This window comes from Phyllobates terribilis, unplaced genomic scaffold (assembly GCF_046119375.1).
Source record: "Phyllobates terribilis strain yellow unplaced genomic scaffold, ASM4611937v1 Scaffold_1__5_contigs__length_1240528914, whole genome shotgun sequence".
NCBI lineage: Eukaryota > Metazoa > Chordata > Amphibia > Anura > Dendrobatidae > Phyllobates > Phyllobates terribilis.
The window spans coordinates 356,085,908-356,215,487 of NW_027362761.1; the positions used below are offsets into that span (position 1 = coordinate 356,085,908).

The 129,580-nt window shown below is 43.3% G+C and overlaps 1 protein-coding gene and 1 non-coding gene across 3 annotated transcripts; one reads left to right on the forward strand and one right to left on the reverse strand.

The window, feature by feature from the left end:
• Positions 1–25,734: 25,734 nt before the first annotated feature.
• On the forward strand, positions 25,735–113,572 carry ABCB9 (ATP binding cassette subfamily B member 9). 2 transcript variants are annotated; one of them, XM_073676220.1, is made up of 13 exons: positions 25,922–26,000; positions 30,236–30,398; positions 35,820–36,469; positions 42,649–42,763; positions 47,143–47,273; positions 63,563–63,768; positions 97,002–97,199; positions 98,628–98,756; positions 100,840–101,028; positions 103,408–103,581; positions 105,602–105,761; positions 106,875–107,011; positions 110,754–113,572. In XM_073676220.1, the coding sequence occupies exons 3-13, from the start codon at positions 35,869–35,871 to the stop codon at positions 111,030–111,032; spliced, it is 2,319 nt and encodes a 772-aa protein (XP_073532321.1). In that variant the 5' UTR covers positions 25,922–26,000; positions 30,236–30,398; positions 35,820–35,868; the 3' UTR covers positions 111,033–113,572. The 2 variants fall into 2 exon arrangements, with proteins under 2 accessions (XP_073532320.1, XP_073532321.1); XM_073676219.1 differs by lacking the exon at positions 30,236–30,398 and having other exon boundaries at positions 25,735–26,000.
• Positions 25,763–25,833, reverse strand: TRNAG-CCC (transfer RNA glycine (anticodon CCC)). The gene has a single exon. It is a non-coding gene; the product is annotated as a tRNA-Gly (tRNA).
• Positions 113,573–129,580: the final 16,008 nt, after the last annotated feature.

Here is a 129,580-nt window from a genome sequence, read left to right on the forward strand (position 1 = left end):
CTGTATGCTCTCAGGAGCAGCCTGTATGTTGTATATTAGATTGTAAGCTCCTAGGACAGGGTGTGCATTATTCTGTATGCCCTCAGGAGCAACCTGTATATTGTATATTAGATTGTCAGCTCCTAGGACAGGGTGTACATTATTCTGCATGCCCTCAGGAGCAACCTGTATATTGCATATTAGATTGTAAGCTCCTATGACAGAGTGTAGATCTTTCTGCATGCCCTCAGGTGCAACCTGTATATTATATATTAGATTGTAAGCTCCTAGGACAGGGTGTGCATTATTCTGTATGCCCTCAGGAGCAGCCTGTATGTTATACATTAGATTGTAAGCTCCTAGGACAGGGTGTAATTTATTCTGCATGCTCTCAGGAGCAGCATGTATATTGTTTATTAGATTGTAAGCTCCTAGGACAGAGTGTAGGTCATTCTGCATGCTCTCAGGAGCAGCATGTATATTATATATTAGTTTGTAAGCTGCTATGACAGGGTGTACATTATTCTGCATGCCCTCAGGAGCAGTCTGTATATTGTATATTAGATTGTAAGCTCCTAGGACAGGGCGTAGATTATTCTGCATGCCTTCAGGAGCAGCCTGTATATTGTATATTAGATTGTAAGCTCCTAGGACAGGGCGTAGATTATTCTGCATGCCTTCAGGAGCAGCCTGTATATTATATATTAGATTGTAAGCTCCTAGGACAGGGTGTGCATTTTTCTGCATGCCCTCAGGAGCAACCTGTGTATTATATATTAGATTGTAAGCTCCTAGGACAGGGTGTGCATTATTCTGCATGCCCTCAGGAGCAACCTGTATATTATATATTACATTGTAAGCTCCTAGGACAGGCTGTACATTATTCTGCATGCCGTCAGGAGCAGCCTGTATATTATATATTAGATTGTAAGCTCCTAGGACAGGGTGTACATTATTCTGTATGCTATCAGGAGCAGCCTGTATGTTATATATTAGATTGTAAGTTCCTAGGACAGGGTGTACATTATTCTGTATGCCCTCAGGAGCAGCGTGTATATTATATATTAGATTGTAAGCTCCTAGGACAGGGTGTGCATTATTCTGCATGCCCTTAGGAGCAGTCTTTATATTGTATATTAGATTGTAATCTCCTAGGACAGGGTGTACATTATTCTGTATGCTCTCAGGAGCAGCCTGTATATTGTATATTAGATTGTAAGCTCCTAGGACAGGGCATAGATTATTCTGTATGCTCTCAGGAGCAGCCTGTTTATTGTATATTAGATTGTAAGCTCCTAGGACAGCATGTACATTATTCTGTATGCTCTCAGGAGCAGCCTGTATATTATATATTAGATTGTAAGTTCCTAGGACAGGGTGTACATTATTCTGTATGCCCTCAGGAGCAGACTGTATATTATATATTAGATTGTAAGCTCCTAGGACAGGGTGTGCATTATTCTGCATGCCCTTAGGAGCAGTCTTTATATTGTATATTAGATTGTAATCTCCTAGGACAGGGTGCACATTATTCTGTATGCTCTCAGGATCAGCCTGTATATTGTATATTAGATTGTAAGCTCCTAGGACAGGCTGTACATTATTCTGTATGCTCTCAGGAGCAGCCTGTATATTGTATATTAGATTGTAAGCTCCTAGGACAGGCTGTACATTATTCTGCATGCCCTCAGGAGCAGCCTGTATATTGTATATTAGATTGTAAGCTCCTAGGACTGGCTGTACATTATTCTGCATGCCCTCAGGAGCAGCCTGTATATTGTATATTAGATTGTAAGCTCCTAGGACAGGCTGCACATTATTCTGCATGCCCTCAGGAGCAGCCTGTATATTGTATATTAGATTGTAAGCTCCTAGGACAGGGCGTAGATTATTCTGTATGCTCTCAGGAGCAGTCTGTATATTGTATATTAGATTGTAAGCTCCTAGGACAGGGTGTGCATTATTCTGCATGGCCTCAGGAGCAGCCTGTATATTGTATATTAGATTGTAAGCTCCTAGGACAGGGCGTAGATTATTCTGCATGCCTTCAGGATTCAGGAGCAACCTGTATATTGTATATTAGATTGTAAGCTCCTACGACAGGGTGTGCATTATTCTGCATGCCCTCAGGAGCAACCTGTATATTATGTATTACATTGTAAGCTCCTAGGACAGGCTGTACATTATTCTGCATGCCGTCAGGAGCAGCCTGTATATTATATATTAGATTGTAAGCTCCTAGGACAGGCTGTACATTATTCTGCATGCCGTCAGGAGCAGCCTGTATATTATATATTAGATTATAAGCTCCTAGGACAGGCTGTACATTATTCTGTATGCTCTCAGGAGCAGTCTGTATATTGTATATTAGAATGTAAGCTCCTAGGACAGGCTGTACATTATTCTGTATGCTCTCAGGAGCAGTCTGTATATTATATATTAGATTGTTATCTCCTAGGACAGCGTGTACATTATTTTGTATGCTCTCAGGAGCAGTCTGTATATTATATATTAGATTGTAAGCTCCTAGGACAGGGTGTGCATTATTCTGTATGCTCTCAGGAGCAGCCTGTATATTGTATGTTAGATTGTAAGCTCCTAGGACAGGGTATACATTATTCTGCTTGCCCTCAGGAGCAACCTGTATATTGTATATTAGATTGTAACATCCTAGGACAGGGTGTACGTTATTCTGTATGCTCTCAGGAGCAGCCTGTATATTTTATATTAGATTGTAAGCTCCTAGGACAGGGTGTACATTATTCTGCATGCCCTCAGGAGCAGTCTGTATATTATATATTAGATTGTAAGCTCATAGGACAGGGTGTGCATTATTCTGTATGCTCTCAGGAGCAGCCTGTATATTGTATATTAGATTGTAAGCTCCTAGGACAGGGTGTACATTATTCTGCATGCCCTCAGGAGCAACCTGTATATTGCATATTAGATTGTAAGCTCCTAGGACAGGGTGTACATTATTCTGCATGCCCTCAGGATCAGCCTGTATATTGTATATTAGATTGTAAGCTCCTAGGACAGGGTGTGCATTATTCTGTATGCTCTCAGGAGCAGCCTGTATATTGTATATTAGATTGTAAGCTCCTAGGACAAGGTGTGCATTATTCTGCATGCTCTCAGGAGCAGTCTGTATATTATATATTAGATTGTTATCTCCTAGGACAGGGTGTACATTATTCTGTATGCTCTCAGGAGCAGTCTGTATATTATATATTAGATTGTAAGCTCCTATGACAGGGTGTGCATTATTCTGTATGCTCTCAGGAGCAGCCTGTATATTGTATATTAGATTGTAAGCTCCTAGGACAGGGTGTACATTATTCTGCATGCCCTCAGGAGCAGTCTGTATATTGTATATTAGATTGTAAGCTCCTAGGACAAGGTGTGCATTATTCTGCATGCTCTCTGGAGCAGCCTGTATATTGTATATTAGATTGTAAGCTCCTAGGACATGGCGTAGATTATTCTGTATGCTCTCATGAGCAGCCTGTATATTTTATATTAGATTGTAAGCTCCTAGGACAGGGTGTGCATTATTCTGTATGCTCTGAGGAGCAGCCTGTGTATTGTATATTAGATTGTAAGCTCCTAGGACAAGGTGTGCATTATTCTGCATGCTCTCAGGAGTAGCCTGTATATTGTATACTATATTGTAAGCTCCTAGGACAGGGCGTAGATTATTCTGTATGCTCTCAGGAGCAGCCTGTATATTATATATTAGATTGTAAGCTCCTAAAACAGGGTGTGCATTATTCTGTATGCTCTCAGGAGCAGCCTGTATATTGTATATTAGATTGTAAGCTCCTAGGACAGGGTGTGCATTATTCTGTATGTTCTCAGGAGCAGCCTGTATCTTGTATATTAGAATGTAAGCTCTTAGGACAGGGTGTACAATATTCTGCATGCCCTCAGGAGAAGCCTGTATATGGTATATTAGATTGTAAGCTCCTAGAACAGGGCGTAGATTATTCTGTATGCTCTCAGGAGCAGCCTGTATGTTGTATATTAGATTGTAAGCTCCTAGGACAGGGTGTGCATTATTCTGTATGCCCTCAGGAGCAACCTGTATATTGTATATTAGATTGTCAGCTCCTAGGACAGGGTGTACATTATTCTGCATGCCCTCAGGAGCAACCTGTATATTGTATATTAGATTGTAAGCTCCTAGGACAGAGTGTAGATCTTTCTGCATGCCCTCAGGTGCAACCTGTATATTATATATTAGATTGTAAGCTCCTAGGACAGGGTGTGCATTATTCTGTATGCCCTCAGGAGCAGCCTGTATGTTATACATTAGATTGTAAGCTCCTAGGACAGGGTGTAATTTATTCTGCATGCTCTCAGGAGCAGCATGTATATTGTTTATTAGATTGTAAGCTCCTAGGACAGAGTGTAGGTCATTCTGCATGCTCTCAGGAGCAGCATGTATAGTATATATTAGTTTGTAAGCTGCTATGACAGGGTGTACATTATTCTGCATGCCCTCAGGAGCAGCCTGTATATTGTATATTAGATTGTAAGCTCCTAGGACAGGGTGTACATTATTCTGTATGCTCTCAGGAGCAGCCTGTATATTGTATATTAGATTGTAAGCTCCTAGGACAGGGTGTACATTATTCTGTATGCTCTCAGGACCAGCCTGTATATTGTATATTAGATTGTAAGCTCCTAGGACAGGGTGTACATTATTCTGTATGCTCTCAGGAGCAGCCTGTATATTGTATATTAGATTGTAAGCTCCTAGGACAGGCTGTACATTATTCTGCATGCCCTCAGGAGCAGCCTGTATATTGTATATTAGATTGTAAGCTCCTAGGACAGGGCGTAGATTATTCTGTATGCTCTCAGGAGCAGCCTGTACATTATATATTAGATTTTAAGCTACTAGGACAGGGTGTGCATTATTCTGCATGGCCTCAGGATCAGCCTGTATATTGTATATTAGATTGTAAGCTCCTAGAACAGGGCGTAGATTATTCTGCATGCCTTCAGGAGCAGCCTGTATATTGTATATTAGATTGTAAGCTCCTGAGGCAGGGTGTGCATTTTTCTGCATGCACTCAGGAGCAACCTGTGTATTATATATTAGATTGTAAGCTCCTAGGACAGGGTGTGCATTATTCTGCATGCCCTCGGGAGCAACCTTTATATTATATATTACATTGTAAGCTCCTAGGACAGGGTGTACATTATTCTGTATGCTCTCATGAGCAGCCTGTATATTGTATATTAGATTGTAAGCTCCTAGGACAGGGTGTACATTATTCTGTATGCTCTCAGGACCAGCCTGTATATTGTATATTAGATTGTAAGCTCCTAGGACAGGGTGTACATTATTCTGTATGCTCTCAGGAGCAGCCTGTATATTGTATATTAGATTGTAAGCTCCTAGGACAGGCTGTACATTATTCTGCATGCCCTCATGAGCAGCCTGTATATTGTATATTAGATTGTAAGCTCCTAGGACAGGGCGTAGATTATTCTGTATGCTCTCAGGAGCAGCCTGTACATTATATATTAGATTGTAAGCTTCTAGGACAGGGTGTGCATTATTCTGCATGGCCTCAGGATCAGCCTGTATATTGTATATTAGATTGTAAGCTCCTAGAACAGGGCGTAGATTATTCTGCATGCCTTCAGGAGCAGCCTGTATATTGTATATTAGATTGTAAGCTCCTAGGACAGGGTGTGCATTATTCTGCATGCCCTCAGGAGCAACCTGTATATTACATATTACATTGTAAGCTCCTAGGACAGGCTGTACATTTTTCTGCATGCCGTCAGGAGCAGCTTGTATATTATATGTTAGATTGTAAGCTCCTAGGACAGGCTGTACATTATTCTGTATGCCCTCAGGAGCAGTCTGTATATTGTATATTAGATTGTAAGCTCCTAGGACAGGGCGTAGATTATTCTGCATGCCCTCAGGAGCAGCCTGTATATTGTATATTAGATTGTAAGCTCCTAGGACAGGGTGTACATTATTCTGTATGCTATCAGGAGCAGCCTGTATATTGTATATTAGATTGTAAGCTCCTAGGACAGGGTGTACATTATTCTGTATGCTCTCAGGAGCAGCCTGTATATTGTATATTAGATTGTAAGCTCCTAGGACAGGGTGTACATTATTCTGTATGCTCTCAGGAGCAGCCTGTATATTATATATTAGATTGTAAGCTCCTAGGACAGGGTGTGCATTATTCTGTATGTTCTCAGGAGGAGCCTGTATATTGTATATTAGATTGTAAGCTCCTAGGACAAGGTGTGCATTATTCTGCATGCTCTCAGGAGCAGCCTGTATATTGTATATTAGATTTTAAGCTCCTAGATCAGGGCATAGATTATTCTGTATGCTCTCAGGAGCAGCCTGTATATTGTATATTAGATTGTAAGCTTCTAGGACAGGGCGTAGATTATTCTGTATGCTCTCAGGAGCAGCCTGTATATTGTATATTAGATTGTAAGCTCCTAGGACAGGGTGTGCATTATTCTGTATGCTCTCTGGAGCAGCCTGTATATTGTATATTAGATTGTAAGCTCTTAGGACAGGGTGTACAATATTCTGCATGCCCTCAGGAGCAGTCTGTACATTGTATATTATATTGTAAGCTCCTAGGACAGGCTGTACATTATTCCGCATGCCCTCAGGAGCAGTCTGTATATGGTATATTAGATTGTAAGCTCCTAGAACAGGGTGTACATTATTCTGTATGCTCTCAGGAGCAGCCTGTATGTTGTATATTAGATTGTAAGCTCCTAGGACAGGGTGTGCATCATTCTGTATGCCGTCAGGACCAGCCTGTATATTGTATTTTAGATTGTAAGCTCCTAGGCAGGGTGTACATTATTCTGCATGCCCTCAGGATCAGCCTGTATATTGTATATTAGATTGTAAGCTCCTAGGACAGGGTGTGCATTATTCTGTATCCTCTCAGGAGCAGCCTGTATATTGTATATTAGATTGTAAGCTCCTAGGACAAGGTGTGCATTATTCTGCATGCTCTCAGGAGCAGTCTGTATATTATATATTAGATTGTTATCTCCTAGGACAGGGTGTACATTATTCTGTATGCTCTCAGGAGCAGTCTGTATATTATATATTAGATTGTAAGCTCCTAGGACAGGGTGTGCATTATTCTGTATGCTCTCAATAGCAGCCTGTATATTGTATATTAGATTGTAAGCTCCTAGGACAGGGTGTACATTATTCTGCATGCCCTCAGGAGCAGTCTGTATATTGTATATTAGATTGTAAGCTCCTAGGACAAGGTGTGCATTATTCTGCATGCTCTCTGGAGCAGCCTGTATATTGTATATTAGATTGTAAGCTCCTAGGACATGGCGTAGATTATTCTGTATGCTCTCATGAGCAGCCTGTATATTTTATATTAGATTGTAAGCTCCTAGGACAGGGTGTGCATTATTCTGTATGCTCTCAGGAGCAGCCTGTATATTGTATATTAGATTGTAAGCTCCTAGGACAAGGTGTGCATTATTCTGCATGCTCTCTGGAGTAGCCTGTATATTGTATATTAGATTGTCAGCTCATAGGACAGGGTGTACATTATTCTGTATGCTCTCGGGAGCAGCCTGTATATTGTATATTAGATTGTAAGCTCCTAGGACAGGGTGTACATTATTCCGTATGCCCTTAGGAGCAGCCTGTATATTGTATATTAGATTGTAAGCTCCTAGGATAGGGTGTACATTATTCTGCATGCCCTCAGGAGCAGCATGTATATTATATATTAGTTTGTAAGCTCTTAGGACAGGGTGTACATTATTCTGCATGCCCTCAGGAGCTGCATGTATATTGTATATTAGATTGTAAGCTCCTAGGACAGGGTGTACATTATCCTGTATGCTCTCAGGAGCAGCCTGTATATTTTATATTAGATTGTAAGCTCATAGGACAGGGTGTGCATTATTCTGTATGCTCTCAGGAGCAGCCTGTATATTGTATATTAGATTGTAAGCTCCTAGGACAGGGTGTACATTATTCTGCATGCCCTCAGGAGCAACCTGTATATTGCATATTAGATTGTAAGCTCCTAGGACAGGGTGTACATTATTCTGCATGCCCTCAGGACCAGTCTGTATATTGTATTTTAGATTGTAAGCTCCTAGTCAGGGTGTACATTATTCTGCATGCCCTCAGGATCAGCCTGTATATTGTATATTAGATTGTAAGCTCCTAGGACAGGGTGTGCATTATTCTGTATGCTCTCAGGATCAGCCTGTATATTGTATATTAGATTGTAAGCTCCTAGGACAAGGTGTGCATTATTCTGCATGCTCTCAGGAGCAGTCTCTATATTATATATTATATTGTTATCTCCTAGGACAGGGTGTACATTATTCTGCATGCTCTCAGGAGCAGTCTGTATATTGTATATTAGATTGTAAGCTCCTAGGACAGGGTGTACATTATTCTGTATGCTCTCAGGAGCAGTCTGTATATTATATATTAGATTGTAAGCTCCTAGGACAGGGTGTGCATTATTCTGTATGCTCTCAGGAGCAGTCTGTATATTGTATATTAGATTGTAAGCTCCTAGGACAGGGTGTGCATTATTCTGTATGCTCTCAGGAGCAGCCTGTATATTGTATATTAGATTGTAAGCTCCTAGGACAGGGTGTACATTATTCTGCATGCCCTCAGGAGCAGTCTGTATATTGTATATTAGATTGTAAGCTCCTAGGACAAGGTGTGCATTATTCTGCATGCTCTCTGGAGCAGCCTGTATATTGTATATTAGATTGTAAGCTCCTAGGACATGGCATAGATTATTCTGTATGCTCTCATGAGCAGCCTGTATATTTTATATTAGATTGTAAGCTCCTAGGACAGGGTGTGCATTATTCTGTATGCTCTCAGGAGCAGCCTGTATATTGTATATTAGATTGTAAGCTCCTTGGACAAGGTGTGCATTATTCTGCATGCTCTCAGGAGTAGCCTGTATATTGTATACTAGATTGTAAGCTCCTAGGACAGGGCGTAGATTATTCTGTATGCTCTCAGGAGCAGCCTGTATATTATATATTAGATTGTAAGCTCCTAGGACAGGGTGTGCATTTTTCTGTATGCTCTCAGGAGCAGCCTGTATATTGTATATTAGATTGTAAGCTCCTAGGACAGGGTGTGCATTATTCTGTATGCTCTCAGGAGCAGCCTGTATATTGTTTATTAGATTGTAAGCTCTTAGGACAGGGTGTACAATATTCTGCATGCCCTCAGGAGAAGCCTGTATATGGTATATTAGATTGTAAGCTCCTAGAACAGGGCGTAGATTATTCTGTATGCTCTCAGGAGCAGCCTGTATGTTGTATATTAGATTGTAAGCTCCTAGGACAGGGTGTGCATTATTCTGTATGCCCTCAGGAGCAACCTGTATATTGTATATTAGATTGTCAGCTCCTAGGACAGGGTGTACATTATTCTGCATGCCCTCAGGAGCAACCTGTATATTGCATATTTGATTGTAAGCTCCTAGGACAGAGTGTAGATCTTTCTGCATGCCCTCATGTGCAACCTGTATATTATATATTAGATTGTAAGCTCCTAGGACAGGGTGTGCATTATTCTGTATGCCCTCAGGAGCAGCCTGTATGTTATACATTAGATTGTAAGCTCCTAGGACAGGGTGTAATTTATTCTGCATGCTCTCAGGAGCAGCATGTATATTATATATTAGCTTGTAAGCTCCTAGGACAGGGTGTACATTATTCTGCATGCCTTCAGGAGTAGCCTGTATATTGTATATTAGATTGTAAGCTCCTAGGACAGGGTGTACATTATTCTGTATGCTCTCAGCAGCAGCCTGTATATTGTATATTAGATTGTAAGCTCATAGGACAGGGTGTGCATTATTCTATATGCTCTCAGGAGCAGCCTGTATATTGTATATTAGATTGTAAGCTTCTAGGACAGGGTGTACATTATTCTGTATGTTCTCAGGAGCAGTCTGTATATTGTATATTAGATTGTAAGCTGCTAGGACAGGGTGTAATTTATTCTGCATGCTCTCAGGAGCAGCATGTATATTATATATTAGTTTGTAAGCTCCTAGGATAGGATGTGCATTATTCTGCATGCCCTCAGGACCAGCCTGTATATTGTATATTAGATTGTAAGCTCCCAGGACAGGGTGTACATTATTCTGCATGCTCTCAGGAGCAGCCTGTATATTGTATATTAGATTGTAAGCTCCTAGGACAGGATGTACATTATTCTGTATGCTCTCAGGAGCAGCCTGTATATTTTATATTAGATTGTAAGCTCATAGGACATGGTGTGCATTATTCTGTATGCTCTCAGGAGCAGCCTGTATATTGTATATCAGATTGTAAGCTCATAGGACAGGGTGTACATTATTCTGTATGCTCTCAGGAGCAGCTTGTATATTGTATATTAGATTGTAAGCTCCTAGAACAGGGTGTACATTATTCTGCATGCCCTCAGGAGAAACCTGTATATTGCATATTAGATTGCAAGCTCCTAGGACAGGGTGTACATTATTCTGCATGCCCTCAGGACCAGCCTGTATATTGTATTTTAGATTATAAGCTCCTAGGACAGGGTGTACATTATTCTGCATGCCCTCAGGAGCAGCATGTATACTGTATATTAGATTGTAAGCTCTTGGACAGGGTGTGCATTATTCTATATTCCCTCAGGAGCAGCCTGTATATTGTATATTAGATTGTAAGCTCTTGGACAGGATGTGCATTATTCTACATGCCCTCAGGAGCAGTCTGTATGTTGTATATTAGATTGTAAGCTGTTGGACAGGGTGTGCATTATTCTGTATGCCCTCAGGAGCAGCAAGTATATTGTATATTAGATTGTAAGCTCCGAGGGCAAGGTGTTCATTATTCTGCATGCCCTCAGGAGCAGTCTGTATGTTATATATTAGATTGTAAGCTCCTAAGGCAGGGTGTGCATTATTCTGCATGCCCTCAGGAGCAGAATGTATATTGTATATTAGATTGTAAGCTCCTAGGACAGGGTGTGCATTATTCTGCATGCTCTCAGGTATACTGTACATTAGATTGTAAGCTCCTAGGACAGGGTGTACATTATTCTGTATGCTCTCAGGAGCAGCCTGTATATTGTATATTAGATTGTAAGCTCCTACGACATGGTGTGCATTATTCTGAATGCCCTCAGGAGCAGAATGTATATTGTATATTAGATTGTAAGCTCCTAGGACAGGGTGTGCATTATTCTGCATGCCCTCAGGAGCAGAATGTATATTGTATATTAGATTGTAAGCTCCTAGGGCAGGGTGTGCATTATTCTGCATGCCCTCAGGAGCAGTCTGTATATTGTATATTAGATTGTAAGCTCCTAGGACAGGGTGTACATTATTCTGTATGCCCTCAGGAGCAACCTGTATATTATATATTCGATTGCAAGCTCCTAGGACAGGGTGTGCATTATTCTGAATGCCCTCAGGAGCAGCCTGTGTATTGTATATTAGATTGTAAGCTCCTAAGGCAGGGTGTGCATTATTCTGCATGCCCTCAGGAGCAGCCTGTATATTATATATTAGATTGTAAGCTCCTAAGGCAGGGTGTACATTATTATGTATGCCCACAGGAGCAGTCTGTATGTTATATATTAGATTGTAAGCTTCTAGTGCAGGGTGTGCATTATTCTTCATGCCCTCAGGAGCAGCCTGTATATTGTATATTAGATTGTAAGCTCCTAGAACAGGGTGTGCATTATTCTTCATGCCCTCAGGAGCAGTCTGTATATTGTATATTAGATTGTAAGCTCCTAGAACAGGGTGTGCATTATTCTTCATGCCCTCAGGAGGAACCTGTATATTATATATTAGATTGTAAGCTCCTAGGACAGGGTGTACATTATTCTGTATGCCCTCAGGAGCAGCCTGTATATTATATATTAGATTGTAAGCTCCTAGGGCAGGGTGTGCATTATTCTGCATGCCCTCAGGAGCAACATGTATATTATATATTAGATTGTAAGCTCCTAGGACAGGGTTTGCATTATTCTGTATGCCCTCAGGAGCAGCATGTATATTGTATATTAGATTGTAAGCTCCTAGGGCAGGGTGTTCATTATTCTGCATGCCCTCAGGAGCAGTCTGCATGTTATATATTAGATTGTAAGCTCCTAGGACAGGGTGTGCATTATTCTGCATGCCCTCAGGAGCAGCCTGTACATTGTATATTAGATTGTAAGCTCCTAGGCCAGTTTGTAGATCATTCTGCATGCTCTCAGGAGCAGCATGTATATTGTATATTAGATTGTAAGCTCCTAGGACAGGGTGTAGATTATTCTGTTTGCTCTCAGGAGCAGCCTGTGTATTGTATATTAGATTGTAAGCTCCTAGGACAGGGTGTAGATTATTCTGTTTGCTCTCAGGAGCAGCCTGTGTATTGTATATTAGATTGTAAGCTCCTAGGACATGGTGTGCATTATTCTGTATGCCCTCAGGAGCAGTCTGTATATTGTATATTAGATTGTAAGCTCCTAGGACAGGGTGTGCATTATTCTGTATGCTCTCAGGAGCAGCCTGTATATTGTATATTAGATTGTAAGCTCCTAGGACAGGATGTACATTATTCTGCATGCTCTCAGGAGCAGCATGTATATTATATATTAGTTTGTAAGCTCCTAGGATAGGATGTGCATTATTCTGCATGCCCTCAGGACCAGCCTGTATATTGTATATTAGATTGTAAGCTCCCAGGACAGGGTGTACATTATTCTGCATGCTCTCAGGAGCAGCCTGTATATTGTATATTAGATTGTAAACTCCTAGGACAGGATGTACATTATTCTGTATGCTCTCAGGAGCAGCCTGTATATTTTATATTAGATTGTAAGCTCATAGGACATGGTGTGCATTATTCTGTATGCTCTCAGGAGCAGCCTGTATATTGTATATCAGATTGTAAGCTCATAGGACAGGGTGTACATTATTCTGTATGCTCTCAGGAGCAGCTTGTATATTGTATATTAGATTGTAAGCTCCTAGAACAGGGTGTACATTATTCTGCATGCCCTCAGGAGAAACCTGTATATTGCATATTAGATTGTAAGCTCCTAGGGCAGGGTGTGCATTATTCTGCATGCCCTCAGGAGCAGTCTGCATGTTATATATTAGATTGTAAGCTCCTAGGACAGGGTGTGCATTATTCTGCATGCCCTCAGGAGCAGCCTGTACATTGTATATTAGATTGTAAGCTCCTAGGCCAGTTTGTAGATCATTCTGCATGCTCTCAGGAGCAGCATGTATATTGTATATTAGATTGTAAGCTCCTAGGACAGGGTGTAGATTATTCTGTTTGCTCTCAGGAGCAGCCTGTGTATTGTATATTAGATTGTAAGCTCCTAGGACAGGGTGTAGATTATTCTGTTTGCTCTCAGGAGCAGCCTGTGTATTGTATATTAGATTGTAAGCTCCTAGGACATGGTGTGCATTATTCTGTATGCCCTCAGGAGCAGTCTGTATATTGTATATTAGATTGTAAGCTCCTAGGACAGGGTGTGCATTATTCTGTATGCTCTCAGGAGCAACCTGTATATTGTATACTAGATTGTAAGCTCCTAGGACAGGGTGTGCATTATTCTGTATGCCCTCAGGAGCAGCATGTATATTGTATATTAGATTGTAAGCTCCTAGGGCAGGGTGTGCATTATTCTGCATGCCCTCAGGAGCAGTCTGCATGTTATATATTAGATTGTAAGCTCCTAGGACAGGGTGTGCATTATTCTGCATGCCCTCAAGAGCAGCCTGTACATTGTATATTAGATTGTAAGCTCCTAGGCCAGTTTGTAGATCATTCTGCATGCTCTCAGGAGCAGCATGTATATTGTATATTAGATTGTAAGCTCCTAGGACAGGGTGTAGATTATTCTGTTTGCTCTCAGGAGCAGCCTGTGTATTGTATATTAGATTGTAAGCTCCTGTGACAGGGTGTGCATTATTCTGCATGCCCTCAGGAGCAGTCTGTATATTGTATATTAGATTGTAAGCTCCTAGGACAGGGTCTGCATTATTCTGTATGCTCTCAGGAGCAACCTGTATATTGTATACTAGATTGTAAGCTCCTAGGACAGGGTGTGCATTATTCTGTATGCTCTCAGGAGCTGCCTGTATATTGTATACTAGATTGTAAGCTCCTAGGACAGGGTGTGCATTATTCTGTATGCCCTCGGGAGCAGCATGTATATTGTATATTAGATTGTAAGCTCCTAGGGCAGGGTGTGCATTATTCTGCATGCCCTCAGGAGCAGTCTGCATGTTATATATTAGATTGTAAGCTCCTAGGACAGGGTGTGCATTATTCTGCATGCCCTCAAGAGCAGCCTGTACATTGTATATTAGATTGTAAGCTCCTAGGACATGGTGTGCATTATTCTGTATGCCCTGAGGAGCAGAATGTATATTGCATATTAGATTGTAAGCTCCTAGGACAGGGTGTGCATTATTCTGTATGCTCTCAGGAGCAGCCTGTGTATTGTATATTAGATTGTAAACTCCTGTGACAGGGTGTACATTATTCTGTATGCTCTCAGGAGCAGCCTGTATATTGTATATTAGATTGTAAGCTCCTACGACATGGTGTGCATTATTCTGAATGCCCTCAGGAGCAGAATGTATATTGTATATTAGATTGTAAGCTCCTAGGACAGGGTGTGCATTATTCTGCATGCCCTCAGGAGCAGAATGTATATTGTATATTAGATTGTAAGCTCCTAGGACAGGGTGTGCATTATTCTGTATGCCCTCAGGAGCAACCTGTATATTATATATTCGATTGCAAGCTCCTAGGACAGGGTGTGCATTATTCTGAATGCCCTCAGGAGCAGCCTGTGTATTGTATATTAGATTGTAAGCTCCTAAGGCAGGGTGTGCATTATTCTGCATGCCCTCAGGAGCAGCCTGTGTATTGTATATTAGATTGTAAGCTCCTAAGGCAGGGTGTGCATTATTCTGCATGCCCTCAGGAGCAGTCTGTATGTTATATATTAGATTGTAAGCTTCTAGTGCAGGGTGTGCATTATTCTTCATGCCCTCAGGAGCAGCCTGTATATTGTATATTAGATTGTAAGCTCCTAGAACAGGGTGTGCATTATTCTTCATGCCCTCAGGAGCAGTCTGTATATTGTATATTAGATTGTAAGCTCCTAGAACAGGGTGTGCATTATTCTTCATGCCCTCAGGAGGAACCTGTATATTATATATTAGATTGTAAGCTCCTAGGACAGGGTGTACATTATTCTGTATGCCCTCAGGCGCAGCCTGTATATTATATATTAGATTGTAAGCTCCTAGGGCAGGGTGTGCATTATTCTGCATGCCCTCAGGAGCAACATGTATATTATATATTAGATTGTAAGCTCCTAGGACAGGGTGTGCATTATTCTGTATGCCCTCAGGAGCAGCATGTATATTGTATATTAGATTGTAAGCTCCTAGGGCAGGGTGTGCATTATTCTGCATGCCCTCAGGAGCAGTCTGCATGTTATATATTAGATTGTAAGCTCCTAGGACAGGGTGTGCATTATTCTGCATGCCCTCAGGAGCAGCCTGTACATTGTATATTAGATTGTAAGCTCCTAGGCCAGTTTGTAGATCATTCTGCATGCTCTCAGGAGCAGCATGTATATTGTATATTAGATTGTAAGCTCCTAGGACAGGGTGTAGATTATTCTGTTTGCTCTCAGGAGCAGCCTGTGTATTGTATATTAGATTGTAAGCTCCTGTGACAGGGTGTTCATTATTCTGCATGCCCTCAGGAGCAGTCTGTATATTGTATATTAGATTGTAAGCTCCTAGGATAGGGTGTGCATTATTCTGTATGCTCTCAGGAGCAGCATGTATATTGTATATTAGATTGTAAGCTCCTAGGACAGGGTGTAGATTATTCTGTTTGCTCTCAGGAGCAGCCTGTGTATTGTATATTAGATTGTAAGATCCTGTGACAGGGTGTACATTATTCTGCATGCCCTCAGGAGCAGCCTGTATATTATATATTAGATTGTAAGCTCCTAGGACAGGGTGTACATTATTCTGTATGCTCTCAGGAGCGACCTGTATATTGTATATTAGATTGTAAGCTACTAGGACAGAGTGTAGATCATTCTGCATGCCCTCAGGAGCAGCCTGTATATTGTATATTAGATTGTAAGCTCCTAGGACAGGCTGTACATTATTCTGCATGCTCTCAGGAGCAGTCTGTATATTGTATATTAGATTGCAAGGTCCTAGGACAGGGTGTAGATTATTCTGCATGCCCTCAGGAGCAGCATGTATATTGTATATTAGATTGTAAGCTCCTAGGACAGGGTGTAGATTATTCTGTTTGCTCTCAGGAGCAGCCTGTATATTGTATATTAGATAATAAGCTCCTAGGACAGGGTGTAGATTATTCTGTTTGCTCTCAGGAGCAGCCTGTGTACTGTATATTAGATTGTAAGCTCCTGTGACAGGGTGTGCATTATTCTGTATGCTCTCAGGAGCAGCATGTATATTGTATATTAGATTGTAAGCTCCTAGGACAGGGTGTAGATTATTCTGTTTGCTCTCAGGAGCAGCCTGTATATTGTATATTAGATAATAAGCTCCTAGGACAGGGTGTAGATTATTCTGTTTGCTCTCAGGAGCAGCCTGTGTACTGTATATTAGATTGTAAGCTCCTGTGACAGGGTGTGCATTATTCTGTATGCTCTCTGGAGCAGCATGTATATTGTATATTAGATTGTAAGCTCCTAGGACAGGGTGTAGATTATTCTGTTTGCTCTCAGGAGCAGCCTGTGTATTGTATATTAGATTGTAAGCTCCTGTGACAGGGTGTGCATTATTCTGCATGCCCTCAGGAGCAGCATGTATATTGTATATTAGATTGTAAGCTCCTAGGACAGGGTGTGCATTATTCTGCATGCCCTCAGGAGCAGCTTGTATATTATATATTAGATTGTAAGCTCCTAGGACAGAGTGTACATTATTCTGTATGCCCTCAGGAGCAGCCTGTATATTATATATTAGATTGTAAGCTCCTAGGACAGGGTGTACATTATGCTGTATGCCCTCAGGAGCAGTTTGTATATTGTATATTAGATTGTAAGCTCCTAGAACAGGGTGTACATTATTCTGTATGCTCTCAGGAGCAACCTGTATATTGTATACTAGATTGTAAGCTCCTCTTGAGCCGGGTGTATGTATCTTTTCCTTTCCAAGTTGGCCTCCTGAGCTTATAATACATGCAGATATACAGCAATATGCAGCAGGACAGACGTGATCCAGGGAAATATCCGATCGCCATAACTGGGGTCAGGAAGGAATTTTTCCCCCCCCTGAGGCAGAACTCTCCGGGGGGGTTTCTTCGCCTTCCTCTGGATCTTTGGGTCCAGTGGCTCTCAGCCGGTCCTCAATAACCACAGCTAGTTCTGTGGTCTCTATAGGGCCTGACCTGAGAGTCATTGCGATCATACTTTAATTTCTTAAAGGGCCAGTAATATTTTTATTACAATGTTGCTTATTGCTATTCCAATAAAAAAAATAAAAAGAAAGAAAATAAAAGTGTCATGTCAGTTTTTTGGTCTTGACTTTTTTATAATTACTACCCTCAATATTCCTCAAGATGAACCAGGAATTATGGGGGCGCCATTTACAGACGGCAGATCACATATATCTCCACCCATTGGGTATCATAATGTCAGCTTCCTGTCCCAAGTTACATTACAATGGCTATGGATGCCAATCTCTGTGATGGGGGCAGGGCACTAAAATAGTATATGTCCTACATAACAAACTACCTGATAGAAGACTGAAGACCGGGACACAGAGCCACCGAATACAAGAGGCACAAGAAGTGTTGGACTGGGGTGCTAAGGGCCCACCAGTACCCAAATCCAGGGCCCCATTTTTCAGCTTCAGCAAATGTGACGTTATCCTCAATCACAAATTTATATAACAATGAACTGGGCAGATTGTAAAATGAATAAGATGCTGCCTTTGTCTGTACATAGTGATTCAAATATATTGTGCCAAGTTCTGCTCATATAAAAGGGTGTCCCTCCCCAGCACAGAAGCCCACCGGAGGATTCTCCTGTTCTCCTGTGGGTCAGTCCAAGCCTGCCTGTGGTCAATATTTGTGGCAGTGGGATTATCTCCTAGATTTCTATGGGGTGCGCCCTCTACCTTTTGTGATCACAGATGGAAGCCGCTCCATTGTTAAGGAAGCTTTGCACAGCATACAAAATAAAATATATATGTTATAACTGGAGAGTCTGGGTTTTCAGAAGGAAGAATGTTCTTTGCAGAATACTTCTGCTATTGAAATAAAAAGTGAAAAAAAAACAAACAAAACAGCCTACTCAGTTTAGGCACTTTTTCCATTGGCATCATATCACTCTTCCATCAGCCCTTTATGCAGGTCTGAACATCATATTCTGATGTGCTCCAATAGCTTCTTATATGCTTTATAATAGGCAGTATATTATATGTTATAATACTCATCTCACCTGCTGCAGAATCTCTTTTTGTACACTTACTGGATTTTCCTATGTAGCCATGAATTAAATAAAATTCTTTGCAGCTTCTGGGACACAAATGTGGAAATCACAGGATCGATAGACATGTTGATGATATGCAAATGAGTATAGAATATTAGCACAATGAGCAGAAATAGCAAAACTTAGAAATAGGGATGCACAACCTAGGTAATAAATTAGGGTGCGACATAATGTGCCAATGCAAATGATACCAAAAAGAAGAAGAAATGATGGTACATATACAAATGCGCACACCTTCAATCCAACAATGATATAAAAAATACAAATTTTTTTAGACCTAACTTTAAAAACATTACAAACAGATGTACAGTGGTGGCCAAAAGTATTGGCACCCCTGCAATTCTGTCAGATAATACTCAGTTTCTTCTTGAAAATGATTGCAATCACAAATTCTTTGGTATTATTATCTTCATTTAATTTGCTTGCAAGGAAAAAACACAAAAGAGAATGAAGCAAAAATCAAATCATTGATCATTTCACACAAAACTCCAAAAATGGGCCAGACAAAAGTATTGGCACCCTCAGCCTAATACTTGGTTGCACAACCTTTAGCCAAAATAACTGCGAACAACCGCTTCCGGTAACCATCAATTAGTTTCTTACAATGCTCTGCTGGAATTGTAGACCATTCTTCTTAGGCAAACTGCTCCAGGTCCCTGATATTTGAAGGGTGCCTTCTCCAAACTGCCATTTTGAGATCTCTCCACAGGTGTTCTATGGGATTCAGGTCTGGACTCATTGCTGGCCACCTTAGAAGGCTCCAGTGCTTTCTCTCAAACCATTTTATAGTGCTTTTGGAAGTGTGTTTTGGGTCATTGTCCTGCTGGAAGACCCATGACCTCTGAGGGAGACCCAGCTTTCTCACACTGGGCCCTACATTATGCTGCAAAATTTGTTGGTAGTCTTCAGACTTCATAATGCCATGCACTCGGTCAAGCAGTCCAGTGCCAGAGGCAGCAAAGCAACCCCAAAACATCAGGGAACCTCCGCCATGTTTGACTGTAGGGACCGTGTTCTTTTCTTTGAATGCCTCTTTTTTTTCCTGTACACTTTATGTTGATGCTTTTTCCCAAAAAGCTCTACTTTTGTCTCATCTGACCAGAGAACATTCTTCCAAAACGTTTTAGGCTTTCTCAGGTAAGTTTTGGCAAACTCCAGCCTGGCTTTTTTATATCTCGGGGTAAGAAGTGGGGTCTTCCTGGGTATCCTACCATACAGTCCCTTTTCATTCAGACGCCGACGGATAGTACGGGTTGACACTGTTGTACCCTCGGACTGCAGGGCAGCTTGAACTTGTTTGGATGTTAGTCGAGGTTCTTTATCCACCATCCGCACAATCTTGCGTTGAAATCTCTCGTCAATTTTTCTTTTACGTCCACATCTAGGGGGGTTAGCCACAGTGCCATGGGCTTTAAACTTCTTGATGACACTGCGCACGGAAGACACAGGAACATTCAGGTCTTTGGAGATGGACTTGTAGCCTTGAGATTGCTCATGCTTCCTCACAATTTGGTTTCTCAAGTCCTCAGACAGTTCTTTGGTCTTCTTTCTTTTCTCCATGCTCAATGTGGTACACACAAGGACACAGGACAGAGGTTGAGTCAACTTTAATCCATGTTAGCTGGCTGCAAGTGTGATTTAGTTATTGCCAACACCTGTTAGGTGCCACAGGTAAGTTACAGGTGCTGTTAATTACACGAATTAGAGAAGCATCACATGATTTTTCAAACAGTGCCAATACTTTTGTCCACCCCCTTTTTTAGGTTTGGTGTGGAATTATATCCTACTTGGCTTTAGGACAATTCTTTTTGTGTTTTTCATTGAAGACTAATTAAATGAAGATAATAATACCAAAGAATTTGTGATTGCAATCATTTTCAGGAAGAAACTGAGTATTATCTGACAGAATTGCAGGGGTGCCAATACTTTTGGCCACCACTGTATTTACCAATACCCAACAATTTACACACACAGCATGAGTGACAAAAATTCATAATCAAAGAAGCAGCATATAACATTAGCATAATAACAATGCATATGGAATTGTATCCATTAGTGGCCCTAATCAAAATATGGAGACACAACATGTATACCCACATCCAATTGTACAGAAAATAAGGGGGGAAGGGATTTTGTTAGAGTAGTTCCCCAGGAAAATCATTAGTTGGATAGCATATAGGATATAATATCCAAGGTCAAACCACTCAAAGCCTAAATCATAAGAAGTCTGTCACAGGGCATCAACAATTAGATGGTAAATATTGGGAACCTATGCAAAACAAGGTCACTGGAACCCTGTACAATAATATATATAATGCTGCCTAAATGGTCTCATATCTCAAACCATATCACCCATGAGGTGAAGTCAAGGATCAGTACAGAGACCCACGCGTATTGCAGTGGAACACAGCTTCTTCAGGGAAGATAAGTATTTTCAAGACCAGTCAAGACAACTAACGGCTCGTCTGAGACAACGAGGGTATCCTAAGAAAATTCTATCTACGGCCTTCCAACGAGCCAAAAATAGTTCACAGGATTCATTGTTGAGACCAAAGGATCGAACACAAGATTCATCTACTCGCTTTATCACAGATTACAATAACCAGTGGAAGGAGGTAAGAAATATTCTTGGGAGACATTGGGGGATCCTTAAGATTGATTCACATACCAAGGCGTTATTGGGAGATCGCCCCTCACTCACTGCCAAAAGAGCCCCGAGTTTAAAAGACTGTTTGACTAGAAGTCACTTTATGCGTCCCACAATAACGTGGATTAAGACTAAGAGGCTCGATTCCATGTGGCAACTGCAACATTTGCCAATATATGCCCCCGACGAGGGACACTTTCACCAATCCATTGGATTCTCAGCAACATGTACTGCGTAATTTCATCAACTGCAAAACAACAAATGTTATATATGCCATCATCTGCAGGTGTGATGAAGTATATGTTGGTGAGACGTCGCAGGAGCTAAGAAGATGGATTCAGAAGCACATCTCAATGATTCGACTAGCACGGACGGACCAGGAGAAGGGGAAGTGCTTGACTAATGATTTTCCTGAGGGACCCACTGTAACAAAATCCGCCCCCCCCTTATTTTCTGTACAATTGGATGTGGGTATATATGTTGTGTCTCCATATTTTGATTAGGGCCACTAATGGATAACACTCAATATGCAATGTTATTATGCTAATGTTATATTCTGCTTTGTTGATTATGAATTTTTGTCACTCATGCTGTGTGTGTAAATTATTGGGTATTGGTGAATACATCTGTTTTTAATGTTTTTAAAGTGAGGTCTAATAAAATTTGTATTTTTTATAACATTGGTGGATTGAAGGTGTGCGCATTTGTATATGTACTATCTTTTTCTTCTTTTTGGTACAATGTACAGAAATACACACACTTACATGCCTTGACTATGCTGAATGCACTTTGGCACGCAAACCATCAAGATCCGCTGCTGGCAGCTACCTTTACAATTGCCGATGATATCCCAGATGTGCTCCATGGGAAACAAGTCCAGAGACACTGCAGGTCATGGTAACATGTTTGGGCCATGTGACCTGCTCACAGTAGTACCTGGTGTTGTTATATTAAAAAACAGCTCCTGGAGACTTTGTAGAAATGGCCGTACTACGGGTTCCATGACCAAATCAATTTAACACTGAGCTGATAGTATACCTGGAATGAAGATTAGAGGGATCCGTATATCGTACGTTATGCTACCTTAAACTACAATCCCAGGAGTAGGACTGGTGTGACGCATCTTCTTGAAGGCTTCTTCATGTTACTGCCCATGTGGTTTCATCAGATTCCAACAATGAAGCATAGTGATCCATTCTGTGCTGCAAATGAAATCGGACATCACATGCCAAGTATAAGGCGTCAAACAGTGTCTACACAAACCATCAGAGGACATTGAAACAACACTGGGCTACAAGCCAGATGGACATCTACAAGTATTCTATTAACCTCATGCCACTGCTCTCAAAGGCTATGATGGTGCAGAGCAAGATGGGAATGGAGGCTGGAACGGAGGTCTATCCTCTTCAGCGACTAGTCCTGCTTTTGACTTGGATGCAATGACAGCCAGAGGTTGGTCAGGAGACCACATGGGCAATGCCATGAAGAGGCCTTCATAAGGCCACTGCAAGCTTCCCTCCTTCAGACAAATCCCATATATCAGGAGGAAGTGATAGCTGCTGCTCTGTCAGTTTCACCGGATGCATGTGATATGTCTAAAGGAGGGGACAGTGAAGCGGCCGCTGATGGGCCACAGGGATTATATGACATAATAATGTTATGTGACCCCTGGGAGAGACCGTGCCGACATCGCTGGAGGTGACTATAAGTGTTATTTGAAGTATTAATTTTAAGTATTTTAAGCATTATTTTACTGGGGCAAACACAACCCCTTCAATAAATAATAAAGGTCAAATACAGTTTCCTATCTTCATAATTGTAATGGATCCATGAAAAACGCATGACGTATGTACAGTAACCCGTATCTGATCCGTTTTTACGCACCCATTGAGGTATAATGGGTGAGTCTGATCCAGAATACGGTCAGTGTAGTGCCGGCTGCGATTCTTTACAGACCATCGATCTGCGTAGAAATGATCACATGCAGGGCCGGCCTTAGGGTATATGGCGCCCTGTGCGAAATCCCTCTTGGCGCCCCCCCCCAAAGAAAAAAAATTAAACTCATGTAGGTGAAAACAACAAGTGCATTTTTTATTAATCAAATGATCAAGTAATAACAAGCAACAAAAGTTGAAAAGTTTTAAAGCCGCCACCACGATAAGGTAGACTCTTCTGGCAGGGCCCTACTCTAACCTATTAAAATTTTCTTAAAATATCCAATACTCTTTTTAGATATATTTTTATTTAGTTTTCTTTAAGGGAATGTGTCATATACATTTTTTTTTAAAAATGACCAATAATACCACATACAGGGAATACTGCCACACCATGACCAGACCACATATTACCACAACATAGTGACCGAATAATACCACACAGAAGGGGGAAAAACTGCCACACCATGACCAGACCACATATTACCACCACATTACTAATATTACCACCACATTACTAATATTACCATAAGTGTCATTATGCACGGGAGCTCTATACATGGTATGTATAATGTAAGTGTCCAGGTAATCTAGTGATCACCAGTGACATTATACACAGGAGCTCTGTATATAGTGTCAGTGTACAGGTAATACAGTGATCATCAGTGACATTATACACAGGAGCTCTGTATATAGTGTCAGTGTACAGGTAATACAGTGATCACCAGTGACATTATACACAGGAGCCCGGTACATAGTATATAGTGTAAGTGTACATGTAATACACTGACTCACTGGTGACGTCTCTAGGTGAAGTCCTTCAGCTACGCTTTTCTCCTTCATCCAGCACAGACCGCCATTACGTCTTCCAGCCAGGACTCGTCTCTGCATAAAATAACACAGTTATCTAGAGCACATTCCCCAACTTCTACATTACGCAGCTGAATACAGACGTGTATCCACCATCAATATATGGTTAGTTATTATACAACCTACCATTCCAAATATAAATTGTAATCCACCACGGTGCCCCCATTAACTGTAAATAGGCACTTAATATATAATTTAATTAGAACCTCTACTCTTTCCGCCAATTTGTTACCAGTTACACTCCTGCATCCGCAACGCCCCCTACTCTATACTTCCTGCTCCCCGCATTCATTATTTACATGCACCCCCTGCCCCAATTCATTATATCATGTCCTGCTCTCCCCACCCCATCATCATTTACTGTCCCCCACCCCACATTCATTATGTGCAGCTCATTATCCCCCTACTCCCAATTCCCCCATGTGCAGCTCATTTTCTCCCAATTCCCCCATGTGCAGCTCTCACCCCCCCATGTGCACATCTCTCATCCCCCTCCCCCACATGTGCCCCTCTCTCATCCCCCTCCCCCACATGTGCACCTCTCTCATCCCCCTCCCCCACATGTGCACACCTCTCATCCCCCTCCCCCACATGTGCACCTCTCTCATCCCCCTCCCCCACATGTGCACCTCTCTCATCCCCCCCATGTGCACATCTCTCATCCCCCTCCCCCACATGTGCACCTCTCTCATCCCCCTCCCCCACATGTGCACCTCTCTCATCCCCCTCCCCCACATGTGCACACCTCTCATCCCCCTCCCCCACATGTGCACCTCTCTCATCCCCCTCCCCCACATGTGCACCTCTCTCATTCCCCTCCCCCACATGTGCACCTCCCATTCCCCCCACTCCTAGTAAATTGTATTTAAAAAAAAAAAAAAACTTGTTATACTTACCCCCATGCGATCCCTGCAGAATCCTCGTCCAAATCGATGACACCAGGTTCTCCTGACTTCCGGTCATGTGACGGTGCCGTCACATGACCGGAAGTCAGAGAAATCATGACAGAGATGTTCCGGCCCCGGCGCTTAGCATGGGGCCGGGGGCCCCATGAGGAGAGAGACACACAAGAGGGGGGCCCCCAAGGGGGCCCCTACCGGCCGGGCCCCATACTGGAGTCAGGGCAGTCATGCCCTGATGGCGGCCCTGCTGGAGGCTGAAGGGGCCCCCTCTCCCTCGGGGCCCCCGTTCAATGAACCGGCTGCACGGGCGGTAGTTCCGCCCCTGTGTGTGAGGAGGAGAGAGTGCAGCGCGCCCGGGTCCCGGCCGGACATTTCAGAGCAGAGAGGGGGCGCCGGCGCCTGAGCACAGAAGAAACGCTGGGCGCTCCCTCTCTGCTCTTCCATAAGAAAAATACCGACGGGGAGGGAGCCAGCGCAGCGCCCCCCTTCACTCTCAAGTTTGAGGCGCCCTGTGCAGTTGCACAGCTGGCACGCCCCAAAGGCCGGCCCTGATCACATGTCACATTGATTTGCATAGACTGGTGCGCTGTCCGTGTGCTATCAGTTGTCCATGCGGACATTTAATACGTTCATGTGAACGAGCCCTAATACTGAGGACTGAACTGTAAAAAAAGATAAAAAAAATGCTGAATAATGTTTCTTTTTTTGCCCCAGCACACAGCAGACCAGCTACTTGAACCTACTACCTGGTATGTAGCAGGTATACAGACTCACTATTCACCACATGCACCTTTCAGAGTTTTTTTGTTGAAGACAATTAAAAAATATATATATTGAATAAAAGAAAATAATTTTCTGCGCTAGCCGGGACTCGAACCCGGGTCGCAAGAATGGGAATCTTGCATGATACCCCTACACTACTAGCGCTGGTGGCGACAAGGAACGCGTGCCCTTTAATCGGCCCTGGAAGCTGATACTGCAGAGAGCAGCCTCACCGGCCGCTGCGTGGGCGTGACGTGATGACGTCACTCAGGAGCTGTGCTGCAGCCCGAGCAGGTTGTATGTGCTGGGAGAGCGGCGGCTGCAGTGTAGAGGTGAGTACCGCGTCCTGTCTGCGCCGTCAGGGCCGGCCTTTGGGGCGTGCCAGCTGTGCAACTGCACAGGGCGCCTCAAACTTGAGAGTGAAGGGGGGCGCTGCGCTGGCTCCCTCCCCGTCGGTATTTTTCTTATGGAAGAGCAGAGAGGGAGCGCCCAGCGTTTCTTCTGTGCTCAGGCGCCGGCGCCCCCTCTCTGCTCTGAAATGTCCGGCCGGGACCCGGGCGCGCTGCACTCTCTCCTCCTCACACACAGGGGCGGAACTACCGCCCGTGCAGCCGGTTCATTGAACGGGGGCCCCGAGGGAGAGGGGGCCCCTTCAGCCTCCAGCAGGGCCGCCATCAGGGCATGACTGCCCTGACTCCAGTATGGGGCCCGGCCGGTAGGGGCCCCCTTGGGGGCCCCCCTCTTGTGTGTCTCTCTCCTCATGGGGCCCCCGGCCCCATGCTAAGCGCCGGGGCCGGAACATCTCTGTCATGATTTCTCTGACTTCCGGTCATGTGACGGCACCGTCACATGACCGGAAGTCAGGAGAACCTGGTGTCATCGATTTGGACGAGGATTCTGCAGGGATCGCATGGGGGTAAGTATAACAAGTTTTTTTTTTTTTTTAAATACAATTTACTAGGAGTGGGGGGAATGGGAGGTGCACATGTGGGGGAGGGGAATGAGAGAGGTGCACATGTGGGGGAGGGGGATGAGAGAGGTGCACATGTGGGGGAGGGGGATGAGAGGTGTGCACATGTGGGGGAGGGGGATGAGAGAGGTGCACATGTGGGGGAGGGGGATGAGAGAGGTGCACATGTGGGGGAGGGGGATGAGAGATGTGCACATGGGGGGGATGAGAGAGGTGCACATGTGGGGGAGGGGGATGAGAGAGGTGCACATGTGGGGGAGGGGGATGAGAGGTGTGCACATGTGGGGGAGGGGGATGAGAGAGGTGCACATGTGGGGGAGGGGGATGAGAGAGGGGCACATGTGGGGGAGGGGGATGAGAGATGTGCACATGGGGGGGTGAGAGCTGCACATGGGGGAATTGGGAGAAAATGAGCTGCACATGGGGGAATTGGGAGTAGGGGGATAATGAGCTGCACATAATGAATGTGGGGTGGGGGACAGTAAATGATGATGGGGTGGGGAGAGCAGGACATGATATAATGAATTGGGGCAGGGGGTGCATGTAAATAATGAATGCGGGGAGCAGGAAGTATAGAGTAGGGGGCGTTGCGGATGCAGGAGTGTAACTGGTAACAAATTGGCGGAAAGAGTAGAGGTTCTAATTAAATTATATATTAAGTGCCTATTTACAGTTAATGGGGGCACCGTGGTGGATTACAATTTATATTTGGAATGGTAGGTTGTATAATAACTAACCATATATTGATGGTGGATACACGTCTGTATTCAGCTGCGTAATGTAGAAGTTGGGGAATGTGCTCTAGATAACTGTGTTATTTTATGCAGAGACGAGTCCTGGCTGGAAGACGTAATGGCGGTCTGTGCTGGATGAAGGAGAAAAGCGTAGCTGAAGGACTTCACCTAGAGACGTCACCAGTGAGTCAGTGTATTACATGTACACTTACACTATATACTATGTACCGGGCTCCTGTGTATAATGTCACTGGTGATCACTGTATTACCTGTACACTGACACTATATACAGAGCTCCTGTGTATAATGTCACTGATGATCACTGTATTACCTGTACACTGACACTATATACAGAGCTCCTGTGTATAATGTCACTGGTGATCACTAGATTACCTGGACACTTACATTATACATACCATGTATAGAGCTCCCGTGCATAATGACACTTATGGTAATATTAGTAATGTGGTGGTAATATTAGTAATGTGGTGGTAATATGTGGTCTGGTCATGGTGTGGCAGTTTTTCCCCCTTCTGTGTGGTATTATTCGGTCACTATGTTGTGGTAATATGTGGTCTGGTCATGGTGTGGCAGTATTCCCTGTATGTGGTATTATTGGTCATTTTTAAAAAAAAATGTATATGACACATTCCCTTAAAGAAAACTAAATAAAAATATATCTAAAAAGAGTATTGGATATTTTAAGAAAATTTTAATAGGTTAGAGTAGGGCCCTGCCAGAAGAGTCTACCTTATCGTGGTGGCGGCTTTAAAACTTTTCAACTTTTGTTGCTTGTTATTACTTGATCATTTGATTAATAAAAAATGCACTTGTTGTTTTCACCTACATGAGTTTAATTTTTTTTCTTTGGGGGGGGGCGCCAAGAGGGATTTCGCACAGGGCGCCATATACCCTAAGGCCGGCCCTGTGCGCCGTCACGTGATTCAGCGCTCGGCGTCAGTGCCTCGCTCTGCTCTCGCATCCCCGCGTGTGCGGTTTTCGGGACCTTACAGGTTATTTTTTTCTCATCCTATAACTGGTATTTTTAAAATACTGAACTTTACTGCTGAAAAAAAGCTCCCCATCCTCATATGCTTCCACACTGCGCACTGTGTAAGGAGGTGGTCTTGTGCACGGTATTCTAGCTTGTGCATAGGGATATGCTGTGAGGATGCGAGGACCATGCTTGGTGATGGTTTCCATTCAGAAAGCTGGTGTTTCTTTTGCTGTCAGCACCACAATCCACAAGTGCCAAAGGAGGCTGTCAGCAAGGATGCCATGTTTTCTTCTGCTCCAGAAGTTGCTGATAGCCTGGCGCTCCTAACTGGCGCCTCCGCCTCACACTTCTGCCTGGCACTCCTGCCTGATGTCCCTACATCGCAACTCCTGCCTGGCATTCCTACCTGGCGCCCCTACTTCACAACTCCTACCTGGCATCCCAGCCTGGCACCCCTACCTCGCAACTCCTGCCTGGCATCCCTGCCTGGCCCTACTGCCTGACGTTCCTACCTGGTGTCCCTGCCTGACGTTCCTACATCGCCCCTGCCTGGCCCTACTGCCTGACGTTCCTGCCTGACGTTCCTACCTGGTGTCCCTGCCTGACGTTCCTACCTGGTGTCCCTGCCTGACGTTCCTACATCGCCCCTGCCTGGCCCTACTGCCTGACGTTCCTGCCTGACGTTCCTACCTGGTGTCCCTGCCTGACGTTCCTACCTCGCCCCTGCCTGGCCCTACTGCCTGACGTTCCTGCCTGACATTCCTACCTTGTGTCCCTGCCTGACGTTCCTACATCGCCCCTGCCTGGCCCTACTGCCTGACGTTCCTGCCTGACGTTCCTACCTGGTGTCCCTGCCTGACGTTCCTACATCGCCCCTGCCTGGCCCTACTGCCTGACGTTCCTGCCTGATGTTCCTACCTGGTGTCCCTGCCTGACGTTCCTACCTCGCCCCTGCCTGGCCCTACTGCCTGACGTTCCTGCCTGATGTTCCTACCTGGTGTCCCTGCCTGACGTTCCTACCTCGCCCCTGCCTGGCCCTACTGCCTGACGTTCCTGCCTGCTGTTGCACGGTGCCAGCTCGTCTCCTTATGATTATGGCTGATGTAAAACATGAAATGACAGTAGTGTGAATATGACCAGTATTTGGCCATATTTTTTCTGGGGCAGATTCCATTATAAATATTGATGATGTTTTGGTCAGTGTTATTCCTCATCTCACATGGGGGCTCTTTAATCCTGTGCGCCCTAGAGGAGACCCTCTTATGACACGGCATGCCAGCATGCCACAGTTTTTTCCCCACAGATTTCGGGAATACAAAGGTTTGGCCTCTGGGAAACCTGTGGCTGCTGCATTTGAGATCTGTGTGACCCATATCCTGAATACAGCAGTGTGTATTAGGGAATGGGAACCTGTCACAGAGCCCACCCTGTCACTGGACACAAGGACCACATCCACAGCAAGAATAAGGGTGATGCCACACACTGCGTCTATGGTGAAATCCACACTTTGCGATGCCAAGTTGCCACACAATTTGGTTTCAAAATCATATGGTCATTGGGCAGCATGGTGGGTGTAATGTCGGACACATTAAGTGGGTGTGATTACCCTAAGGACGGTTTCACACAGTCTGTGCTCAGACCACAATGCGCAGACCGGTTGCAGGTCTCCTGGTCCAAACTGGGCAGCTTCACACACAGTACAGACCAAAAGTTTGGACACACCTCATTTAAAGATTTTTCTGTATTTTCATGACTATGAAAATTGTACATTCACACTGAAGGCATCAAAACTATGAATTAACACATGTGGAATTATATACTTAACAAAAAAGTGTGAAACAACTGAAAATATGTCTTATATTCTAGGTTCTTCAAAGTAGCCACCTTTTGCTTTGATGACTGCTTTGCACACTCTTGGCATTCTCTTGATGAGCTTCAAGAGGTAGTGCCGGCCAGTCCGTGCACTGCGTTCTGATCTCGCTCTCATTTATACTGCCGTCTGACTGCGTCCTTAGGCTACATTCCCATGGTGAGCTTTGGTTAAGTTTTTGACGTTGTAGAACTTCTGCACCATTTCTGCACGCATTATTTAAATTAAGTTAATTGCATTTTTTTATTGTGTTTTTGTGTGCATTTTGTTAACATGCATTTTTATCGCGTTTTTGCCTCTGCGGTTTTTGTCTCTGGATGGTATGTCATGAGGTTGCTTTGTTTTTGATATTTCCTGGTATTTGGCTTTAACAAAATTAATTGACATACTCAGGTGCGGATTACATGCGTTTTTGATGTGTTTCCGTCCTGGAACTGCACTTAAAACACATATGCGGTTTTTATCTGCGGAATTTCTGCCCCTAATACAAGTTTATGGGAAAAATCTGCACAGAATAATAATAATAATAATAATAGTTTATTTTTATAGCGCCAACATATTCCGCAGCACTTTACAAATTTTAGGGGGGACTTATACAGACAATACAGAATAAGCATATCTCATATCGAACGGAGTGAGGGCCCTGCTCGCGAGCTTACAGTCTATGAGGAAGTGGGGGAGACACAAAAGGTAAAAAGTACATATATTGTATAATGCAGCCTTGATATACTGAATAGGATAAATAATAATACATGGACTGGTCGCCAGCCAGTATGTGTGCAGTCCTGACAGAGGCTTTTATGTGCATGGTTGGTTTGAACCCGAAGTTGAAGAAGATTTTAATATGGGGGAAAGCTGGGATGGACAGAGTGTGTTTAGGTGATACGCCAGTCTAAAGAAATGTGTTTTTAGGGTTCGCTTGAAACTGTGGGTATTGGGAATTAATCGAACTGTCCTGGGTAGTGCATTCCAGAGAATTGGCGCAGCACGCGAGAAATCTTGGAGACGGGAGTGGGAAGTTCGGATTATGGAGGATTTTAGTTTCAAGTCATTTGCAGAACGGAGGGCACGTGTAGGGTGGTAGACTGAGACAAGGGAGGAGATGTAGGGGGGTACTGAAGCATGGAGCGCTTTGTGGGTAAGCGTGATAAGTTTAAAACGAACTCTATATTGGATGGGCAACCAATGCAATGACTGGCACAGGGAAGAGGCATCTGAGTAGCGGTTGGCGAGGAATATGATCCTGGCTGCTGCGTTCAGGACGGATTGGAGAGGGGAGAGTTTAGTAAGAGGGAGACCGATTAGTAGAGCGTTGCAATAGTCAAGACGAGAATGAATAAGAGCGACAGTAAGAGTTTTTGCCGAGTCAAAGGTGAGAAAAGTCCTGATTCTTGAGATGTTTTTGAGGTGTAGATGACATGAACGAGTGAGTGATTTGATGTGAGGAGTGAAAGAAAGATCTGAATCAAAAATGACCCCAAGACAGCGGGCTTGTAGCTGGGGAGTAATGGTTGAGCCACAAACGGAGATGGCAATATCGGGCACAGGTAGATTAATGGAGGGAGGAAAGACGAGTAGTTCAGTTTTTGACAGATTCAGTTTTAGGTAGAGGGAGGACATAATGTTAGACACAGCAGAAAGACAATCACTGGTCTTTTGTAGTAATGAGGGGTGATGTCCGGAGCAGTGTACCCGCAAGAGAAATTGAGATGTTGCGGATTTGAATCACGCTCCGCAGGTCAGTTTACGCTGCATTAAAAGAAGCACAGTGGGCATGAGATTTCTATAATTGTAAGACGCAGCAAAAATACGCAGCTCATTGTGGGAACATAGCCTTAGAATGAAAAAGAACTCAGATGCGATGTGAACAACGTCTTACTGCTCTTTTTGTGACTGATATCCTAGGCTAAGATGAGATCTCTAGCACTACACCTTATCTTGAGTGTTGAGTTTCTGTACTGCCATATGTTCTGCTAAGGCTGAATTGGTATCTTTAGTGGCTGAGAAATACAGAATGCTTCTTCTGTTTAAAAATGTATGTCCTTGTAAGTAACACCACCCTGGAGAAGAGGAGAATATTACCTGCCTAACTGCATTGTGCCATTAAGTTTGGTGGATGAAGAATAACCGAAAAAAAAATGAACTGGAGTATAAGTTGGTTTGCATGCAAAATAGGAGCATGTTCACATTGGCCATTAAACAGACAATAACCTAAGAAAGAGACAAAATGAACATATACCCTGCTGTAAGTAAATAAGTAAGAGCAATAGTGCATATAATTAACATAGGGTACTTCGTAAACACTGTTGATAAAAAGGAAAGTTTAAAGTCATTCCACCAGCGTCAAGGTGTACCCAAATCGGGATCTTCCTAACCTCTCGTGTTACAACTTTACCAGCAATAGACAGTGTAATACAGGGGCTATAGGAGACAAACGGTGCCAAATTTTTAATGAAACCCAATTGCAAAAATGGCTTTTAGCTCCAGTTACTTGCATTTAAGTAAGAAAAAAAAAATGTCCCCAGAATTGAACAATGCCTTTAAGACACGACCCCACTATCACTATGTGGTCAGCATTCGGTCAGTAATTTTTCTCAGGAGTGGGAGCCAAAACCAGGAGTGGGTGATAAATGCAGAATTGGTGACTTGTTTCTATTATACCTTTTCTCTGATTGTTCCTCATCTGGTTTTGGCTCCCACTCCTGAGAAAAAATACTGACCAAATACTGATAGTGGGGCTGTGGCCTTAAGGAGTAATGTGTAGGTGTCCCAATACTTTTGTCCGTATAGTATATCTGATCAATAGCTTTCTTAATTGGTGCGTTTAAATAGCTAACTGATTAAAATCTGCCTCATCTGGGTGGTCAGTCATGTGGCACAATAAAAAATACTATGTAAAAGCCTTAGTATAGGCTTAGCCCAGCCTCAGTATATTTACTCATAGGATATGTGCACACGATGCAGAAATGAAGCAGAAAATTTCTGCATCATTTCTGCATCTCCCTGGCAGAAAAAACGCATGCAGATTGTGCATGCGTTTTTCCTGCAGAATACATGCGGATCCACATGCAGATTCACATGCGTTTCCGCATGCAGATTAACAAGCGCTTTCCAGGCGATGTTAGCATCGCCTGGAAAGTGCTTGATAACTAGGTCACACTATATAAATCCATGCAAACAGCATGGATTTATACAGTGTGAACCGAGAGAGTGTATATACTTACCTCCGATGGCCCGCGCTGTCCTGCTCACTCCGTTCTCCCGGCTGCCGGCAACTTTGAATTGAAAGACCTGCCGACGTCAGCGTCACGTGACCCGTCACATGACTCTGACGTCACCGCAGGTCCTACAACTCACTGCAAGTGCCGGGAACCAAGCGGGAGCGCTGCGCGGGCCGACAGATGGTAAGAATACATTATTTTTTATTTTATTCTTCTTTTTACAGCTTTTTTAATGGTACCTGGGTGTGGATGAGACTCTCCTCTCCTCCACACCCGGGTACCATCCGCACATTAGAACGCACCAATTACGCAAGTACAAATGCTGTCTTGCGGAATTGGCGCGTTCTAATGCAAGTCAATGGCGGCGAAATCGCCGCGTTTCCGCAAAATTAATTGACATGCTGCGGATTTTTGACCGCAGCGTTAACGCTGCGGAAAAATCCGCATCATGGGCACAGCACATGCGGATTTCCATTGGGGAACATTGCTGCCCTTCTACCATGCGTTTTTCATGCGTTTCCGCGGCGTTTACGCAACTGCAAAAACGCCGCGGAAACGCATGAAATACGCATCGTGTGAACACAGCCATATACTTTCTATGAGTCCTTACACCGCTCTACTTGTGTCCCAGGAATCAGTGGAGTGTCTTTGTCCCTTGGATTCAGCTATTGGTGGGGTCTAAAGTCCAGGTCCCCAACGATTAAATTTCTGACGTGGTTATAGCACCTCAAAAGTTGCCTAAAAGTTTAGTTATAAACCACAATAATAATAATTGGATATTGATTTGAACTGAGAAATAATGCAAATGTGGAGAATCACAGGTAAAAGTCACAGTTCTAATAATAAACCACAGATGGCATTTTCTCACCTTGGGGACCCGACCAGCGGTTGTAATGGTAGCGGCTCATGTGCCAACTCTCTCCATTCAGTGCCATAGGAATTCCTAATACAGACGAGCCATTAATCTTGCACCGCCATCGCTCCACTCATTGGTGGTCGGACTAAGGCTATGTGCCCACGTTGCATTTATGAAGCAGAAAATTTCTGCTGCATAAATGCAAGTCCTCTCCCGGAAAAACGCATGCGGAATTCCGCACGCGTTTATCGCGCATTTTTCGCGCGTTTATCACGCGTTTTCCACATGCGGAATTGCCTTGCGTTTTTTATGCATTGGACAAAGGCAATTCCGCTTGCGGAAACGCAAAATTAAATGACATGCTGCGGATTTTTGAACGCGGCATAAACGCTGCGGAAAAATCCGCAGCATGTGCATAGAACTTGCGGAATCCCATTGGGGAACATGGGGTGCGGATATACATGCGTTTTTCAAGCGTTTACGCTGCGGAAATTCCGCAGCATATACGCTTGAAAAATGCTACGTGGGCACACAGCCTTACACCTTAATGAGTAAATAAGGGACTCTCATTCTGGAGAAAGGTGCGGGACCCCATCTATCATGCATTTATGGCATATCATATGGATATGCCATACATGTCCCTTGTAAAACAACTCCTTTAAGGCTATGTGCCCACGATGCAGAAATGAAGCGGAAAGAAGCAGAAAATTTCTGCTTCATTTCTGCATGTGCTTTCCAGTAAAAACGCGTGCGGATTTTAACGTTTTTTAAGCGTTTTTGACATGCGGATTTGCCATGCGTTTTTCTAATGCATAGAGAAGGCAATTCCGCATGCGAAACGCACAAATAATGGGCATGTTGCGGATTGTTCCGCACATAAAATCCGCTGCGGAAAATGGGCACAGAACATGCGGATTGTCATTGGGGACCATGGGGCACGTATTACCAAGCGTTTTTCAAGCATTTCCGCAGCAGAAATTTTGCAGCAAAAACGCTTGAAAAACGCATCGTGGGCACGCAGCCTTACACTCAAGGAGAAACTTCAGATTTGGTCAATGGGATAACAAGGCCTAGTATCGAAAAGTGGGAATAAGATTGCTGGTAGGGCTTCTTCACACATCACGTGTGCATTGTGCTTTTTCCATGCATTTTTACTGCAGCATTATATAGTAGCAGCAAAATAAATCAGATTTCTAAAACCTCACTCCCATGATCAAGTCTTTCAATGTTTTTGCTACAGTTTTTTACCAATTCAATTGAATACAAAAAAATGCATAAAAAACTGCATGAAAAAAACATCAAAAAAGCTTTCTTCCTGCAAACACTGTGTTTTTCATGCAGAAAAAAAGGCTGCAAAAAAGCTCTCTGTGTGAGCACACTCTTACAGTAATATGGATCATTGTATGGAGAGGAGCTAATTATGCATGTACAGAAAAGATTTGTTATATTGTATGCCACCAATATCTGTAATAATACTACAGTACCTCTTATGATCATTTACAGGATTATTACAGAAGACGTACCTTGCGTGGTACTATAAGAAGCAGCAACAATGAGACCTTTTTATGTTATGATTTGCACTGTGATATTCATAGCCTGCGACATTACTGTGTCCACCCTATTGTACATCCGCAATTGTAAAAAGGCGAGTATTGTTCAAGACATAGTGCAATTTAATATATTTAATTCCATGTCGGACGTCTGGGGAACCTCTTTGCTGAGAGCCTCCATATCCTTAGGAGCTGTACTAGGAGTAGCATGGAATCGGATGAACGGTCCTCGGAGGCTGCAGGCGTCCCTAACCCCTATGACCCTGGTGTGCTACCTCATTGCTTCCTATGCCATGATTAAGCTCTTGCTGTATTCTGAGGACGATAAGCCTGTTAAAGATCCTTGGTTCTGGAGCCTTCTGGTGTGGACATGGGTGTCCTCAGCTGTCACTCTCCTAGCATGGAAACAGATGGGTGAGGTGACCCCTTGCAGACAGGAGGGAAGATCTTATTCTGAAGTGTTTGATGATCAGGAGGGCAGACAAAAACTGGATGCAAAAAGTGAGCTATCGGGAGCCACTGTAGGAAGATTATTATCTTATTCCAAGCAGGATTCTGGATATTTGATGATTGCATTTCTCTTCCTGCTTCTATGCACCTTAGGTAAGTCATGATTAAATCTTGCAGTTCAGTCTAATTTGTAAATTGAGAAATTGGTATTGTAGCAGATACATAATCAGTATTTACTGGATCTCTTAATGCAATTGAAAGCAACTTAGAAAACATTAGCGTGAAATAAATAGCACTTGCAGCTTTAAAATGGCGCCCCATGACTGTCACTGAGCTCCTTCAGCCAGCCTGACGTACTGAATGGACTAGTGTCTAGAGAAGATTGAACCTGGACTTAAAAGTTCCGGGTTCATACCCGACAGTTAGTGACCGGTGCTAAACGCCGAACATGGACATGTTCGGAGTTCCGGGGGAAGACCGTTGCAGAGAGAGAGATTTTCTAGCTCAAATGTTTGGGTTCCCATTGTTTTTAATGGGGTTCGGATTCTTGTTCAAATTCAGGTACAGTTCTGGTATCTGATCCAAACTTTGGACTAAAGTTCGGACCAGGTACCAGAACCCGAAACTTCCACAGGTCCGCTCATCCCTACTAATGTCAAGATTCCCTTAGTGTGGCTGGCTGAGAGAGGACACTAACAGGCATCCTTTTTACATATAGGACCTGTTTTATTACTGCATTATCGCCATTTTTTTTGTCATGAATACCTCTCATAAGTCACTTTCCAATTTGCGACAAATTCATTAAATGATTTGCACCTTTTTGAAGGTTGTCTTTTCTTGTTTAGTTAGTTTTAGGATTTTTTTACATCAATCCACATTGATGTAAAAAATCCTAAAACTAACTAAACAACAAAATACAACCTTCAAAAAAGTGCAAATCTTTTCCAGATGTTTTAGATTTTATGTACACTACATATTTTATTGCTTTTTTGGTGCAGTTATTTTTGTGTGTGCTAAAAAGTAGCAAAATGGGTCAATGAAAAAAAAAAGTGCATTTTTGATTTTGTGCCATTTTGAAGAATTTGGCACTAAAAACAATGAAAACCACAATGCAAAAAAAGAAAAGTGGCTTGAAAAACGCCGCAAATGATGTTCACATTTTGTGGAAAATTTCTAATGCCAATTTGGTTACAAATCCGCAAACAGAATCCACAAGTATTTCTTGTCGATTTCGCAGCATCGTGACTGTGGATTTCACCCTACTCAATTTTCAACACCTTGAATATGGTGAAATCCGCCATGAAAATCTGCATCCGCATGCTGCAGATATGAAATTTTTGCTTTAATTTTCATGTGCATTTTTGCGTCTGAACCAGCCCTTATTGGGAGACATTCAGATTATTGTTCAGTAATTCTCTTTTTAATTATTTGGTTATTTCATGTGTTCAAACTTTCTATTACATTGTACCTTTGTTACATATTATACTTTATTGCCCTTCCATAGACCTAAATGGTTTGTTCACAACATTTTACATTTTATATATAGAAGTAATCTATAACCTATTTTATTAAAGTCCTTGTTAAAACATTTTTGTTGGTTTTAAAACTTTTACACTAAAGAGGGGGAGGGAAGAAGGATAAGAAAGGGAGGGAAGGGAAAAGATAACTTTATTGGGTAGGGTAGAAAGGGGATTAGGAAAGGATAGAAAAACAGGTACCGGTATACTATAAATCTTGGAAAAGACATGCGTACACAAACATTCTTTAAGTAGCTTAGACAGAAATTAATACTTTATGTAGATGTAGATATTAAGGAAGAAAATATTAGTAAAATACAATATTAAGCTATTATGTACCCATGTCAAGGTCGAGAAGTTATAATATCAAACTTGGGGGGAGGTGGAAGGGAAGTGCTGAGCTATATACCATTCACAATTCTGCAAGTCATGCCTGAAGGTGTGTATAAGCCTGTGGTCAGACACATCTTGTATGGCCACCTCTCATTTCTGTGCCTCCTGTAGGGATTCCTCTTGACAGGATGCAAATCATTGAGTCAGCAAGGAATTTAACACTTTAGTGATGAGGCCTGTTTGATACATAAAGGCTATAGACACCTATGGTATAGAATATATGACTTTACATATTAGTGGTAACTTTTAGGTAATAAAATTGCATTAACACTAGGACTACTGGACTCGCGACCCCGCCTAGAACTACTGAAAGGAGTCATTTTGACTCCTTGCTTGTTTTCGTTTATTTTTAGAGTTTCATTTGTGGTTATTTATTAATAATTATATTTTTTGTAATGTATTATTATTGTGAGATCCAACAGTAATGCTTTTGATTGTTTTTTTTCTGCTTTTCTTATTTTTCTACAGAAAATAACAATAATTATAATAGACATTTTTCAAACATTTTTTTTTATTCAAGTGCACACATATAAACAACAACTGAAGAACAAAAAGCAGAGAAAATGTAGGTGGAGGAGCATAAAAATGAAAATATGGCGCAGAATTCACCTTCTAAACATTTGGTGTTTCGCATTTTAGGCATTGCCTTTGATTTATGGCAGTACATTGCCCACACAAAGACTTACCACAAGTCTTACAATTTCCGACAGATCTATTTTTCTTGCACTTTTCTTTGATCTGGCAAAATTTTGTTTGAACCATCACTTCTGAGCATGTAGAAACTTGGGACGTGGAACCCTTTTCCCTATCTGTGACATAAGGACCACTCAACTCTCTCACAAGCGTTTGCAAAAATGCCTTGCGTGACATTTTTTGGTGGGTAATCTCCTTGAATATTATCCATGCATTTATACCCGCAAAGTCTAAGGCATTTTCAAATGCATGAACAGGCCATCTCCTTGTGCATGTTCGTGTGGTATATTTTCGTGCCATCTGATCCACTACATCTACTCCATATTTTGTTTCATTGTAAAACTTTACCGTTTCTGGAGTTTTTTTAGCGGAATCAGACGCAACAACAACATCTGGATGGACGGAACTCAAAATGACAACATTTTTGTTGGGCTTTCCTTGATATACTGTAAGTGTAAAATTGTCTTCATTTCTAAACACTTTAGTGTTGTACAATTCCTCTTTCATGGATTTTATTTCTTTAGGCACTTCTCGCCTTATCTTGTTCAGTGTTCCCACGATGGTTGTTCCTTTGCTTTTTAGCTGTTTAGCTAATTTTACTGAAGTAAAATAATTATCGGTTGTAACATTGCGACCTTTTTTCAAAAACGGGTCCAATAACTTCATTACCACATGGTCAGCTAAACGGTCCTCAGCACGGCGTGTGTCATCTTTGCCTAGATAAGGGAAGCCATTTGCCAGATATTTGCTCCTCTTATCAACAGCTAGCCAATATTTGTGGCCATATTTATCTGGTTTGGAAGGCATGTACTGCGTGAATGGACACCTAGTTTTGCTTGGGAAAAGTTGCTCATCCACCGTTATGTATGGGCCAGGTTTGTAACACGCAATACAATTTTCAATAAACCTGTCCCACACAATAGAAAATAGAGCAAACTTGTCCGTTTGCAGTCTCTCCGATCGAGTAGATTTCTCATCAAATCTGAGAAACCTCATAATTTCAACAAAGCGGTCCCTAGACATTGTCGCTTTGCAAAACGGTATTCCCCAGTCATTACACCAAATACTGCTAATCGAGTGACGGTTCGTGCCAGATATTCCACGAGCATAGAATATCGCAATGAATGCATCTAGCTCCTCATCAGATAGAGTTTGTTCAGCATTACACAGTAATACAAGCAGGTAAAACACAAGGAAAATGTGAAAAGTTGACATGTAAATTGAACTACATCTATATGAACATCAGGGTAAATAAGACAGAGTGAAAAAATTATGCACAAAACTTTATAGCAACATTTAGTGACAAAAGGACCTCAAAATATAGTAGGGAGTCAAAATGACTCCCTTCAGTAGTTCTTGGTAAATTTTGAAAAAAACGCGCAAATTTTTCACCAAAATTATTTATTCTCACAAAATCTTTTTTCACATCATATTTGAGGAAAAGTCACCGAGTTTCAAGCCGGAATTCTGAAAAATGTAGTCACAGAAGAGAAATAAAAAACGAAAGGAGTCAAAATGACTCCATCAGTAGTTCTAGTGTTAAAGGGCCACTTACATGGACTGAACAGCGTCAGTAAATGATATTTACCTATCGACAGTCATCTGAAAGCCTGTCCACACAGCAAACTGCTAAATGAATGGCACTGAACAATCTATAATACAGCAATCTGTACTAGACCGCTCAGTGCGTGGAGGCTGCCATTGTTCTCGGCAGTGCGACTCCTGTTTACACTGGACGATGCATCGTTGAGACCGATGATTTTTAAGGGTGAAATTATTTTCAGCAGTCTATTTACACTGCAATACTATCGTGAAACAAATGCTAATCTTTCAGTGTGTATGCACCTTAAGTTTCAGTCTGCAATCTCCATTATTTTATTCATTTTCAACCCCCTGAAATGCTGTTTACAACCTGAACCAAGTTTCAGTTTTATCGTTTGTGGGAATGACTGTGTCTCTCAGTAATAAAGGTTGCATGCGAGGTTGCTGCTGTCTTAACTTGCATTTATGTATCAGCATTGGTCCAGTATGGTATTTATTTGCTCCCCATGTGCTTTCCTCCTTATCTCTAGCCTGTTTTCTCTGCCCTCCACGAGACTTTAGATACTTTCTCACCTGTTCAATACAGATCTATGTACAGCACCCTTTCTGCTGCTATCTTGGACACTGATGCTATCTTGGACACTGTAAGAAGGGAGCGGAGAGCAGAGACAGCCATTAGAACCAAGAGCAGGAGCTCTGAGGAATTTGTAACATTTTTGCAGATTACTCAGCCACATAATAAACTTACAGACACTGCAGCAGCAAAATAGTAGAATAATTTTTAATTAAGACTATTTAGAAAGTTATTTAGCTTTGCATTTAGTAAGCAAATAAACAATAAAAAGAGATTCTGTTGATTTTGGTGTTACCAAATAATTTGGGAAAGTAGAGGGGTAAACTATTTTAAAAATAAATAAATATACATATATATATATATATATATATATATATATATAATAGCTTCTTTCATAATATTACTTTTTTATCCCTCTAGTGGATTTGAAGTACATATTAAGCATACTGGCATTGGTGGCCCTCGTCGCTGCTCCTGTGACAATGTCTTGACTTCAGAGGGCAGTACTCATGATATCACTATGCCAACTATATCCACCATGATGTAAGAACTAGCACATGCTCAGGATTAGAGATGAGTGAATAGATTCATGGAGCCCTGATCACTTCAATGGCCGCCAGATGGGAATTCTTCAACCCCACAAGTTCATTTGCTCATCTCTACTTATGTTGTATGTACATTCTATATGTAATCTATAAAGCTTAGTCTGACAGTGGACATATGCTCCATATATTCTTAGTAGTCAATAATTTGCTTGACATGTACTATTCCATTGTGATATTGTTCACGTTAATTTTTACTTTTTTCAAAACTTTAAAAACAATTCCGTCTGGATTTGCTAGTCACTTTCCATGTTCTTTACCACAACTTCTATACCAGTATGCAAAGATTAAAAACTGGGGCAACAGTTTAGGAGGACATTTAGAGGGTTTGTTGTTTTCCTTCTCACCCACACAGCAGTTAGGCCATGCTCACATTGCATTTTAGCCTACTCTCAATGGCTCAGTTAAGACTTTGTGAATTTGCACTCTTGGTGCCTGCCTCAAATATGCGGATTCTGCCGAAAATGATGCCCAACAGAGCACAATGTGTTCAGGGCCTCTGACTATATTGATGCAAACGTCCGAATCCCATTTTCCAGGGCTTCAGGCATAAGCCTCGACGGAGCAACTGACAGCTAAAACCAGGGTCGAACATATCATTGCTGCAGCCTGTTCACAGGGGCCCAGGAGGTAAAGGGGCCCAGGAGGTAAAGGGGCCCACCTCCATCTCCAAAACAAGGAGCTTCTGTCATGGCAGAACTATTGGACTGCAGAAGGCCATTATACTGTCCTTGTCTGCCTCTGGCTAAAACACTATGTTAACATAGAATAATGGGGAAAAGACTACTCGGCCTGGGCAGGAATATGTTTTCATTTAGAGCTTTACCCAGTTGGATCATGGTTGTGGATCAAGTCTTGGTATCAGACCATAAACAATGTATTTGTGTATGGGATATCATTTCATGATGGAACTGCTGTTTAAAAATTTGTTTTCACAGCCGGGACCACAAACTGAAGCCTCTTGTTGGGGGCTAGTTGTCCGTTTACAAATGCAGTTTTCCTTTATCATAGGTGAAATATTTAGTCCATATTACACAGGACTGGTCATAGATGGTATTGTCGTCCAAAGAAGTTTGAAGCAGTTTTCCAGCGCGGTTGTAATACTAGCAGTCCTGGCTGTGGTCAGGTAATTTTCTAACTCTTTTCTCTGGTGTGATATTCTGATAAGCCACATAGCATCGTGTACTGTCTGTAGTGTTAGACCGGCGTCACACGAGCGTATAACATGGCTGAGTGCTATATCCAGTGTTTTATCACATAGCACTCGGCCCAATGTTATACTATGGGGCAGTGCAGTTCAGCATGAGAGAACAATCGGAGCATGCTGCAATTGGCGGCAAGACTTGGCTCACACGCACACATACAAGTCTATGGATGCGTGTGAAACATCAGACTGCACTCAGATGTCAACCCAGTGCAGTCTGATATATGATGAGACAAGCAATGGAGGAGATGGAGAAATTACTTTCACCGTCTCCTCCGCAGCTGTGTTGTGATTCTCTGATGTGAGATCAGCGGAGCACAGAGCACTGACACTCGGATCACGCTTGCAGTAGAGCAGGAGCCGAGTGTCATTAGTATATCGCATTGGATGCTATACGCTCCTGTGATTCCCGGCTTAGACATTTCCTCACAAAAGATTGGTTTACTTTGAACTAGAAATAGAATAATAATGCTTTTTAATTTGTTTCTGATGTATGTATATATGCTTGTGAAGGAGACATCTGATATGTAGCTTTAAAATCAACTTGTCACTGAAATCACCTGTAGAGGGCAGAATGAGTTAGTGATAGGTCCCATCATCATAATTAGCTTTTATCACCTGTCCTTTTGATAAGCAATGACATGTTGATCGGAAGCCCAATTTATTTCCATTTATTAAATATTGGGCTGCTGGAAAAATCTGAGCACACCATAGGAAATGAATGGAGCGCAGGTCACACTTGCGCACTGCCAATCCATTGCGGATCCCAGTGGTCAGACACCCACCAATCAAAAATCTTGCAGATAGGTTACAGCTTGTTTAAACCAAACAATGCCTCTTAGGCCACGACCCCACTATCAGTATTTGATCAGTATTCGGTCAGTATTTTTTCTCAGGAGTGGGAGCCAAAACCAGGAGTGGGTGATAAATGCAGAATTGGTGACTTGTTTCTTTTATACCATCCCTCTGATTGTTCCTCACCTGGTTTTAGCTCTCACTCCTGAGAAAAAATACTGACCGAATACTGATAGTGTGGTTGTGGCCTTAAGTGTATTCATAAGTTAAACTCAATCTCTGAAGATAGACTGATTGACAAATTCCTGTTTTTTTTCCTCCCATGTTAGACTATGGCCCAAATCATCAATAATGGCAATGTCCACTCCGGTCTTGAAGAAGAGGCCTGCTGGAGTCAGACGCTCTTGATTCATTAAGAGGCGCATGATTCTTCATAAATTGGGCTCCTTTGAAAAATGGTGTGTGCCTTTCTGCGCTTTGCCACTAATCTTACTGCAGTGAATGACTGGAGTAAGATTTCTGGCGAAAGGTACATGCCCCTGGCGTGCCCTTATCCCACCCCAGCTCCACTCATTTTGGCAGAGCTGGGCATAACTGATGTGAAAACGCCAAAATTTGTCTCATAGAAGCTATGACTAAGGCCAGGTTCACACAAGTATATTTTACTGTCAGTATACCGACTGTAATTGCAGGACTGAGCGCGGTTTCTTGGTCCGAATTTATAGACACATTTCAGGCTGTAATTTCGGGTCAGAAGACCCATGGTCAGTCCCAGCTTTGCAGTCCGTATATCGACTGTAAAATACACCTTAAGGCTGTGTGCCCACTATGCGTTTAAGCTTTTTCACAGCGGCAATTCCGCCGCAGAAACAATTAAAAAATGCTTGGTAGAAGGTCTGCAATGTTCCCCAATGATAATCCGCATGTGCTACCAATTTATTTTGCGTAATCGCGGCGTTTTCGGCGCCATTGACTTGCATCAAATCGCTTAATATCCGCATCACTACATGTGCACATGCGGATATTAAGCGATTCAATGTGCGGATGGTACCCGGGTCTGGAGAAGAGAAGACTCTCCTCCAGACCCAGGTACCATAGTACCTGTAAAAAAAAGAATTTAAAATAAAAAAAAAACATTATACTTACCTTCTGATCGCCCCCGGTCTTCATAGCGATGCGTCCTGGCTCTCCGGCAGCTTGAGATGGTCTAAAAGGACCTGCCATGACGTTATTTAGTCATGTGACGGGTCACGCGACCACTGACGTCGGCAGTTGCGTGACCTGTCACATGGCTAAATGACATCATGGAAGGTCCTTTTACACCACCGCGAGACACCGGGGAGACCAGAAGCATCGGAGAAGGAGACCGGGGGCCATCGGAAGGTAAGTATAATATTTTTATTTTTTTTATTTTTTACCATTTTTATCTTTTTTTTAACTAACTTGGTCACAAGTTGCATGAATGGATTTATATAGTGTGACCAAGTTGTCAAGCACTTTCCAAGTGATGCTAAAATCGCTTGGAAAGCGCTTGACACTCGCATGCGGAAATGCATGTGAAGAACACTTCACATCCGCATGTCCCTGGCTGGAAAAACGCATGTACAATCCGCATGTACAATCCGCATGTACAATCCGCATGTACAATCCGCATGTACAATCCGCATGTACAATCCGCATGCGTTTTTTCTGCCAGGGAGATGCAGAAACGCTCAGGAAAAAATCCGGAGCATTTCTGCATCGTGGGCACATAGCCTTAGGCCTCATTCCCATGTCAGGGTTTTTTTTTTTTTTGCTGACTCATAGTTTACATAAAAAGTACAAATACATGTCCTACATTGGACTATTCTGCTGAATAAACTGCCCTATTGCAGTGAATGGACCAGTGGAAACAAAACCAGGCCGCACTCAGATACCATCATGTGCTGTCCGATTTTCACTCATTGCTAAGAGAACCTTGAGAAACTTCTACTGTTTTTGCACACTAAAAAAGTGATGACACATGGATGATAAAAAAGGGTCACAATGAAAAAAAAAACTGATAAAAAAACTTGATGTGTGAATTTGGACTAAAGTTTCAAATGGTCACCAAAAGAAAGTTAATATCAATATTGGCCCTGATTCATCATTGCCTTTGCGCCTTTTTTAGTCTAGTTTTGTGACTTTTTTGTTGTTACGCAATTCATTATGCGCTTACCTGTTTTTGTCTTGCGGGAAGAGCGCGAGTGTAGCAATTCCAGATGTTTTAGCCTTATTCATAAATTTGCCTCAACTTCATTCCAGTCCCCCCCCCCAGTGTATTTTAGAGTATGCCAAAATTTGGGCTAATTATTTGCAATTTTTGATGCTAAGAATCGCCCAAAAAAAACACAGTTCAAGACAAAAAAAAAATCCAGTTTTCAACTATGTGTCAAATTCATGAATCCATTTTGTTGAATTTGGCACAAAAACAGCAATAATTACCACATGACAAAAAAGGAAAGTGACTTGAAAACATAATGCGAATGATATATCAGGGCCATAATGGGTGCAGCCACTCCCTACAGTCACAGCGGCTGTGAAATAGATGATAGGAAATTGGTAGAAAATTGATTACTTCTTGGTATTGGCCACAACCATTTGCATACAACCGCGAGACCATTAGCTAAAAGTGGTCAGTTTATTGGCATTTCCCAGTAAAAAACTATATTACAAAATTCTTACTGTTAGGAAACAGACGCATGATGGACACTCCATCCTACCCTAATGTTAGGTTACTTTCATAGGTGACAGTGTTCTCCACTCCAGTCCAACAGGTAGTGTCCCATAGAGAAAGCACATGATAATTCTTGATTTAGTGTAAAAATTGTAACCTGTGCAATATTAAAGAATTTCACAATACGTGAACCATTGTAGACCTTATGTTAGGTATGAGGACAGGTCCTATCCAGTTCTCTGTCTGGAAGATTACATACAACTGTCTTTATTTTACTGGGTGCAGTAATTGTGACATAATCAGAGTTTTTAGATGTAGCATGTAGCAGAGCTCAGAAAGCTAACCCTACCCACACCACAGCATTCTGGGTACATTGTCTATTGTCAGTGAGCTGCTTATCACAGGAGGGGGCATGGTTGGACCAGGGCTCACATGACTGTAGCCCAGGTAATGATAATGTCTTAGTGATAAAATCTTCATAGTAAGTAAACAACAGCTCACAGCCTGATAAGTGACACATCGTTTAAATCTGTGTTTTAACTCCTGCTTCATGTTGTCCTCCGAAGCCTGCTGACAGATTCCCTTTAATGAAGTGTTCTATGCTTTTGACAGCAAGAATATTCTGCCGACTGCGCTATTCTAGCTATTTAAATATATTGCTTATTCTTTAATACTATGTAATCTTCCCACCCCTCAAAAGTCACGAGGAAGCACTTTATTTAGGGCAGTTAACTTTCAAAAGTATTTTTGTGAATTAACATAATAATATCCTTTTTAATTTTAGTGCCTAACTGTTATATCATTTTTTAAGTTCATTTTCTGCAGGGGTACGAGGTGGCCTATTTACGTTTACATTTGCAAGACTAAATATTCGAATACGGAATCTTCTCTTTCGATCCCTGGTATCGCAGGAGATTGCCTTCTTTGATGAGAATCACACAGGTCAGTATGTCAGGCTAATAAGAGTACAATAATTCAACACCATGTGGACAATTAGGCAATTTGTAAGTTTGATGATTAATTTTATTATTGAACGACTTGATCAATTACAGTGATGTTGGTCAATCCGACAGATTAAGAAACTAAAAGTTAGGCGTTGTCTTTCTTAGGAGAATTTCTATCTGTGTAGAATTACTGGGCAACTATTAGTGAGAAGAATTATTATGCAACTAAATGAAAAACTTACATTTTCCCACCTCAATTGTTTATTTTCATCTGTTAACATGAAAATAATAACCAAACAACTCAAAATGTGCAAAAATACATTTAAAAAATATATCAGTGACCAATATAGCAGCACTACTTTTCAATAATGGTCATAAGCCTTCCAGACATGGAGTCTGTGAATTTCTTAATCTGTTGACGATCAACTTTTTGGGCAGAACCAACCACGGCCTCCCAAACACTTATCACAGAGGTGACTGTTTTCCTCAACTGTAAATCTCCCATTTACAAAGGGCCCACAAGTTCTCAATAGGGTTTAGTTCTGGTGAGGAAGGGGCCATGTCATTAATTTTTCATCTTTAGGGCCTTTAATGGCAGCCAAGAACTGGAGAATTCGATGAATGTGATGGAGCATTGTCCTGCATAAAAATCAAGGTTTTCTTGAAAGATACTGTCACGCAAGGTGTAGGAAAGACTAAGTGCAGTACGAAGGGAAGAGAGGGAGGAAGCCCAAACACTAGGGAAAGGGGAAATGGAGACCCCTAGGCAGACCTAATAACACCCTGCCTACGCTACCATTCCTATATTGATTCCACACTGATCGCTGAACAGGATCCTAAACACTGTATATCTGTAACATCCCTGGCGGCGTGCTTGCATGGCTTACCATCTCCCACCATGCAAGACCGCAATCTTACCTTTCAGGCCAGGCTGCACACTTTTGCTCCAGTACCTGCTGTTTGTATGTCTCTTGTCTGCTGGCTTAGGGCGTCGGCGCTGTTGCTTTCCGATTCTTAAAGCTACAGTGTTCGCAGTCCTAATGTGTCCCCAGCCTATTGCTGTGAGTCACTGGATACTTAAACCCCCTCCACCCAGTAGGAGGTGCCTGAGCAACACTTTCTTACAGTCTGTTCTGTGCTACTGTGAGTTGCCAGGTCCTGTCCTGACTCTGTTTCTGCCACCCTGGGGCCGAGTACCCAGGGCCACTACCTGTATCTCTGACTTCTAGTCTGTTTCCGCCACCCTGGGGGCTGAGTTCCCAGGCTCATTCCTGTATCTTGTTCCCGGTTCAGTTCCTGTCTGAACAGTGTCCTAGCCCGTTACCTGTTTGTCTCTATGTCCGAATCTTCCCTTTTCCTGCAGTGTCTGAACCTGCACCTAACTCCAACTCGTTGTCTGTGTACTTCTGTTTGTGAGTTTTGTGTCCACTCGCTACTTCATTGTAAGTACCTTGTGTGTATCTGGTTCTGCTTGTCCCCTTTCCCTTCCTCCGTATCTACCTCCTGTGTTCTCACCATCTTCCTGTATTTTCCAGCCCTGTCCTGTCTGCCTGCACCTTCTGCTCTGTTCTGCTCTGCTTGTCCACCGCACCCGCGGTTCCACTCTGCTCGTTCACTGCACCTGCGGCTCCGCTCTGCTTGTTCACCGCACCTGCGATTCCGCTCCGCTCTGCTTGTTCACCACACCTGCGGTTTTGCTCTGCTTGTTCGCCGCACCTGCGGTTTCGCTCCGCTCTGCTTGCTCACCGCACCTGCGGTTTTGCTCCACTCTGCTTGTTCGCCGCACCTGTGGTTTTGCTCCGCTCTGCTTGTTCACCGCACCTGCGGTTCTGCTTTGCTTGTTCACCGCATCTGCGGTTTCGCTCTGCTCTGCTGTCCACCGCACCTGCGGCTCCGTTCCTGTGTCCCAGTCTGTGCTGGTCCCTATCCTGCCTGCGTTCCTACCTGCCAGTACCCACCGGTCTGCATGCCAGCCGTGCCTGCCAGTGCCCACCTGCCTGCATTCCAGCTGTGCCTGTCAATATCCATCTGTCTGCATACCAGCCGTGCCTACCAGTGCCCATCTGTCAATATGCCAGCCTAACCTGCCTGTTCCTGCATTTCCCGGTGTGGGTCAACAGCTGTGACCGGGGTCTGACCTGGAGTAGCACCTGGTCCCTCTGCTCGGTTCCTCCCTGGTTCACGGAGTCGACTGAGCCGCCGTGTGACCTTGGTCGGACCGAGTTGATACTTAGTTATGGCTGACAGGTAACGCTCGCCACGTCCGGTCCTGTTTTCCATGATCTTCAAATTACTCAGAACCCCCCGCCACACCCGAGGAGAGCGACGAAGCAAAACGAAGCCTCTCCCACTCTAAAAGAACCAAACTGTGGATTGAAACTGTATGCACCAAAGAACGGTGACCTGCCGGTAGATTCTTGGCGATGATTATTAATAGCAAATTCTGCCAGCGGCAAATTCTGCCAGCGGAGACAAAACACCTGAGGTAAGTCTCCAAATTCTGGTTAATGCGCTTGGTCTGCCCATTCGACTGAGGATGGAATAAGAGGAAAAGGACAGTGGCACCCAAGTCGAGAACTGAATGCTTTCCAGAACTTGGAAACAAACTGTGTCCCCCGATCTGACACCACATCGGAGGGAACCCCGTGAAGCTTCATGATCTCACTCATAAACACCTGAGCAAGAGTTTTGGCATTCGGAAGTGCCGGTAATGCGACAAAGTGAACTATTTTACTGTACCTATCTACAACAACCAAAACCACAGTTTTGCCTGCAGATACTGGTAGGTCAGTAATAAAATCCATGGCCTTCTAGGAATAGGTAGCGGAAGAAGAGTACCAGATGGACGGGTATGCGATACTTTAGAACGCATGCAAATACTACAAGCAGAAACGTGTTCAATCACATCCCGATGCAACCCCGGACTCCCAGAAAGGAGGTCCGCAGTTGCCTTACCACCTGGATGACCAGCAAGCCCCGAGTTGTGATGTTCCCTAATTACTTTGCGGCACAGATTAGATGGTACAAGTAACCTGAGGCAGGAGGCAGGAGCGTCCCCCTGAGCCTCCTACACTTCACCCTCCAGTTCAGGGTACAATGCCGAAATAACTACCCCCTTCTGCAAAATCGGGGCAGGGTTCTCATGGTCACCACCACCAGGGAAACTCTGGGACAAACATCAGTCTTGACGTTTTTGACCCCTGGACGGAAAGTGGCAATAAAATTGACCCTAGTAAAAAGCTGGGACCCTCTAGCTTGCCTAGGGTTGAGACGTTTAACCAATTGAAGACGTGACAAGGTTCTTATGGTCTGTGATAACAGTAATAGGATGGACAGCCCCCTCCAACCAATGTCGCCATTCTTCGAATGCCAATTTAATCGCCAAAAGTCCCCTATTACCCACATCATAATTTCTCTCAGCCGAAGATAATTTCTTAGAAAAGAAAGCGTATGGACGCCATTTACCAGGGGACGGACCCTGAGACAACACAGCCCCAACCCCCACCTCCGACGCATCAACTTCCACAATAAAGGATTGGGAAACATCGGGTTGACTGAGTATAGCTGCTATGGCAAACAACTCTTTAAGGAGGAAAAATCCTGCTGGGCAGCATTCGACCATTTAGAAAGATCAGACCCCTCCCTTGTCATGTCAGTGAGGGGTTTCACAATTACCGAATAATTTTGGATACATTTCCAGTAAAAATTAGTAAAGCCCAGAAAACGCTGTGGATCCTTCAGGTTCCCGGGACGGTCCCAATCAAGGACATCACGGATCTTCTCCAGATCTATCCGAAAACCCAAAGATGACAACAGCTACCCCAAAAACGGCACCTCTTGGACCGCGAAAACACATTTTTCTAGTTTGGCATATAGTTTGTTATCCCTTAATATCTGAAGCACCTGTTTAACATGCCCCCGATGTGTCTCAAAATCAGGTGAGTAAACCAAAATATCATCCAGATAGGCTACCACAAACCTCCCCACCAAAATTAATGAAATGTTGGAACATCGCAGGTGCATTGGTCAAACCGAAAGGCATAACCAGACTCTCGAAATGCCCTTCAAGGGTATTGAACGCTGTTTTCCATTCATCCCCCTCTCTGATTCTAACCAGATTGTAGGCTTCCCTTAAATCCAACTTGGAGAACACCTTAGCTCCCACAACCTGGCTGAACAAATCTGAAATCAGAGGAAGAGGGTATGGATCTTGGATGGTAATTTGATTCAATTCCCGGAAATCCTGCCGCCACGGGCGAAGATGAGGGTCTGATATGTCCCTTCTCCAGACTTTCCTCAATGAAATCCTTCATGGCTTGTCTCTCAGGGCCAGAAAGATTATACAGTCTGGACTTTGGTAGTTTAACTCCGGGGGTCAGGTTAATAGGACAGTCATATGCACAATGAGGAGGCAAATCCTGACACCCCCTCTCTGAAAAAAACATCCTCAAAACCAGACAAAAACGCAGGTAAGGTCTCTGTAGAGACTGTAGAAAGGGAAATGTTAAATGTTTAAGCAGTTCTCATGGCAGTAATCTCCCCATTCATTGATCTCTCTGGATTGCCAATCCACTATCGGATTATGCTTCTCCAACCAGGGTGCACCCAGTACAATTGGAGTGGGAAGGCCATCCAGGACATAGCAAGGAATAATCTCACAATGAACAGACCCTACCCTCAATTTTACATTATGTACAATCTGAGTTAGAGCTTTCTGTGCAAGTAGCGCTGAGTCAGTGGCGAAGATGGGAATGGGCTTAGCTAAAGTACAGCAAGCAAGGCCATGAGTTCTCACAAACTCAGCATCAGCCATGCTGACTCCAGCTCCACTGTCAACAAACACAGAAATTTTCTCAGTCTTGCTCTCTAGCACCACCTCTGCTGTCAGGACAAGCCGAGAACTGCAGGTTGATGATAAACGCACCACTTGATTATTCAACTTCAGACTACCAAGGGTTAATTGAGTTTCCATTTGCTTAGGAAATGTCCTTTTTTTCCCACAAAAAAACACCCTCCTTTTTGAGGATCTCAGGGGAAACGTACGATGCAGAGGCACCCCCTAACTGCATGGGTTCTTCTACCTCCCCCAGTACTGGTTCACCCCCAGACCGCTCCCCCAGCAAAGGGCTGTTACCCCGAAAAGAGGGCTCTGGAGAAGGTGGTCTCACCCACCTATCCCGAAGGCATCTCTCAACATGTGTGGCCGAAGACATGGCAGCCTCCAAGGACTCTGGGGTTTCATACACTGCCAAAGCATCTTTCAGTAAGGCCCTGACAAAATTGGCTTTTGAGAGCCGGGTCATTCCATTTTGTATCAGTTGCCCATCCGCGGAATTCGGAGCTATACGTCTCTAATGACTGATTCCCCTGCTGAAGGCAGATTTGGTTATTGTCATCATAGATGAGGGCTAGAGCCCTGAAAATCCCCTCCACAGACTGGAGACAAACCGAACCCTGTGGCAAAGAGAGAGCCCAGGATTGAGGATCTCCTTGCAGTAGTGAGATCACAATCTTCACTCGCTGCTCTTCATCTCCAGAGCAGTAATGTTCAGGAGGGCAACCTTGGGTTCAAGCTGGACCGGCCTACCCGCAGAAACCTCAACATTAAGGACCTGCAGCCGCTGTTGCTGAACCTCTTAGCAGAGGTCAGTCCCCTCCAGAGACGGCCTGCGCAGCTGCTCTGCCAGCTCTGCAACCGGATCCATGAACCAAGGAGAAAGAAAAAAATAATGAAACCCGGAAAAAAAAAACACGTGTCAGTTTTTTCCCCCCTTTATTTATGCACGGCCGGTGATAATGTCACGCAAGGTGTGGGAAAGACTAACTGCAACACGAAGGGAAGAGGGGGAGAAAGCTCAAACACTAGGGAAAAGTGGAGTGGAGACCCCTAGGCAGATCTGATATCACCCTGCCTACCTTACTGTCCCTATATAGGTTCCACACCTATCGCCGAACAAGACCCTTAACCCTGGATGACCCTAGAGCTTGGCCCCAGAAGATAGGGAGGGGGAGGGGTGAGCACTGGTCAGGCCCCACTACAAACTAAAGACAATAAGGTAAACAAACAAAGTGGATGAACTTAGTTTGAGCAGACACCAGAGGAGTAACGCCAACTGTCCTACAAGGGCACCAGAGAAGATGCTAGCCGACTGCTAGTGCTTCAAGCGTGTACATAGAAGTATCACCGGCAATTCCCTGGAGCAAACTGAGTGTTTTAACCTCCCAGGCAAGGGTTTGTCAATCAGCAGCAGGAGGGAGGTCGCCGCTGGGTCCTAAAGCAAGAAGGATTAAGAAGGCATCTGTAATGCCAAGTGCAGTGACCTTCTACAGCCAAATCTAGATCGACTGTCTATTACACCTGACACACCCGTGACAGATACAGACTTTTTCCCTGTACGACTGCTTGTAGAAAGTGTCAGTAGGTAAAAACTGGCAGTAGGTTTGGGAGTTGACTGAGTCCATCTTCAACCTGAAAACGTCACATTAGCTCATCTTTAATAATACCAGCCCATAGCAGTACCCCACCTCCCCCTTGCTGGTGTCTGAGTGAAATGGAGGTCTGTGCTCATTTCTGATCCAGCCACAGGCCCATCCATCTGGTCCGTCAAGAGTCTCATCTCATCAGCCCATAAAACCCTTAAAAAATCTGTCTTCAGATATTTCTTGGCCCAGTCTTGGAACTGGAAAGCATATAAAACCTACGCCAGCCCATAGCTGCTAGTTGAGGCAGCATCTTCATTAATTTACATAACACATCCAGCATGTATTACTGGGAAGTACATTCCCACATGGGATAAGTTTGAAGCAATGAGGTAATGAGATGTCCATATGCTTTGGAGCAAATCTGTCATCAGATTTTATAATACGAACTGCATGCATTATTAAGGCGATTGTCCAGGACCTATATAATGATTTCGTGTAGCTCACATATCATTGACGTTAATGGGTGCTCGGCTGCAATACCCGAAAACAGCCACAACTCAGTGGACAGAGAGCTGTGCTGTTCAGCTTTGCACACTGTGTACATTTGAGGCCTAAAGTTTTGAAACTGGCACACATTTTTGTTTTCATAAAGTTTGCTGCTTCATTGTTTTTAGGTCTTTTAGTCAGATGTTTCTATGGTTATTTCATAAGTTTTTAAACCTTGATTGACAATTGCATTAAGTTTATGTAAAGACTCAGTATTTACAGCATTGATCCTTATTATTCAAGATTTCTATAATTTGCCCTGACATGCTGAATATCAGCTTCTGGGCCAAATCCTGATGACTGATGACAAACCATTCTCGTCTAATCAGTGCTTGAAGTTTATCACAACTTGGTCTCACTCAAACGAGCATATACATTGGACGAGTGCTATCCGATGTTTTATTGGACAGCACTCGGACCAGTGTTATACTATGGGGTAGTACAGTTCTGTGTTATTTTTCTTATGCCGATTCAACATGAGAAAAAAAAAAATCGCAGGACACTGCTGGTGGCTCCGCAAATCAAAGCATGTGCAACCCATTCAAGTCTATGGGTGCAGGTTATACAACGGACTGCACTCGGATGTCATCTGAGTCCAGTCCGATTTGCACAGACACAGACAATGGAGAAGATGGAGAAAATAAGTTCTCCATCTTCTCCGCGTCTGTGATACAATTCTCTCATGCGAGACAATTGTATCACACTACGTTGACACTTGGCTCAAACTCTGGTCGCGCTCACCTTATCTTCTCCGGACAATCATCAGAGATGTTGACACTGACATTTATTTATTTTACTCACTTATATAGCGCCATTAATTCCATAGCACTTTACAGACATCATCACTGTCTCCATTGGGGCACACAATCTATATTAAGGGTATGTGCACACGATGCAGAAATGCTCAGGATTTTTTCCTGAGCGTTTCTGCATCTCTCTGGCAGGAAAAAACGCATGCGGATTGTACATGCGGTTTCCTGCCAGGGACATGCGGAAATGAAGCGGTCTTCACTTTCATTTCCGCATGCGGGTTGACAAGCGCTTCCCAAGCGATTTTAGCATCACTTGGAAAGTGCTTGTCAACTTCACACTATATAAATCCATGCAACCGGCATGGATTTATATAGTGTGTGAATGTCAAAAAATAAAAAATAAATCTATACTTTACCCTCTGATGGCCCCCGGTGTCCTGCTTCATCGGTCCCGGCTGCCGGCAGTGAAGACTTTAGGACCTTCCGACGTCAGCGTCACGTGACCCGTCACATGACTCTGACGTCAGCGAAGGTCCTTCTTCATTCAACCGCGAAGTGCCCGGGAAGCCGGCAGGACGCAGCGCGGGCCGTCAGAAGGTGAGAATATATATATTTTTTATTTTATTCTTTTTTTTTTAATGGTACCTGGGTCTGGATGAGAGTCCTCTCCTCCACACCCGGGTACCATCCGCACATTAGACCGCATGAAAAGCACATCAACATATACAGTGATGCGGATTCCATGCGGTCTAATGCAAGTCAATGGCGGCAAAAGAGCAGCGTTTCCGCAAAATTAATTGACATGCTGCGGATTTTTGACCGCAGCGTTTACACTGCGGAAAAATCCGCATCATGGGCACAGCACATGCGGATTTCCATTGGGGAACATTGCTTCCCTTCTACCATGCGTTTTTCATGCGTTTCCGCGGCGTTTACGCAACTGCAAAAACGCCGCGGAAACGCATGAAAAACGCATAGTGTGAACTCAGCCTAAAGGGAATATGTCACCCCCTGAGACTTATCTGACCTTTAATATGGGTATACAGGTGATAGAAAAGTAAATCTATACCTACCTGTATGCCTCATATTAGAGGCCTGGTTGCTGTTTAATGTCTTTTTATTCATTGAAGTTTCCGATGCTTGTGGGCCCGGGGCCGGAAAGAAATCCCCGTCTACTGTGGTAATTACAATGTTTCCTCCCTCCCCTGCACGTCACAGTGCCCTGTGACGTGCAGTCACTGTGGCCAGATCCTGCGCCTGCGCACTTCACTTTTTACAAAAGGCGCACTTGTACTGTGTACTATGCAGTCATAGTACTGCAGGGATCTTGTGTCATCTTTTATGGCTGCAGTGAACATTTCCAAAGTATAGGTGGGGTTTAGTAAAAGAGGGCAAGTTCTACCATCATGCATTGTATTCACTTGAAACTGGCATACCTTCTAATTCAAATCTATGCCAGCTCACGACCAAATAGGCGCCAAATTTATTAAGAGGCGTGCGCCCCTTACACCAGTTAGCTATAGGTTTAAGGCCGGCTTGCTAAGCTGCCAGTTTCGATAAAATCTCCCATTGTGCTTATGCTGATCCTTTAATAAATTCCTTGAAGAGTCTTCAGGCCATTTAGAAAAATATGGCAGAATTAAATGCCACAGGCAATTCCTCACTTCTTCTCTTAACCCCTTTCTGACATGGGACCTTTCCATACGCCCCTGTGACCTGGTACTTATTTACCAGGGGCTAAAAAATTTGAGGCTAAAACAACATTTTTGTTGGAAAAATATATGTTTTATTTTTATAGATCCACGTTGTAAAATTCTGTGAAGCACCTGTGGGTCCAAGGTGCTCACCACACATCTAAATAATTTCCTTGAGGGGTCTAGTTTGCAAAATGGGGTCACTCGTGGGGGTTTTCCATTATTTAGCCACATCCGGAGCTCTCCAACGAGATATGACACCTGCAGAACATTCCATCAAAGTCTTCGTTCCAAAATGTCACACTTTCCTTTCTGAGCCTTGCCTTGCGCCCAAACAATAGTTTTCCCTCACATATGGGTTATCTGCGTCCTCAGGAGAAATTGTACAACAAATTTTGGGGTACATTTTCTCCTGTTACCCCTTTGAAAATAAAAAATTTGGGGCTAAAAAAAACTTTTTTTTGTGGGAAAAATGGGATCTTCTTATTTTCACGGCTCCACGTTATAAACTTCTGTGAAGCACTTGGGGGTTCAAGGTGCTCACTAAACATCTAGATAAGTTCCTTGACTTGTATAGTTTCCGAAAAAGGGTCACTTGTGGGGGTTTTCCACTGTTTAGGCACATAAGGGACAAGGCGTCCTCTAATTATTCAAGCAAATTTTGCATTCAAAAAGTCAAATGGCGCTCCTTCCCTTCTGAGCCATGCCGTGCGCCCGATCAGTGGTTTTCCCCCACATATGGGGTATCGTCTTACTCAGGAGAAATTGCACAACAAATGGTATGGTTCACTTTCTCCTGTTACCCTTATGAAAACGTATAAATACAGCACAAGTGACTGTTTTTAATCAGACACAATAGATACCCAGTCAAAAGGATATATTACAGCAAGGGTAAACTAGACAATTAATACTTAACCTTTAACAGACTTAGTTAAAATATTTTTAGATTTAAAAAAAGATAACCACGGTATTGACCCAAATAGAAATAAACCATGTTAGGTCAGGGACCTAGATCTCTTAAGGCGGGCCGTGGTCGGTCGGGGTTAATCTGTCTCGACCAGAACAAGGCCTGCTACAGTGTCCAACCAAAGTAGGATGGACAAGAGGAAATATCAATCAAAAGGAGTAAACCAGTATCAAATAAAGATTCTCAATGTTGTCAATGGACACACAAAGGCAGAATACTCACAGATTTATAAAGGTACAAACAGTGCTAGATAGCTAATAAATAAGGAACGTCCTCACCCATGGGTTTGCAGTGCATCTATGATACCGGGAGGAGTTCTCCAAGGATGGGAGGCAGATCCGTTAGCAGGGATGAGGTGTATAAATCTGCCCCTGTTATTACCCTAGGAGGTCTATACAGGGCCGGCCTTAGGGTATATGGCGCCCTGTGCGAAATCCCTCTTGGCGCCCCCCCCCAAAGAAAAAAAATTAAACTCATGTAGGTGAAAACAACAAGTGCATTTTTTATTAATCAAATGATCAAGTAATAACAAGCAACAAAAGTTGAAAAGTTTTAAAGCCGCCACCACGATAAGGTAGACTCTTCTGGCAGGGCCCTACTCTAACCTATTAAAATTTTCTTAAAATATCCAATACTCTTTTTAGATATATTTTTATTTAGTTTTCTTTAAGGGAATGTGTCATATACATTTTTTTTTAAAAATGACCAATAATACCACATACAGGGAATACTGCCACACCATGACCAGACCACATATTACCACAACATAGTGACCGAATAATACCACACAGAAGGGGGAAAAACTGCCACACCATGACCAGACCACATATTACCACCACATTACTAATATTACCACCACATTACTAATATTACCATAAGTGTCATTATGCACGGGAGCTCTATACATGGTATGTATAATGTAAGTGTCCAGGTAATCTAGTGATCACCAGTGACATTATACACAGGAGCTCTGTATATAGTGTCAGTGTACAGGTAATACAGTGATCATCAGTGACATTATACACAGGAGCTCTGTATATAGTGTCAGTGTACAGGTAATACAGTGATCACCAGTGACATTATACACAGGAGCCCGGTACATAGTATATAGTGTAAGTGTACATGTAATACACTGACTCACTGGTGACGTCTCTAGGTGAAGTCCTTCAGCTACGCTTTTCTCCTTCATCCAGCACAGACCGCCATTACGTCTTCCAGCCAGGACTCGTCTCTGCATAAAATAACACAGTTATCTAGAGCACATTCCCCAACTTCTACATTACGCAGCTGAATACAGACGTGTATCCACCATCAATATATGGTTAGTTATTATACAACCTACCATTCCAAATATAAATTGTAATCCACCACGGTGCCCCCATTAACTGTAAATAGGCACTTAATATATAATTTAATTAGAACCTCTACTCTTTCCGCCAATTTGTTACCAGTTACACTCCTGCATCCGCAACGCCCCCTACTCTATACTTCCTGCTCCCCGCATTCATTATTTACATGCACCCCCTGCCCCAATTCATTATATCATGTCCTGCTCTCCCCACCCCATCATCATTTACTGTCCCCCACCCCACATTCATTATGTGCAGCTCATTATCCCCCTACTCCCAATTCCCCCATGTGCAGCTCATTTTCTCCCAATTCCCCCATGTGCAGCTCTCACCCCCCCATGTGCACATCTCTCATCCCCCTCCCCCACATGTGCCCCTCTCTCATCCCCCTCCCCCACATGTGCACCTCTCTCATCCCCCTCCCCCACATGTGCACACCTCTCATCCCCCTCCCCCACATGTGCACCTCTCTCATCCCCCTCCCCCACATGTGCACCTCTCTCATCCCCCCCATGTGCACATCTCTCATCCCCCTCCCCCACATGTGCACCTCTCTCATCCCCCTCCCCCACATGTGCACCTCTCTCATCCCCCTCCCCCACATGTGCACACCTCTCATCCCCCTCCCCCACATGTGCACCTCTCTCATCCCCCTCCCCCACATGTGCACCTCTCTCATTCCCCTCCCCCACATGTGCACCTCCCATTCCCCCCACTCCTAGTAAATTGTATTTAAAAAAAAAAAAAAACTTGTTATACTTACCCCCATGCGATCCCTGCAGAATCCTCGTCCAAATCGATGACACCAGGTTCTCCTGACTTCCGGTCATGTGACGGTGCCGTCACATGACCGGAAGTCAGAGAAATCATGACAGAGATGTTCCGGCCCCGGCGCTTAGCATGGGGCCGGGGGCCCCATGAGGAGAGAGACACACAAGAGGGGGGCCCCCAAGGGGGCCCCTACCGGCCGGGCCCCATACTGGAGTCAGGGCAGTCATGCCCTGATGGCGGCCCTGCTGGAGGCTGAAGGGGCCCCCTCTCCCTCGGGGCCCCCGTTCAATGAACCGGCTGCACGGGCGGTAGTTCCGCCCCTGTGTGTGAGGAGGAGAGAGTGCAGCGCGCCCGGGTCCCGGCCGGACATTTCAGAGCAGAGAGGGGGCGCCGGCGCCTGAGCACAGAAGAAACGCTGGGCGCTCCCTCTCTGCTCTTCCATAAGAAAAATACCGACGGGGAGGGAGCCAGCGCAGCGCCCCCCTTCACTCTCAAGTTTGAGGCGCCCTGTGCAGTTGCACAGCTGGCACGCCCCAAAGGCCGGCCCTGGGTCTATACTGCCCCTAGCAATCCCTTGTTCCTGCCTTTACAAGGACAGTCCACATCTAGCCACTGCACTCTATAACCCTGTGCTTTCCCTATGGTCCCGACACATTTCTTCCAACCGGAGTCATCAGGGGACTTGAACTATAGCACTAAGGAGCTAGACTAATCACTAACTCAAAAAGCATGACTGTCTCCACTATTCTGGTGAAGCAACTATCGTCGTAGTACAGGGTTTATATAGCAATAGGATGTAACAGAAGCATAATGCACTAGTTTCATTGTCCAATGAAAAGAGTAGTATGTAAATGGCCACCATTATAGATTGTTAGATTCATATATCAGGTGTCTCTAATGCTGCACTTGGCCCTAGAGTAGCATGTAGAACGCACTCCTAGAGTCTGGACCGCACTTTCGCCTGTGTGGACCGCAGGAGCGTCACTTCCGGTGGCGCAGCATCCTGTGATGTCACATCCGGCTGTACATAGCGGCCGGAGCCTGCAGTGGAACGCAAGCCAGCCAAATGGAACGCAGATGCGTAACAGCCAGTGAAGTCACATCCGGTGACGTCACCGCAAACAGCGTCCAGGCTGGTTACTAAGATTGCATAGTTACAATTACCGGGGGGCTCGCAATGCATGTATTTAGTCAGTCAGATAATAATCAAATCAAGAAAAAGTCGCTGGGTGACACACACGCATTGAGATACAACCAAATATAGGTATATAACAAACTCAATGAACTATTTAATGAGTGGACACTGTATAAATGGTAAGGTTAACAGGAATAAAGGGTTATCTCTGGCAGGAACTATTACAGAATTAGGATAAAAGCAAGCACTGGAGCTATATAAAGTTATAAGGGAGGTCAGAGTACTAATAGAAATGTATGCAAAAAGCATACATGTAAAGGGATAATTATGGGACCATATAGGAGGTCGAGCAGATTACAGGGGACTATAAGAAGCAATTATATGTACACTGCTCATTCATGCCCAGAGGGAACAGTGTATCCTTATGAAAACGCAAAATTTGGGGCTGAAAAACATTTTTGTGGGAAAAAAGTGAAAAATGTATTTTTACGACTCCGTGTTATAAACTTCTGTGAAGCAACTGGGGGTTTAGGGTGCTCATCACACATCTAGATAAATTCCCTGAGGGGTCTAGTTTCCAAAATGGTGTCACTTTTGGGGGGTTTCCACTGTTTAGGCACATCAAGGGCTCTCCAAACGCGACATGGTGTCCGCTAATTATTCAAAAAATTTTACATTCAAAAAGTCAAATGGTGCTCCTTCCCTTCTGAGCCATGCCGTGCGCCTGATCAGTGGTTTTCTCCCACATATGGGGTATCGGCATCCTCAGGAGAAATTGCACAACAAATTTTGGGGTAAATTTTTTTCCTGTTACCCCTGCGAAAGTAAAAAAAAAAAATGGGTCTAAAGTAACATTTTTGTGAAAAAAAGTTAAATGTTCATTGTTTTCTTCCAGATTCCAAAAATTCCTGTGAAGCACCTGAAGGGTTAATAAACTTCTTGAATGTGGTTTTCAGCACCGTGAGGGGTGCAGTTTTTAGAATTGTGTCACTTTTGGCTATTTTTTGTCATAAAGGCCCCTCAAAGTTACTTCAAATGTGATGTGGTCCCTAAAAAAATGTTTTTTTGTAAATTTTGTTGGAAAAATTAGAAATCGCTGGTCAACTTTTAACCCTTATAATTTCCTAGCGGAAAAAAAATGTTGGTTCCAAAATTGTGCTGATGTAAAGTAGACATGTGGGAAATGTTATTTATTAACTGTTTTGTGTGACATATCTCTCTGATTTAAGGGCATAAAAATTCAAAGTTTGAAAATTGACGTTCGTCATATCAAATAAATTTTACCACTTTTATGAAGTACTATATTTCACTAAAAAACAATCTCAGAATCAGTGGGATCCGTTGAAGCGTTCCAGAGTTTCTAAGCTCTTGTTTAGCATGGGTTTAATTTACCTCTTTTCAGAATTATGGTAACATTTTTTTTACATGGCCGAGGGCTGTCTAGTAGATATACATTTATTTATATTGGTGTTTTTGAATATTGTTGTCATGCAGGTACTGTTGTCTTCCACTAGATGGCAACAAAAGGGCTTTTCTTTTATTGGTTCTGTTTCGTTGTAGTAATTTATCTATTATGCTCCCTTATATAGCGCCATCGTATTCCGCAGCGCTCTACATACATTATCATCTCTGTCCCCATTGGGGCCACAATCTAAATTCCCTATCACTATGTCTTTGGAGTGTTGGATCTTTGCATTTTTTGGATCCCAAACAGATCCCTATAATGTTTTCACTCACATAAAGCACACATTTATTGTAAAATCACTGCAGTCCGGTGCAATAAAATGCCTGCTCACCCACAGAAAATGACAAAGTATTTGTCAGGCTGGTTGGGTGGTGTTTCGGTTGCGCCAAACTCTATAATTTTACTATCCAGTGAGAGCCATTAAGAAACTGCAAGTGGCTCCCATCGTTCACAGAAGGTAGTAAGCTCTCTGTGCTGGATCGATCACAAACGTCCATCACTGTGATGAATTAAATCAGTTGTCTCCAAAATATCGCTGCAGTGTGAACATGTATACGCGGTCATGATTCCACTTGTGTATGCCGTTGAAGGCCTGGTTCAGATCGCCGTACCAAGACCAGTCACATCCACAAGTTGTGGATGTGACCTACTTTGTATGATCATCCACATGGCGGACGAGTGCAGGAGCTGCTATTTATATGCAATAGTTTGATTGTAATGGGTGTAGGACTTTATGTGGAATCAGCCGTTTATTCTGCAAAACTGCACAGCCATTACAATGAAAGTCAGTTTAATAAATGCATCAGCTGCAAATTTCTGGGGGTTTGGTCCTCATGTCAGCCACATCAGTGCTGCTCGGTCTGGTCTTACGCTTAGTGCTCATGCAGATGTTCCGATCTCAGACCGCAATGCACGGACTGACCGCAGGTCCCCTAACCAGGTATATGAAGCTGTCATGCTCCATTCAGATTGGGAAGACCCGCTCCCGGTCTGTGTATTAGCAATCCATGTCCGGATCGATGTATACAGACGTCTGCATGAGCCCTTACTGTATCCCATGCTTCAAAAGAGACGTTTACCTAATAAGAACCTGTACCGTGGAGCTACCATATCTTCTTCAAGTATTGTGTGAGCTTACCTATTACTGATACATATGGTTTTACATATCGTTATTTTTAATCCTAGGTGACATCATTTCTCGTTTAACCTCTGACACAACAACTGTGAGCGATGTCGTCTCTGAAAACGTTAATGTCTTCCTGCGCAGCTCTGTCAAAGCTGTGGGAGTTATAGTCTTCATGTTCAGCTTGTCCTGGCAGCTGTCGTTGCTGACCTTCTTGGGATTCCCCATCATCTTATTGGTTTCCAGGGTATACGGCAAATACTACAAGGTGTGGTCCTTGGTTATTAATAAATGTCTGTTATTTTGAGCTGATGTTGGTTCTAGATATCTGAGTGGTGGAGTCCTCTTTTAACAAGCTTTATTTGATTCCTCATTCTATTTCAGAGAGTAGAATCCTCAGCAGGGTTTTCGGATTGTGTGTGTGAATTTTCTCTTTTTTTTGCCTCCTTGTGTTTAATTGATGCATGCTTTACACGACTGCTTTAGGAAGAGATGTGCTTGCATTGCTAAGCTTTAAGCCTTATTCAGACATTACGTATGTGTTTTATCAGTTTTTTTCGGTGATAGATTATAATGGGTACGTGCTCTATGATGCTGTTCACATGTCAAATGTTGTTTTGCGAACTGAATGGTCCGCCCAAAAAAATGGAGACGGCCATTATTTATTCAAGTCACAGATCAAAATGACCCATACAAGCATATAAATCAGTGAAAAATCACTGACCACACATTGCCATTCATGTGCAATCCGTGTGCTGTGCGTGATTAACATTGTAATGGATAGGACAAGGTTTGCAATTCATTTATTCATTTTCCTATGCAAACATCACTGATGAGACACTGATGGTAAAAACACTGCTGCAAATCGAATAAAAAACAATAATGATAACCAGACCTTTTTTTTTTGTGTACCAGAAAAATCATTGATGTCTGAATGAGGTCTTAGGCTGGATTCACCCATGTATGTGTCGGTCAGAGTACAGACCGCGATGCATGGACATTCACAGCGTTACACTAATGTGTCTCATAACTTAGTCTGCAGCCTAAATTCTATACTTTTTTGTGTATATTCAAAGGTTTTATTATTTTCTAGTTCAGCAAAAACAAGTTTACATACAGTGCAAAGAAAAAATTAACCCCTTCATGACATCCGCCGTACATGTACAACCCTATGGGAAGTGCGTTCCCGCAAACCACCGTACATGTACAGCGCCCCAAGTTCCGGTCACCGCGCTGCATGGCGCCATGACAGTCAAGATGGCTGCTGTCTCTGACAGCAGACCATCCTAGCACATCATCATGGGGGGCTGTATCGCCCCCCTGCGTCAGCGATTATTGTGATTAGCCATTTGGTCATTTCTGCCCAGCCAATCGCAGCGTTTTAACAATGAAGTAAAAAAAAAATCAATCTGGCACACTGTGATTGGTGTTCTCTGAGACAACTGTCAAATGGATGGGGTGATTGCTTTGTCAGCTCAGTTTATTAACCCTTTTGGTGCCGAATGGCTGATCAATAGTTACTGAACCATTGGTGCCAAAAGGGTTAATCTAAAATGACAATTGCAGCTTTGCACGCCATAGGAGAGCGGACATCGTAGTGTTAGTGACATCCCTTTTTCTTTTTCAGAAAAAAAAATGAATACTTACTACCGAGTAGCTTCATAGGTAGCACATTAGGGGAGCGGACATCAGAGTGTTAGTGATGTCCATTTTACAGTTGCAGAAAAAAACTAGCACTGAGTAGCTTCATAAATAGCGTATTAGGGGAGCTGACGTCGTAGTGTTACTGATGTCCTCTTTTCTTTTGCAGAAAATAAAAAGAATAGCTACTACTGAGTAGCTTTATAGGTGGGGCATTAGTGTACTGAACGTCACTGTAATCTTTTACACATTTTTTCTTTTAAGTGTTTTTTCTAAATTTTTACTTTTTACATTTCCTTTTCTGCATATTTTTTTTCTCTACTTGTTTTTCTCTACTTTTTATAGTAAATTTAAATGATAAATAGTACCCATTATACACACCCCACACAATACAAGTGTAAAAGCATCACTTACACACACATCCCCACTGTTTAGAAGAATAAAAATGGCCCATTTATCAAGAAGATGCTATTTAGCAGAGGAGACTTACAGTTTTCTTGCCTCTGACTCAGATTCGGGCAGTGAGGACAATCCCACATTCTTCTTTTTTTCCTTCTCCTCCTCATCTAATTAGGAGGGACCCCCAGCAAGACGCCCTAGGACTGAGGCACCCCCTTCAGCAATTGATCCCATATGGACTCCACCCCCTGAAAGTTATCAGCCTCTTATTCCAGATTTTATGGGAAGCCCAGGAATCCAATTTGACACTATAGGCCTCACAAAATCCAACGTCATCATATGCCACATGGACACCTGTAAACGCAGCAGAAATGATGACATTTTGGGGCATTGTGCTGCATACTGTATGGGCATAGTAAAAAAAATAGATATACTATACAGCACACCAGTATTTCGTATGGCCATGACAAGGACACAATTTCAAGCAAATAGGGTATCAGTGCACTCAGGAGAAATTGCTCACCAAATTTTGAGGTCCGTTTTCTCCTGCTACTTTTGTGAAAATGAAAAAATTCAGGGCTAAAGCAACATTTTAGTGGCAAAAAAAATATTTTTTTAATTTTCACGGTTTGACATAACATTTTGTGAAGTACCTGTGGGTTCCAGGTGCTCACCACACATGTAGATAAGGGGGGTGTAGTTTCCAAAATAGGATTACTTGTGGGGTGTTCCCACTGTTTAGGCACATCAGGGGTTCTTCAAACGTGACATGGCCTCTATGTGTTCCAGAGAATTTTGTGTTCCAAAAGTCAAATGGTGCTCCTTCCCTTCCAAGCCCTGCCGTGCGCCCAAACAGTAGTTTTCCACCACAAATGGGGTATCGGAGTACTCAGCAGAAATTGCGCAACAAATTTTGGGGTCCATTTTCTCCTGCTACCCTTGCGAAAGTCAAAAATTTAGGGCTAAAGCAACATTTTTGTAAAAGTAAAATTTTCATTTTTTCCTTCCATATAGCTTTAATTTGTGTGAAGCACATGAAGGGTTAATTGAATTCAAGGGTTCTTGAATGTGGTTTTGAGCACTTTGAGGGGTGCAGTTTTTAAGATGGTGTGACCTTTGGGTATTTTTTGTCACATAGACCCCTCAAAGTCACTTCAAGTGTGATGTGGTCCCTAAAAAAATTGGTTTTGTACATTTTGTTGAAAAAATTAGAAATTGCTGATAAAATTTTAACCCTTCTAACTTCCTAACAAAAAAAGCTATTCTTCAAAAATTATGCTGAGGTAAAGTAGACATGTGGGAAATGTTACTTATTCACTTTTTCGTGTGATATAACTATCTGGTTTACGGGCATAAAAATTCAAAGTTTGAAAATTGCAAAATGTTCAAAATTTTTGCCAAAACTCCAATATTTTCACAAATAAAAGCAAATAATATCAACCAAAATTTATCACTACCATGAAGCACAGCATGTCACGAAGAAACATTCTCAGATTCACTGGTATACCTTGAAGCGCTCCAGAGTTATTACTTTATAAAGTGTCAGAAATGTAAAATTTGGTCTGGTCAGGAAGGTGAAAACAGGCGTTGGGGTGAAGGGGTTAAAAAAAAAAGTACAAATGTAAATGGAAAGAGGTAACAAGATTGGGTATCCCTTATGTAGGGTGACATACAGTGGCTTGCAAAAGTATCCCCCCCCCACCTTAGCTTTTTACTTATTTTGTTACATTACAACCTATGTCCAGATAAGCACAGCAACGCTGGGATATCTGACGGTGATCTTGCCGTGGTATGGCGGTAGTGTGGCCCCAAACAACAGTATCAGCGGCATTTTATACATGGCTTAGACAAAAGAAAACTACAGACTGCGGAAAAGGGCGTATACATGATAACCTCATACTGCGGAGGAAAATATGTATTTTAGAACAAAGCATACAATGACACAATATGACAACATTAATGAACATTTCCCCAAACTACACTAAAACCCATAAATCTCCATGTTCCTCTTAGCTAATGTTGTTACTCATATCATTGCTTTTAGCCTACTAACATAACTCGTCATATACTGACAGCTGCTGATTCTGGTTTCTATCTTAATTCAACATATATACTATTCACTATCATACAATACCACTTATTAACTATCACAGTGCCCTGCAGCTGTTCCAATTAGTCTCCCTGGGCTCAATCCATACTTACTAATGGCAATGAGGTCATTTTATACCTCTATTCTGGGGAGAGCCTCAGCTCTTTTAGCAAAGTTAGTTCACTAGAGATTGTCCAAGATGGCTGCTAGCCACTGCATGGCTGTTCAGAATATTAGGACTTATCATTCTCTTACATGGGAGACTCCTCAAATTTATGGAGAAAGGTGCTGTGGTCAAACGAGACAAAAATTGAACTTTTTGGTAAACGTCATAGCTGGCGCCAAACCAACACAGTTCATCACCCCAAGAACACCATTTTCGGCAACAGGGACAGGGAAAATAGTCCAAGTCGAGGGGAAGATGGTTGGTGCGAAATACAGGGATATTCTTGAGCAAAACCTGTTTCAGTCTGTCAGTGATTTGAGATTGGGATGGAGGTTCACCTTCCAAGACAATGACCCAAAGCATACTGCTAAAGCAACACTCTAGTGGTTTAAGGAGAAATGTGTAGATGTTTTGGAGTGGCCTAGTCAAAGCCCAGACCTTAATCTAATTGAGAATCTGTTGTCAGACTTGAAGATTGCTGTTCACAAGAGGAAACCATCTAAGGGCTCTTTCACACGTCCAGATATTTCTGGTACTGGAAAAAACAGTACCGGAGATATCCGTGTCCGTGTGTCCATGTCTACCTGTGTGGGTGCCGGGTGTTGGAGGCATCTGTCATCATTGTCCCCTGCTTGCACTGTGATCAGCACCAGCATGGGACAATGTTAACAGTTGTATTGTGCCTCCGCTGTGTTCAGCAAGTGTTAAAAATAAGAATAAAATAAAAAAAACACATAGTACTCACCTGTCTGACATATTGTCCCACGCTGTAATCCATCTGACCAACAATTCTGCATCAGTGGCGTGAGGCGACCGCACACGCTCAGGAGCAGGGCAGAATAACTCGCTGCAGCTAGCAGACCCCTGAACTGCGCTGAGCTCACTGAGCGGTGTCCTGTCACTCACTGAGCTCAGTGCAGGTCAGGGGCCGCTCGCTGCAGCGAATCATTCTGCCCTGCTCCTCAGCATGTGCAGTTGCCTGTCGGTCAGATGGATTGCAGCGTGGGACACTGGATTTTTTACAACTTTGGACAGGTGAGTATAGGTATTTATTTTATTTTATTCTTATGTATACACTTTCTGGACACAGCAGGCGCAGAATACAACTGCCAACATTGTCCCCTGCTTGTGCTGATCGCAGTGCAGGCAGGGGACAATGATGACAGATACCTTCAGCACCTGGCATTGGGAACAGCGCTAACTGTCCTGCTGATTCCCAGTCGCTGGTACGTGTCATACGGATGACATCCATGTGTCATCAGTGTGTGACGTTTTGCAGCCCATGCAGCGTGCAAAAAACGGACATGTCAGCATGTTTTGCCCACAAACAGACGGTCCATGGAAACACACTGACGTGCGCAGACTCATTAATTTGATCATCAGTATCAAATATACTATTAGAATGGACTAATTGGATGTCCTAGAAGAGCATCACAGTGAAGATAGCAATAAATATAACCTGTAGGTAAAAAATAAACACATTGAGAAGATGAGGTGTTGGAGAGAGAAAAGACCATAGGAGACATCGTGGTAGTCACACCAAGGTCTGATGACTAATAGGGTCTCAAAAGAATGATGCAAATGGTGAAGTGAGATGAAATCTACACAAAAGAGGGGAAGCGTACGAGGGATGTGATAATAAAAATAGATTGCACTATGTGGTGAAAAATTGGGAGGAAGTCCAGTGATACCAACTCTTGGCATTGTAGGTTGACTCCTCTTATCACAGCCACCGAAGAGATGACAGTAGTAGCCTTCCCTATTCCTGTGTTTGGACTACTTCCCAGTAACAGTTCTCACGTGTTGGTGGGGGTGTGGGGATTGACCTCCAATAATCTACAATGTACTTACCTTGTAATGTCTTCACATCCTGTTCTGTCCAGATGTGTCCGGATCCCAGAATTCCAGACGGCGGAAGTTCGTCGACCGCCATATTAGGACACCCAAGTAATGGGTGTCTCAATATGGAAACCGCTAGTGGTACCAGCCTCTTGCACGGTACCACCAGCGGAACACCGTCGCGAACCCGCCGCACACGCCGCCTGGAACAGCCGAATGATTCACTGACCGCTGCCATCTTTGTACAGGAGGAGCACATGCGCAGTTTTAATGTGACTGCCGCTATCTGCCTGCACAAAGATGGTGGCGGTTTGATTTACTGCGCGGGGAGACAGCTCAAACGAGAGAACACATGAGGGAAGAAGACAGCACAGGGGTGGAGAGAGAGAGCAGACAAGAGGGAGAGCACATGGGGTACACAGGTCAAAGAAGAGATTACATGAGAGGAGGAGACAGTAGATGGGGGAGAGAGAAAGCGCACAGGGGGGAGAGAGACAGAGCACAGGGGGGATACAGCTCAAACGGGACAACACATGAGGGGAGAACACAGCACAGGAAGAAGGGAGACAGCAGACAAGGGGGATAGCACATGGGGTAGACAGGTCAAAGAAGAGAGCACAGACGGGAGAAGTCAGCACATGGGGGAAAGAGAGAGTGGATAGGTGGGTGAGCACATGGGGGGGGGGGGGAGATTCTCAACGCTGCAAAGACTGCCCCCATCGTGACATTACCGCCTCTGGGCCTCCATCTAGTGAGAGATAAAAGGTGATGTGTGGTTGATATCTAATATGTGGATTAAGCAGGAACAACTTTCTAAACCACGTTCTACCATTACTTCTTTGAAAAACCTTGTAATCGGGATCTGCTGATGATTTCCATCAGGAGGTCCTCACTGCTGATGGGGAGCTTAAAAGAGTCATGCTCATGGGGCTGTAATGTCTAATGTCAAGGTGGCTACGATTGCTCTGTAGAAATTTGTAAAATGAACTATACAGATTAATTTGTAGTATTTAAGTTTTCATTCACCTGCATTAGTACAGTAGAGCTACGGTGTGAGAGGGATTTATATACGTCGTCACATGGCAGTCAGTGTGTGTGTAATAGCTACCTGTCTCCCTCCACCTTCTTCCTGTTATTAGTCAGAAGCCAAATATAACTTCTGCATTACAGCAAGTAATGTGAGACCCAGGAGCCACACCTAGAAAGTAAACTGTGATTTAGCATGCTCAGATGGGTGTTTCTTGCAAGGGTATTTGTGTATTCAAGTCACTGTTTGTTTCTCTTGCCTCAACATTTGGATGTTCACATATGAACTCTGCTCATAGTTTACACCTAGTATTTACAGAAAAAGATTCAAGAGATTCAAGTCTCAAATCAAAATTGTCCATTCTATAGGTCTGTGAAAATGACAGACAGCACATGGATGCCATGAGTGTACAATTTGCGTACTGTCTGTAATTTAACATTATAATGTATAGGAGCAGCTTTGTCATTTATTTTTTTCATTTCCTCTTCAGTGAAAATCACTGGTGAAACACTAATGGTAAAAATTGACTTTGATAAATCGCTGATGAAACTCTGTAGCAAAACTGATCAACAATGGTCCATGTTTATATGTATGAAAAAAGAAAGTACGGTATATAGGAATGAAACCTTAGACCTTTCCTAGCATTTATGCCATGTGGCCCGTGTCTCATGTTATACAATGACTCTTGCATACAATTCCCAGGATCTGTCAGGAGACAGAGAGAAGAAAAAAAATCGAAATGCCCACACATTAATGAGATGTAAAGCGGCTTCATAAGGCTAAGTGCCCTCGATGCAGAAATGCTCCGAATTTTTTCTGCATCTCCCTGGCAGGAAAAACGCATGCGGATTTTACATGCGTTTTTCCTGCCAGGTAGAAGCGTTTGTCAAGCGTTATTCACATGCATTTCTGCATGCGGGTTATCAAGCGCTTTTCCAAGCAATTTTAGCATCACTTGGAAAAGTGCTTGACAACTTGGTCACACTATATAAATCCATGCAACCGGCATGGATTTATATAGTGTAACCAAGTTACGATGCTGCAAATGAAGAATCAATAGTAAAAAAAAAGAATAAAATGGTGAAAAATAAAAAAAAACATTATACTCACTTTCCGATGGCCCCTGGTCTCCTTATCCGGTGTCTTCGGCGGCTTGTGGTGGTGTAAAAGGACCTTCCATGATGTCATTTAGTCATGTGACAGGTCAGGCACATGACTAAAAGACGTAATGGAAGGTCCTTTTACACCACCACGAGCCGCCGAAGACATCGGAGACCGGGGGCCATCAGAAGGTGAGTATAATGTTTTTGTTTTTTTTTAACTACAGGTACTATGGTACCCGGGTCTGGAGGAGAGTCTCCTCTTCTCCAGACCCAGGTACCATCCGCGCATTGAATCGCTTAATATCCGCATGTGCACATGTAGTCATGCAGATATTATACGATTCAATGCAAGTCAATGGCGGCAATTACGCCACGTTTCTGCAAAATTAATGGACGTGCTGCGGATTTTTCCGCAATGATAATCCGCAGCGGAAATTTCCGCAGCATGTGCACAGCACATGCGGATTATCATTGGGGACCATGGGGCACGTATTACCAAGCATTTAAGCGTTTTTGCTGCGGAAATTCCGCAGCAAAAATGCTTGAAAAACGCTTAGCGGGCACGCAGCCTATATCTATGTTTCTAGTATGGACCACAATGTACGGACTGGCGGCAGGTTTCCTGACTCATACTTAACTGCCTATAAGGCTACGTTCCCACAATGAGCTTTTGGTGATTTTTTTGATGTAACAGATTTTCTGCACCTATTAAATAAATTAGGTTGCTTGCATTTTTTCATTGCGTTTTTTGAATACATTTTCTTAAATGCGTTTTTATCGTGTTTCTGATGCTGCCTTTTTTGTCTCTTGATGGTGTCATGTTTTAAATAAAGCTTCTTTGATTTTGATACTTTTTGGTATTTGGCATTGACAAAACTTTATTGATAAAGTCATGTGCGGATTACATGCGTTTTTGATTCTTTTCCACCGCGGAAACACACTAAGGCTAAGTACCCATGATGCAGAAATGCTCCGGATTTTTCCTGAGCGTTTCTGCATCACCCTGGCAGAAAAAACGCATGCGGATTTTACATGCTTTTTTTCAGCCAGGGACAAGCGTTTTTCACGCGTTTTGCACATGCGATTTTGCATGCGGGTTATCAAGTGCTTTCCAAGTGATTTTAGCATCACTTGGAAAAGTGCTTGACAACTTGGTCACACTATATAAATCCATGCAACCGGCATGGATTTTATATAGTGTGACCAAGTTAGTTAAAAAAAAAGAATAAAAATGGTAAAAAATAAAACCATTATACTCGCCTTCCGATGGCCCCCGGTCTCCTTCTCCGATGCGTCCAGTCTTCCCAGTGTCTCGCGGTGGTGTAAAAGGACCTTCCATGACGTCATTTAGTCATGTGACAGGTCACGCAACCGCCGACATCAGCGGTTGCGTGACCTGTCATATGACTGAATAACGTCATGGAAGGTCCTTTTACTCCATCGCGAGCCAACGAGGAGCCAAGACGTACCGGATAGAAGACCGTGGGCCATCAGAAGGTGAGTATAATGTGTTTTTTTATTTTTCATTTTTACAGGTACCATGATACCTGGGTCTGGAGGAGAGTCTCCTCTTCTCCAGAACCGGGTACCATCCGCACATTGAATCGCTTAATATCCGCATGTGCACATGTAGTCATGCGGATATTAAGCGATTCAATGCAAGACAATGGCGGTGAAAACGCCGCGATTACGCAAAATAATTGGTAGTGCTGCAGATTTTTCCGCAATGATCTGCAGCGGAAATTTCCGCAGCATGTGCACAGCACATGCGGATTATCATTGGGGAACATAGCAGACCTACTAACAAGTATTTTTTAAGCGTTTCTGCGGCGGAATTGCCGCTGCGGAAACACTTAAAAAACGCATAGTGGGCACACAGCCTCAAAACGCATGTGTGTTTTTTATCTGCACATTTTTTTCCTCTATTGCAAGTTGATGGGAAAAATCTGCACATAAAACTCAGCGTACCATAAGAGAAATTGACAAGATTTGAAACACGCACCGCAGGACAGTTTACGCTGAGTAAAAAAGAAGCGCAGTGGGTACGAGATTTCTATAAATCCCACCCACTTTGCTGGAACTGTAGGATGCTGTGTTTTTGACACAGAAAAGATATGCAGCTTTAAAAACGCACCAAAAGCTCATTGTTGGCACACGGTTTAATGCCACGTGCACACGTTGAGGATTTGGTCAGTATTTTACCTCAGTATTTATAAGCCAAAACCAGGAGTGGAACAATCAGAGGAAAAGTATAATAGAAACACGTCACCACTTCTGTATTTATCACCCACTCCTGGTTTTGGCTTACAAATACGGATGTAAAATACTGACCAAATACTGAACGTGTGAACATGGCCTAAGGCTGTTGAGTTTGGCTCAGGAGACCTGCGGTTAGTCCGCACATTGCGGTCTGTACTCAGACCATGAATCAGTGATGTGTGAAGCCGGTTTAAACAGTTGTATATAAGTGGGGTGAAGTTATCACAATGATAGGGACTACAAGATGGAACCCTGATGAAGATATCTCTGTATCGCCTTTTTTTTGTTGACGTTCTCATATCAAATTAGCGGAAGTAGGAAATGTGTCCTCACGGCACTGCCCAGTGATCTACAAGTCTACTGAAGGGTGGATACCACATATGCTTGTTCTTATATTTAGTTCTAAGATACAAATAGCATTTACATTTCATTGAGCTATAGTATTAAGGGTTCTGTGGTTACGTTAATCTGTGTTGGGTGCTAGTATGTCTGTTGAATGATTATTACGTAAATGCTGTGATTACATTTCAGGGTGTGGACAAAAGTATTGTTATGTGTCGCATTACATGCATCAGATTTACTGACACACAAAGCAGCTGATTCTGTTTTCTGTAAGCATTGAATAATGTGATGCCGGTATCCAACAATGTGTGGACCTACATCAGAAGGAAGCAGGGGAGGACACTGACAGCTCGGGGCCCCTGTGCAAGAAATGTGTTTGGGCCCCCCTCCTTTTATGGCAACTAAGCCATAGATACAGTTGTGCTCAAAAGTTTACATACCCCGGCAGAATTTTTGCTTTCTTGGCCTTGTTTCAGAGAATATGAATGATAACAAAAAAACTTTTTCTCCACTCATGGTTATTAGTTGGGTGAAGACCTTTATTGTCAAACTACTGTGTTTTCTCTTTTTAAATCTTAATGACAACCAAAAATATCCAAATGACCCTGATCAAAAATTCACATGCCCCAGTTCTTAATACCGTGTATTGCCCCCTCTAACATCAATGACCGCTTCAAGTCTTTCGTGGTAGTTGTGGATGAGATTCTTTATTTTCTCAGATGGTAAAGCTGCCCATTCTTCTTGGCAAAAAGCCTCCAGTTCCTGTAAATTCCTGGGCTGTCTAGCATGAACTTCGTGCTTGAGATCTCCCCAGAGTGGCTCAATGATATTGAGGTCAGGAGACTGAGATGGCCACTCCAGAAACTTCACTTTGTGCTGCTGTAGCCAATGACAGGTCGACTTGACCTTGTGTTTTGGATCGTTGTCATGTTAGAACATCCACGTACGTCCCATGCGCAGCTTCCAGGCTGATGAGTCCAAATTTGCCTCGAGTATTTGCGGATAACGTCCTGCATTCATCTTTCCTTCAGCTTTTACCAAGTTTCCTGTGCCTTTGCTGCTCACACATCCCCAAAACATCCCCAAAACATCAGCCGATTTTTTTTCTCTCGGACAGCACACAGATCCATTGAGTATCTCCTATTCTGATCCTCAAAATTGGATCAGAAATGGACATGCTCTGAGACTTGCAGATCTTATTCTTGGATCCGTGATTTTAACAGATATGATAATGGATCTATAAAACTGAGTCTGTGTGATGTCTCATAAAAAAAAGTCTGGCAGCACATGGACATTTAACATGAATGTGAGAATGTGGCCAAAGGGAGGTCATTTTTACAAATAACAGAATTACTCTATGTCATACGTTATAAATTATAAATACTTACATCCAGGGGTGGATTAAGAGTAGCAAGGGCCCTGGGCAGTTTAGAAGGCACCCCCCCCCCCACCCCCCCCACACACACACACACACACACACACACACCTGATTTATCACGTGACATGTCACATGATCCCCTGTGATAGATCATGTGATAGTTCACGGGAAATTAATTTGGCACAATATTAATTGTGCTGCCTCATCTGAGAGCAGCACAATATTGGGGCAGATACCCTGATTCCAGCGATGTGTCACTTTTTCAGCTGCTTGTTGTCATTTTGAGAAAATCACCGTTTTATCTGCTGCAGATCTAGCAGCTCTCTGAATGCTGCGCTCTGTATAGCCCCACCCACACTACTGATTGGCAGCTTTCTGCCCATGCTCAGTGTACACAGAAATCTACTGATCAGTGATGGGGGTGGGGTCCTACAGAACTTACTAGTCATCTAGTGATAATTACCTTCTGATAAATCAATGATTTTATCAAAACAACACTAAGCAACCCAGTAAGTGACACATTAGTGGAATCAGTGCCTCTAACCCTACATTATGCTGCTTTCAGATTAGGTGGCAAAAACCTGATGACAGATTCACTTTAAAGGAGCTGTAAAGACAAAAAAGTTAGTATTAAAAAAAATACAAACCATTTGTGAAATTAACTTTTTTTCATTGTTAATTCACATTAGACTGTATCTTCAACACTTTTGTCAGCAGGTCTTATTACAGACTCTGAATAGGGCAGCTCTCTCCCTCTCCCTCAGCAGAAAGTCACAGCATGGTTAAAAAACGGGATTTTTTATGATTTTCTCATAATAAATAAAAAAGGACATGCAAGTCCTCCAAACTATTTTCCGTTTCTCTATAGGGGAGGTCCTAAATCTTTCTTGTTCTTTAGTTGATCACATGTCAAAAAGGCAAAGCATTTACTATGAACTCACCTAAAAAAATATACAGTTGGAGAGTAATATCATCATCTGCATGTAAATATTCCTTGACTCTAAGGGCTCGCTCACACTGTCGTATAACACGGCCGAATGCTATGTGATGTTTTATCGGATAGGACTCGGCCCTATGTTATACTATGGGACAGTGCAGATCTGCGATTATTGGCATGAGAAAATAATCTCATTCGATATTCGGACCATGTGCACCCATACAAGTCTATGGGTGCACGTAAAACATTGGACTGCACTCGGATGTCATCCAAGTGCAGTCCGATGAACACTCACAGAGACTATGGAGAAGATGGAGAAATTAAGTTCTCCATCTTCTCCATATCTGTGCTGCGAGAGAATCGGATCACACTCAGTTGAAGCTCTGACAGAGTTTGAGCCGAGTGTCATTAGCATAATTGGCCCTATTCTCTTGCATGAGAGAATATATGGCTTAGTGAGTGGACCCTAAAACTGAATAGTAGTGACGGACAGGCACCTCACAAGCGGGATCCATGTAGCTCTCAGATGTCGTGTCGGTAGGGCTTCATTCCATGGGGTAGGGCTTAATTTCAAGGTATATAAAAAAAATGGACTTCAAATAAAAATTAAATGAACACAAAAAGCACTAATTGAATTATTTTTTTCGTATTTATGTTTGCAGCCCCTTTAAAAACCCTTTGAGGACCAAGGCACATATATGTCCCATAGTTTTAAACTGGAAAAAAATTTGATTGAATAAAATTTAAGGTCCTCGAAGGTTTAAGTAGGTCATAAATTCATATGAATACTTGCTCATACAATTGCACATGCCAAAAGATGAAGAAGAACAGAATCAAAAATATGACATTAAGTGGAGCACTTACAGGTATTCAAGGTGAAAGAGACCAGCAAAGGCATTGTCTCGAATGACAGTAAATGAGTTAGAATTCAGCAAGCTGAAAATGAAGACAGCAGGTTAGAAGCGAACCAGACTTTATGGTGCTCAGAATTAGTCAAGCAGAATTTATTGACTGCTCTTGCAAAGCACTGAGACTCCCGCTGTGTATAGATGGCGCCGTGCGGCCTCCCGCTGTGTATAGATGGCGCCATGCGGCCTCCCACTGTGTATAGATGGCACCGTATAGATGGCTACGTGCGGCCTCCTGCTGAGTATACGTGTATAGATGGCTACATGCGGCCTCCTGCTGAGTATAGATGCCGCACGGTGCTCCCCCAAGAGACAGCAGTAGGCCGCACAGCGCCATCTATACTCAGCGGGAGGCCGCACGTAGCCATCTATACACAGCAGGGGGCACACGTAGCCATCTATACACAGCGGGGGGCCGCACTTAGCCGTCTATACACAGCGGGGGGGCGCACGTAGCCATCTATACACAGCGGGGGGCCGCACGTAGCCATCTATACACAGCGGGAGGCCGCACGGCGCCCCCCCCAGAGACATCAGGAGGCCGCACGGCGCCAACTATACTCAGCAGGAGGCCGCATGCAGTCATGTACACACATAAACATATACAGACACGCATATACACATTTGAAACACAAAAATACATACAAACAGACATCACACAATGACATCTGCCCACACACACACACAGACATCACACACACACACACACCTGCCCACACACACACACACCTGCCCACACACACACACACCTGCCCACACACACCTGCCCACACACACATCTGTGTGTGTGTATGTATAGTGTGTGTGTATAATGTGTGTGTGTATGTATAGTGTGTGTGTGTGTGTTTTTTTTTAAGTTAAAAACAAGTAAAATGCATGTGGCATCAATATCAAGACTCCAGATATAAGGGCCTATTCACACTGAATTTTGCAATGCATTCATCTCCTCTTTCCAGGCTTCTATCTAAATCCCTGAAAAATGGCATTCAGATGGGCCTTGACATAGCCATTGTTTTGAACAAAGGCAAACCGAGGCTAAAGTCTGAATCTTTAGGCTCCATTTGCTCTGCTTTCAGATGTCTCATTTCAGACAGCACAATCCTGAATTTCAGGGATTCAGTTGTAAGCCTTGTGTAAAGACCTGAATGCAGCGCTGAATGTAGTGTGAATAGGTCCTTACATCCTACACCACCTCAGGGGATTGTTGTTATGGAGTATTGCCCCTGGGTGGCCGCAGTTTTGACCACCACCAGGGCTCGCGGTCATCCACCCTAGCTTTGGTATTCTGGGGAGCTGGTATAATGAATATCTGAGAAGAGCCCTAGAGAAGCAAGAACATTGGACAACCAAGAGGTGGTGGCCTCAAGTCAGGTGTAGTGTTCAACAGGGCAAGACTTTCTAACGTGCCCACACACACACACATACACACACATCTGCCCACACACACGCACACATCTGCCCACACACACGCACACATCTGCCCACACACACACACACACACACATCTGCCCACACACACACCTGCCCACACACACACCTGCCCACACACACACACACACACACCTGCCCACACACACACACACATCTGCCCACACACACACACCTGCCCACACACACACACACACACACCTGCCCACACAGACACACACACACCTGCCCACAGACACACACACACACACCTGCCCACACAGACACACACCTGCCCACACACATACACCTGCCCACACACACACACACCTGCCCACACACACCTGCCCCCACACACACCTGCCCCCACACACACACACCTGCCCACACACGCACACCTGCCCACACACACATCTGCCCACACACACACACACACACATACACACTCACCATCCCCCGGCTCCATTCCTCCTGCCTGCTCTCTCTCTTCTCCGTTGCAGCAGTGCAGGCCGGGGCGCACTGCGTGACGTCAGAGCTAGGAGACACGGCCGCGCACAGGGCCGTGTCTCCTACCAGTGACGCGGCCGGGCCAGCACAGGGAAGTTAACTGCTGCAGTGCTGGCCCGGCCGATGAAGAAGTAGCGGCGGCCGCTGCTTGGGGAGCGGTCCGGGGCCCCCCCTCCCGCCACTGCTACCGGTATGTGCCGTGGCGGCCCACACATATAATGAGGGCAATCCGGCATTAGACACCCCGCCCGGAGCCGCGGGCCCCCTGCAGGCTCGGGGCCCCGGGCGGTCGCCCGGATTGCCCTCATTATAATCCGCCTATGCTTACATTCAGTGACCGCTGACGTCTTGTCTGATTACTTTTCTGCTGTTTCCTCTCCATCTGGTGAGATCTTCATGTCGACATCTTCCACCCACGACTCGTCTTGTCAGACTGGTCACCAAAGCTTTAAAAGTAACAAGGTCAAATAGTGTAAATACTTTTGTCTCCTGAAAAAAAATCCCCCACACTGTGCCCCTGAATACAAATATGTTCCCCACCATTAATTTACTATTAGCGATGCACCAATCAAAATATAAACTGATAAGCCAGCGATGTGCCCCCCATTAACTATTATTTCCGGATCCAAAAAAATATAATTTACTCAGTCACTGTGACTTTCCCCCAGTTCATTTGAAGGCTATGTGCACATGTTGCATTTTTGTTGCTTTTTTGTTGTTGCGGAAAATCTGCAACATTTTACAGTACAAACGAAATTAATAAGATCCCTGAAGTCTCATGCACACTTTGCTTATTTTTTTTCCTTGCAAATTTGCAACAGATTAAAGTTTGCATAGTCTTAATTCTTGCAGCGTTTTTCACCCATACTAATGAGTGGGGAAACACTTCAAAACTATGTACTTTACACAGCGTTTCTAATGCCAACACATCAGGATTTGCAGCAGAATTTTCTGATGCACATCTTGAACATGTGCACATAGCCTTAATCCCTGTCCTGTGTCCTCCCCACTGACCACACACACATTCATCATAAGTCCCTGATGATAGCGTCATAGTGAATTAGGGGGTGGGAGAAGACGTTATTAGGGTCTTATAATGAAATGGGGGTTGAAAGGTGTTGGTGGATGCTATCAGGTAATAATAATAAGGCTTCCAGTAATAATGTCTCCCATACTAGGCCTTTTCCTGGGATAATCAGGAGAGGAAAAAGAAAGGAGGAGCGCAATGAGAAGTACCAGTGGTCAATGGTGGGTGAAACAATAAGTAAGGCAAGTTGGCCTCTCACCTCATCAGGTTGTGCACCCCTGCACAACCTCAGTGAATCGCTCCACAGCGGAGGCCCAGCATTGGCGCTAGCGTGCGTTTATTTCCTGGATCCGGTCCCGTGATCCACAGACCTGTCACGTAGACAGTCCCGGGGTGTGTCACCGCAGGTCCTGCAAGGGTGTGTCCGGTCACGTGATCAATCAGTCGGTCACGTGATGGGGCGGTCCAAGGAAGCGTCACCACAGGTCCTCAAAGATGAATAGTAAGTGGAAAAAAACAGCCCAGAGCAGCTCCTGCCATTTATCCTGATACCGCCTGAAGAAGGTAGCAATCCACTACCAAACGCGTTGTTGGTTAATAAAAGGTTTGTTTTTTTACTGCCCTTGCCCCTGTGGATTCTGTGCCCTAGCGCTCTAACCAGACCGCTTTTCCATTGCTGCGCTTTCCTGGGATAATGTCTCCCAACCTTTCCTCCTTGGTATATTGTCCCCCATCCTGGTCCACTTCCTGGGATAATGTGCCCCTGAATGGGATAATGTGCCCCATCCTGGTCCCCTTCTTAGGATAATGTGAGCAATCCTGGGGTACTGTGCCCCATCCTGGTCCCCTTCCTGGGGTAATGGGCCTCATCCTGGTTTCCTTCCTGGGGTAATATGCCCCATCCTGGTCTCCTTCCTGGGGCAATGTTCCCCATCCTGGGGTAATGTGCCCCATCCTGGTCCCCTTCTTGGAGTAATGAGTCCCATCCTGGGCCCCTCCCTGAGGTAATGTGCCTTGTTCTGTTCTTCCAAGGATAATGTGAGCAATCCTGGGGTAATGAGCCCCATCCTGGTCCGCTTCCTGGGGTAAAGTGCCCCATCCTGGTCCCCTTCTTGGGGTAATGTGCCCCATCCTGGGCCCCTTCCTGAGGTAATGTGCCTTGTTCTGTTCTTCCAAGGATAATGTGAGCAATCCTGGGGTAATGTGCCCCATCCTGGTCCCCATCTTGAGGTAATGAGCCCCATCTTGGTCCCCTTCTTGGGGTAATATGTCCCATTCTGTGCCCCTTCCTGAGGTAATGTGCCTTGTTTTGTTCTTCTCCAACATGTTAAAAAAGATTATTCTCACCTTCCCCCATTCTCCACGACTCGTGGTGTCCTCTTCCTTATTCAGCGCAGGAGCTGGCATTTGCCGACATCTTATTGGCTGGCGGCGTGTATTGTAGTGCGGTGAGACGGCGGGTCCCCTGCGCTGCAATACATTTCAGCTGAAAGTGTCGAAATCGGAAACAGTCAAGTCAGATTGTGGCCGAGAGTATGCATATCACATACGAGAAAAGTGAAGCCCGGCACTCTTCTGTTGGTAAAACGTATAGCAACTTTATTTTTCATTGAATCAAATCCATAACAAGGGAAAAAAAGTAATTCTTCCTACACAGTGTGTGCTCTTAATTGTAGCATATCACATACTTGCAGTCACGTAACCGCTGTTGCAAATGCTGACGCTGGAGAATCCTCGCGGTGCGCGATGTGAGGGTTCACAAGTCTGCAGTCACATGGTGTGACTGCAGACTTGTAGTTTTAGACTGGACAACTCCTTTCAATGCATGCAGTTGAGGCTAAAAATAATTTTTGCAATTGGGTTTCATTAAAAATGTGAATACCTATGTTTGTAGAAAAAAACGGAATAAAATCCAAGGAAAACAGAAAAATCTTTCCAAACCAAAAGGTTCAGGACGCACTTGCCTGCCTTCTTTTGCTAGGATTCTTTTACAGTACATGCTGAAATTTTGAGGACCATGTGTTTTATTTTGTCTAGTCATTGTTTGTACAGGTAAATCAAATTATATACATTGACAAAAACTGAAAGCTAAAATTCTAATAGGGTACATAAACTGTTCCATAATGTCTGCTGTTGAGAGTTATAAGGATTGAGATTGAACCCCTTGGTGACCGGGTGATTTTAAATTTTAGCCATTTCATTTTTTCCTCCCCTTTTTCCAAGAGCCATAACTTTTTTATTTTTTTGTTGACATAGCTGTATGAGGACTTGTTTTTTTTGCAAGACAAGATTTAGCTTTGAATGACACCATTCAGTTTACAAATCTATGTACTCATAAATTGGGAAAAAAATCATAGTGCAGTGACATGGTGAAATAAAAAGTGTTGTTTTTGTTGTTTTTTTGGGTTTTATTTTTACGGTGTTTATTGTGCGCTAAAAATGACCTGGAAACAAGATTTTGCAAGTCAGCACTATTCTGTTAATACCAAAGGTTCATTTTTTGTGTTGAAATTTTCTGAAACCAGTACGTTTTTTTTATTCCATTCTTAGTGCTGTGTTTCCCACTTGATTTTTTGAGGCGCAAGCTGACTCTTTTACTGATACCAATTATGGGTACATATAATACAACCCCAGGCAAAAAATTATGGAATCACTGGGCTCGGATGATGTTCATTCAGTTGTTTAATGTTGTTGATAAAAAGCAGATCACAGACATGGCACAAAACTAAAGTCATTTCAAATGGCAACTTTAGGGCTTTAAGAAACACTAAAAGAAATCAACAAAAAAAAATGTGGTACTCAGTAAGGGTAATTTTTTTCAGACCAAGCAGAGGGAAAAAATTATGGAATAACTCAATTCTGAGGAAAAAATTATGGAATCATGAAAAACAAACACACAAAAGAACACTCCCAATACATCACTAGTATTTTGTTGCACCACCTCTGGCTTTAATAACAGCTTGCAGTCTCTGAGGCATGGACTTACTGAGTGATAAACAGTACTCTTCATCAATCTGGCTCCAACTTTCTCTGATTGCTGTTACCAGATCAGCTTTGCAGGTTAGAGCCTTGTCATGGACCATTTTCTTCAACTTCCACCAAAGATTTTCAATTGGATTGAGATCCAGACTATTTGCAGGCCATGACATTGACCTTATGTGTCTTCTTTCAATGAATGTTTTCACAGTTTTTGCTCTATTGGCAGGATGCATTATCATCTTGAAAAATTATGTCATCATCCCCAAACATCCGTTCAATTGATGGGATAAGAAAACTGTCCAAAATATCAATGTAAACTTGGGCATTTATTGAAGATGTTATGACAGCCATCTCCCCAGTGCCTTTACTGGACATGCAGCCCCATATCATCAATGACTGTGGAAATTTGCATGTTTTCTTCATGCAGTCATCTTTATAAATCTCATTGGAACGGCACCAAACAAAAGTTCCAGCATCATCACCTTGCTCAATGCAGATTCACGATTCATCACTGAATATGACTTTCATCCAGTCATCCACAGTCCACGATTGCTTTTCCTTAGCCCATTGTAACCTTGTTTTTTTCTGTTTAGGTGTTAATGATGGCTTTTGTTTAGCTTTTCTGTATGTAAATCCCATTTCCTTTAGGTGGTTTCTTACAGTTCGGTCACAGACATTGACTCCAGTTTCCTCCCATTCATTCCTCATTTGTTTTGTTGTGCATTTCCTGTTTTGGAGACATTAAGTTTACGGTCTTGACGCTTTGATATCTTCCTTGGTCTACCAGTATGTTTGCCTTTAACAACCTTCCCATGTTGTTTGTATTTGGTCCAGATTTTAGACACAGCTGACTGTGAACAAGCAACATCTTTTGCAACATTGCGTGATGATTTACCTTCTTTTCAGAGTTTGATAATCCTCTCCTTTGTTTCAATTGACATGTCTCGTTTTGGAGCCATGATTCATGTCAGTCCACTTGGTGCAACAGCTCTTCAAGGTGTGATCACTCCTTTTTAGATGCAGACTAATGAGCAGATCTAATTTGATGCAGGTGTTAGTTTTGGAAATTAACATTTACAGGGTGATTCCATAATTTTTTCCTCAGAATTGAGTGATTCCATAATTTTTTCCCTCTACTTGGTCTGAAAAAAATTACCCTTACTGAGTACCACATTTTTTTGTCTTGATTTATTTTAGTGTTTCTTAAAGCCATAAAGTTGCCATTTGAAATGACTTTAGTTTTGTTCCATGTCTGTGATCTGCTTTTTTTTCAACAACATTAAACAACTGAATGAACATCCTCTGAGCCCGGTGATTCCATAATTTTTGCCATGGGTTATATTTTGATCTCTTTTAATTGAATATTTTATAGATTAGTGGGGCATAAAATGGTCCTGCTGATTGGTGCTGCCATTTGCCAGTCAGCAAAACCAAAGATGAATACATATAAATAAATGTAACTGTCTGGATGGCACTCACACTGCCCAGGGAAGAGGAAACTAATTAGCTGATCGCTACCTAGTATGTATAGATGCCCACTGTATGGGGTGTGTCTGGACATCAAGCATGCCACCTGGTGGAGCATCACTGCTGCCTATCTTGCTTGCAGTACTATTTACAAAGTCACTTCGGCAGCAAAAACAGGTGGAGCAGGAGAGAGGATAAGTAAGCAACACCTAGGCAGTGCATGGAGGTTTATATTTATTTATTTTTAATACTTATAACAATGCCTAGCCAATTTATTGTTAAAAACAAGAACTGGATTAATTGAAGGTGACATTGACCAAGTTGTTGGTTTTTTTTTTATGCTGAAAATTTTGAATACTCAGAGTCCATTTTCACCTCAAGGTGCAGAAGGTCTTTGCTAATAATAGGGGCAGATACAACATAGATTTGACCTCCAATCCAGTCTTCATGTATTGCAGAAATATTTGGTTTCTCATTAGTGTTAATGGAGCTACTGCAGGGGTGCCCATCCAAGGTGCCCAGATTTGATTTTAAACGCATTGCAACTTATTCCTATTCAACTCCACAAAAACTCTATCAATCAGATCCAGTACTTTTCACGAGTAATTTTGCAAACAAGTTCATTCAACAGATTTTTATAATTGTTCTAGTCAACACAAACCTCTGACATATATATCCAGAAAATATAGTTGGACAACATACATTAGGTATTTAAGCAGAAAGGTGGCCAGTGGCTAGAAATACCCAGACCCCAACCAGATCTTCACTATTCATGGCAGCAATAAAACATTTGGTTATAACCATGTTAAAATATTTAATATTAGTAAAAGTTACAACAAAAGAAAGAGGCGGTACAAGTTCAGCATGATGGTGGCTGCAAATCCTCAAGTTGTAACCTATAAACTTGTGTAAATACCAATTTAACCCCTTCAGGACCCAGCCTATTTTGACCCTAAAGACCTTGGCATTTTTGTCAATTCTGACCAGTGTCCCTTTACGAAGTAAAAACTCTGGAACACTTCAACGGATCCTAGCGATTCCGAGACTGTTTTTTCGTGACATATTGGGCTTCATGTTAGTATTAAATTTAGGTCGATAAAATTTGCGTTTATTTGTGAAAAAATCAAAAATATGGGAAAAAATTTGAAAATTTTGCAATTTTCAAATTTTGAATTTTTTTTTCTACTAAACCAGAGAGTGATGTGACATAAAATAGTTAATAAATAACATTTCCCACATGTCTACTTTACATCAGCACAATTTTGGAAAAAAAAAAAAAAAATGTTGGTAGGAAGTTTGAAGGGTTCAAAGTTCATCAGCAATTTATCTTTTTTCCAGCAAAATTTACAAAACCATTTTTTTAGTGACCACATCACATTTGAAGTCCCTTTGAGGGGTCTTTATGACAGAAAACACCCAAAAGTGACACCATTCCAAAAACTGCACCCCTCAAGCTACTCAAAACTACATTCAAGAAGATTATTAACCCTTCAGGTGCATCACAGGAACTAAAGCCACATGGAAGAAAAAAATGAACATTTTTATTTTTCTAACAAAAATTTTCTTTTAGCCTAAATTTTTTAATTTTCACATGGGTAACAGGATAAAATGCATCCTAAAATTTGTTGGTCAATTTCTCCTTAGTACACTGATACCTCATATGTGGTCATAAACCACTGTTTGGGCACACGGCAGGGCTCAGAAGGGAAGGAGCGCCATTTTACTTTTTGAATGGAAAATTAGCTCCAAAAGTCAAATTGCGCTCCTTCTCTTCTGAGCCCTGCCATGTGCCCAAACAGTGGTTTATGACCACATATGAGGTATCAGTGTACTCAGGAGAAATTGACCAATACATTTTAGGATGCATTTTATCCTGTTACCCATGTGAAAATTAAAAAATTTAGGCTAAAAGAAAATTTTTGTGAAAAAAAAAGTACTTTTTTGTTTTCACAGATCATTTTGTGAAGCACCTGGGGGTTCCAAGTGCTCACTATGCATCTAGATAGGTGCCTTGGGGGGTCTAGTTTCCAAAATGGGGTCACTTGTGGGGGAGCTCCACTGTTTAGGCACATTAGGGGCTCTCCAAACGCAACATGGTGTCCGCTAACAATTTGAGCCGATTTTCCATTCAATTTGTTAGCGGACACCATGTCGCGTTTGGAGAGCCGCTGTGTGGCCAAACATTGGAGCTCCCCCACAAGTGACCCCATTTTGGAAACTAGACCCCCCAAGGCACCTATCTAGATGCATAGTGAGCACTTGGAACCCCCAGGTCCTTCACAAATTAATCCGTAAAAATAAAAGTGTTTTTTTTCCACTTTTTCATTTTTATGAATCAATTTGTGAAGCACCTGGGGGTTCCAAGTGCTCACTATGCATCTAGATAGGTGCCTTGGGGGGTCTAGTTTCCAAAATGGGGTCACTTGTGGGGGAGCTCCAATGTTTGGGCACACAGCGGCTCTCCAAAAGCAACATGGTGTCCGCTAACAAATTGTCGGCTCAAATTGTTAGAAGACACCATGTTGCGTTTGGAGAGCCGCTGTGTGGCCAAACATTGGAGCTCCCCCACAAGTGACCCCATTTTGGAAACTAGACCCCCCAAGGCACCTATCTAGATGCATAGTGAGCACTTGGAACCCCCAGGTCCTTCACAAATTAATCCGTAAAAATAAAAAAGTGTTTTTTTTTCCACTTTTTCATTTTTATGAATCAATTTGTGAAGCACCTGGGGGTTCCAAGTGCTCACTATGCATCTAGATAGGTGCCTTGGGGGGTCTAGTTTCCAAAATGGGGTCACTTGTGGGGGAGCTCCAATGTTTGGGCACACAGCGGCTCTCCAAAAGCAACATGGTGTCAGCTAACAAATTGTCGGCTCAAATTGTTAGAAGACACCATGTTGCGTTTGGAGAGCCGCTGTGTGGCCAAACATTGGAGCTCCCCCACAAGTGACCCCATTTTGGAAACTAGACCCCCCAAGGCACCTATCTAGATGCATAGTGAGCACTTGGAACCCCCAGGTCCTTCACAAATTAATCCGTAAAAATAAAAGTGTTTTTTTTTCCACTTTTTCATTTTTATGAATCAATTTGTGAAGCACCTGGGGGTTTCAAGTGCTCACTATGCATCTAGATAGGTGCCTTGGGGGGGTCTAGTTTCCAAAATGGGGTCACTTGTTGGGGAGCTCCAATGTTTGGACACACAGGGACTCTCCAAACGCAACATGGTTCCAATTTGTTAGTGGACACCATTGTGTAGTGTATGTCAGGTTGGTGTGCGGTGTGGTATATTGTAGTGTATACACCACACACACACACACACTACAACACACACACCAACCTGACATAGCCTCCTAAGCTGAGTACGCCCTAGACTGGGATGAGTGGGACGGGCGGGACATTTTGTGTGCTGTGTGCGTGTGTAAAAAAAAAAAAAAAAAAAAATCGAAACTTTATTATAGTGTGAGTGTACGTGTGTGTGTGTGTGTGCTTGGTGTAACCTTCTGCAGTCACGTGTGGGGGCTGTCAGGCGTAGGGGGCTGTCAGGCGTAGGGGGCTGTCAGGCGTACGGGGCTGTCAGGCGTAGGGGGGGGCTGAAGAGATGGAGGAGCCAGCAGCTGCAGCAAGGGGGGTGATCACTGGGGCAGGAGCCGGCAGCAGCAAGGGGGGGTGATCACTGGGGCAGGAGCCGGCAGCAGCAAGGGGGGTGATCACTGGGGCAGGAGCCGGCGGCAGCAGCAAGGGGGGTGATTACTGGGGCAGAAAGGGAGCAGGAGCCAGCAGCAGGGGGGTGATCACTGGGTTTGCGGGGGGGGGATGATCACTGGGATGGGGGGGGTGCACACTGGGGATGGGGAGTGAACACTGGAGACAGGTGGGGGTGAACATTGGGGACAGGGGGGGTGAACACTGGGGACAGGGGGGGTGAACACTGGGGACAGGGGGGGTGAACACTGGGGGGGGTGAACACTGGGGACAGGGGGGGTGAACACTGCGGGGAGGGGTGATTATTGGGAGGTGGGGGGTGATATCACTGGGACTGGGGGATGGTGGGTTTGATCACAGGAGCAGGGCATTTACACTGAGCCTGCTGCTGCTGTGATCACAGTCCACCGGCTGTCAGAAGGAGAGCAGCAGCCGGTGGATGAAGACGTGGGAGAGGGAGCAGAGGGAGCGGAGGTCGGGGTGCAGGTATGAAAGTGGAGGGGGGGTCGGGGGGGAGCGGGGGCAATACTACCTGATGCAGATCAGCGGCGGCAGCAGGCGATCAGCGGCGGCAGAAGCGATCCATGGGGGGGCAGCTGCAGAGGGTCCACGGGGGGGCAGCAGCAGAGGGTCCACAGGGGGCAGCAGCAGAGGGTCCACAACGGCCGGCACCCGATCCATGGACGGGCAGTTGCGGCCATCATTAAAAACTCCCTCCACATCTGATTGGGGCTAGTATCCATGTGACGCTAGCCCCCCAATCAGATCTGGGGGGAGGGGGGGGACAGAGGTGACACTCCCCCCAGCCAATGGCTGATGCTGTAAGCATCAGGCCATGCCCAGATTTAAATATTACACCAATTTTCATTGGTGAAATATTTAATTCATACCGATTGGCAGTTTCATTAAAAGTGAAAATGAAACAGCCAATCGGAGGGGTCCCAGGCACGGGGGGGTTAATCCACCCCCCGGGGGGTCGACTTCAGGATGTCCAGTTGCAGTAGCAACTGTGACACCTGAGCGACCCCGCTCGCAGGCGCTGCAGGGGCTCTTTCCCTCCATGTCACAGACGCTGTGACATGGGTCGGGAACGAACTGTTTTCCATGTCACAAACGGTGTGACACGGGTCGGGAAGGGGTTAAGAAAGTACTGTAGGCAGCACTCCAAAGTGTTCTTCAATGTTTTGGCTCAGCAGTCCAGTGCTTTGTTATCTTTGATAAAGGCTCTGTACTGCTGAAACGTTGCCGTTATTCACGTGGGACAATAAAAATAACTTCCCTCATTGAGGAACGCTTTGGAGCGTTGCCTACTTTTTGGATCAGCTGTAACATTTAAAACATAAAGCTCAGCATTAGAAAATAGCTCTATATGCAGGTAACATGCTTTGATTTCTAGATGAGTGGATGAGAGCTCTGCTATCTGACATGTCATTTATCATGATTATGAATACTTCTCAGGATTTTTTTTTAGATAACTGAATTTTTATTAATTTTTTTCCAAACATGAAATTACAGAATGACCTCATACAATTCAAAATATTCGCAAACAATATTGCACAGTTTGACTTAAAAATCAATAACGATGAGTAAAGTCAACACTGAAGAGTTCACATCTTACAATTAAACACGGACAAAAACCGGATAGGACAGTGACACAGAGAGAAGGAAGGGGGAGAAAAGTTGAAGAGCAATTCTAATTCGACACGTACTTCATAACCTACTTTTCGTAACCATGTTCAGTCTCTTTGTACCCAGTATGTGTCCCAGGGGGTCCAGACCACCTCATAGCGCTTGGTTATGTTATTTAATAGGGCTGTGGGATATTCCATGCTTCGCACATCCTGTATACGTGTGTCTAACTCGGTATTTGATGGAGGTAGAGTCCTTTTCCACTTACACGCTATCAGACATCTAGCAGAAGTGGTCATGTGAAGTAAAAGTCGGGTTTTACAAGTGATTTAAAACGGAGGGATATTAAGTAAATAAAATTTAGGATCAGGGTACCTGAAGACCAATGACCTTACGATTTTTAACAGATCTCCAAAAGCCTAGAATACCTGTACAAGACCAGAATAAGTGAGGTAAATCCGCCTCAGAGTTGCCATATCTTCAGCAGCAGTTGCGAATACTAGGATTAAGTTTATGGAATAGGGAAGGAGTGTAATACTAAAACATAAGTAGCTTATATTGATTTTATCCTACAGGTGAAGCACATGGAAGTCTTACCTGCGCTCCTCCATATTTTTTGCCAAGTACTAGGCGAGAGGGATTTCCCATTTGTTCATGTATGACTGTTTCAGGTGATCATCTATATAGGGGTTAAGTAATATACGAAAAATATCTGATATTAATCCTTTAGTTGAAACACCAGCTCTATATAACTTTTTAAAGTGGGTAGGATGACAGACTTTGAGAGAAGAGAAATTAGATTACATACAGTTAGGTCCATATATATTTGGACAGAGACAACATTTTTCTAATTTTGGCTCTAGACATTACCACAATGAATTTTAAACAAAACAATTCAGATGCAGTTGAAGTTCAGACTTTCAGCTTTCATTTGAGGGTATCCACATTAAAATTGGATGAAGGGTTTAGGAGTTTCAGCTCCTTAACATGTGCCACCCTGTTTTTAAAGGGACCAAAAGTAATTGGACAATTGACTCCAAGGCTATTTCATGGACAGGTGTGGGCAATCCCTTCGTTATGTCATTCTCAGTTAAGCAGATAAAAGGCCTGGAGTTGATTTGAGGTGTGGTGCTTGCATTTGGAAGGTTTTGCTGTGAAGTAAACATGCGGTCAAAGGAGCTCTACATGCAGGTGAAATAAGCCATCCTTAAGCTGAAAAAACAGAAAAAACCCATCTGAGAAATTGCTACAATATTAGGAGTGGCAAAATCTACAGTTTGGTACATCCTGAGAAAGAAAGAAAGCACTAGCGAACTCATCAATGCAAAAAGACCTGGGCGCCCACGGAAGACAACAGTGGTGGATGATCGCAGAATAATCTCCATGGTGAAGAGAAACCCCTTCACAAACGCCAACCAAGTGAACAACACTCTCCAGGAGGTAGGCGTATCAATATCCAAATCTACCATAAAGAGAAGACTGCATGAAAGTAAATACAGAGGGTTCACTGCACGGTGCAAGCCACTCATAAGCATCAAGAATAAAAAGGCTAGACTGGACTTTGCTAAAAAACATCTAAAAAAGCCAGCACAGTTCTGGAAGAACATTCTTTGTACAGATGAAACCAAGATCAACCTCTACCAGAATGATGGAAAGAGAAAAATATGGCGAAGGCGTGGTACAGCTCATGATCCAAAGCATACCACATCATCTGTAAAACACGGCGGAGGCAGTGTGATGGCTTGGGCATGCATGGCTGCCAGTGGCACTGGGTCACTAGTGTTTATTGATGATGTGACACAGGACAGAAGCAGCCGAATGAATTCTGATGTATTCAGAGCCATACTGTGTGCTCAGATCCAGCCAAATGCAGCCAAACTGATTGGTCGTCGTTTCATACTACAGATGGACAATGACCCAAAACATAAAGCCAAAGCAACCCAGGAGTTTATTAAAGCAAAGCAAAGAAGTGGAATATTCTTGAATAGCCAAGTCAGTCACCTGATCACAACCCAATTGAGCATGCATTTCACTAGTTAAAGACTAAACTTCAGACAGAAAGGCCCACAAACAAACAGCAACTGAAAACCACCGCAGTGAAGGCCTGGCAGAGCATCTAAAAGGAGGAAACACAGTGTCTGGTGATGTCCATGAGTTCAAGACTTCAGGCAGTCATTGCTAACAAAGGGTTTTCAACCAAGTACTAGAAATGAACATTTTATTTACAATTATTTAATCTGTCCAATTACTTTTGGTCCCTTTAAAAACAGGGTGGCACATGTTAAGGAGCTGAAACTCCTAAACCCTTCATCCAATTTTAATGTGGATACCCTCAAATGAAAGCTGAAAGTCTGAACTTTAACTGCATCTGAATTGTTTTGTTTAAAATTCATTGTGGTAATGTCTAGAACCAAAATTAGAAAAATGTTGTCTCTGTCCAAATATATATGGACCTAACTGTATGGTGCCTGATTTGCATGTCGTGATTATGAGAGTTTAAGGGTATGTTGAAGCGAGATTGTAATGTATCAAAAGGTAAGAAAACCCTAGAATGCATATCAGCTATGGCTGCAAAACAGCAAAGTTACTTATTAAACCACGGTCCTATGAAACTACCATTCAAACTATCAGGTATTCCCATATTAAATAGGAATGAGGTCATCGGGGAATGTTTAGACATTAATGGGAATTTCTTAGAACATGTATCCCAAATCATTTTAGTAAAAACAATTGGCCCCAACATGTGAGAATTCAGCTTATTGGAAACAGTCGCATAATGGTAAGAATTTGGATGGCTTAGGGCTAGTCACAGTTATTCAATTTCCATCCATCTAAGAGGCTGGAATATGGCTTATATGAGTTGCCCAATAGTATTTAAACATGTCTGGTACACCTAGCCCACTCCTCATTTTACTCATTAATAAAATTTGATTCTTGATTCTATGCCTTTTATAGGCCCAGATGAATTTGAGAATGACCTCAAGCTACTTATTCCTGTAACACTGTTGCCAGCGCTCCTGCATGGTTTCCCTTTCCCCTCCATGCAGGGACACTGGCATACTCACTTCTCTGGCCCCATGGCGGTTCGGAGGGAAAATTCGTGCTGCAAGCTGTGAAGAGTCGGTGTCTGTTTCCAGACACAGCTCCAGAATCCAGTGAGAGTGTTGTCAAGTTAAGGATGGGCCCTACTCAGAAATCGTCAAGTCATGTCTGAACACCTTGAGCTCCAGATTGGAGCTTTACACACGGAGAAGATCGTCTTCCATGTGCTGTCTGGTATGCTCATCGGTCATCCAGAGCTGAGAACTCTAGTGCCCATTCTGTGTTGTGCTTCGTTGGGGACAGCCGAGTCACAAGAGGTGTCGGGTTCCCATACGTCCTGGTCAGTCAGCAGTGTTGCCATCTTCTTCCCCAAGTCTGCTAGTCGCTGTGTGTTGGTGTCTCCGAAAAAAGAGAAACGGAGGCGATGTCGCCATACAGTCCCGACGATTGTACCAATGATATGAGAGAGTCCTTGTGGGTTTGAAGAAGAGGGGTCATAAAGGGTGGGTACTGTAACACTATTGTCAGCACCCCTGCATGGTTTCTCTTCCCCCTACATGCAGGGACGCTGGCATGCTCACTGCTCCGACCCCGCGGCGTGGTCCCCTTTAGCTGGCATGTCTCCTGCTTGTGCACGACTCACTTCCTGGCAGCGTGCCTAGTGTGCACGTGCACTCCCCTGTTTTTAATGGGGTAGCGCGCGTACATAGTAAAATACCCCCAGCCAATAGCTGGGAGGCATTTAGAATCTGAGTACACCTGCAAGATGGCTACCAGCCAGTTGCTGAGAGGGATCTTTTATAAAAGACTCCCTCCCATTTAGGGAGTCGCTGAAGCAACAACATTCATTAATGTGTAGTTTCTCCTACTAGTGAGTTGTTAGGTCCCCTGGTCCTGGTGAGGCCAGTACTTGTCCCGCTGTGGCCAGTGCCTGAATATTGGCCATTCCTGTTCCCGAAGTCCCCTCTTCCCAGTGCAGCCAGTGCCTGAACATTTTCCCCTGGTCCTGGTGCGGTCAGTCGTCTTGCTCCCCTGGTATGTGTGCGGCCAGAGCTTGAACCTGCTCCCCTGGTCCATGTGCATCCTGAGCCTGAACCCGCTCCTCTGGTCCGTGTGAAAACTGAATCTGATTCCTTGGTCCATGTGCAGCCAGAGCCTGAACCTGCTTCCCTGGTCCGTGTGCGGCCAGAGCCTGAGCCTGCTCCCCTGTACTCCCATTGCGGCCAGTGCCAGAAACCTCGTCCCCTGATCCATATATTCCCCGTCTGCTAAAACCAATCTCTTGATCAGCCAGAACTTATTTGTCTGAATGGTGCCCTTGTCCGTAATCAGTGTCAGATAACCAGGTCAGTACCGGTTTCTGCCTAGGAGTGGTACCTGGCGGCTACCTGCAGAGCAGTCTGTCTCCACCATCTGGAGCTCCAGTGAACACCAGGAAGCCGCTTAGCTATGCCTAGGCAGGCCCTGTGGCACATTGGGTCCACAAATCCATGTGCGCCACCGTTTGACATAACAATTCCCTATAGAGAATATGAAGGGGTAACATTTTAAATAGGTATAGAAACGTAGGAAATATAGTCATTGTGACTGAAGACATTCTCCCAAACATAGATAGCAGAAGACTTTACCATTTATCAAGTAACCATTTGAGTTTGTTGAATAACCGATTGTAGTTATGTTGATACAACAATTTATAACTAGAAGTCCGTTGAACCCCTAAATATTTCAAAGAAGCGTCTTTCCATCTATAGTTATAGTTTTCTATTAACGAGCGTAATGATGTACTAGAGACATTGAAAGGGAGGGCCTTGGTTTTACAAAACCTCTCAGGATTAACAGTTAATTGGACCAGATCAACAATTCTCCCATTGCAGCCAAATAGTGACTCCTTTTTACAAAAGACTTAAAATTGCCACTTTAACATTTCTGGGAATCAAGTTCTTGACCTTTTTCTATTCTGTTTTTTTTTTGCAATGGAATGCTCAACATAGAGACTTTTTATGGTCATTAGGCAAACCAATTAAATAAGAGTGATTCTTTTCATAAAGTCTTATACTGTATTAGCTTCACACTGCCCAGATTTGACTTCCAATTAAATGTTTTCATAAAGAAAATCCGCTTGTTTATGATCTTATCTAGATCTAGTGGCCCTGTTACTTGTTCCCAATGGCTCTGTTACTTGTTCTTAATGGCTCTGTTACTTGTTCCCAGTGACTCTGTTACTTGTTCCCAATGTCTCTTTTACTTGCTCCCAATGGCTCTGTTACTTGTTCCCAATGGCTCTGTTACTTGCTCCCAGCGGCTCTGTTACTTGCTCCAAGCGGCTCTGTTACTTGCTCCCAGCGGCTCTGTTATTTGCTCCCAATGGCTCTGTTACTTGCTCCCAATGGCTCTGTTACTTGTTCCCAATGGCTGTTACTTGCTCCCAGCGGCTCTGTTACTTGCTCCCAGTGGCTCTGTTATTTGCTCCCAATGGCTCTGTTACTTGCTCCCAATGGCTGTTACTTGTTCCCAATGGCTCTGTTACTTGTTCCCAATGGCTCTATTACTTGTTCCCAAAGGCTATGTTACTTGTTCCCAAAGGCTCTGTTACCTGTTCCCAATGGCTCTGTTACTTGCTCCCAATGGCTCTGTTACTTGTTCCCAATGGCTCTGTTACTTGCTCCCAGCGGCTCTGTTACTTGCTCCCAGCGGCTCTGTTATTTGCTCCCAATGGCTCTGTTACTTGCTCCCAATGGCTGTTACTTGTTCCCAATGGCTCTGTTACTTGTTCCCAATGGCTCTGTTACTTGTTCCCAAAGGCTATGTTACTTGTTCCCAAAGGCTCTGTTACCTGTTCCCAATGGCTCTGTTACTTGCTCCCAATGGCTCTGTTACTTGTTCCCAATGGCTCTGTTACTTGCTCCCAGCGGCTCTGTTACTTGCTCCCAGCGGCTCTGTTATTTGCTCCCAATGGCTCTGTTACTTGCTCCCAATGGCTGTTACTTGTTCCCAATGGCTCTGTTACTTGTTCCCAAAGGCTATGTTACTTGTTCCCAAAGGCTCTGTTACCTGTTCCCAATGGCTCTGTTACTTGCTCCCAATGGCTCTGTTACTTGCTCCCAATGACTCTGTTACTTGTTCCCAATGGCTCTGTTACTTGCTCCCAATGGCTCTGTTACTTGCTCCCAATGGCTCTGTTACTTGCTCCCAATGGCTCTATTACCTGTTCCCAAAGGCTATGTTACTTGTTCCCAAAGGCTCTGTTACCTGTTCCCAATGGCTCTGTTACTTGCTCCCAATGGCTCTGTTACTTGCTCCCAATGGCTCTGTTACTTGCTCCCAATGACTCTGTTACTTGCTCCCAATGGCTCTATTACCTGTTCCCAATGGCTCTGTTACTTGTTCCCAATGGCTCTATTACCTGTTCCCAATGGCTCTGTTACTTGCTCCCAATGGCTCTGTTACTTGCTCCCAATGGCTCTGTTAATGGAATGTGTTTGTATTTTGTTTAACATTTTCAATGAATTACACGTGTGGTTTTATAGACTCAGCTGCAGATACCTTCAGAGTTTAGTCAATAATAATAGAAATCTGTTTATAAATTTGGATCTGTCTCACACACAGAACTTTCATGTATGTGTTCATGTTTTTTTTTCTCTTTTCCCTCTAAAGAAACTTGCCAAAGAAGTTCAGACTGCTTTAGCGAAAGCCAACAGCACTGCAGAAGAAACTATTTCTGCAATAAAAACTGTCCGTAGCTTTGCCAATGAAGAAACAGAGGCTAATGTATATAGTGAAAAACTGCAGCAAGTTTACTCCCTGTACAAAAAGGAAGCTATCGCTTATACTTATTATGTGTGGTCCACTGGAGTAAGTATGTTATTCTATGTTACATACCTTATTAATCTACATTGTCATAACTAGACTTGTTTACTCCATTAAGTGGTCATGTTTGTATGTATAAGGCCACGGCCCCACTATCAGTATTCGGTCAGTATTTTTTCTCAAGAGTGGGAGTCAAAACCAGGAGTGGGTGATAAATGCAGAATTGGTGACTTGTTTCTATTATACCTTTTCTTTGATTGTTCCTCACCTGGTTTTGGCTCCCACTCCTGGGAGAAAATACTGATCAAATACTGATAGTGGGGGTGGCCTTAAGCTTAACTTTGTCTGTGACAGCCATCGTGTGGTGCCACTACTAAATCACAGTGCTATAGAAGTGAATGGGTCACATTGTAACATCTACACTACTGCAACAAGCAAGTCACAAAAAAATCCTAAGGCTAAGTGCCCATGTTGCGGAACTGAAGCATATTTTTTACGCTTCTCCCTGGCGGGAAAATTGCATGCGGATTTTACATGCGGTTTTCCCGCCAGGTAGAAGCGTTTGTGAGGCGTCTTTGCAGCGTCTTTGCATGCATTTCTGCATGCGGGTTATCAAGCGCTTTTCCAAGCGATTTTAGCATCACTTGGAAAAGTGCTTGACAACTTGTTCACACTATATAAATCCATGCAACCGGCATGGATTTATATAGTGTGACCAAGTAATAGTTAAAAAAAAAGAATCAGAATGGTAAAAAATAAAAAAATTAAGTTTATACTCACTTTCCGATGCATTCTCTGCCCCGTCCGGAGGCTTGAGCGGCTCACGCTGTTGTGTGCAGGACCTGCGGTGAAGTCATTGAGTCATGTGATGGGTCACATGACTCAGTGACGTGGCAGGTCCTTCAGACAACAGCGCGACGTAGGGAAAACATCAGAAGATAAGTATAAACTTTATTTTTTCTTTTTTTTACAGGTTCTTTGGTACCCAGGTCTGGATGAGAGTCTCCTCTCCTCCAGACTTGGGTACCATCTGCACATTGATTCCGCATGCGGAAACGCAAAATTAATGAACATGCTGCGGATTTTTGACCGCAGCATATACGCTGCGGAAAAATCCGCAGCATGGGCATTGACATTGCGGAATGCCATTGGGGACCATGGGGTGCGGATATACATGCGTTTTACAAGCGTTTACGCTGCGGAAATTCCGCAGCATATACACTTGTAATACGCAACGTGGGCACGCAGCCTGAGAAGTCTGATTTTTTTGCAACTTGCTGGTCTCAGTGGTGGTGTAGGTCTTGCAATGTGACCCCACTCAGTTCTATAATGCTGCGGTGTAGCAGCGGCACCGAGCAAACCTCGGTTGTGTGAAGGCTGTCACAGCTAAAGTTATCGAATAGCCATAGCCTAAAGCAATATTTCTTCCGTTTGGACACATTTTTATAAATAATCTGTTCCTTTTTTCTCTAGTTCACTCAGTTAGTGTTGCAGATTAGTATTCTGTACTATGGCGGACATCTTGTGATATCTGGACAAACGACAAGCGGTAATCTAATATCCTTTGTTATTTATGAATTTCTCCTGGGCGACTGCATGGAGGTAAGAACAGATTAGCTGCCGCCGCTGCACGCAGACACATTACAGATTGTGCAGTACTCATTCTGCTCCAATAATACATGTTGGAGAAATAGAAATTGTGGAATGGCAGATATTTAATAAAAAAAAAGATGATTAAGTGATATAGATTTGAGGCAAACAGAGAAAGTTTCTAATGGCTCTTTTAATATTTACAAGAGGCGTCCTAATATTGTCATTAAAATTGTAAGCCATTTTCTGAAGACAAAAAATGGAGGCTTATTTCATGATGTTTCTGAGGTAGTTAATTTTCTGGAAAGAATAGTTATTGTTTTGATAATGAGAAGTTAGACAAGCATTGCACAGAATTGCGTCTGTTTGTCCATCTCTTGATCGCAGACAGATTTTCATCCACTGTAGGTAAAAAGTAAAGGTTCCCACTGAATGACGGCAAGCAGTGATTTTGAAAACCACCAAGAATTGATACAGAATAATCACTTTTATTTATAGAAACCATTATACCATTGGGGTTTTGTGCCATTATGGTGTATGATTATGTCACCTTTTTATCACTTTTTATTGTATTTTCCATGAGGCAGGATGAACTAAAAACAGCAGTTCTTGGATATTGGTTATTTTATTTTTTTATGGCAGTGACAGGTCAATCATCTTCTTTTTGTTTGACCATTACGATGCTGCTGTATATTGCAGGGAGATTACAGCCATTGCAGTGAGAACCCAGAATTTGTGCCTCTGTGATAACCATGATGATTAAATCAGTTTGCCTTAAAAGGCTCCTTACCATGATGTAATAGAATGTCATAGGACAGGGAAGAATTAAAATCATTAAAAATTAAGTAAACCTTTATAAGGTTTTTCATATTTAATCCCCCATGGATTCATGAAAACCCATCCCTTCTTCCAAAATGTGCGCAGTCTAGGTGAAAGAGTGAACAGCTCCTGCCTGAGCATTCACACAGAGCAGCGTATGAATTTAATGTAAAGCATAAGCTTTATAGTCTTTTCTTTTTATTGAATCCATAGTTCGCTCTGTGTGCGCAATCAGATAGGAGCGGTGCACTCCTATCTGCTGAGCTGCGCACTTCTCTGGAAGGGAGTTGACGGGTGTATTCAGGGGTGGATTAAGAGTAGCAAGGGCCCCGGGCAGTTTAGAAGGCGCGCCCCCCCCCCACGCACACACACCTGATGTATCACATGTCACATGATGCCCTGTGATAGATCATGTGATAGTTCACGTGAAATTAATTTGGCACAATATTAATTATAATAATTTTTTTTAGGCTGTGTGCCCACTATGCGTTTTTTAAGCGTTCCGCAACGGCAATTGTCTCCTAGCTGTGACGCTGCCGGGCCAGCACACAGGGAAGTTAACAGCTGCAGTGCTGGCCCGGCTGAAGAAGAAGTAGCAGCCGTGCGCCGCTGCTTGGGGAGCGGTCCGGGGCCCCCCCCGCCACTGTCTGCCGATATGTGCCGCGGCGCCGCATATATAATTAGGGCAATCTGGCCATCGACACCCCGGAGCCCTGGGCGGTAGCCCAGATTGCCCTCATTATAATCCGCCTATGGGTGTATTTCACCAACTGTGGAGGTCTCAGGATCCAGATGTACTTTTAATTATAGGAGCACTCGATTATGAACAAAAAAAATTATAAAGGTTTAGTTGATCTTAATGAGGTTGTCCAGGACTTTTATATTGATGGTCTTTCCTTACGACGGGTCATCAATATCTGAACAGTGGTGGTGCGACACCCGGCACCCTTCCCGATCAGCTGTTCCTGGTGCCGGCAGCTACATATGCTGAGTTGCAAAGCTGAACAGCTCCGTCACTGTACATCAATAGGGGCGGATGTGCAGTACCCGGCTACAGCCACTATGAAGTTGACAGTGCTGAGCAGCTCCGCAAAACAGCACACCCGGCGGCTGCCGGCACTGGGAACAACAATCAGATATTGATGACCTATCCAAAGGATAGGTCATCAATGTCAAAGTCGTAGACAACCCCTTTAAGTGTTAAAGATAGCTACAAGTGGACTATACTTTTAATGGAGAGAAGAAAATTCTGACTTTCATGATTTATGTGTTGCAGTCCATTGGATCAGTATATGGCGGATTAATGCAAGGTGTCGGTGCTGCAGAGAAAGTGTTTGAGTTCATAGATCGTAAACCAAAAATGGTTAACGATGGAACCTTTGCTCCTGAGCATTTAGAAGGGAAAGTAGAGTTCCGAAATGTCACTTTTGCCTATCCTACTCGACCGGCAGCAGAAGTACTAAAGGTAAGTCAGACAATGCTGTACAATAGCATATTCTGCTTTAGATTACAGGAATTCAATAAAGGTATGCTTTTAGTTCAAATGTGTCAGTACTGTTACAATCTGCTGCAATTAAGATTCCCAATCATTTCAATATGAAAACACACCTATAGTGTACATGGCACATTTTTTTTCTTGATTCATGTCAATATTTGTCATGTTTTCCCATATACCAGATTTGCCATTGAAATGTAAATGGAAAAAACACCTTAAAGAGGTTGTCCACAACTATATAAAATGCCCACAATGTATTTAAACTGTGAAGAGAAGTATTTTTGTAATTACCTGGCTTGTTCTTTATTGCCTGTGAACGGCTCACAGGCATCACGTGACCCCCGGCTGCAGCCTCCTCTGGCATCCGCTGATGTCACATCAAGTCGGGTGTGACCCAGTGACGCGCTCCCCGCTGATTGATGTACCGTGGGCGGGGTCTCCAGCATCCACCGCACGCTTTCCCAATGAATGCAAGAGAGGGAAAGCGCGCATTGGATGCTGGGCTGTGACGCACAGTGAAACCCCGACGACAGCCCATCAATCAGCGGGGAGCGCGTCACTGGGTCATGCCCGACTTGATGTGACATTTGAAAGCCACTCAATTGTTTATATCAAAATGTAAAAAAAAATGCAAAAAATGATCAAAAAGACCCCCTCCCAAATATATTGTGTATGTAGTATATTATTTGATAATGCAATATATACTTTAAAGTAAAGTTTGACTGCAAAGAAAATGCTACCTAAAACCCTGTCTCTGCAAAAATACAGTGAAAAAGGCCCCAAAAGATCAAAATTTAAGTGTGAGAGCACCCTGAAAATGGACCTACCCCCAAGTATTTGCTCTTATTTTATTCTCATTACTCTCCTGAGTATTCCGGCTCTTGTTTTTTTAAATCTGCCTTACAGTCTCGAAGACATGGGTCTTTTTATTTAGTGCTACTTTTTATAGTCTTTATCATGGGGGTGTTGCTCCCAGAGAACCCTAAAGACAACCCCCACCCCCCCCACACAGATTCCTGTGAGTAATGCACTCTTGATAAAGACCATAAAAAGTAGCACTGAATAAAAGGCCCGTATCTCTGTAACGGTATGGTAGATTTAAAAACAAAAACAACTGAATACTCAGGTGGGCAGCAAAATAAAATAAGAGCAAAAACTGGCCATGTTTGACTTAGTTTTGGGTTCTCTTTAAAGGGGTTGTTCAGTACTTGGATGTTGATGACTTATATTCTTAGGATAGGTCATCAATATCAGATCAATGTGGGCCTAATACCAGGCATTACCACTGATCATCTGTTTGTAGTACCCTCTGCAATGGGATCAGAGCCAAAACTGCACAACTCTGTACGCTGTGTGGTAGCCATTTCTGGGTACTGCAGCTCAGCATTTATTCTTTTCAATAGGATCTAAGCTGCAGTGCCTGAGAATTCAGGCCATCAACATCCAATTAGAGCACATTCAGATGAATGTAGTTTTGGTCTATTTGCTGTCTGTGTGGAAACTACATAGCGCATGGACCCAATGTTAGCCTGTGTGCTTTCTCAAACCAGCTATTTTTCAAATAGACCTCTAGTCGGTGTGACAGAAATCGCAGGATGCTCTGGCCTGGTCCGAATTACAGACTAGAATAGAGCATGGGCTGTAAATAACAGGCAGCTCCTGAATCTTCTTGCTCATCATCTATGGCAGATTTTCCCTTGGGAAGCCTTACTGCCCTCATCCAATTAATTTCCAGTGATATGCAGTTGGTGTAAGTCTGCAGCAAGACAGGCATTTCTTTCATTGCAAGAACCATCGAAATATCTCTGTGACGAAGAGCACAAAGCCGAGGTTCAGTGGTTTTCAGTCTCATAGAGAGTGCATTGCCACAACACACAGTACTTGTGTTTCAGTTCTGGCGACAGTTGATAAAAGAAACCTGTTGTTTTTTGCAGGGAATATAAAACTACTGTATTCAGGAGGATTCTATATTACATCCTGCCCTTTAATCCACAGCTGACTTTTGTTCTAAGGAGCCATTATGCCTGCACAGTGTAATATTGATGATCAGCCAGCTTAGGAACAACTTGTAAAAATTACTGTAATATGTTTTAGGCTTTGTTCACATTTGCAATCATTTTTTTATCTGGTTTTACTCTATTTAGGAGAGAGCAAAAATGGCTAAAAATCAAATGGAGTAAAAAAAAAAAAAAAATCAGATCATGACTGCTTGTCATACCCATCATTGATCCTGCAAAAATGAAATCCAAAAAAAAAAAACAGTATATATAGTCTTAGTTATAGCAGGTGGTTTTTTCATTGACTGTCTACTCAATACATTACATGTGTGTTTATTTTGACTGCATATAGAATCTGTCTTTTACACTGTATCCTGGAAAAGTCACTGCACTGGTGGGTCCATCTGGCAGCGGGAAAAGCTCATGTGTGAACATTATGGAAAACTTTTACCCTGTGGAGGAAGGAGAAGTCTTTCTTGATGATCAGGCAATTAAAATGTATGACCACAAATATCTGCATGCAAGGGTACGTAAACATCTATGTGATGAGCTGTCTCTTGTAGTCGATATAGTTATTTTACATGGGCTCGAAACACCTTCATATACACTGCATACAATAATACTACTAAAGGGGTTGTACCAAGATTACAAATGATCACTTATTTGGATTGATGATGCATATAGATGATATGTGATCATTGGGGGTCTGTATGGTGGGACTTACATTAATCAGACAGTGGATCAGATTTGAGTGGAGTGACAGCTGAGCATGCAATCTATTAAGTCTGTAAGACTGAAAGAGAAAGCCAAGTACATCACTCTGCTATTTCTGCTATGAAGAATATTATATATTTTTCTTTTTGCAGTTTCATTACCAGTTTTGCACCTTACAAAAACACAGTAAGAATCACATGAATCATTTGTCCCGTTTCATGATGAGCTTGGTGCGACTTTCCAGCTGTCACAATCGCGATTGAAGCTCTAATGAGCCAAGGCAGGAGCCAGGCAAGAGATGATATAAAATGGAGTTTTTTTTACCTCTACTTCTGGCTCATTGGTTCATCCTTGCTTTTGTTATTTCCCTTTTATGTTTCTCTGTGCTGCTGTTTGTGCCTTTTTGTTTTTTTTTATAACTGTTGATTTTTATTGAAAATGTTAAGATCAAACATAGTAATTATGTATGAAAACAACATAGTACAGGCTTTTGAATAAAAGTATGGAACTAAGAACAATAAGGTCTACTGCTGGAAGGGAGGAAAGTGGGTGGGTTGGGATTGGGGGGTAGGGAAGACCAAGGGGGAGTTAAGTTCTATTTGATGGATGAATTTTATTAGGGGAATCTGGGCTAGTTGACGCCTGCGGACACGTTTTTTTGTTTGTTTTATATATGACAAATAAAAATCTTTTAATTGGCAAATTAAATTCCAGCGACTGGCTTGATGCATTATTATCTTACCACATTTATCTAAGCAGAAATGAATGATAAATATGGTCGCACCCCCAGGGATTAGCAAGTTATCCCCTAGCAAATGTATAGGGGGATACCCTGATTTTTTTTGGGGGGGATAACCCTTTAATGTATATGGCCAGCTTTACTCTTAGGCCACGGCCCCACTATCAGTATGTGGTCAGTATTCGGTCAGTATTTTTTCTCAGGAGTGGGAGCCAAAACCAGGAGTGGGAGATAAATGCAGAATTGGTGACTTGTTTCTATTATACCTTTTCTCTGATTGTTCCTCACCTGGTTTTGGCTCCCACTCCTGAGAAAAAATACTGACCGAATACTGACCAAATACTGATAGTGGGGCCGTGGCCTTAAGAATGGAGTGGCTTTGAGAGAGGTTATTGGAGCCGCACGCAGGGATGCAGCCGTATATACGTTCTCTTCTTCATCTTGGCATCCATCCTCACTATTGTCCTGAAGAGCTTCTCTCAACTACACCATTGTAACAAAAATATTTTAACATTGTTCCCATAGTCTCTACCATTTTGTATACTTCGCAATTGAAAAAGTAAAAAAAAACAACATATTTATTTGATCACTCTAAAATTTAAAAAAACAAAAACTTAAAAAAAAGAACACTTTGCCTACGCATTTCAAGCCCATACTCATAGCCATGATTAAGGCCCCTGTGTGCGCTTGAAATGTGTAGGCCATGGGTTTCAATTTTTTTTATTTTCAAAATTTTAGAGTGATGAAATAAATGTGTTTTATTTTTTTTTTACTTTTTCCATTGCGGATGCTGGAATTATCTACTTTACCTGATTCACATCCGGGGAACCGACCCACGCCTTTGTCCGTGCTCCGCACCCAACAAGCTGCTATTGTTGCCTTGAAGTGGACAGCTGATGATTTTTTTTCTTCTAAAGTGTAAATTTTGTGTGCAATTACGGCTTTTGTTGATATCTTGCCTCTCATAAATTTACCATGTGTTTTGTGCAGTGGGCACTGGGTAGTTCTTGTTACTTACTGGTATGTAGTTCTTAGTAATATTAATGCTTATATTTTTGCATTGTTTTGTTAATGTATGTATTTTTTATACTAGGTGTCAATGGTCAGCCAAGAACCCGTGCTATTTGCCCATTCCATTCACAGTAACATATCCTATGGTCTAAGTTCTGTCCCCCTGGAAGTAGTTATAAGTGCTGCCAAAAGAGCCAATGCACATAATTTTATCACTGAGCTTCCAAATGGGTATGACACAGGTATCAACATTATGTGTTTTTATCTCTAAGAATAAATATAATATATGATGTATTAAGTTAATAATGAATAAGGTATCCAGGGCTGTGGAATCGGAGCCGGAGCCCATTTTGGTGGAGTCGGTATAAAATGAACCGACTCCAACTCCTAAAATATATAATAAATTGGGTACAGTCGTTCAATGTAATTTGTGGGGAATATTTTTTCATAAGAATTTGGGAAAGTTATGAAATGTCCTATAAATGTCTGTCCTATTCCTGATCTAAGGGTCTAGACTTTTAGCTGAGATGAATCTGTGCTACAGTAAATTTATCACTTAAACATGAGCCATGGATGAGGGAGTCGGTGTGATGGAAATTGAGGAGTCGGAGGTTTGTCTTACCGAATCCACAGCCCTGGGGGTATCACAAAGATAAAAACGGCATATCTTCTATGTATCTATGATCGTACTATATCCAACATTGAACTTTCCTGGCATCAACATCCTGTGGATGGCATCATGGGACTGCTGCAGACAGTCAGTGACCGCTGATTGACTGCAGCCTCATGTGACGCTCCCTGACGGATTTTGATGCTCCCTACTTTTAAGTGGTCTCCTGTGCTTTCAGTCATGCTGAAAGCAGGGAAAAGGGCAACGAACTTTGTCCTAAAACGGTGTACCTTTCTATCACTTAATTTAATCTGAGATTTCCTCTGAAGTGATAGCTGTCCTTTAAAGACTGGACATTAGGTTATTCATCCATCGCTACATGGTGCTGCACTTTTATAAAGAATGTTTTATTTAGATATGCCATCTTTTCCTGATAATTGGGTGTGAAAATGAAAAATTTTGCCTGCACAGCTTCGCCTTCGTTCACCCACTGCGCAGGGAAATGCAACACAATATTGATAAATGGAATTGTGTTCCAAGTCGTTGCACAGTAGGTCGGTTGGAGCGTCACTGTGCAGAGACAAAGTTGAAGGAACCTACCTCGTTCCTCACATTCTTAGGCTTGCCAGGGGCCTTAGTAGTTTTAATATCATGTAGAATAGCATATATAATGGATACTTAAATATTGATTTCAGAAATGTATCATTAATGTAAATCATACCATTCTTGCTTTTCTGTGTATCAGAAACAGGAGAGAAGGGAGCACAGCTCTCAGGGGGTCAGAAGCAGAGAGTTGCTATTGCTAGGTCCTTAATCCGAAACCCTAGAGTGCTCATTTTGGATGAAGCTACCAGTGCATTAGATGCAGAGAGCGAATATGCGGTAAGTTCATTGCCTTTTCCTGCCGCTTTGAAGAGTATTACTAGATCAGTGCGCTTTTTATCTGCAAAATATAATAACTTCATTAATAATACCAGAAGTTTCAATTTCACAAAATGTAATAATTTGTACTATTTTTTTATACTTCTTTTTTATCAGGTGTGCAAAAATTGTACTTCTAAATATACAAGAAAAAGTACAATATTCTGAGGTGTGGATTAGGTCCTCTTTAAAGGGAATCTGTCACCAGTTTTTTGCTACTTAATCTAATAGCAGCATAATGTAGGAGCAGAGACCCTGATTCCAGTGATGTATTACTTACTGGTCTACTTTATGTAGTTTTTTTTTAGAAAATCTGTTTTCTCTGCTGCAAATCTAGCAATTCTATAAATGCTGAGCCCTATACACCGAGCCCACACCACTAACTGGGAGCTTTCTGTGTGCACTGTACATTGGCAGAAAACTCCCCATCAGTGGTGTGGACGGGTTTACACAGAGTAGACGGAATGCATGGCATGAGACAACTGGTCCTCTAGTTATAATCTCCTGCTGACAAAACATTGATTTTACTGAAACTGCAGAAAGCATCTCAGTAAGTGACACATTGCTGGAATTAGATCTTCCTCTACAACATGCTGCTCTCAGATTACATAGCAAAAACTTGCTGACAGATTTCTTTGAAAATGGTCTCTCTGAGAAAAAAAACCTCAAGTTAAATGCTTTATTGCAAGGCTCCATTATTACCTTTGTCATGGGTTTCACAGTAGTTTCCTTTTGACTGGCCCCTTTAAATTTAGCAGAAGTTCACACCTGTGTTTTGACATGCTGTTTGTATGCTCTATTATAGGAACAGATGAACAAAATTCATGCTAAAAAACATCCGTTGCATAACTGATACTAATTGAAGCACAGGGGCCTCATTGATAGCTATGGAGTCCATCTGGGTTTAGTTATGTATCAGTTTTTAAAACCGATAGAAAGTTTGGTGACGGATCTGTTTTTGGCATCAATTGCGTTTGTTTCTAAAACAGCCAAAGGAATGTCACAACGCACATGTGAACAGGGCCGGCCTTAGGGTATATGGCGCCCTGTGCGAAATCCCTCTTGGCGCCCCCCCCCAAAGAAAAAAAATTAAACTCATGTAGGTGAAAACAACAAGTGCATTTTTTATTAATCAAATGATCAAGTAATAACAAGCAACAAAAGTTGAAAAGTTTTAAAGCCGCCACCACGATAAGGTAGACTCTTCTGGCAGGGCCCTACTCTAACCTATTAAAATTTTCTTAAAATATCCAATACTCTTTTTAGATATATTTTTATTTAGTTTTCTTTAAGGGAATGTGTCATATACATTTTTTTTTAAAAATGACCAATAATACCACATACAGGGAATACTGCCACACCATGACCAGACCACATATTACCACAACATAGTGACCGAATAATACCACACAGAAGGGGGAAAAACTGCCACACCATGACCAGACCACATATTACCACCACATTACTAATATTACCACCACATTACTAATATTACCATAAGTGTCATTATGCACGGGAGCTCTATACATGGTATGTATAATGTAAGTGTCCAGGTAATCTAGTGATCACCAGTGACATTATACACAGGAGCTCTGTATATAGTGTCAGTGTACAGGTAATACAGTGATCATCAGTGACATTATACACAGGAGCTCTGTATATAGTGTCAGTGTACAGGTAATACAGTGATCACCAGTGACATTATACACAGGAGCCCGGTACATAGTATATAGTGTAAGTGTACATGTAATACACTGACTCACTGGTGACGTCTCTAGGTGAAGTCCTTCAGCTACGCTTTTCTCCTTCATCCAGCACAGACCGCCATTACGTCTTCCAGCCAGGACTCGTCTCTGCATAAAATAACACAGTTATCTAGAGCACATTCCCCAACTTCTACATTACGCAGCTGAATACAGACGTGTATCCACCATCAATATATGGTTAGTTATTATACAACCTACCATTCCAAATATAAATTGTAATCCACCACGGTGCCCCCATTAACTGTAAATAGGCACTTAATATATAATTTAATTAGAACCTCTACTCTTTCCGCCAATTTGTTACCAGTTACACTCCTGCATCCGCAACGCCCCCTACTCTATACTTCCTGCTCCCCGCATTCATTATTTACATGCACCCCCTGCCCCAATTCATTATATCATGTCCTGCTCTCCCCACCCCATCATCATTTACTGTCCCCCACCCCACATTCATTATGTGCAGCTCATTATCCCCCTACTCCCAATTCCCCCATGTGCAGCTCATTTTCTCCCAATTCCCCCATGTGCAGCTCTCACCCCCCCATGTGCACATCTCTCATCCCCCTCCCCCACATGTGCCCCTCTCTCATCCCCCTCCCCCACATGTGCACCTCTCTCATCCCCCTCCCCCACATGTGCACACCTCTCATCCCCCTCCCCCACATGTGCACCTCTCTCATCCCCCTCCCCCACATGTGCACCTCTCTCATCCCCCCCATGTGCACATCTCTCATCCCCCTCCCCCACATGTGCACCTCTCTCATCCCCCTCCCCCACATGTGCACCTCTCTCATCCCCCTCCCCCACATGTGCACACCTCTCATCCCCCTCCCCCACATGTGCACCTCTCTCATCCCCCTCCCCCACATGTGCACCTCTCTCATTCCCCTCCCCCACATGTGCACCTCCCATTCCCCCCACTCCTAGTAAATTGTATTTAAAAAAAAAAAAAAACTTGTTATACTTACCCCCATGCGATCCCTGCAGAATCCTCGTCCAAATCGATGACACCAGGTTCTCCTGACTTCCGGTCATGTGACGGTGCCGTCACATGACCGGAAGTCAGAGAAATCATGACAGAGATGTTCCGGCCCCGGCGCTTAGCATGGGGCCGGGGGCCCCATGAGGAGAGAGACACACAAGAGGGGGGCCCCCAAGGGGGCCCCTACCGGCCGGGCCCCATACTGGAGTCAGGGCAGTCATGCCCTGATGGCGGCCCTGCTGGAGGCTGAAGGGGCCCCCTCTCCCTCGGGGCCCCCGTTCAATGAACCGGCTGCACGGGCGGTAGTTCCGCCCCTGTGTGTGAGGAGGAGAGAGTGCAGCGCGCCCGGGTCCCGGCCGGACATTTCAGAGCAGAGAGGGGGCGCCGGCGCCTGAGCACAGAAGAAACGCTGGGCGCTCCCTCTCTGCTCTTCCATAAGAAAAATACCGACGGGGAGGGAGCCAGCGCAGCGCCCCCCTTCACTCTCAAGTTTGAGGCGCCCTGTGCAGTTGCACAGCTGGCACGCCCCAAAGGCCGGCCCTGCATGTGAACCCAGCCTTACCTTTTCTTTTTATATTGTTTTTTTTTCTATTTTAATTCATGAGGACTTCCCTTTCCCTTGGTAAATTTTTCACATTGATACGTGATATTCCACCTTTTTATAAGTATGCAAAAAGGATCACTTTCAAGTGTTTTTATTTTCAGTTTATTAAGCATAAGATTAAATTCTTGACTCATATCTGGATATATTACACCTGCTAGACATGTGTTACATGTAAGATGTGTTACATTACAAATGTAATAATATGTAATATGAATTGTATTGGGGTGCTTTATTTCTCATGCGCCTTTCGGCACTGCTAATGATCTAGAATAAACATGACAGACTGGTGTTTTAGAAAATTCTCACATATGTGCAACACATAAGTAACTGTTAATGATTCATTCTTCACAGATCCAGCAAGCGATTAATAGCGATCTGCAGGGCCGCACATTGCTAATTATAGCACACAGGCTGAGCACTGTGGAAAAAGCACACAACATCATTGTTTTAGACAGGGGCAGAGTGGTGCAACAAGGAACTCATAAAGAGCTGATGGAAGAAGGCGGACTCTATTCCCAGCTTGTTCAGCGTCAAGTTTCTGGCCTTGGAGCGGAAGAGAAAGATCAGACCAGGTCACAACATGTTCCCACCAAAGAGTCCAGACTAAGTGAACCTGCAAATGAACGTTAAAATGTACTGATATCAGAAAAACCATGCATGGAAATACCTCTATTAGATAGATAGATCATTGTACACAAATCTAAGACCTTAACAGTTGATTTAAATTTTGAAAAAAAAACAAAAAACATTAAATAGAATATTTCTGTTTATTTTGTGCTTTACTGTCTAATATTGTGCGGCTTTCATCATTCATGTTTTGGTTATGAACCCTGGTTTTTTAATGTCCTATTGGTTTTATAGTGATAGACTGCACTTGCATGACTACTGTAGAGAATAAGAAAGGATTTAGAACACTCAGAGCCATGTTTGGAGCTACTTATATTATTAAGATACTTGTATAGAAAGACACTGTCACAATGGAATTATACAAAATAATTTGACTGTGAGACCAAATTTAAATGTTCAACTCCCCAGCTTTTGAAAATGTATATCGTTGTCCTTCTGTATGTATAGATTCTATAGGTTAGTTTACCTACTGTACTTCCCTATAGGTAGTAGTAGCATGCAGGCAGGGAGGGTGTTCTTATTCTTCAAACAATTCTTGGCAGAAAACTAGTTTAGAAAAATAGCAAATTTTTGCTCAATGTTTAGTTATGACATCAAAAGTCACTCAATTTTTGCACAACGTCAGCTGCTTAGCGGAAGGGACGCCACAAAAGTGTCCTAAATGACTAGAGTACATATTTGAATCTAGTGAACTTAAAGCTTGAAGACACCTATTAATAAATTTGATGCAAATTACTTCAGCTGACCAAGACCAACAATAGGTTCAAATCCCACCAAGGCAACATCTGCAAGGAGTTTGTATGTTCTCCCCGTGTTTGTGTGGGTTTCCTCCGGGTTCTCCGGTTTCCTCCCACACTCCAAAAACATACTGATAGGGAATCTAAATTGTGAGCCCCAATGGGGACAGCGCCGATAATGTCTGGAAATTGTCTGAATTGTAAAGCGCTGCGGAATATGTTGGCGCTATATAAATAAAAAGATTATTATTATTAAGTCATTATCTCAGTAAATTAGAATACTTTATAACAACAGCTTGTAAAATGTTTTTAAAATCTGAAAAATGTTGGCCTACTGAAATGTATGTTCAGTAAATGTACTCAATGCTTAGTCGGGCACCTTTTTTTATCAATTACTGCATCAATGCGGCGTGGCATGGAGTCAATCAGCGTGTGGCACTGCTGAGGTGTTATGGAAGCCCAGGTTGCTTTGATAGCAGCCTTCAGCTCGTCTGCATTGTTGGATCTGGTGTCTCTCATCTTCCTCTTGACAATACCCCATAGATTCTCTATGGGGTTAAGGTCAGGCGAGTTTGCTGGCCAATCAAGCACAGTGATACTGTTGTTTTTAAACCAGGTATTGGTACTTTTGGCAGTGTGGACAGGTGCCAAGTCCTGCTGGAGAATGAAATTTCCATCTCCCAAAAGCTTATCGGCAGAGGGAAGCATGAAGTGCTCTAAAATTTCCTGGTCTTGATAAAACACAGTGGACCTACACCTGCAGATGGCATGGCTAGGCAAACCATCACTGATTGTGGAAACTTCACACTAAACCTCAAGCAGCTTGGCTTGTGGCCTCTCCACTCTTCCTCCAGACTCTGGGAACTTGATTTCAAAAAGAAATGCAAAATTTACTTTCATCCAAAAACAACACCTTGGACCACTGAGCAACAGTGCAGGTCTCTTCTCCTTGGCCCATGTAAGACACTTCTGGCGTTGTCTATTGGTCATGAGTGGCTTGACACAAGGAATGCGACACTTGTAGCCCATGTCCTGGACACATCTGTGTGTGTTGCTCTTGAAGCAATGACTCCAGCAGCAGTCCACTCCTTGTGAATCTCCCCCAAATTTTTGAATGGCCTTTTCTTAACAAGCCTTTCAAGGCTGCGGTTATCCCGTTTGCTTGTGCACCTTTTTTCTACCACACTTTTTCCTTCCACTCAACTTTCTATTAATATGCTTGGATACAGCACTCTGAACAGCCAGCTTCTTTAGCAATGACCTTTTGTGGCTTACCCTCCTTGTGGAGTGTGTCAGTGACTGCCTTCTGGATTCTGGACATCTGTCAAGTCAGCAGTCTTCCCAATGATTGTGGAGCCTACTGAAACAGACTAAGTAACCTTTTTATAACACCTACACAGAACTACTATGAGTCATAGGAGGTCAAAAAACATGTTTAAACAAAACATAATTTTATTAATTAACAGACAAAACGTTAAAAAAGACATATAATAAAGCCCTGCCCCAAGGCATGGGCTCAAGAAAAGGGAAAAGTTCCCACACAGTAATACAGAGGTATCAGTAAGGCTCAATGGAAGGCTCACATGTAATACATTAATGTAACATAATGATAGAAAAGAAAAAAGGGGACAAATGTATAATGCCCATAGTGACCTCACAGATCATGGTCGCCTTTTTAAATGCATGGGAAGTCTTCACAGATGTTTTTTGTAATGTATTCTAATTTACTGAGATAATTACTTTTGTGTTCTCATTGGCTGTAAGCCATAATCATCAACATTAACAGAAATAAACACTTGAAATAGATCACTCTGTTTGTAATGACTCTATATAATATATGAATTTCACTTTTTGTATTGAAGAACTGAAATTAACTTTTTGATGATATTCTAATTTAGTGAGAAGCACTTATAGAAGCCATATTTATGTCCTATTGTTTTCTTGGGAATCATTGGTGAGGATCCAACCTTTTGGACCTATATCAGACAGCAGAATAAATGTTCCTTTCATTTTCTACACAGACAAAGCAGCTTCTGCATGTGAACTAAGTATCTATGCCTGTGTATATAAAGAAAGGACCCCTGCATTGTGCTGATTGTCAGAAGTTACTAAGGTGAGACCCCCAACTACCTAAGGATAGGTCCTCAATCATAAGGTCCAGGAGAATCCCTTCCAATTGTATGGTTGGAACACTGTTGAGACAAAGTAGTGCAATAGTATTTGAATTAAAATAAATTAAAAAAAGAATACTTTTTCATAGAAAAATTCACAATCCATGTTCAAATGTATTCTAATTAGTTACTTTATTATTAAAGAAACAATATTATGAAATGATCATCCATACAATAAATACTTACTGTTATACATTTAGTGTTCTATACAAGTAATGCTAAAATATATGGGATCAAACTAAACAGTCATAGACAAAAGTTTTGAGAATGACACAAATTTTAGTTTTTACAAAGTTTGCTGCTTCAGATTAAATAGTGGCATTTTGCATTAACTCTAGATTGTTATGAAGAGTGATCACATAAATTGCATAAAAAGCAAAATCATCAATTGCCATGAAATTAACTTCATTGCATAAGCCCCATTTCCACTCCTTTTCAGCGCTGCCACAATATGACTTTGCATAATTTCAGTGAGCTTCTCTTTAGCTCAGGAGAAAGTGTTAACAAAGACAAGGCAGCTGATATAAACCCGTCTTTTTGATTGTATTAAAGGAGCAGACTGGTTGCTTTAAAAGGGTGCTGGTGCTTGAAATCATTGTCTTCTTCTGTTAACCATGGTTACCTCCAAGGAAACACCTGCAGTAATCATTGATTTGCATCAAAGGGGCTTTACAGGCACGACATTGCTGTCTGTAAGATTTCCCTGAAACGATCAATTTATCAGATCATCAGGAACTTCAAAGAGAGAGGTTCAATTGCTGGAAGAAAGGCTTAGGGCACCTAAAAAGTTTACCAAATGCTAGGACTGTCTCCTAAATAGGATTCATTTATGGAATCTGCTACACAAGTGCAGAGCTTGCTCAGGAATCAAAGCAGGAAAAAATCATCAGTCAGGATTTGTCCCCTATGCCACGGCCCCACTATTAGTATTCGGTCAGTATTTTTTCTCAGGAGTGGGAGCTAAAACCAGAGTGGGTGATAAATGCAGAATTGGTGATTTGTTTCTATTATACCTTTTCTCTGATTGTTCCTCACCTTGTTTTGGCTTCCACTCCTGAGAAAAAATACTGACCAAATACTGATAGTGGGGCCGTGACCATATACTGATATCCCGCATACTAGGGTGAATTGCAGAAGTCATGAAAATATGGGTCAGCACTGTTAATATTGAGTCTTTGGTTACAGAACTGCTGTGGAAACTGTGGGGGGATTTGTGATTATGCAAGAGTGATAAGAGCTTTGTCAGGATCTGAAAGGAAGGTGAGCAATGAGTATAGAAATCAATGGTTTGGAGAGAGCTTACTGGGATGTTAGGAGTTGACTCCTCTCTTAGAAAGTTACGACACACATTGGGCAAGAGTTTGATGGCCAAGTTCCTTGGAAACGAGCCATACAATATGCAAGATGAAAAAAAAAGTTCTAAATGCAAGAAAATGACAGCAGATAGGTTAAAAAAATCGTTTGCAAACATGCTTATTTCCATGCAGTCTAACTAACTAAAACAATTTAAGGTTAGTTAGTTAAAGGTAACACAATAAGGCTATGCTTCCATCTGCTTTTTGTCATTAAAGAGATGACAACCCCTTTTTAAATAAAACCATACTCTATGTAGAATAAAAACAACATATACTCACCTCCCTGACCAATGCCATGAGTGCAGACACTCTTGTGACATTACGTCTCATGAGTGCTGCAGCCCATCAGTCACATAGCATAATGTCACGTGGGAGGTGAGTATAGGCTGTTTTTATTTTATATGGAGCACTTTTTCATTTAAGATTGGGTTGTCCAAGTAGTGGACAACCCCTATAACTTACCAGGGTTTCCATTGCATTGTGCTATTGTGTATTTTTGATGAGAAAAAAAATTATTGTTCCAGTTTAATGGAATCCGCAATGGAGACTCAAACACTGAACATAACCTTCCTCCATTTGTAAGTCCAATAAGTATTTTCCACCACAAGAAAATAAGGCTGGCACTACTACGTCAGATATAAAAGGCAAAATCCACAGGTCTCTGCATTAAAAATAGGTGGTGCTCTGTGTATATCAGAGATGTGCAACATAATCCTTCATGAATAGAGGTATTTTCACGGCATTCACCACATAAATCTCCATTCAAGATTTCTGTTTATTTACACAAGGTGCATACAGGATATAGTATACGGGAGACAAAAGTGCGGTAGCAGCTAACAGCTGTGTCACATCCTCACATTTCTCTAAACGTCTGAGGACACTTTCTCTTTCACCTTCAAGTATTTTTTCTACGCAATAACTTATTACACTGACATAAAAGCATCTTAAATATTGCTTTCAGGAAAGTACACAGCAGAACTTACACCATGTCTTGATGTATATTCTTTACATTGTTGAATGAGGAAGACTCAGGGATGGACACACCATTGATGCAATCTGTGCACCCGACCAGGGGTCTAAGAGCAGCGACAGCCCACTTCTAGCTCCAAAAGCAGCAAGGATTTGTCACAGACACATAAAAGGGTGAATTATGAGGAGCTATTGGACTGCTGAGGTCCCATATATTGTTCTTGCATCGGGGGGCACTCTTCTATGTTTGTATCCACTCCTGGGAAGACTATAACGTGTAATGGAAAAAAAGTGCATGAACTAATTGGTATTTAAACAAGCTGTTGTTTTTTAACCAAATTATGTTATTTTTTGAGAACTTTCAAAATATTGCAGAAATTGTGGTATTGCAACCACCAGTGCCCTCGTGTGAAGAAACATTTTTCTTGCTATACCTTATTATTATTTATTTTTGGAGCACCATTGAGTCCATGGTGCTGTACATGAGAAGGTATTACATACAAGATTCAAGTATAAAATACGGTGAACAAACTAACAATGACAGACTGGTACAGAAAGGAGAGGGCCCTGCCCTTGTGGGCTTACAGTCTACAGGATAATTGGGAAGGAGATAGTACGGTTTGTGGTTGCGGCAGCTCCTGTGGTTGTGAGGTGGCAGCAGGGTCAATGCAGGCTGTAAGCTTTCTTGAATTGGTGGGTTTTGAAGTTCTGATTGTGGTGGATAATCGGATGTGTTGAGGCACAGAACTCCAGAGGATGGGGAAACTAGGGAGAAGACTTGAAGGCTATTGGGTAAGGAACGTATGAGTGTGGAGGCGAGAAGGAGGTCTTGGGAGGACCGGAGATTACGTGTTGTAAGATATCAGGGGATTAGTTCGGAGATATGCGGAGGAGACAGATTATTGACTACTTTGTAAGTCAGCATTAGCAGTTTGAACTGGATACGTTGAGGAATTGGGAGCCAATGAAGGGAGAAGCAGAGGAGTAGCGTGGAGAGAGGTGGATTAGTCGGGCAACAGAGTTAAGGACAGAATGGAGGTGCGAGTGTGTTAGCAGGGAGGCCACAGAGGAGAATATTGTAGTAGTCAAGGCGAGAGATGATGAGGGCATGCACTAACATTTTAGTAGATTCAGGGTTGAGGAAAGGACGGATTCTGGAAATATTTTATGAGTTGGAGGTAGCAAGAGCTTGGATGTGCGGTTTGAAGGACAGTGCAGAGTCAGCAGATTTCTGGTACTGTGGAGAGTGTGGTGTCATTGTGATAGATCGGGTAGGGGGGTTAGATGAGATGGAAAAAAGATGATTAGTTCAGTTTTGTTCACATTGAGTTTTAGGAAGTGAGAGAGAAGGAGGATAAGGCTGATAAACACTGGGATTCTGGACATCAGAGAGGTGACATCGGAGCCAAAGATTTCAGTATCATCAGTGTATAGGTGGTAATGAATACCATGGGACTTTATAAGCTGTCCCAGGCCAAATGTATAGATTGAGAAGAGTAGGGGTCCCAGGACAGAGCCTTGAGGGACACCAACAGAGAGAGGGCAAGATGAGGAGGTAGTGTGGGAGTGGGAGACACTAATTGTGTGGTTAGAAAGATATGAGATCTAGGATAGCGCAAGGTCACTGTAGGCAATTGTTATCTTTTTCCAGTGGCTGAGGCATGAGGCGAAAGCAGAAACTTCAATTGATGTAAGGCTGTGTGCCCACAATGCGTTTTTGGTGAGTATTTTGGTGCGTATTTGCAGCACATAAACGTTCCAGAAACGCATTGCATACCTTATTCCATGACTTCCTATGACATTCTGCAAGTTCTGTGCACATGGTCCGTATTTTTTCTGCGCAGATTTTACTCGCAGAAAAAATACGGACATGACCAATTCTTGTGCGTTTCTGCATGCGTATTTGCCTATACAATGCATTGGAAAAACGCATGCAAATACGCGTCAAAAACGCATGTAAAAACCGCATGCGTTTTTCTGCCAAGGAGATGCAGAAATGCTCAGGAAAATGTCTGCTTCATTTCTGCATCGTGGGCACTAAGGCTGAGTTCACACGATGCGTATTTAATGCGTTTCCGCGGCGTTTTTGCAGTTGCGTAAACGCCGCGGAAACGCATTAAAAACGCATGGTAGAAGGGCAGCAATGTTCCCCAATTGAAATCCGCATGTGCTGTGCCCATGATGCGGATTTTTCCGCAGCGTAAACGCTGCGCTCAAAAATCCGCAGCATGTCAATTAATTTTGCGCAAACGCGGCATTTTCGCCACCATTGACTTGCATTAGAACGCGCCAATTCCGCAAGACTGCATTTGTACTTGCGTTATTGGTGCGTTCTAATGTGCGGATGGTACCCGGGTGTGGAGGAGAGGAGAGTCTCATCCACACCCAGGTACCATTAAAAAAGCTGTAAGGGTATGTGCACACGATGCAGAAATGAAGCAGAAAATTTCTGCATCATTTCTGCATCTCCCTGGCAGAAAAAACGCATGCAGATTGTGCATGCGTTTTTCCTGCAGAATACATGCGGATTCACATGCAGATTGACAAGCGCTTTCCAGGCGATTTTAGCATCACCTGGAAAGTGCTTGACAACTAGGTCACACTATATAAATCCATGCAAACAGCATGGATTTATATAGTGTGACCCGAGAGAGTGTATATACTTACCTCCGATGGCCCGCGCTGTCCTGCTTTACACTCCGTTCTCCCGGCTGCCGGCAACTTTGAATTGAAAGACCTGCCGACATCAGCGTCACGTGACCCGTCACATGACTCTGACGTCAGCGCAGGTCCTACAACTCACTGCAAGTGCCGGGAACCAAGAAGGAGCGGTGCGCGGGCCGACAGATGGTAAGTATATATATATTTTTTATTTTATTCTTGTTTTACAGCTTTTTTAATGGTACCTGGGTGTGGATGAGACTCTCCTCTTCTCCACACTCGGGTACCATCCGCACATTAGAACGCGCCAATAACGCAAGTACAGATGCAGTCTTGCGGAATTGGCGCGTTCTAATGCAAGTCAATGGCGGCGAAAACGCCGCGTTTACGCAAAATTAATTGACATGCTGCGGATTTTTGAGCGCAGCGTTTACGCTGCGGAAAAATCCGCATCATGGGCACAGCACATGCGGATTTCAATTGGGGAACATTGCTGCCCTTCTACCATGCGTTTTTCATGCGTTTCCGCAACTGCAAAAACGCCGCGGAAACGCATTAAATACGCATCGTGTGAACTCAGCCTAAAACAAGAATAAAATAAAAAATATATATATACTTACCATCTGTCGGCCCGCGCAGCGCTCCTGCTTGGTTCCCGGCACTTGCAGTGAATTGAAGGACCTGCGCTGACGTCAGAGTCATGTGACGGGTCACGTGACGCTGATGTCGGCAGGTCTTTCAATTCAAAGTTGCCGGCAGCCGGGAGAACGGAGTGAGCAGGACAGCGCGGGCCATCGGAGGTAAGTATATACACTCTCTCGGGTCACACTATATAAATCCATGCTGTTTGCATGGATTTATATAGTGTGACCTAGTTGTCAAGCACTTTCCAGGTGATGCTAAAATCGCCTGGAAAGCGCTTGTCAATCCACATGCGGAAACGCATGTGGAAACGCATGTGAATCCGCATGTATTCCGCAGGAAAAACGCATGCACAATCTGCATGCGTTTTTTCTGCCAGGGAGATGCAGAAATGATGCAGAAATTTTCTGCTTCATTTCTGCATCGTGTGCACATACCCTAAGCCTTACTCCTGAGATCACAATCCTACATGCTCACCTGATCACACTACTCAGAGGGCCCGATTCATAGTTATATAGATTGACCAATTATACATTTTTTTGTCACTAAATTATCTATCATCAAATTCACACCAGAATTCTGGTGTAAAAGCTTTAAAAAGTCGGAAAATTTTGTCGCAACTTGGAGTTGTACCAAAAATTTGCGACTTTTGGATTTTCACAACAGTTTTTCCCAGCTCCACCAAAATGGGCAGAGCTGGGGCAGGACTGGAGAATAGGACTCCACAGATCGTCTAATTCATGATGAGCTATGGCGTTCCCTACGTGAGAAATTTCACTCCATTGCCTGACTGGAGTAACATTTCTGACATGGCGCACACTACATGTCAGATGCACCTGATTCATGAATAAGTGTGGACCTCTTCATGAATTAAGAGCATCTGACTCCAGCACGCCCCTCATTAACACCGATGTAAGCAATAACTTTCTCGATGAATTTGGACCTAAAGTCTTGTTCCTTTTTCTTGTGCAACATATTCAGGTTAGCCGTACTAGACTTCAATTGCCAAGGTCCACTGACTATCAAACAATATTGCCCTTGGGATCACCACTATCTTCTTTTGTCATCCTTTGTTTTTTTCTGCTTTGAGAGCAGAGTTTAGGTATTCAAGATGTCTTTGGTTGATACATCAATAGCAACTTTCTAAAAAGTGCAAAATTTGGTGCAAATACACTCTCACCCTGGTGTATTTCTGAGTAGGCCAGTACTTTGGCACAGTTTTTGCACCAATTTGCAAAATGTGTGACTTTAGGCACCATTTTTAACTTTGCACCAAATTCATGAATTGCGTGCACCATTTTGAAGAATGGCACCACAAATGGCAACTAATGCAAGTCAATAAAGGAAAGTGACAGTGGCTTATGAAAATATCCCCCCCCCCCCTTGGCATTTTTTATGTTTTGCAAACCTTACAACCTGGAATTTCACTGTTGTTTTTTTTGAGGGTTTGCATCAGTTCATGTCAAGAACATGCCTACAACTGTGAACATCTGGTTTTCTTTTTTTCTGTGAAGCAAACAACAAATAGGAAAAAATAACTGAAAACTTCAGTGTGCATAACTATCCACCCCCTAAAGTCAGTACTTTGTAGAGCCTCATTTTGTGGCAATTATTGCTGCAAGTCACCTTGGATAAGTCTCTATGAGCTTTCCACATCTTACCACTGGGATGTTTGCCCATTCCTCAAGGCAAAATTGTTCCAGCTCTTTCAAGTTAGATGGTTTTCTGTGGTGAACAGCAATCTTCAAGTCTGACCACAGATTCTCAGTTGGATTAAGATCTGAGCTTTGACTAGGCCATGCCAAAACATTTACATGTTTCCCCTTAAATCACTCGAGTATTGCTTTAGCGGTATGCTTTGGGACATTGTCTTGTTGGAAGGTGAACCTCCATCCCAGTCTCAAATGACTGACAGACTGAAACAGGTTTTGCTCAAGAATATCCATGTATTTCGCACCATCCATCTTCCCCTTGACTCAGGTCATTTTTCCTTTCCCTGCTGCTGAAAAATATTCACACAGCATGATGCTGCCACCACGTTTCACGCTTGGGAAGGTGTTCTTGGGGTGATGAGCTGTGTTGGTTTGGTGCCAGACATGATATAGCGTTTACTTTGGTGGAAAAAAAAAGTTAAATTTTGGTCTCCTCTGACTACAGCACCTTCCTCCATACATTTGTGGAGTCTCCCACATGTCTTTTGGCAAACTCAAAATAAGCCTTACAATTTTTGTAAGTTGTAACATCCCTGGCGGCGTGCTGGCATGGCTTACCACCTCCCACCATGCAAGACCGCCATCTTACCTATCAGTCCAGGCTGCACACTTTGCTCCAGTACCTGCTGTGTCTCTTGTCTGATTGCTTAGGGCGGCGGCGCGGTTACTGCCTGATTCTTATAGTTACTGTGTGCACACTCCTAATGCCTCCCCAGCCTATTGCTGTGAGTCACTGGATACTTAAACCCCCTCCACCCAGTAGGAGGTGCCTGAGCAACACTTTCCTTCAGTGTGTTCCTTGCAACTGAGTTGCCAGGTCCTGTCCTGTATCTTGTCTGTTTCCGCCACCCTAGGGGCTTGTCATACTGGTATATGCTTTTGTAATACGTATCATTATATGTTTATAATGATATATGGGTTTATGGTTGTATCAATGTGGTTTCATAATTGCATGTGCCATGCAATGATTTTCCCCTTCATGCACCTATATCTGTTTTCCAATAGAAGCTGCTATAATGATTATGTATTCATTACATTAAAAATTCTTAATTGCACACTTTCTCTCCTTTTTCCTTTTTTTGTTTGTCTGTTTCATGGTTGGAGGTTTTATGTGCCTGTCGACTACCGTCCACAGGACATAATTTATGGATTGTATGGGAATTGTATATCTGTTACCTGTATCTGTGACTTCTAGTCTGTTCCGCCACCCTGGGGGCTGTATACCCAGGCCTGTTGCCTGTATCTGTGACTTCTAGTCTGTTTCCGCCATCCTGGGGGCTGAGTTCCCAGGCTCGTTCCTGTATCTTGTTCCTGGTTCATTTCCTGTCTGAACTGTGTCCTAGCCCATTACCTGTTTGTCTCTATTTCCGAACCTTCCCTTTTCCTGCAGTGTCTGAACCTGCACCTAACTCCAACTTGTTGTCTCTGTACTTCTGTTTGTGAGTTTTGGGTCCACTCGCTACTTCATTGTAAGTACCTTGTGTGTATCTGGTTCTGCTTGTCCTGTTTCCCTGCCTCCGTATCTACCTCCTGTGTTCTAACTATCTTCCTGTATTTTCCAGTCTGTTCCATGTGAACAGAACCCAGTCCTGTCTGCCTGCACCTTCTGCTCTGTCTGCTCTGCTTGTCCACTGCATCTGCGGTTTCGCTCTGCTCTGCTTGTCCACCGCATCTGCGGATTCTCTCTGCTCTGCTTGTTCACCGCACCTGCGGTTTCGCTCTGCTCTGCTTGTTTACCGCACCTGGGGTTTCGCTCTGCTCTGCTTGTTTACCGCACCTGCGGTTTCGCTCTGCTCTGCTTGTTCACCGCACCTGCGGTTTTACTCTGCTCTGCTTGTTCACCGCACCTGCGGTTTTGCTCTGCTCTGCTTGTCCACCGCACCTGCGGTTTCGCTCCGCTCTGCTTGTTCACCGCACCGGCAGTTTCGCTCTGCTCTGCTTGTTCACCGCATCGGTAGTTTCGCTCTGCTCTGCTTGTTCATCGCATCTGCGGTTTCGCTCAGCTCTGCTTGTCCACCGCACCTGCTGTTTCGCTCTGCTCTGCCCCGCTTGTCCTCCGCGCCTGCGGTTCTGCTCTGCTAGTCCACCGCACCCGCGGCTCTGTTCCTGTATCCCCGTCTGTACTGATCCTTATCCAGCCTGTGTTCATACCAGCCAGTATCTGCCAGTATGCATTCCAGCCGTGCCTGTCAGCACCCGTCTGTCTGCATACCTGCCGTGCCTGCCAGTACCCGTCTGCATACCAGCTGTGCCTGCCAGTACCCGCCTGTCTGCATACCAGCTGTGCCTGCCCGTTCCTGCAGCTGTGACCGGGGTCTGACCTGGAGTAGCACCTGGTCCCTCTGCTCGGTTCCTCCCTGGTTCACAGAGTCGACTGAGCTGCCGTGCGACCTTGGTCGGACCGAGTTGATACTTAGTCACGCCCCTCCAGGCACTCCTCGGTTCATGGTCCAGTGGGATCACTAACCACGCTCACGCCAGTTAGTCCGGGCGTGAGCGTAACATAAGTAAAGACTTTTGTCTGCCCACTCTTCCATAAAGGCCACCTCTATGGACTGTATGGCTTATTGTGGTCGTATGGACAGATACTCCAGTCTCTGCTTGGGAAATCTGCAGCTCCTTCAGGGTTACCTTTGGCCTCTGTGATTAATGCCCTCATTGCCCGGACTGAGAGTTCTGGTGGGCAGCCCTTTCTTGGTAAGTTTGTTGTGGTACCATGTCTTTCCAGTTGATGATAATGGATTTGATGGTGCTCCGGGGGATCATCAGAGATTGGGATTTTTTTTACAATCCAACCCTGACTTGTACTTCTCAACAACTTTGTCCCTGACTTGTTTGGAAATCTCGTTGGTCTTCATGGTGTTATTTGGTTAAAGGGTGCCTCTTGCTTAATGGTGTTGCAGTCTCTGTGGCCTTTCAGAAAAGGTAAACTGTATATACTGACAGACCATGTGACACTTAGATTGCACACAGGTGGGCTTCCTTTCACTAAGCATGTGACTTATGAAGGTAATTGCTTGCACCAGAAATTTTTATCGGCTTAATCTCAAAAGGGGTGAATACATATGCACACAGGGCTGTGGAGTCAGTGTCCATTTTGGTGGAGTCTGTATAAAATGGACAGAATATATAATAAATTGGGTACAGTAGTTCAATGCAGTTTGTGGGGAATATTTTTTCATAAGAAATTGGGAAAGTTATGAAATGTCCTATAAATGTCTGTTCTATTCCTGATCTAAGGGTCTAGACCAGGGGTCTCAAACACGCGGGCCGCATGCGGCCCTTCCGGCTGCTTCTTGCGGCCCGCAGGCACAGACCCCATAACGATCGCGGCTCTCTCCAGCCGCCGCCAACATCAGCGCTGTAGTCCAGTGTATTGCCGCGCAGAGACCGGCTCTCTGCACAGCAATACCAGTGTCAGCCGCTGACCTATCAGAGGCCAGCAGCTGACATCTGCGTCCCAGCGCAGCGGAGTATGACGTCACTGCCATGCGCAGATGTCAGCTGCTGGCCTCTGATAGGCCGGCGGCTGGCACTGGTATTTCTGTGCAGAGAGCCGGTCTCTGCGCTGAAATACACAGCATTACAGCGCTGATGTCGGCGGCTCCTGGACCGGGCCGCGATCGTTACGGGGTCTGTGTGCCTGCGGGCCACAGGTGCATAAAGGACGCCGAGGGAATGGAGGACAGGTGAGAATCTTTTTTTTTTTTTTCTCTGTCATGTGAAATACAGCACAGGGGGGCACTGTGCGCAGTATGGGGGGACGGGGACCCTGACCGTAGTATGGGGGGACGGGGACCCTGACCGCAGTATGGGGGGGCGGGGACCCTGACCGCAGTATTGGGGGACGGGGACCCTGACCGCAGTATGGGGGGAACCTGGATGGAGGACATGTCTGCAAGATAAGGACCAGGATGGGGGACCATGTCTGTAATATGGGGGACCTGGATGGGGGACCATGTCTGTAATATGGGGGACCTGGATGGGAGACCAAGTCTGCAATATGAGGGGCCATGTCTGCAATATGGGGCACCATGTCTGCAATATGGGGGACCTGGATGGGGGACCATGTCTGTAATATGGGGGACCTCGATGAGAGACCATGTCTGCAATATGAGGGACCATGTCTGCAATATGGGGCACCATGTCTGCAATATGGGGGACCTGGATGGGGGACCATGTCTGCAATATGGGGGACCTGGATGGGAGACCATGTCTGCAGCATGGGGGACCTGGATGGCAGACCATGTCTGCAGCATGGGGGACCTGGATGGGAGACCATGTCTGCAGTATGGGGGACCTGTATGGGAGACCATGTCTGCAGTATGGGGGACCATGTCTGCAGGATGGGAGACCATGTCTGCAGTATGGGGGACCTGGATGGGAGACCATGTCTGCAGTATGGGGGACCTGGATGGGAAACCATGTCTGCAGTATGGGGAACCTGCAGGGGAGACCATGTCTGCAAGATGAGGACCAGTTCAAAAGATGTATAGAAAATAAAATGGTATCACTAAAAATGTCACTTTGTCATGCAAATAATGCGGCCCCCCAAATTAAATGTTTTTCCGTGTGCGGCCCCCCAAATTAAATGTTTTTCCGTGTGCGGTCCATATGCCCAGCTGAGTTTGAGACCCCTGGTCTAGACTTTTAGCTGAGATGAATATGTGCCACAGTAAATTTATCACTTAAACATGAGCCATGTATGAGGGAGTTGGTGTCATGGAAATTGAGGAGTCGGAGGTTTGGCTTACCGACGCCACTGCCCTGTATGCTCATGCAAATTTTTAGTTATTTGATCCCTTTAATTTATGTCTTGTTGTATAACAAAATAGGTAAAAGGCTAAGAGGGGTGAATACTTTCCAAGCCACTGTATAAGATTATTAAAAAATAATGAAAAACAATTAAATGTAATTATCTCTTCTTGAGATCAGGTCTCCTGAGGAATCAAACCCACAACCTGTATCATTGCAGGTAGCACCTTAAACTATGAGCACAGCCTACACTGATATGTATGTGTGGATTTTTTACATTTGAAGCTGAGTTGCAGGCTCTGAACCCACAAGCAGATAATGCTGTTACAAAGTGATACATCTGCACAGTGTATTTCTATGTCTTGTATTTGAGGGGGAAAATAAAACTAATAAAAAATAATTAATAACAATTACAATAATGTCATTTTATTGCTTTTTTTTTAGAAAATAGTAAACACCACAAATCAGCAAATAACAGACATATTTGGTGTCCCTGTAATCGTAGCAACCAGCACAATACAGCGATCAGGTTATTTATGGTGATTGGTAAATGGCGTGATTGATTTTTGTTTCTACTTTAAAAAAAAATGTAACGAAAATATAACACTGAGGCCGTGTTCACATGTAGTGTAAATGATACATTTTTTCTGTATTTTTCTGCATGTTTTCTACACGTTTCCGCACCTTACCACACAATAATGATCTCCTCTGGTTATTGTTTGCTGTGTTTCTTTTATGTGTTTTTTTATGCAGATGTGAAGCAGATGTTATATTGCTTTTTTAATACTACAGAAAAGCTTTCATTCCACATTTAAAATGTAATGATGTTTTTTTTTTATATATATGCATTTTTTTTGGGCTTCACATAGAAGCCTATAGAGAAAAAATGCACCAAAACCGCACAGTTCAGCAGTGTTTTAGACGCATCGTGGGGGAGTTTTGATTAAATCAGATCCACTTTGCTTGGATATTTGTTATGAAAACTGCACCCCCTATACATGTAAAGACGCTGAATTGTGCAATTTTGGTGTTTTTTTTTCTCTATAGCCTTCTTTATGGAGCCGAAAAAAAGCATATAAAAAACTGCAGTCACTTAAAGAATCAAAACATTTCTATACTATAAAAATCTAATAAAATCATGGCTTCACATCTGCACCAAAAACACATTAAACTAGGGGAAAATGCATAACAAATGCAATAATCAGAGAAGATTGTTATTCTGTAGTTTGGTGCGGATCCTGCAGAAAAGAAAAAATACAGTATTTCTGCAACGTATGAACACGGTCTTACAGACACAAAAAAGCCAGATGTCATATAGTGACTAGTGTTGAGCGATACCTTCCGATATCAGGAAATATCGTATCGAATTGGATCGGGCCGATACTCAAAAAGTATCGAATATCGCCGATTCCGATACCGGAAACCAATGCAAGTCAATGGGACACAAATATCGGAATGAAAATAAACCCTTTCTTTCCTTGTAGGTTAATTCTACATGAAGTAAAACAACTAAGAATAATGTAGAATGACATGAAAAGCCGGCAATTCATCAGCGGCATTCACCGGTACCCGACAATTTACAACAGAAAGAATAGAGCTTCACACATAGATTAGATAGATAGAAACATGTCAGTCACATATATATGAAGTACAGTGACAGTGTTGCTTACTGTACTTGTCATTTAGTGTAAAGGATTTATTTTAAAAAATATTAGTGTTTTCGTGCACCGTCTCTTTAAAAAAGCCGGCCGGCAATTCAGCAGCGGTACCCGACAATTTATAACAGACAGAATAGAGCTTCACACATAGATTAGATAGATAGAAACATGTCAGTCACATATCTATGAAGTACAGTGACAGTGTTGCTTACTGTACTTGTCATTTAGTGTAAAGGATTTATTTAAAAAAAATATTAGTGTTTTCGTGCACCGTCTCTTTAAGAAAGCCGGCCGGCAATTCAGTATCGGTACCCGACAATTTATAACAGACAGAATAGAGCATCACACATAGATTAGATAGATAGAAACATGTCAGTCACATATATATGAAGTACAGTGACAGTGTTGATTACTGTACTTGTCATTTAGTGTTAAAATAAAGGATTTATTTAAAAAAAAATTGGCGTGGGGTTCCCCTTAATTTTAGGCTCTAGTGGAGGTTAAGCAGACGGCTGGGGCAGATGTTTCTAGCCTGGGAAGGGGGTAATACCCACGGAGCTTCCCAGGCTACTAATATCAGACCCCAGCTGAATACCTAGCCTTTACTAGCTATTAAAATGGGGGAATCCCCCCCAAAAAATAACGTTAGGTCCCCCCTAATTTAATAGCTACCAAAGGCTAGTCAGACAGCTGGGGGCTGATTTTAATAGCCCAGGAAGGGTGCTATGAATATTGGCCCCCTCCCAGGCTAGAAACACCAGCCGTCAGCCGCCCCAGAAATGGCGCATCCATAGGATGCGCCAATTCTGGCACTTAGCCTCGCCCTTCCCACTGCCCTGTAGCGGTGGCAGTGGGGTAATAGGGCTGGGGTTGATGTCAGCTTATAATGCCAGCTGACATCAAGCCCAGGTTAGTAATGGAGAGGCGTCTATAAGACACCCCCATTACTAACCCCATAGTCAAAGTTAAAGAAAAACACAAACACCCAGAATAAAGTCCTTTAATTGAAATAAAGACACAATTCTTTATTGTTCTAAATTAAACCATACTTACCATCACGCCCATTCCAGCTGAAGCCAACGATCTCCTGCAATAAAAGAAAAATAATAAAGCAACCTCATCCTTACCTTTCCATGGTTCCCACGACAGCTTCAGCTCTGCTACATCGAGATGACAGGCTGGACCGCAGCAGAACGCTGCCATCCAGCCTGTCATCCCGCAGACACTGAGAAGCGCAGGCATGCTTGCGCTCCTCAGTGTCTCTCTGTGACGTCATCCAGATGAGCCGAGTTCATGTCCAATGAACTCGGCTCACCTCATGCACGTCACTGACAGCGTGGGAAAATTCTCACGCTGACGCGCTGAGTGCAGGAGAATTTTCCCACGCTGTCAGTGACGTGCATGAGGTGAGCTCATGTCCAATGAACTCAGCTCACCTCATGCACGTCACTGACAGCGTGGGAAAATTCTCCTGCACTCAGCGCTTCAGCGTGAGAATTCTCCCACGCTGTCAGTGACATACATGAGGTGAGGTCATGTCCAATGAACTCAGCTCACCTCATGCACGTCACTGACAGCGTGGGAGAATTCTCCTGCACTCAGCGCTTCAGCGTGAGACTTCTCCCACGCTGTCAGTGACGTGCATGAGGTGAGCTGAGTTAATTGGACATGACCTCGGCTCATCTTTATGCTGTCACAGCCAGACACTGAGGAGTGGAAGTATGCCTGCGCTTCTCAGTGTCTGCGGGATGACAGGCTGAATGGCAGCGTTCTGCTGCGGTCCAGCCTGTCATCTCGATGTAGCAGAGCTGAAGCTGTCGTGGGAACCATGGAAAGGTAAGGATGAGGTTGCTTTATTATTTTTCTTTTATTGCAGGAGATCGTTGGCTTC

Coding starts and splice junctions, on each gene's coding strand:
- ABCB9 (XM_073676219.1), top strand. CDS start 35,869: ATGAGACCTTTTTATGTTATGATTTGCACTGTGATATTCATAGCCTGC. Junction 42,764..47,142: donor GCAGTCCTGGCTGTGGTCAG/GTAATTTTCTAA, acceptor TCATTTTTTAAG/TTCATTTTCTGCAGGGGTAC. Junction 107,012..110,753: donor ATGCAGAGAGCGAATATGCG/GTAAGTTCATTG, acceptor CATTCTTCACAG/ATCCAGCAAGCGATTAATAG.